Raw genomic sequence first — 144179 nt, forward strand, 5'->3', positions numbered from 1 at the left:
CACACAAAACAACAACTTGGATTTAACAAGATACAATTACATACAAGATCATCAACATCATGTCATTAAAGAATGCCTATAGTCAGGAGTGGAATGGGATCAGGGGCCAGGGATAAAGGGAATAAATAAAGATGTTTCAGAGACTAAAATAATAATGTGCCATGACAAAGAAGTATAAGCTCTCACATCTACTGCTAAGGTACAAAGAAACAGAAAAGGAGAAAAAAAAAATATCACTGACCCCCTATTCAGAGATTACCAGCCTTAACATTTCAGTGTTTATCATTGTAGTCTCTTGCATTTTTTTTTCATTTTTTTCTATCAAAAAACTTTTTCTGTACTTTTTATACTTACATAACTAACATTTTTCTTGTTAAATTTCATTCAAATCAGTTTCAATCACTTACAGTATTCGGTAACAAGATCCACCATTTAAAACCATCCCCAAATTGGCAATTATTTGGTTCTAACGTTTGCTTTTTCAATAATGGTAAGCATATATATTTTCATGCCTATTTGCCAAGGATAAATCCTACTAAATAAATTATTTTAGGGCAGAGGAACGAATTTTGTTACATTTCTTGATATAAATCACAAACTAATTTTCAGAAAGAATATATTAGGTGTATTCTTAGCATCAACATAAAACAATGCTGTCAGACTATATAATCTAAGCAACTTTAAGAATCTACCTCTCTTTTGAGGACCATATGAGAAAATGCTCTGCATCACTTGCCATTAGGGAAATACAAATCAAAACCACAATGAGATCCCACCTCACACCAGTGAGAATGGGGAAAATTAACAAGGCAGGAAACCACAAATGTTGGAGAGGATGCGGAGAAAAGGGAACCCTCATACACTGTTGGTGGGAATGTGAACTGGTGCAGCCACTCTGGAAAACTGTGTGGAGGTTCCTCAAACAGTTAAAAATATACCTGCCCTACGACCCAGCAATTGCACTGTTGGGGATTTACCCCAAAGATACAAATGCAATGAAACGCCGGGACACCTGCACCCCGATGTTTCTAGCAGCAATGGCCACTATAGCCAAATTGTGGAAGGAGCCTCGGTGTCCATCGAAAGATGAATGGATAAAGAAGATGTGGTTTATGTATACAATGGAATATTACTCAGCTATTAGAAATCACAAATACCCACCATTTGCTTCAACGTGGATGGAACTGGAGGGTATTACGCTGAGTGAAGTAAGTCAGTCGGAGAAGGACAAACATTATATGTTCTCATTCATTTGGGGAATATAAATAATAGTGAAAGGGAATATAAGGGAAGGGAGAAGAAATGTGTGGGAAATATCAGAAAGGGAGACAGAACGTAAAGACTGCTAACTCTGGGAAACGAACTAGGGGTGGTAGAAGGGGAGGAGGGCGGGGGGTGGGAGTGAATGGGTGACGGGCACTGGGGGTTATTCTGTATGTTAGTAAATTGAACACCAATAAAAAATAAATTAAAAAAAAAAAGAATCTACCTCTCTTCTTGTCATTCCCATTTGATCGGATATACATGGAGTTGCCTTGGTTTTCTTAATTTTTAATTCTTTGATTACTAATGAAGTCAAAATTTTTGTCATATTTTTATTGGCCATCCAAATTTCTCTTGTGAACTGTCTTGTACATGACTTCCTGCCATGGTACTCTTAACACAATATGTCACAGTATGCCAAAACATTTTTATAATCAGAGCATTCTGGTGTAGTAAAGTATAATTATTAATTAACCATATGTAAATGATGAAAATCAATAAATTTACATAACCCAAATTTTAGATAAAACCTTTGTCTCTTAATTTAGGAAATTAAAAAAAAAAAAAACTTATATACTCCATACTGACTACTATCCATTTGCCCCCAAATTCATTCTCTGACCACCTCAGCCCTGCTCTGTGCACTGGGAGGCTGACCTCTACGAAAGGGATCATCACCTATGCTTCCCTGCTCTCTGGCTCCCAGTTGGGTTTGGTCAATGAAGGTTACCAAAAGGAGGTTACAGTCCAAGAGGTAAGAAGTTGAAGTATTTTGTCCTCTACTTCTTCCTGCTTTCACTCAGTTCTTGCATGGTTACTTAGACTGGCTAATGGTCAGCAGTTCCTCATTCATGCTTCCAACTCTCAATGGGGCTCAATAACTCTTGTTTCTCCCTGCCCCTTACGTCTTGACCTACAGAAGTAATGGCTTCCCTTTGTTGGTAGTCCAAAGGAACCTCAAGAACCCTTGGTTCTTTTAAATCTGCTGGCACCTCTGTAAATAATACTTTCTTTAATTAAAACATTTCTTGGGGGTCCCTGGGTGGCTCAGCAGTTTGGCACCTGCCTTCGGCCCAAGGCATGATCCTGGAGTCCTGGGATTGAGTCCCACATCGGGCTCCCTGCACAGGGCCTGCTTCTCCCTCTGCCTCTCTCTCTCTGTGTGTCTTTCATAAATAAATAAATAAAGTATTTTTTAAAAAATTTCTTCAACAGCCCCAAATGAATGTTTGGTTCTTGCTAGAACCCAGACAGATATAACAATTAAATTCACTATTTAATGTATGTTTGGGACTGTGATATCTGATTCAACAACAACAAAATTCTATTAAGTATTAGCTGAGTATTAACTTTGAATCTGGTCCAACGACAGGGTTTGTTGATACATAATTCACCTTTCCTAACTTAGGCAAGTTTTTCATTTTTTAAGTTAAAAACTCTTAACATTTTCCAATTTCCACAGCATCAAATATGGTGCCATTTAAAATACTCCATAACCTACCACTTCCTTACCTGTCTGACTAGAATCTCCAACTCTGCCTATATAAATCCTGGGCCTCATAGAGCTGATCTCTGTCTACTAAATAGATCAAATTTCTTCCTTACCCTCAAATCATTGTTCATGAAGCTCTCTTTCCACTAGCTACAGCAATTTCACATTGTTTTTTTCTCCCTAAACAGACCTAATGGGTTTTTTAAAATTTAAATCCAATTAGCCAACATATAGTACATCATTAGTTTCAGATGTAGAGTTTAGTAACTCATTAGTTGCATATAATACCCAGTGCTCATCACATAATGTGCCCTCCTCAATAGCCCATCACCCAGTTACTCCATCCAGTTACCCCATCCTCCCACCCACCTCCCCTCTAGCAATCTTCAGTTTGTTTGTTTGTTTTTTTTTAAAGATTGATTGATTGATGAGAGACAGGCAGAGACACAGGCAGAGGGAGAAGCAGGCTCCCCACAAGGTGCCCAATGCAGGACTTGATCCTGGAACCTGAGATCATGCCCTGAGCTGAGGGCAGACGCTAAACCACTGAGCTACCAAGACTTCCCTTCAGTTTGTTTTCTAGAGTTAGAGGAGTCTCTCATGGTTTGTTTCCCTCTCTGATTTCTTCCCACTCAGTTTTCCCTCCCTTTCCCTACGGTCCTCTGTGCTATTTATTATATTCCACATATGAGTGAAACCATATGATAATTGTCTTTCTCTGACTTATTTCGCTCAGCAAAATACCCTCCAGTTCCATCCATGTTGATGTAAATAGTAGATATTCATCCTTTTTGATGGCTGAGTAATATTCCATACATGTATTTGGCTTTGTGGACAGTACTGCTATAAATATTGGGATGTCAGAATGGCTAAAATCAAAAAGTCAGGAAACAACAGATTTTGGAGAGGATGTGGAGAAAGGAGAACCCTCTTACACTGCTAGTGGGAATGCAAGCTAGTGAAGCCACTCTGGAAAACAGTATGGATTTTCCTCAAGAAGGTAAAAATAGACCTACCCTATAATCCAGGAATTGCACTACTAGGTATTTACCCCAAAGATACAAACAGACTGACTTAATGTTTAAAATACTCTTCTTTTAATACATCCTCTTTCAAGTTTTGAACATACAGTAGTGGTTCTTCTTTTGTGTTTTTTCTCTCAATCATTAATCTGGGGCCTTAATAAAATGCAGTTAGCATGTTTCATGCTTATATCTTGGGTGTCTTTGCAGTCACAAAATGATTTTTTTTAATTTTTGATATTCTTTATCAAATTTGGAATGATATTGAGCATGCAATAGTGTCCACAAGCACCTTTCTAGCTAAATGTGCAAAAGGATTTGGCTAACATATAAAATATTAAAATATGAATAAATCTGCTTTACAGGAGAATTTTTAGGGGTAAATTCTGAATTAGTATATTAAGTATATGATTTAATTTTCAAAGACACATGAACTGGTACTTTGTTTCAAATAATTAACAAAAAAGAGGGACGTGTAGGAGGCTCAGTGGTTGAGCGTCTGCCTTTGGCTCAGGGCATGATCCTGGAGTCCTGGGACTGAGTCCCACATTGGGCTTTCTGTATGGAGCCTATTCCTCCCTCTGCCTGTGTCTCTGCCTCTCTCTCTCTGTGTCTCTCTCTCATGAATAAATAAATAAAATCTTTAAAAAAAATTAACAGAAAAAGAAATTCTCCAGTCTTCAAATACAACTGGAACCACACACATGTTACCAACATGGCTATTCATATAGACATTAACTAACATAATCTTAAGGCAATTTCATAGAGTTATAATTTTGAGTTTCAAGTGAGATCCATAATGAAAGTAGCTTCACTATCACAAGAATCCTAGGCCTAAGTTTTTCCCTTCAAATTCCAGAGCACCTATCTGTGTGTGTTCAGCATTTGGAGGATACAAGAATCTGCCATTCACCGCTTAGTGCTGACTCCGGTCAGGTTCACACAGACCACTACAACCAGGAGACTCCACAGCTGCCTCCTAAGATTTCCCCCAGCAGCTTTCACAGCTGCACAGTAAAATGTTGGAGGTCTCACTGAAAGCACAGCTGTGCTTCCAGACACAGCTGTGCACCAGGAAAACGGCTGGGTGGGGCTAGACTCAGCAAATGCCACCCATTGTTATAAGCCCAACTTAGTGAGACCCAGTAACTTGGTTTGCATAGCACAGTACCTCGGAGGTTAGTAGCAAAGGGCATAAACCCACAAAGTTGTATTATGAGCTGCTGTTCAGCTTCAAAATGGAGAATTAAGTGCTTTTTCTCTTTCCTATACAAAACACTCCCCCAACACACACACACACACACACACACACACACACACACACACACACGCATGCACGCACATACACAGAAACACACTTGCTCTACTTTGTTTTGTTTCTTTGTGAAGTTAATCTCACTGGATTATCACTTGAAATGACACTAGTTTGAGTTTGCACTGACCCTGAAGAAAGCTTTACACGCTGATCAGTTATCCACCCCCTCCAAAAAAAAAAAAAAGGAAGAAGAAAGCAAGCTTAATCTTTTCATGTATGTAGCCAAGAAAGCACAAACTAAAATTGCACTGATAATAACCACTAACTCTGCCTTTAAGTAAAAACTAAGTTTTCAAGATAACGACTGAATCAACATTTATTCAACAAAATATTTCTTGTGTGTCTACAGTGTCCAAAGCACTTATAAACAAATCTTAATTTCTTTTTCCCCATTAATAAAAATGAAGAGCATTAAAAAGATGGCTGGTAAAAAATACTTTTTATATTAGTGAATTTAAAAACAATCTGCAACTTCAAGAAAAGATGCCTTCCATTTTATAAGTTTTAAGCAAAATTACTTAGTTTTTTTTCTTTAATTTTATTTATTTATGATAGTCACACAGAGAGAGAGAGAGAGAGAGAGAGAGAGAGGCAGAGACACAGGCAGAAGGAGAAGCAGGCTCCATGCACTGGGAGCCTGACGTGGGATTCAATCCCAGGTCTCCAGGATCGCGCCCTGGGCCAAAGTCAGGCGCCAAACCGCTGCACCACCCAGGGATCCCAATTACTTAGGTTTTAATTAAGAATCTTTCAGTTCATTCTACACTGATACTACTATAAAAAATACTGTATATGGTACACCGAATGCTTTGGGAAATTTAAAGAAATGCTTATGGGTTTAATTTTTTCTGAAGTTTACATTTTTATAAGCAATAAAACAACAGTATTTTACTTGGGTCTAGTGTTCCTTCATGAAAGAATCCCAAATGCATTACAAATTTTATTTATTTTTCTCAAAATCTATTTAAAGCAAAACACTTAATGGCCATTTAATATACAGGTAAAATGATACATATAAGTCAAACGATATAAATGTTGAAAAAGTAAATGGAGATACTGGATTAGTAAGATTTGAAAACAAAAGCTAAATGTTTGCCTTTTTTCAATCTGGTAACTATTCCCCATGCTTTCCTAGAATGCTATTTGGTATTTGCCTTGCCTAAAATTGGTGTCATGACAATTATTGCACTTATTATGCTGTTCTGTGCCTCATGGGATTTTTGTCTGAGGTGCATGAATAGTGCTGGGGAGAAAGCTGGCTATCTCAAACTACAGAAGAGGTCTATGTCAGAATTTACCTATCCATATTCATGCAAAGAGTTATGCAGAGTCTTGCTTTTAAAATCGAATCAATTTCTAAAAAGATTGACAGTAACTAGTATTCAGTTACACAAAGAATAACATTCATTTGGCAATGCCCACATATTATATGTCTCAATTTACATTAACTTTTTTTCTCTATTCTGTATACACATTTGGGTAGTTGTTGTCATTATGAGTTCATCAGTCATCCCATTAACAAAAATATTCTTTCCTGCCTTTTTCCTGGCACAGGCTATTCCCTCCTTCTTTCCCACATATGTACTCTTCCAGTAACTAATCTCTACAACCTTAGCAATAAGAATCTGAAATGTTTAGTGTGATATTTAAAAGAAAGATGGAAGCATAAGTGCCAGTTCTTTTGCTCTAAAGTACAGAATTAAAATCATCTATCACTCCTTCCTACAAAAGCCTTTACTCATTAAATTTATTTTAAACATAACTATCTCTACTAGAAATAACCATGTTGCTACACATCAGAATATACATGAGATCGGAAGGGTAAACTTGTGTAACTTTAGCAATAACTTAAATTGCACACTGCTTTTGAATGAAAACTTGTGTAACTTTAGCAATAACTTAAATTGCACACTGCTTTTGAATGAAAGCATTATGGGGATGAATATTTTGACACAAGTGAAGTAAAAAAAAATCCTTGAACTGCTGCCTCTGTCAAATCAATGATCATGCAGTAGATTATGACAAGGTCAGAAAGAAAAAGAGATGTTTATAACTGGGCCTTCATTTAGACTGATGGAAATAAAAACATGTACCACCAATCCTCTTCACCCTAAAGCCTAGAGAACAGTGATTTAATGAAGTAATTAAATCCATTGGAGAATCCATGTCTGGCTACTAATTCACTATAGGGTGTTTTCCTGTTACGATTACAGGATGCTAGGATAATGCTCATAATGGAAACCCAAGACTTCACTTCCTTGAATAAAATTCCATAATAAACACAAATAGGAATATAACTTGCTGAAAAATGAAAGGAGATAGCAAAGACACAAATGATTACCAAACGAGACAAGTGCAGAAAGTGTCAACTGCATAAAACATTTGGCCTAGAGAAGACTTGAAATTTGTAATTAATCTTATCACTTAGATGGTGATTGTGAGCATATATCCCTTACATCTTTTTGTGCTCTTTCTCTTCATCAATGCAAAAAAGAAACTTATCTCTAATATAATACAGATACAAATATATATATATGTAATATTTAATATATACACACGCTTATATACATAAAATGCTACAAAGGATAATATTACACATGCTTGTATACAATACACATATATCACAGGTGTACATGCATGTATGTTTTAGATAGATGCCCTCATATGTATGTATATATACTTTGCTAAAAGAAAATCTTTCATAATGGTTATGACTGTCAAGTCATAGATTATGATTGGATTACCATAGAGGTGGTAAAAATTTATTTACAGTATTCTATTTTTGTTTATCTGCTGGAATAGATTTAGATCCAAAGAGAAGGATGAAACACTTCAGCTAAGCTTCAGTGTTTTAAGTTAAATTATTAGGGATATGATAATGTTCTGAATCATAAGATCCTGAAAGTGAATCTTAACCTTGAGCTTCCCAGTCAAGAGAGCAAATCAGATGATTTTGCTACATGTTGATCCAGAGGACAATTTAATTCACATGGGTTGGCCACTTAAGGACTTACTTTCCACAATGTTTATAAGAAATCCAGAACTGACTCATGTAATTTAAGTAGTGTACTGGGACACTCAGTGGCCAAAATCAACATATGCAAATTTCCCACTGCATTAAAAAAAATAATAACTCTTCTAAAAAGGTTAAGGATAGCTTATAGGTCTAAAGTTTCCAGCCAATTCTTTGCATCTTTCACCCTAATTCATCATGAGTTTGCCAACCACTATTAAAACACTTTCACATCTAAATGTAAAGGCCCATATCCTGACATTGATCCAAGTGCGGAACTCCCATTGAAGTCGATGAGAGTGTTGCACAGAAATCAATGACAGGATATGGACCTCAAAGCTGGACCATCTCTCCCCTGGAACCTTTTTACTTTTTTTCATTGACACTCAGAAATTGGAGAGTATTACAAGAAACAAGATACATAAAGCAGAGCATGTACAGATGAGCTCTAAGGTTCACTTTTTCTCTGGCAAAGTTTACTGAGGGTTAGATGCCAACTATGTTTAAAAATGGAGGACAAAGAGCACCAGCTTTCAGCAACAACATGCTTGACTAGAATTTCATCTCCCACCATGCAGGTGAGGAGGCCTTGTTCTAACCACAGACTCTGTTTTGGCAAAGACATTGCCTTACACACTGAATGAGTTATTTTTCTAGCCCTAAGGTCTGAATGGCAGTCATAAAATATTTTACAAGTATTCTTTCTACTCAAAACTTGAATAATAGTGAATATTTTATAGTCTAATTTTTAATAGCAAACTCTATGAATTATTCTGTCATGGCATAAATGCTACAAATACCCTTTGGATTTAAATTTAGTCTTTCTTCCTCGGGCAGTGCGGGTGGCTCAGCGGTTTAGTGCTGCCTTCAGCCCAGGGCATGATCCTGGAGACCCGGGATTGAGTCCCAAGTCGGGCTCCCTGCATGGAGCCTGCTTCTCCCTCTGCCTGTGTGTGTCTCATGAATAAATAAATAAAATCTTTAAAAAAATAAAAATAAATTTAGTCTTTCTTCCAGTGCATGCAGAGCATTTCTGGTATACTAAAGGTAATTCTTTTATTTTTGCAAATAGTCTTAAGCTCAGTTTTCAACAGTCTTTAAGAAAATGCAAACATCTTAAAATAAACTTAAAAATTCCTTCTTTCCTTACCAGCACTGTTACATCCCCATTCACTTCTCCTATAAATACGAGAGAAATAGAAGTTATAATATGCATTTTTTTTGACCACTTCAAATTTTAAATGAGCCAAAGATTAGTTTTCTAAAAGGGAGCATTAACATGAAAACACTTTAAAGTGAGCAAGCCGATTACTCACCTTCATCTTGATTTCCTTCTAGTCAGTTGGATGGACTGTCTAGAACTAGTGATCCACACATTTTAACTGGCTTTAGAATCCTCTGGAGGGCTTATTAAAAACACAAATGCTGGGCCCCTCCCCCAGTAGTTTCTGACTAAGGCTAGTGGAGAACAAATAATTTGCATTCTTAACAATTTCCCAAGTGATGCTGATTCTGCTAGTTTAAGACCGTATTTTCAGAACCACTGGTCAATGGACCTCAATCTTTAGCAGGTGTTAAGAATCAGCTGGGTAGTTTAAATTGTCCTGCCCACTTCCCTCATCCCAATCTATTTTTTTTTAAGATTTTATTTATTCATGAGAGCACACAGAGAGAGAGGCAGAGACATAAGCAGAGAAAGAAGTAGTCTCCCCACAGGGAGCCCGATGTGGGACTTGATCCTGGGACCCCAGGATCAAGCCCTGAGCCAAAGGCAGAAGCTCAACCACTGAGCTACCCAGGTGTCACTCCTCATCCCAATTTAGACCGAACAGGTCTGGGGTGAGTTTGGGTATTTCATTTTTTTCTTTTTTTAGATTTTATTCATTTACTTGAGAGAGAGAATGAATGAGAGAAAGAGAGAGAGAGAGAGAGAATCTGAAGCAGGCTCTGCACTGAGCACAGCCCAATGTAGGGCTCAATCCCAAAACCAGGAGATCATGACTGAGCTGAAAATCAGAGTTGGACCCTTAAGCCACTGAGCCACCCAGGCGCCCTAGGGGTATTCCATTTTTAAGGAATACTGCAGTGAATTTCAATATGGTTGATTTCAGAACACTTTTTAAGAAAATTTGCCTTCTGAGTCCATCTGAAATAATATGATTCTTTTTTTATACAACAAATTAGAAAGATTAAGACAAAGCCTGGAGAGAGAAAACAGACATCAGAGACAAAGACATCACAGAGATAATGTCATAGCTGCCCTAGTCAAGTGATCATTTATATTCTCTGTTTAGTGGCCAAAAAACAATGACCAGACAACCTTCCATTGTAACCTTATCCTTTGTAGCATTTTATGTATTGTAATTATATAATTGCTTATTTGTGAGAAATGTATATAATGTCTATCTTGTCAGTAGAAATGAGATGACCAGGTTCCAACATTTCTTAAAATTTACCATTATATTTATTAAGTTTGACATACTGTAACACATTTGGGTTGAGGCTACTTTATTTTGGTAGATGCCTTTCTTCCTATTGTACGGAGAAATCCTATAGATTGAGAGAGACCTTAGTAGGATTATAAAATTACTTTTGAGTATGTTGACTAAGTGTCTAGGAAGTATAATACATTTATATACATCATTAACAAGATTCTATATACATGTTAGGATTATAGGATCCAGTGCTAATTTATTATCCATTACATTGAAAAAAGTCAATTCTTATGAAAAATATACACTTTGCCTCACTGAGACCTCTTGTTTGAGAGACCAGAGAATCATTTAACACTCTTAGCCACTCTAGTTCTTCACAAGAGTACTATTTGTGAGGATTATAGTTTTTGACTTAATAGTAAATTAAAGGGTTCCCTCCAAATTCAAGGCATCTGTTCTTCTGGTAAGTCACTGAGAAAATAAAATTTTCTGTGTTTCAGCTCTTCATTTGCAAAGAGAAAATGTGGCTGTAGTAGGAGATTTCTAGGGAAGGCTTCATCCAGTTCCAAATTTTCCTTATAATTTATGACTGAGAACTACAAAGTTGACCCAAATGTCTATCATGTCAAAAATCTCATAATGATATATAGTTTATATTTAATATTTAATTGATTATAAATTATTTCATTTTTACTTAGGCTCCTAAATGTCTTAATATTTCTTTTTGTCTGAAAATAAAGTATTCCTCTTAGGGTAAGTCTAAAGTGTTCTTAGCACAAAACAAAAAATTATAATAATAACAAAGAAATGTTTCTCTTTGAGATCTGGATAAAATAAAGTATTCCTTTGACTATTTATTAGCATTCTTCATATTATGATTACCTAGTAACTAGGGTTTTTTTTTCATTAATCAGAAAGATTGGGTATAGAAAACTAATTTATCTGATTATTTGTATATTTTTCATATACTACATAAGCCCCTGTGAGTGCTATACTTGTAACCCTTTATAACTGGCAGCATTAATTACTGAAATTGTCTAGAATTTCCATATAAATTCATATTGGGGCCACATGAATACTGAATACATTCATTATGTTTAGAATACTGATAGAAGAAATTAATTTCCACCTATTAAAAATGCAAGAATTTATATGAATATGGTAAGAATGAGATATGCAGATTACTGAGTCCTATGTCACAAGTAATATGTCAGTGTATGTTCAAGTGTATTAAATCTAGAACAGTTGCTCTCCCTTCACTAAATTAATCCAGTCCTCTCTAACTGGAGAGTTCAGCTAAGTGGAAGAAGGCAGTAACCAAATGGTGAAAAAGCTCCCAGGCAAGGGTGGCAATGACAGAGTAAGATGTGATCACCATTGTCCTCAATAAGCTCATCTTTTAGACATCCTTATTTCTGCACTTCTCCCAAACATCCTGGCATATAACCTCAAAGCCATTTCAACTCCTTATACCATGGATCTATTATACATTCTTTAGAGTCAACCTCCATAATCGTTTTAGATGAGGATTCCTTAATTTAGGGTTCATGAATGGTCTCACTATGTCTGTAAATCTACTGAAATTGTATGCAAAATTGCATACCCATCTTATGGATATTTTTTCTGAGGAATGAGTCTACAACTTTTATCAGATTCTCAAGGAGGGCTATCACTGAAAACGCTGAGATGTCACTGGGCTAAGTGGTTTCATTCTTATTCAATTGCACTGCAACCAAGCAAAGCCAGGTCCAATGTTCCCTCTTTTAAATATCAGGGTTCTTTCCATCCACTTTCTTGGCTCTAGTTTTTGTCACCTTTACCTATCCCACCTGGTGCTACCAAAGCCATCTTCCTGAAGATCATAATCAGTCATGTTGATTCCTTCTTTTAGGGTTCACTAACTTTTAGGGTTCTCCCAGGGCCCACTAAACAAGGTCAAATTCCTGAGTGCATATGCCATTGCATTCTCATTTTTGCATCCTCAGTATCTAGCTAGCTTAAGAGATTCTTGCTTTGGAGCTCTTCTAATATCAGGAGCTTTGTGTGTCCCAATTCCAATCTGTCTTCAACATTATCTGCCACTATTAACCTTTCATGAAGTCTATGCTCCAACCAATTCAATCTTTGACCTCTTGTTAAGTACTCTGAGTAGAATCCATGTTTTCTCTCTTTCCTTGCATCTAATCATGTTTGTTTCTTTTTCCCCTTTGCTTGGGGTGCCTTCCTGAACTCTCCCCACCCAGATCATTTCTTCCTGATGAAATCTTATCCATCTTTCAACGTTTTAAAAAAGAAAACACTTCATGAAGGCTATGAGAAATAATCTCTTTCTTCTCTAAACTCTATGTACATTTCTTAAGACTTTTTATTTATTAAGAACATAACACTCAAATTTTAATATTGAATAAATAAATGATTAATATAGGTTACATATCACATCACAATGTGCAGTCCTTAAAGCAAAGATAGTCTTTTATTTCGTTTTCTCTTCCCCATGAAACCTAGCATGGTCTCGCACATCAAATACCAGCTGAAGAAATGAATGAAAGAATAAATAAACACAGTCATTGATTTTTCAGATGTTTCAGATTATGACAAGAGGTCAGCACTGATTTTCCTGATGAAGAATGGGAGGTTCAGTAAGGCAGTGACACAAGCCCACAGAGCTAGTGAGTGGCCTATCTGGGCCAGAGCTCAAGTGTTTGGACTTGATTAAGTCTGCTTATCACACAAGGATGCTTCTTTTTTTTTGGAAAGAAGGTGCACAACCCAATGTGTTTCTTTTAAGCAGCTATAATCTTATTGCTTTATAATTCTAAATACTGGCTTTAATATGTATTATCTGGTTTCCAGTAGGTAGTAATGATAAACATTAGGTAAGATCAATTCATATGTAAGAAAAAGAAAATCAGGCTTGATAAAGACAAGAACATAAAGATAGTTTTAAAAATTAAAAAAAAAAGATCCTTTAAGACATTTAAAAATTCAGATGATTAGCAGGGGGAAAAGGCTAACTCTACACATCTGCTACTTAACTTACAAATTTTTTAAATGGGAAGCACCCATATGTTTCTTCATTGTGACAAATATGTATAGCGTAACAAGGTTTTAAATCCAAATGGCTCTAAGTTCCACATTTGCAATCAAAATTGCAACTTTATCTTTCATTCTTAATATTCCAAATGTGACTAGAAAATCATTCTTCTCTTCAACTCGGGATAAATGATAAGAATCCATTCTAATTCTTACCATCTCTTTCACATATATGTTTTCAATTATGAATACCTGCTAACAAGTCATGCACATGGCAAACTGGTCCACTGTGTTTCCACTTTGCTTTGCATGTGCTGCACTATAGTTTCATTCAGTTTATATACTGTACCCTAAAATGCATCCTCACCTCAATGCAACTCAATTCAAACACAAAGTCGGAGGCAAAATCTGACACAATTACTGGGTTTTGTAATTGCCTATCTTATATAGTTTTTTTTTAAGTAAATTTTATGTGAAAACACAGCTTAAAAGACGTTCATTCCTTGATAATGTATGATTGCCAGGTGCATAGTCCTGAAAAGAACATGTTTCCCCCCCTTTAAGAACAACATACACTAAAGGGAACAATACGGTCTGTGTTCCAATAAGAGTATAGAAGAATTCAATAAGGAAAAGCTACTGGGTAAGATGAGCACTATAGAGAAACAAACTGGTCCACTTATTAGTCAAGAGACCAAGTGAATCCCTTTAAAGTCTCTAGATTTAGCAGAGGGAACAAAATCTCATGCTTTCTAAATTTGTTTCACAAATTTATTACTTTCTCTCAGGACACATTGATTTTCAGTTGACTTGATACCAGGATCTTTAAATCAAATCTAACTTATTGTGTTTTTCTGTCATATCAAAGGCTGAGCAAAACAATAACAGGTGATCATAAGGGAAATTAATCCTCAATGTCATTTTAAAATACAAACATCCTTATAACTCAAAAAGCTGCCCCATCCTTAGTAGCTATTTTGCCATTATATTCTCCCAGAAGAGCAAACAATAACGAAGATAATGTGATAACTTATTAAGGTGATGCCTATGCACACACAAGTAGCTTATGGCTTTTTTTAAACATACACAAACAAATATACATACGGATATTTGGGATAAACATTCTTTACCTTCTTCAAAGTATTAATATGTATGCATGTGTATATGGATATATAGGTAATAGATTATTTGTAAATTTGTATAAACACACACATATCATAAACAGAAGAGGATAACTATATTTCAAACAGTGAAAAGCCCCATGCCAACTCATGGCACTCAATTCCTGTTAAGTCTTAAACACAGGTTGACTCACTGTCCACTCTCTTAAAATTGTTGTCACATAACTGCAATAGTGTCACTCAAATCTGATCTGAATAGGAGATTGTACAGGAGGTCAAGATATTAGGGCCAGATGAGGTGATACAATAAAGAAAATTGTTGGGAGTCATATAAAGTAACTCCTACTTGAGTTTTCGTGTGATGATGCTGAGGTACAAAAAACTTAACAAATGCCACAAGGGCTATGCAAGACCTAGTAGCACCTCACCTCCCAAGCCCTGAGGAAGAGCAGAGACTTGAGAGTCACACCCTCCACACTTCCCCAATTTCATGTCCCTGTATTCTGGCAGCTTCTCATAATAAAATATAACTTGCATGAAATGTATGTGTTGGCATGCCCATTTTTGTCAACCCTCTGCAGTGCTAATCCACTACTGGGTTCAATTAAGCACACATTGGTTTTAAAAAAAATAACAAAAAAGCATCAGTTCAATAAACCAGCAAGCATTATGTATTTTATGTAAGCCTCTCACATACTTTGTAAATTTAAAGTGTAATTTATATTATATAAAAATGGCAATTTAGTTAAATTCTACCAACTTTTCAGCTAGCCTACCATATTTTTTTTTTTCTCTTTCTGACAAGAAATCTGATTCTCCCTGGGGACTAAAGTAAGTTAGGTGGCTAGGATGATAAAACAGTTGAAATCATCCAAATTGTTACTTTTAACAAATGCAATGTTTACATCATCTCAGAAACAGAGCTGAAAGGAAACTGCAGGAGGATGTGAGAAACTCAGTGAGGAAGGTGCCATATCAACTGATATGGGCCAAATATGAGTGCCTCCATCGCAAACGGCGTTGAAAAAGGGGAACCTTGGCTTTAGATTGGCTACAGACCTGAACCTTGAGAGACAGTTGGAACCCAGGAGGTGAAGTAAAAGGTAAAAAAGAGAGTCTGAGCAAAGGTTTGAAAGAGGAAAAAGAACAGTGATGCATAGAAAATCCAAGAATTTCCAGGCTAATGAGTTTGGATTTTAATGGGAAATGGGAATCTACTGTGAATTTCTATACAGAGGGAAAAACGTGTCATTGTAAATTAATCTGTGAAAGCTTTACAGAATGAAGAGAGGTAAATTTAAGAGGCAAGAAGCTGTTACATTTGTCCAAGTGCAAGGAAAATAAGAGCCTATGGTGAACCATGGCAGCAGAAATGGATATATATCAATGAATGAAAGAATGAAGCACTGTGATTCAGTGTTCATGATTTTACCAGGAGGGCTGTATTCTTAATCCATCCTTCCCATATAACTATAAATAAGAATTTCAATGGGATTTTGGATGGCATGTATCTAATCTGAAGTTCTGACTTGTTGATAAGCATGTCTCAGAGAAACATCCACCGGATTTTATGTTAGAGTAAACTGCTAGAGTTTCATGTTGGACACACATAATATCCCAGGAATACCACTGAGGGGAGACTGGCCTGAGTTCTCTGTGCCTCCTTACATACAAATGGAAAATCCTTACTAAATAATCACTGTATCAGTTAGGGATTGTGTTCAGTTCCTAAAAATCAAGATACAACCAAAATTGGTTTATTCCTCTTAGGTAAAAGAGGTCTTGGTACAGATTTTGCAGTTTTACAATGTCCTGGATTCCCCTGGCCTTTATTCTTCTGTTTCATCATCCTGGCTGCATGGCTTGAATCTTCACGGCTATAAAATATTTACTGCCTCTTTGGGCAGCACATCTATGTTCCAGGCAGAAGGAAGGCACTGCCCTCCTAAATGATCTCCAAAGCCCTTCCCAGTGACTGCTTATGACTCACTGTCTGCCTATCTCCAAGGAAATAGGACAGGAGCATACCCTTCCAGCTGAGTACGCTGCCACTACCACTTCTGTTAGGAAGGCAAAGAGGGGGAATGGCTTTTGGGTGGGTCATTAGTAGTCACTGCCATAATCATGGAAGTTTCTCCCAGCTCTAGAATTTTGTGATTATGACCCCCACATAGAATCCATACACAAAGAAATAGCAACTGATAATAACCTGGTGTCATCTTTCAAATATTAGCCTTCTTCATCCTATTGAATTATGGGAAATAAATGTTTTGCTTTAAACTTTACTTCCTCATCCCATCCCCACCGCCCCCCCCAAAAAAACCCATGTACCACATTCCACCGCCTGAATTTTTCTTTTTTTTTTTTTGCCACTTATGGCAATCAACTCTGCCACAGATCAGAGATCACAGATCAGAGATTGCTGCTTCTCTAAACTGTGCTGGACACTGATAGATTATGATACAATACAATCACCCTGTGAAGGCTGCCAGGGAATATCCATTGCTTGCATATGGCAAATTTGGAACTAAGTATACAGTTTTTCAGCATTAAAAGCTAATGTCTTATCTTTGAGTTGAAGTCATCTATTTGGGAACTTCGTATTCCTGTCACCTGGATGTCCCTAAGGTCTCCTGACATCTGAAGTCAGTATTTTCTTCACTATTTAATGGGATTACATGACTATCCATCTCATACTATGTGGGAAAACCAGCCTCCCTCACACTACCCCAAATCTATGGAGACTGTCGAAATGTTTACCATCTCCTACTCACTTCTTTGTCTAATATTTTTGCTTTCACTGAATTATCTATGTCCTCTCTGCCTTCTGTACTTCTGTGTCCATTACTGTCTTCCTTTACACCATGTGGACATTGACTATATTCCCCAAATCTCCAAAGCACTACTTACAAAATGCTGTTACTGGTAACCAAAGTTTCCTAATGATTCAAGGTAGCAGAAATTGGAGCATAGTGCAGTACAGGTACCAGCTTAAACTGAACATTAAACAACACCAAACTAAAAATTCATCAGATTTTCCCTAAGGGAAGAGAAACTTCCTTCTGATTGTACACCTTTCTTCCTTGCTTATTACCCACATCTCTTTGGCTCTCCAGACTCCATCTTCCCTCTTTCTCTGCCTCCCTATCTTCTCTACTTTGTTATGCAAAGGAATTTTCTTATACAAAGGAATCTAATAAAGAAAGAAGAAAAGAAAGAGAAAAAAACAACTAGCATGTCCTATATCTTCATATTGAAAGCCTTATGAAGATGCTCTGCTAAGCATCGGACCATTGATTCCAAACTTCTTAACTTTCTAATATAAGAAAACAGCAAATATTTTCAAATTATCGGGTTATAATTTCCTTTGTATAACCATAATAAAATCAAAGACTCATACAGCATAGCCTAGGACAAACAAGTTCTAAGAACTGTGGATCAACAACAAATATTAATTTTAAAAGCATTATATTTATTTCTGTTGCTCAAAAACCACTATTATGAATCTAACTCATAAATCCATAATACTATATCACTAAACTTCCTCTTTTTCTTCTCTCCAAATCTATTCTACCCAGAGATGTGTTTGGGTCTTTCAAAATTTAAACTCTAAAACCTCTCCTAGAGGCCCCATTCCTGGTAAAATTCCTGGTATTTTCTTTCCCCTTTTCTTTTGTCCTGCTTCTCCAGTTCTGCCTCTCTGGCTCTTCTTCCAAATATGTATCATGGACCCAAAGAAACTGGACAGGGACAAGAGAAGCTGACAACCAGTCTATGCCCTAGCCACCACAGCCTTCTTTGAATTGTTGTCACATATGAAACTCTTGCCTTAGAGCTTTTATTTAGTCCATTTCCCCACCCCTTCTCTCTGTGACTAACACCTCTTTTGAAAGGTCTTAGCTAAGGGTCATCTCCTCAGTGTTCTTCCTACAGGAAGTTTCTCATGCTATTCTCTGCCATAACATCGTGGAGGTAATAGAGGAGTTGTTCATATTACGATCACAATATATATTAAATATATATTTGCTTTCTCAGCTTTCATTTCTCATCCTTAATTTAATATTATATATTAAATTTAAGACTTTTGAGAATTTGAAAGCACAGGAAAAAGAGTCAGATGGATTGCCTGACTGATGTTGAGAAGTCTCTGAGAAAGAGACCTGATGGGACAGTTCTTCTACATGAATAAAGGAAAAAAAAAACAAAATAATTTTTTAGATGTAACTATGCCTTTCAGTGAGGGTGTTGGGGAGGTGGAAGAGAATATTATGGAGGATTCCCAGCTGATAACCTCTATCACTTCGATGAAGGAGGAAACAAGAATGAGCATCAAAACAGCAAAGCTCTGGGCTTCAGAAGGATGAAGAAGGTCAAAAAGCTGTTGAAACAAATGGAAAAGAAAGTTGATTAGGGACATTCAAAATGGATTTGTAGTGCCATCAAATCAAGTCTTCATTTAGTTACCCATTCAATAAATATGTATTGAGTTCCAACTCAATATCAAATATTGTGCTTGTTTGTAACATCATGAAGACAAATAGGCACCAATGTGTGTAAAATCTCCTGGATCTAAATTAGAAGATGCCAACTGTGTGACATCCATAGTGTCCAAACACCCAGCTGCCTCACTTTGTTCCCCTTGGCTCTGGTCTGAACTGAGGCACAAGTCACTGACTTCCCCTTCCTCAGGGTAAGCTCTTATATTTCATAAAACTATCATGCCAGGATTTATTACATGGAATTCACAAATCCTTCATTGTACGATCCTGTGCTATTTGAAGATTTTGTAAAACATTCCCATTCCTCCTTTATAGACCTACTCCTCTCATCATTTTCATGAGACACAGGGTCTTTATACATATCATCCAAGGAAGAGGAACAACTTAGGTTATCCCATTGTTTTCTAAGAAAGAGAGAGATAAAACTAAACTATAATAGCAATCAATACTCAATTCAAAAAAGTAAAATATAATTACATGTATTATACTTCGGTAGGATTTTTTAAAAATAATACTGATACAGTCTTTCCATAATATGGGCACCACTTTACCTGTTCAATCAATTTCAGCTTTGCTGCAGCCCAGGTTAACTTCTCTCAGACTCCTGAATAAGCCAAACCATTCATATGATTGAGGCCATATGACACAAGCCTGGAATTCCCTCTTCCCTCCTCTTCTCCTTTGCAAAACCTAATTTTTAGTTAGATTTCATCTCAAGCCCTATATTTTTGAGATTCTAAACAATTCTAGATTATCTGAGAATCCTAGGATATCTGAAATTGTTTAATATCTCTTTCTTTTTTAAATTAAATTTTAAATTGATGGTCATGTATTTAAAAGATAAAATCCCACCCCTGCCCCCCAAAATATTAAAACCTGACATAAACAACTAAAATACACAATCCCTTGAAAATGTAAGGCTGCAGTTAACAGTCTGGATAAATAGTCTCAGATTGAGTTTTTAAAAAATGAAATAAAATTCAAAAGACTGAAAGCACCTAAAGTGAAAAAAAGCAGGTATGTGTTTAGATTTTAAGGTTAATAATTAAGTAAATATTAGAATGATATTATTAAGTTAAATAAAAGCTTATGAAAACCTATCAAAAAGGCCACACCAACATTCAGAAATAGCTGGGGCTCTGTTGACTCAGATGGCTTATTCCATCTCTCAGGAATGCAAGTCGCTAATGGCAGCATGAGAGATGAGGTGATCTACCCATAAACACAGGGCTCTGATTCAGCCTGAATGCTAGTGATTTTAATGCCAGACACATCCACTTTCAGCTGGAGGGTATTTGTTGAGAGCTGCCGTGGAGAATGCCCACACTTAGAAAAAATGCACATCCTTAGCAACCACTAATGAATAAAATACAAACCTACTGATCAGCATTTGGAAGTTGCAAAAACCAATATGATCAGGTATTTTGTAGTACTTCCAGGTACACTAAAAAAATCCCAAAAATATAGTAATACAGATTGGATTCAACAGGTGTTACCCAAGGTACCCTTCCTTTGTGATTCTTGGGAATTTTGTCCAAATAAGCTCTAAAAGCATGAATTTTGTTTTTTAAAATTTCTGGGATGTCTTCTTCATGTCATGTGAACAGCATTTAGTATTGGGAATTTCTTTGGGTTGGTATGTTGAAACTATGGCATACCAACTGAAATTTGTCTGTGAAAAGACCTCTTCTGAGAGAGATATACAGGAAAATGAGAAATCGACTACAAGCTGGTATCTTCGCCAACATTTCTGACCACTTCTAGCTGCTTATTCACCCTAGATATTAACCCAAACAACTATTTCATGGAGATAATAGGAACTGATATTGAAAAAAAAAATCAAGGAAATCCTGCCATTAAATTGTAATCAGAAGTCCTGGCTGATTTCCATTTCTATCACTTCTACCTATGAGGGGTGGGTAAATCAAGTAACCCACTGGAGTCTCATTTTATGACTGTGAGGCAAGCACTCACATTCTTGCTTTGCTGTAACTTATCTAACGTTTACTGAGTAGTTACTATGCACTAGGGAGAGCAGTAGATGATATGCTAGGTATAGTCCCTATTTTCAGGCAGCTTGTCATTTATTTAGAAAGGAAGATAAACATCCAAATATACAAATAATATGAAGCTACATTTTTTTTAAGTTGTAGTAAAGATAAAGGAAGGGGTACAAATAACAACAACAACAACAACAGGAAAATGTAGCTTAAGCCAGGAGAACAAAGAACATCTCCTTAGGGAATGATATTTAAGAAAAAAGGGTGGGAAGGTAGGGGTTGGAGAGAACATTCCAAGACAAAAGGAAAACATGTGCAAAGGCCCCAAGGCAAGGAGGAGTTTGACGTCCAAGAACAGCAAAAGACTCATGTGGCTACACCAAGGGGGAAAGTGGCAGGAGATAAGGCTCATGGTGTTGTTACAAGAATCAAAGAGAAATGTGTGTGAACACGCTTTGCAGAGTACAAAGCCCTGTACCACTGTGAGAATGAACACAGTCATCAGTGTTTTAGGAGTCCTGCCCCGAGCACCAGAAGCAGCGAGCCAAAAAGAAAAAACATTTGAATACAACTTGTACTTCTTATACCTCTCCTAAATTGACTATTTCTCTCATCTTTGCCATCAACCAAGGTGTAAGAAGATTTTCAATTTTCACCACTATTCTAAGTCTTAACATAAGACCTAGTTATCTTTTTCTTCATGTAACCAACTGGGCTCCTTTAAAGCCAGAAGATGAAATTACAGAAGCCCTTTTATGTCTAGGCAATAGAAAGCAGAGGAACTTAAAAAGCCAGGAATCCTTTATATATCCATCTGTTTTAAATAATACCATACAGGGTGCCTGGGTGGCTCAGTCGGTTAAGCATCTATCTGCCTTTGGATCAGGTCATGATCTCAGAGTTCTGGGATCCAGCCCCACATTGGACTCCCTGCTAAGCAGGGAGTATGCTTCTCCCTCTGTCCCTCACCCCACTTGTACTCTCTCTCTCTCTCTCAAATAAATAAATAAAATCTTTAAAAATAATATAAATACCATATATAAAAAACAAATGGAAAAGAGCTGGACATTACTTCTACCCATTGCCTCCAATTCTGCCACTGATTTTCCAGTGGAATTTAAAAAACTGAACATGGGAGGAAGATGGTGGGGCTCAATTCCAATAAACTCACTCATTCATTCATTCATTCATTCCATCAGCCAGTATTTACTGAGTATCTACCAATCTCTGTAATATGAAGTATGAGGATTCCAGATACTGATTTTTATCACAGTGATTTAGTTTCGTAATTATCCAGAGAAATGAAGAAGCTGGGGGCAGATTCCTATTTAAATCATGATCTTATCTCCTTTATCTAAATGTACTGTTAATTCAGACGGATGATGCAGATTCCAGCTTCCTGGACAAGGCATCAGAAAGGGATTCTGACAACATGAAGGCTTTGAAACCAAGCGTCAAGAATGGAATGGGGAGGTGGGGAAGGAGGGTTGCGGGGAGGAGAAGCCAGAGGGGAGCAACAGGACTCTAGTGTGGGGATGGGAGGAGGTAGAGACTGAGGTGCACACAGGGTATACTGATAGCAGTGTACGTGGACAGTGTGCTTGAATGTGAGCTCACTTCTCTTCTCCGAAGAGTGTATCAGGAGACAGCTTTGCTTGGAAGAGATTCTTAAACCAAAGTCATCAATAAAGCTTGTGCCTACTTCAGTAAGTGCTGTCTCCAGACCATTTTGTCTTTTGTCTCCCATACACTGAATACCTTGGGAAAACCGGGCTGACAGTGATGCATAATAAGATATCAGGCAATTGCTGCAATGAGAAACAGAACGAAAGGATTGTTTCTGCAAAGTTCCACATTAAGAAAGGATACAGAATGAAGTAGAAAGGAATTACCATTAATGTGGTTGAGGGAAATTGGAAACGAAGTACAGGTCCTAGAGGATAAACATGAAATCATTTGGGTATGTTTAGCTGTAGATGGTTCATCTGACTTTTAATTGAACTGTCTAGAAACCAACAAGAAGCACAGAGATTTAGAAGAGCTAATATATCACAGAAAAACTCTTCAGAAATTTAGAAGAATCTCTTCCTGCAAGGCATCATGGCACTCAGTGTCTATACATATTTGAGACTAGAATGAACAGGGGGAAGAATTGCTAGATACAGAATTGTGTCTTTTTTGCTTTGTCTTGTTTTGTTTCAGAAAGGAAAACAAACAAGAAGGTGAAACATGGCAACAGGAAAACAATTAAAGAGGAATGTCAAGAGCTATGCTACTTAAAAGTTTGTTCTTAAAAGGGGATAGTCTCATATTCCATACATTATCAGTAAAGAAAATTTAGATATCATAGTGAAATTTTAAAGATACGAGTCTATTGTAAACAAATACCAATTAGTTAAAATACTGTACAGAGCTCCCTTCTCAAATGCAGTAAGAAAAATACAATAAGAAATCTAAAAGAATAACTCTTCCTGATTCCTCCTTTGCTTTGCTGTTTTTGACATATCAATGATCAGTTACTCCCTCTTTAGTTATACAGTCACTGTAAATAGTGCTGAGAGCCCTTACAGAGCTCCACTACAGCCATTTCACTCTCTGTTCCAAATTACAATTTGACTCTTCCATGTTTAAAAAATTAGGTTAAATGTTCCCTGAAAACAACCACTACCGCATTACTACCATAACCACCACGGGTGCCAAAAATGCTTTCAATAAAATTTACCAAGTCAGTGTTAAAATGAGATTAAATCAATGTGAAAGACCCAAGTCCTTGCCACTGTAAGGGAACTGACACTGTCAGTCTCCTTTGGACACACATTAAATATTTATCTAATTGGAAAAGCCAACTGTTAGGGAAAAAAGGTCCATTTGTAGAAGTAGCAAAATTTAAAAGGGCAAACTGCTTCATATTTAAACACTCATTTTTATCTTACCAGCTAACAGACTTGAGAAATCACTGTCAGGCATATCTATAAAGCAATTTCAAGTGCTAGTACTAGGTTGTGGATAGAAGAAAAATCACTTACAAACATATATAAAAGGTGCCCTTATATAAAACCTGTAATAGGTGTACAACTTTGCTAAAGGTATCTACCCTATTGATTAGATATATTTAGAGCACAGAAAGCTATTGTGTGACAATTACCCCACAATCTTTGAATTGCTTATGCAACTCAATATCATAACCGAAACAAAGTTTTTTTTTTTTTTTTTAAATTAAGTAGCAACTTATTAATGATGGAACATAATCCTGGCTCTCTCATCAAAACCTACCTTCTCTAATCAAAAGGCTCATAGCTCATAACCACTCCCCAGTTCCGGGCTTTATTCTCTCTGATTCAATCTAAACCAATCTCTCAATTGATCTCTTTCCTTTAATCCATCCTCCACACTGTCAGGATACCTATCTTCCCAAAAAACAAATTTAAGAATTTTGTTCTTTCCTATTCATAGTAGAGCAGAAAAACCAACCCCTCAGCATAACATTCCTACTACAAATCTGTCCCAACCTGCCTCATCCTCCCACTACCATTTCTTGTCTCTTGACATTCAACCCTCTTAAACACTGACTTCATACTTCTAAATGCTCACACCTTTGCTCCTGCCTTCCCTCTGCCTGTAACCCTCTTCTCCTCACCTGCACCTGTCAAAACCCTACTGTAGGCACAAAATCTTTGAACCACCTCTCCCAGCCTCAAAACCTTTAAAATGCCATTCTCTTTTGCATACTTTGTCTTGATATGAGGTTTTATAGCTGTTGGGGGATGTGCCAGGTAAACTTTTATTCTCAGCATGCCATATAACAAGAAGCCCCAAAGCATCTTCTGCAATCTCATTTAAGATGCATTATGTCGGGTTTTTATATTGCTCTATCTACATTTGTTCCCCGGGGAAACTTTCTGCTCCTTGAGATTTAATTCATCATTTCTGTGTCAACCCCAGTACTTGAAAAAGGTTAAGCACTCAAGAGTCTTTGGACTGTATTGATATACAAACATCTGCATTGGCAGGATGGCCAAATTCAAGCTGATTCATAGTCATAGGAGGTTCTCAATGAACAGTTTTTGAATACTGTCCAATCTAGGCATTTTAAACTTTTTTTTTTTTTTTAGTAGAGCAATCCTGTTTTCAACAAGGATTTTATTTGAAAGCCTAAGATGTAGAGCAGATAAACTCCATTCATGTTAAAACTTGAAGGAACCTATCCACATGCTTCCTACTCCCATCCCCAGCCATTAAAGGGAATCTGAAGAACACAGCTTAAAATTTACTTCACAGAAGTTAAAAAAATATATATAGAGGAAGAAGATATTCACCCCAAATTCTAATACCTTAAAACCCTTTTTAAATTTTATCTGAAACAGACATTTCTTATCTATAAATTGTCAAGTAAAATGAATTGTTAGAATAGGAAAATTATTTTACAGCATTTCGTGAATGATTACATGGTTTCTAGTAACAGCCAGTCTTTAATATTCCTATTTTAAAAATTATTCTATAAAGTGATCTGCGTAAAGGCAATGTGCTGCAATGTTTTCATGCTCAGCTCTAGAGTCAGGTTCACTTTCAGCTACGTCACTTACTAGCTGTAGGACAAATTACTCAAGCTCATTTCTTTTTAGGATTTCCTCATTTATAAAATGCAGAAGGAAAAAAAAAACAGTACCTATTTCACAGGGTTTTGGTAAATAGTCAATAAAGTAATACAAGTATGAGCTTAGAACAGCTACCACATAGAGTAAATGTCCAGTTAGTACACTGGAGTTTGTTAAGACCCATGATGAGAAAAGCAAATAAAGAGTATCAAGGGTGTCATTGGCTAGATTCAGTGTTTTACAGATGAAAAATTGTGTGCCCACTGAGATTGTAAGTATGTGCAGGTTGCTAAAAGTTTGCATTGTTCATTTTGTTAATCAAAGGACCTTGCCAACTGATTTAGCAATCCTCTTTTCCTTTCCAGTAAAACCCCCAATAATAATACACAATTTCAGTGCATGTAGGTACACATTTATAATGCTTCCAGTTGATAAGTTCGGCTAAGTTAACAACGTAGCTATCCAAATGTTTACTGAATGCTTCTGTTCACCAGCCATCTGGATTTCTGTGAGGGAATATCATTCATCTCCAGGTAAAGCCATTCTGCAGATTCCACAGCAGTGTCTGTGCTGATTCTCAGCACTCCAGAAGCAGTTCCTGGAACTCAGTGGAGCAAATGTCTATTAGAGAAAAGTAGGAATTTCAGAGAAGAGCCCAAAATGGGAAAAAAGAGAAACCTATTCCAAATAGCCTGAAAATAAAACATCCTGCTGATGTTGTCATTGTGAGGACAAATAAGGGTTGTCTCAGAGCTCCCTATTTAATCATTTCACTGGACTGGAAAAGCAAAGTGCAAACCTGGATAATAAAACAAAGGAAAGCTATCAGGTGGTGGTCACAGATTTCAGAAACTGTATTTGACAGTCAGCTGGGCTGTAAAATGCTTCTGCAGAGTTAGTTCATGGACAGTCCTTCCTGCTTCTGATGCCCAGACTCACTGCAGAGGTTCAGCACAGTCCTGGGAATGTGGGAACCGAGCAGGTTGCCTGCCGTGGATACCTCTGTCATACCCAAACAACTGTGAACCAAGCTTGGAATCAGAAAAAGGAAATCTCTCTTCTTGCAAAATTAAGACAGCAAGAGACTCACAGCCATCAGAGAGTCCCACAAACCAATGGTTCTCAAATTTCAAAATGCAAAGAACTTGCCTTAGAAATTTTAGAAGATTGCTACATGGTAACAATTTTCCCAGTGTAGTAGAAATTTAACCAAGTGACTTGACTGGGCAGAAGACTGAGTAACCCAATGACCTACAAGATGGTGGCTCCCCTACTACTGCCAATACTACAATGTTGGTCTTTTAGCATGAGCTCATTTTCTGGGGTGGGAGTAAAGACAGGGAAGGTCACAAGATGGAGAGAGTGGTCCAAGGTACTCGAGAAGGAATGCAGTAGTGGAATTAGTATATCTCAGCTCCTGATCTTAGCTCTGGAGCATTCTTCCTATTTCTGTCAGACCACACTACCACTTCGGAGCTATGAGAACTGCAGAGAATACAGAAAGTTAGTAGTACCTCAAGGATTTTCCACTTTGGAGGCAGAAGATACTTGAGAGTTATGCTCCCTCACTGGCAGTGGTGGACACCAAATATTTTCAAGTGACTTTGTTGGCGATGCACATTAACAAGGCCACCAGACACAAAGTATGTGAAGAGACACATCCATGAGCATACTGGAGACACTAGGCTGACATCCTCTGATAGCAATGGGAGCACCAGGCTAGTGACATAAACACCAAGCTACTAACAGACTGTGTGAATGTTAATTATCTCATTTGCATACTTTCATCAATCATGAGAAATAAAACTAGTAAGTACTCTGTTTAAAATTCATCTCACTTGAAGGAAAAGTTTCTCTATCTCAGCAATCTCAGTGTTTGGGCTTTTATCAAAAGTTGGCCTGAGGCCATTGCTAATGGTAGGGATTGTCTCAGGTGCACACTGAACACCTATTCCCATCCCATCTCAAAGTTCTACCTTTTGAGGTAGCCAGAGAGTGCCAAGTTGGACCAACTCATGCTAACTCCCTCCCAGGAGATGACTTCCTATAGAGCTGCTTTAATTTCTCATCCTCAGGTCTCCTTAATATAGACAATGACGACATGTCTACAAAAATGCTGATCACTGACCCTTGTAGAAAAACTTTGCAATAAATTCATTTTAGAGTTTAGAACAATGGCAGGAGATAAGTAAATTTACTGAAAACACCTATGTGTCACATCTTTTTTGGTTTTATTTTATTCTTTGTCAGATGTTCACGAGGAGGAGATAAGTATTGTTATATTCATTTTATAGATACATAGAGAACAGCTCAGGTAAGTTACAATCTGTCTAAAGTAAACTGTGAGTGAAGGGCAGAATGTAGATCAGAATTCACTTTGGTCCATTCTATTCTCCCATTGCCTCTCTCAACAAAAGTTTAATTTCTCCTTTATAGATTAAAAAAAAATGATGGGAACTTACTGCAATTCCCTTCTAGAAAATTCTTCTAGGATATTCATTGCTCAAATGCCATACCTCCTGGGTTCTTTTTTTTTTTTTTTCCTTAAGATTTTATTTTTTCATGAGAGACACACAGAGAGAGAGACTTCGGCAGAGGGAGAAGCAGGCTCCCTGTGGGAAGCCTGATGCAGGACTCATCCCAGGGTGACAACCTGAGCCAGTGGCAGACCCTCTACCACTGAGCCACCCAGGTGCCTCACTCTTGGGTTCTAATATTGTCTAATCTTATTTTAGCTTTTTTTAAAGTAGGCTCCATGCCCAGTGTGGAGCCCGATGCAGGGCTTGAGCTTACAACACTGAAATCAAGACCTGAGCCAAGATCAAGAGTTGGACACTTAACCCACTGAGTCACCTAGGTGTCCCTATTTAATACTATTTTATTAGTAAAATGTTCTTGTAGCTTTTCACACATAGGTACCAAAATCCTCTGGAAATTAGGGGGACATAAATAATCAACAATTTAGGAAGCATTAATTCAGGCACTTTATTTTTTTTAAGGCACTTTATTTTTTAACCACATGCTTCAAACTACAAGGTAGGAGCTTTATCTATAATAGATAGTCTGTAAAGTCACTTTAACATTGGAATTCTTGATATACCTTTTACCCTTGCCATGTTTGCCCATATTTACTAAGAATGATACTACATATGTAACTTAGTGCAGCATTTTTTAAAAATCTGGAGGAATAAGCAGACATGGAGACCAGTCAGAAGTCACCTCAAACCCATACATGCTTATTCACAAAAATTTACCCAGAAATCCTGCTTGGTGCCTTAGCTAACAGGCAGCTATCCTTGAGGAAGAGAAAATAGAATGTTTTTCACCAGATAGCAATTTTCATTGCATCATATTCTGAAATAGGGCCACGTACAATACAAAGGACACCTGCATTGGCAGTTGTGAAACACGCAGAATTTTGTAGGCAGTCATTGGGAGTTCTGTGCCACAGGAACATAGCTGAGTAATGGACAATGCCAGAGGTATTCAGCCTTGACACTTGCTTAGCTGCTTAATGAGGTCATGAACAGTTATGTTAGCCTGTTGATAAAGCTGGACAAACCAGTCTTAAACACCAAAGAAATACAATCTAGGAATTTGGACTTAGTGATCATTGAATATTAGTTGCTGCCTATAAAAACTGAGTCACCCTGAAAAGATGTCCAAAGAGTACACTAAGGGGAGCTTAAACAAGAAATGCCATAAAAAGTTTGGCAAGATTCATCTGACCCAGAGACTACAGCCTAATTACGCGTGTTAAAGAGATTTCATCAACATCCATAAGGATTAGTTGTTCTAATATCTACAAAGGCTGAGATGACATTTTGAGAACTACCTTTGTAGGGGAAGGGCTCCATGTGTAAGACTTATGTAAAGTGGGTGTTATCCAAAACCATCTTTTTTAGGAGACAAAGTAGGACAATGTTTTTTTTTTTTTTTTTTTTTTCATGAACTCTTCAAAGTAGAAATAGGATCCTCTGATTGAAATAAACTTTAATATCTGAAAGTCTTGGTATTTTAAAAACCAAATTACATCTCAGTCTAATATAAGGAATTGATTTTAAAAACAATATACAAACAATTCCTTTAATGATACAGGTTATTATTTGGTATAGGTTAAGTATGAAATAAATTATTTTTTATTTCTGAATTTTAAGTATGCATGTATCCCTTTCTTTTCTCTTTTTAATTTAAAGATTTTATTTATTTATTTTAGAGAGACAGAAAAAGAGAATGTGTGCAAGTAGCAGGAGGGAGAGACAGCAGATTCTGTGCTAAGTGCAGAGCCCAAGAGGAGGCATGGTACCAGGACCCTGAAATCATGACCTGAGCTGAAATCAAGAGTAGGATGCCTGTCCCACTGAGCCACCCAGGCACCCCAACATGTTTTCCTTTCTTGAACAATAGTTTTGCTTAGGAAAATACAAATTCAAAACCCTTTTCTTATCTAAATCAAGATATGTCAAGGATAGAAATTTTAGGAAAAGCAAAAAAGATAATAATCCTAAAACCAAAAAAGAGAGAGAGAGAGAGAGAGAGAGAGAGAGAGAGGAGAAGGAAGAGGAAGGTGAATCCATAGGCTTATGTTATGAAACCATAGGCACAACTGAGGGTCACATAACTTGGGGACAACATAGTAGCTTCTGATTCTCTCTTCTCATATGTGCCTTGCTGACTGTGTCAGCTTTTGTCTCTCAGCCTGGCTTTGTATAGGACACACCTGTGGGCAACTCAGAGCTTACAGCCTCAGACCTTGTAGCCAGAGAAGATAGGAAGCCTTTATCACTAACTCTGGTAAAACAAATATCAGGGAAGGACCCTGGGCAACACAGTTTGGGTCACATACTCAAGCCAGGACCGAATGCCTTGGTATATACTATCTGGAAGAGCCAGAATCATAAGTCTCCCAGAGGCCAGGGGAAGAACTAATTTTAATTATCAGCCACCATTAGAACCAAATGATCAGAGGTGAAAAGAAGTACATCTGAACAAGCAAAATAATAAGTATTCATTTCCCAAAATATTCACAATTAACATTGCAATTACCCCAAATGCATCCTTTTTTTATTTAAATCTACATTTCACACACATACACATTTTTTGTCCTAAAAAGTATACACTGTATTCTGTACTTCTTAAAACAATTTTTTTTAAATTGTACACATTTAGTACAAAATAAGTTGTGAAACACTGTTCTGGTAATTTCTCAAAGACACAAATAGAATCATTTTTACATAAACAGCATTTCCTTTGCATCCAGAATCACTGGTCTTTAAAATTTAGGATTTCATTCAAAGGAAGAGAATGTGAATTTGGAATACAGAAGAGAGGCGATAAAAACTCTCTCTGCAAACACTAGGAAAAAGATGCATTTTTGGCAAATAAGAATGTATCTTCAAAATCTGCTTTAAAATACTTTGGGGCCAGCCCCGGTGGTTCAGCAGTTTAGTGCCGCCTTCAGCCCAGGGCGTGATCCTGGAGACCTGGGATCGAGTCCCACATCAGGCTCCCTGCATGGAGCCTGCTTCTCCCTCTGCCTGTCTCTCTCTCTCTCTCTCTCTTTCTCTGTTATCGCTAATAAATAAATAAAATCTATAAATCAATGAATAAACTTTGGAAAAGATGATATTCTATAATACTCCAAATTGAGTTCTAAGCTGAGAAAATTAAAAAAAAAAAGTATAGGACTCAGTAAATCCAACTTAGGCTGTGTTGAAAAGATGTCAAATTAATAGCTCGTGCATAGGCTGTCATAATCTTCCAGGTGGGTCAGATTGCTTACAGCAACCACAGGGACTCTGACCAAATCATGCTCTCAAAAGCAAGTTTCTGACTTCAACAGGAAGTATATTCTAAACTTCAGGCCAAAGGTGGGCATCAGTAAAAAATCTTTGTAAGCCAAGGGTATGCCTTGAAGCCAGAGGTCAAGAATATGCACTGAATTAAAGTCAAATAAGGTACTTGGAGTTAGAACAGCTCAGACACTAAAGATCAATACCAAAAGCAGCAGCAGCAGCAGCAGGAAAGCAGAACAGAACCTGCTTCTGGAGAGCAAGAACAAAAGTACCTTGCTTGGAATATCACTCATGCAATTGTAGAGATGAGCAAGTCACCATATGCATTATGCAATTAAAGTGTATTTATTCAAAACAAGTACAAACCTGATGTAAAATTTCCTTTAGTTGAAAAGCTAAAGTACCTTCTAGGGGTTTTCTTATATCTGTTTTCTGTATTGTGATAGAAGTCTTGTGTTTGTGTATGGACCAAGGCAACAGGGAAACTGGGAAGAAGGCAGGGCACCAAATGGCAAACAGGGATCAAACAACAACAACAAAAATTCTGGCCTCTAGCCACTTGCACCTGGTAGAGAGTGTCAAGAAAAACCACAGATTTATGCCTGGGGCTTTGCAAGTTTTTAAAAAAATCTATTAATTCTTTCAACAAATATTTATTAAGTATCCATTACCTGTCAGGCAGTTTGCTAAGAGTTAGAGATGCAAAGATGGAGAAGACAAAGTCTCTTTCCTTGAGAAGATTACAATGTCCGAGGGAGGCTCAAAGTAAAATTTACATTATGAGCAAAGGTCTAAGCACGGTATAAATTCAGTGAAAACTCAGATGAGAGAGCATTTCATGCTAACTGATGAAAATAAGTGGGAGTCTAGAATCTAGCTATAGAGAATGACACAATATGCAGTGTAAAACTAAGGCCAAATCAAAAGACTAAACTGGAGTTTAAAAACTACCAATGGGTAAGGAAATCATGTCCAAACAGATTTCTTGTAAATGTTGAGTACTTCCTGCTTTGGGATGGGCCAGAAATATCAAGATAACAAGTTGAGTATATTCTGCTGAAACCAGGAAGTAAAGAGGACCATGAAAACTAAACCTGAAAAAAAAAAAAAATAATGAAAAGAACACTTAAAAGAATTAACAGACCAAAAAAAAGGTAGAACTTGGTAGAACTTGGAATGAGACCTAGGAAAGAGATAAATGTATTGTTCATGTTTGAGATATCAGTTCATGGACTCAAGGTAGTGTTTGCTCCCTTCAATCAAGAAATCTTCCAGAAAGAGTTAAGAAGAGTCCCTAATATGTCCCTTATTCAGCAAGACTTGTAGTACAGAGAATTTCAAATTCTTCCAGGCTCCCCCTTTCCTCTTCTCTCCTTCCATGACCTCTTGTAAGGCTTTGATCATTTGAAAGGAATGTGTGGGTGGTGTGTAACCTTTAGAAAACGTTTTTCTGCCAATTTACTAGAGGGAAGTTTTCTTTTTCTTTTTTTCCCCTTGCCCTAAGTTCTGACAAAACCACGCCTCACTGCATTGTGTAAAGCCACTCAGAGGCGTCCTTGAAAGACTCCAGTGAGAAGGGGAGGGAGCCAAAGCTGTGAAACCAGACAGCACCCCCTCAAAACCAGATTGTTGTGGCCCCAAATAATCCTGTCTCTTTGTGTGGGATGGCTAGTGGTTGGTGAGTCATATTACCAGGTGTATTTATAGAACATGGATTAAAAATAAATAAATAAAAAGCAGTTATTGCCTCTTGAGAGTCTCAGAATAAGCAGAGAGAATAGCCAAAGGAACGTCTGAAAATCACATGTACTACTGTTATGAGAGAGCAGGCTGGCTTGAACAGATCAACTCAGGATAAAAGAGTTCATTCAAAAGACAGGGAATCTGATGGAGTCTTCTGTATTGTCCCCTACTTCTTCATATAGTGACACACACTTGAAAGATAATCGATAAAATTTGTTACAGAATCACTAGCAATGATTGTCAATGAACGAGTTGGTGCTCATTTGTTTCATTAATCTATTTCCTGTTTCAGTTTGAAATATGCCTGGTGCATAAGAATATCCCTTTACACTATGTCTTCATTTTATATTTAGTGCATATTAAAGTTACTTTTATAAAATGAAGTAGTTGGGCTCATGGCAACTATATTGGGTAAAGAAGATCTGGAAGTGGTAACTGAATAATGAATACCCTTCCTCAAAAAGTCACTTATTGATTGGGTAACTGGAGTTACCAACTAGTAACCTGAGCTGGGCAAAGTTTTCCTATTTTAGGAGCTCAGAACCACTCAAATACTTCTGAACTGCTTCCTAGAGCAAGTTCCTCAGGAAGAAACAGGACCTTAATAAAAGACCCAAAAAGTAGTTTCAGTTTTGAAACAGCAAAAGTTATACAGTGGTGGAGAGATGGGTGTAAAGTATACATACACACTTCAAGAAAGGATATCAACCACTGAGGCCACTAGGTTTTTGCAGTCTCAAAAAAAAGTGGTCTCTAAAATCGGATGTGTGGACCCAAAGGACGTACAAAGTCATCCACTTTGATGAGGGGGGAAAAATTAGAACTTACATCTTTATATCTAAGATTGTCTAATAAAATAAATAAAACTTTACTAATATTTAATATATAGATTCTAAATAACATATATATTAGGTCTATACATATTTGTAGGTTTTGTGTTCAAATATCTTTCTCTGACTGGCTTATGTTATTCATTGGCTTTTTGTGTTTCATTTACTGTGTTTCCTATGTTTTATTTTTTTAAAGATTTTATTTATTTATTTAGAGAGAGCGCACATAAGCTGGAGGAGGAGAGGGAGAGAGAGAATCCCAAGTAGATTTCACACTGAGCTTGGAGCCCTTTGTGTGGCTCAATCTCATGACCCTGAGATCATGTTCTGAGCCAAAATCAGGAGTCAGACACTTAACCGACTGAGCCACCCAAACACCCTCTTCCTATGTTTTAGAAGAGAACTGGGATACAGGAGCATTCAAAACATTGTTTTTTTAGTGAACTAGAAAACATTTGATTATAAAGATTGGAGAGTACTGACTCAAGTGTGATAAAGGTGAGGTTTTTCAAATAATTAAATCAGAACAAGCATCAAATAGTGCTTATGCCTTTGCCACATTGTATAGATCAGAAAGATCCTCACCAGTGGCTTCTAACTCCTTTGGATAAGGAAAGGATTAAGCATAAAAGTTTGAAACCCAAAACAAGCCTCCCTGTGGGCCAGAGAGGGAAGCATCATCATCATCATCTGGAGTTGGCCACCAGAGAAGGCCAGGGGAAGCCATGTAATGGAAGAAGATCTGGAGGAGTCTGGATTCTAAGAAACTCAGAGACACACAGAAATCCCAACCTCCCTCACCATAAATGCATTAAAAACTACATGAAATCCATCTTAAAGCAGACTGGAAAATTTCCCCCTTTTTCTCAATTTGAGAGAAAAAAAAAATGTCTTGGCCCAGGCTAAAATAAAAACAAAAATCCGAACTCCCACTAAGAAAGAAATATGGATTTGTGAGTCATATAGTACTGGGTTTAAATACCAATTCACCTACTTATTACCTGTACAATTTTGAACAAACTCCTTCATTTCTCCAGCCTCACTTTTATCATGAATTAAAAAAGAAAGGTCACCAACACCTTTCACAGATTTGTTGTGGTGATTAAATAAATTAACAAAGCATTTCCCAAATTTTAGTCTTTCTTATAATGCTTCAAAATTTTATTCATTCTAACACTTCTAGTATTATCTCTTTTTTCTCTTAAATTCAGGCATTTAAAAAGAAAACTTTGTATCATTGTCATAAATTATCACTTATCATAAATAAAAAGCATCAGAAAGAGGAATACATTCTCCTAAAATTAGGGAAACCACATTTTTTTTTTAGTTGCCCGGACAGTTCATTTCTGTTGTCCTAGTGTATTTATTAATAACATTCCTTTTACTCACAAAAATATTTCAGTCTAGACAATAAATGATGGGAGTCACTTGACCTAAAATTTTCTGTGTACCCCCAGGGGTGTACTTAATATTGGAAAACATGGGCTCACACATGTGAGCGCCCAACAGGGCACCTGGCACATGGGAAGACCAACCATGATAATTTTCTTCCATTCCTGGAGTGCATGTGAGATGCTAACCATGGTCCTAATAGCTCCAAAGTCTAAAGAGAGTACTAGGTTTGAGGGGGACAAACTCTGTGGAAGCAGGAACAGAGAGAGCAACAGCTGTGGTCACTGACCCTTTCATGTCTTTGTAGCCTCACATGCTAGTATCAAAAACAGAAGTGCTTCAGATACCAGGTAATTCTGATATAGGTATATTAATGAATAAGCATGATTTAGCATCTCCCAAAGGTAAAAAACTGATATTTAACAAAACAAAAGAGCAAACCTCCAGTTACAAAATAAAGACTAGGGATATGATGTACAATATGATGACTGGAGTTAACACAGCTCTATAGTATATTCTAAAGTTTTTGAGAGGATAGATCCTAAGAGTTTTTACCACAAGGAAAAAAAAAAAACCACTTTTCTTTTTTTTTTTAATTTTGTATCTACATGAAACAATGGATGTTAACTAAACTTAACTATGGTAATCATATCACAGTATATGGGAGCCAGTCAAATCATTATGCTGTACACCTTAAACTTATACAGTATTATATAACAATTATATCTCAAACTAGAAAAAACAAATTTAAAAAAATACCTGAAAAAAATACCTGAAAACAATAAATCAACAAAGTATCTTTTTCTTTCTGTATTTATGTACACATACATATATTCATATAGTATATACATAGTGTTATTTATAAATGTATCATATATATAATAAATACCAGTAATATGTATACATATAATATGTCTACCTACAATGAAGAAAAAACACAGGAATTGGTGAAACTCTAGAAATTCTGAGAAAATAGGATTTTTAATCTGAGCTCCGAGTTAACAAATTTGGTGATGACTGAGAAGGAGGGTTGATTTTAGATTCTCTTAGTTTTTCTGGAATTACATAAATGAAAACTGCACTAATATCAAACAAATCAACTAAAATTTTAACATCTGAATCTATTACCTTATACAGCATAAAAATATTTTGTTGAAATGATAAATTACCACTGTTAATATATAGTTAAAATAGACAATATTTAAAGAAAAAGATGAATTGTGAGTAGGGATATGAACCATTTTAAAAGACTGTTTGCATGTTTGCAGAACTCCTGTCTTCCAATGAGAGTTGTAATCTTTACAAGTAATGTCTTGATTTTGGTAATAAGTACCAAGTACTAATGCTAAGGCAAAAAGAATGTTTCCAAGAATACAGGGTAATATGAGTAAATCTTAAAATTGATCCCATGTGCCTAGATATAGAATATAATATCATATTTTTAACTAGTCAGGAAATTTCCTTTTTCATTCATAGCAACTATGTCAATTCCATGACAAAATGGATTCTGCATTGTGTTAATAAGAGTGTTTAGTACAGTTCTACTTGTAATATATGCTCAAAATGTTACAAAATTGTGTGCTAAATAAAAACACTGCCCATGTGAACATGCCAAACACCAGAAAAAGTAACAGAAATAACTAGATGACTAATAAACAAAAACAGATAAAGGAAAATATGAGCATTTTAAAAGGTCAAAGAAAAATTCAAGTAGCTAGAATTCTGTGCATTTGCCCTCTGAGGCTTTCTGAAAACTCCTTTAGTGGCAAAATACCTTCCCAAGTGAAGTAGTTTTGCAAGTGGTTTCAACTCCTCTGATGTGTTACTGTCTAAATCAAGAAAACACTTCCTTTGTCTGCTTATCTGTAGGTGCTTGAGTATGCAGAAAGGATGAGGTTCCAAGTGGAAGGTACTTCCCCAATACCTAGTAACCTGTAGTTCTAAATGCTGGGCTGTTTGCACATTCAAAAGGTAGTTTTTAAAACAAGTATAGACATTTTGTGTAAAAAGATATCCTCTGTGGTTTTTCTTTAGAATAGAGGGGAAAAAGATTGTAAGATATACTTCATTATAAGGTAGGATCTTAGGTATAGATTAGTTTTTTTGTTGTTGCTATTCTCTTAGAGGAAATTTTTATTCAGGGTTAAATTGAGGCTACCTCTAAGCAAAATAATGGAAATATGAATGGAGATGGAATTCAGGCTAGGCCTTTTTCTGTTTTTATTACTGAGTTTCACTCATTCATACAGTCACTATAATACTTATAAGTTACTACCTTTTCCAGAAGCATTTAAATGTTAAAGGTATATCCTCTCTCCAAATTCATCTAGAGATTCAATATAATCCTGATGAAAATTTCCAGAAGCTTTTTTTTTCCCTCAAAACAAGCATATTCTTAAAGTTACATGAAAATGCATAGACCTAGAATCATCAAAGTAAGTCTCAAAAAGAACAAAGCTAAAAGAATTATACTACCTGGTTTCAAGACTTATTATAAAATTATGTAATCAAGACAACGTGATAGCTGCAAAAACTGGACATACAGGGAATAGGATGGAAAGTCCAGAAGTAGAGCCATGCATATAAAGTCATTCGGTTTTAAACAAAAATGCCAAGACAAGTCTTTTAAAGAAAATGGAACACTTAGAGATAATTGTGAAAATCAGTAAAAGCCTTGACCTTATTTTATTTCATGTTATAAACAAAAAAGTAAGTGGACCCTCAATGTAAATATGAAAGCTAAGCTATAAAGCTTATAGAAGAAAATATATAAGAAAATCTTTTTGACCCTGAGTTAGGCAAGAAAAATTTTAAACACACATATGCACATACACATATAAGCATGAACTATAAGAAAACAAAAAGTCAAGCCACAGACTGCTAGAATTCATTATCTAATAAAAGACTTATATTCAGAATATACAAAGAGCTTTTATAACATAACTTTAAAAGAAAGAATGGGCAAAAGATATATAGACATTTCACACAAAATAATATAAATCTACAATATGATTGGCTAATTGACACCTGAAAAGATATTCAACATTATTAGACATAGAAGAAGTATAAATTAAAACCACAATGAATACTACCCACAAACACTAAAGTGGTTAATTTTAAAAAGACTAATAATACCAAGTGTTTTCAAGGATTCCACATCCTTGCATGGAGAAAATGGAACCCTTATACGCTGTAAGTGGGAATATACAATGGTGCAACTACTTTGCAAAAACTGTTTTTTATTTGTTTTTAAGTTACCATATAACCCAGCCCAGTTATTTACTCACATGAAATGAAAGCATATGTCCACAAAAGACCTGTATATGAATGTACATAGCTTTATTCATAACTATCAAACCCTGAAACCAACATAAAATCCATCAAGAGGTACATAAATAAATAAAATACTATATATATATATCTCACTGTATATAGATATATATACACATTCCTTTTATTGCTCAACAATAAAAGGAATGAACTACTGATATATGCAACAATGCAGCTGAAGCTGAAAATCAGTATGCTGAGTTATAAAAAAACAAATAGAAAGCTTGTGCTCAGGAAAAGTGGAAGAAGTTCAGACTAGATAGGCAAGGGGGCAATGCTGTGAATATCTTGCATTCAAATGAGTTTGAATTTATCATATAAAACAGTTAAGAATTGAAGCAGGGAAATGCTATAATTAGTTCTAGCAGGAGGAAGACTAGTTAAAACACTATCACATGTTCAAATTATAAAAAAAAAAAGAACAAGGGAATAATACAACATTCAAGGTAGTAGTTGCCTCTAGAGAGAAGGAGGATATAAATTAAGAGAGGGGCATAGGTAGATGATACAAGTTATTGTTCTAGTCTCGGGTTAGATTGTGTTCATTGTCAAGATTATGCTTCAGATTTTGGTATGTGTTATATATTGTATCTTGTATAGGCCAAACATCATGCTATCAAGAAAGAAGGCCATGTGGAAATATGATAAAAGAAAAACCCTACAGGAATAGTTTGAACAACATATAATAAGGACTGATTTAGGATGGGGGTGATGGTAATGGGAATGGATAGGAATAAAGTCACTGAGTGGGAAAGAGAAGGAGAATGAAAGAAAAGGGAAAAGATAGAAATAACCTCTAGAACACTAGCTCAGAGAATTGTATGAAAAAGAAAGCCATCTGATTACTGAAAGATATTTGAGAGAGGGCTTCTCTAAACCTTTTAATGTCATATAATAACCATGACCATCTACTTGAACTGTACAGTTAATCCAGGAACCTATGAAACCTCAAATGTAAAGGCCTATTAGAAACACAGGTAATATCACAAGTAAACATATAGATGTACTTGTTATAATACAACATTATAGTTCTTATAACAGCACAGATTACAAGAAATACTTTAAAATTCTTAGCACTTTCGGTGCTGCAAAGGTATATTACCCATATATAAAGTGGCCTGGTTTTTATGCTCAAGTCAACTATGCCACATACCAAGAAATCTGAAACTGACAAGCTGAAGATAGACTGTCAAATTTCAGGGCATGTGAAAACTCTTATTCCTATAAAAGAGCTGCAATAAAGGCTCTGTTGAATCACATCAGGCTTTCACTACTCAACTGTGAGTTAAAACAGCTCCTTTCCTTAGTCTTACTTGCCCTGCCCCTGGCCTTAACAGAAGTGAACAACGAAAATCAAGGACCATGGGGAGATTACCAAGAAAATTTATTCTGGCCAAATTCTCAAAACAGGTTCACATTTTAGTTAGCCTAAACCAACATTTAGGCACCAACGTAAGTGCTCTTATGCTTTCATTAGAGTTTTAATGCCAAATAACAAAAGTCTATCCTAGATGTTTACATTAACAGTGGGGGTTTTTACCTTGTCTACTCTTGCTGTCATGTCTTAGAGTCATATAGATTAAGAAGTGCTGATATACACTGGGGGATGTATGGAATTGTCAAATCATTGTACAGCTGAAACTAATATAACACTGTACATTATACTGGAATTAAAAAATTAAAAAATTAATTTTTAAAAAAGACACATATCGGGGCAGCCCGGGTGGCTCAGAGGTTTAGCGCCGCCTTCAGCCCAGGGTGTGATTCTGGAGACCAGGGATGGAGTCCCACGTCGGGCTCCCTGCATGGAGACTGCTTCTCCTTCTGCCTGTGTCTCTGCCTCTCTCTCTGTCTCTCATGAGTAAATAAATAAAATCTTTAAAAAAAAAAACACATATCTAACACATCTAGCAGAGTTTCATTTTGAGGAAGCATCTTGAGATGAATCTTAGAATTCAATGGAGATGTTTGAAAATAACTGGTTTTTAATCATACTTTTTTTTTTTTTTTGGTGCAAAATGGTGGTTTTATTAAGGCATGGGGACAGGACCCATGGGCATAAAAGAGGGGCTGCTGCCTGCTGCTTCCGCCGCCCTGGGATTATGAGGAACAAATGATTATATAATTTGGGGTTGGGTGAAGTAAAGATAAGGGAAATTCCAAAGGGATCTTCATATGCTAAAGAAGACACCTGATACTAGAGGCCTTGGTTTGTTAAACCAAGGTTGTTTTTCCCTCTAGCAAAGGCATTACTATTAAGATAATTAGGAGCTTCCTGAGGAAGGGATACTCTGCCTGCGTCAAGTATCTGCCCCTGCGCTGCAGGTGATGCGGACATTTAATTTTATCTACGCCTTTGTTTCTCACATAGTATCTCCCTCCTGCCCCGCCCCCCAACCCGACCCCAACAATTTGACCCTTAAGTCTTTAAGGTTGCTGAGGGTGGAAGGTCTTCTCTCCTGTAATTTCTTCTTGTGAATAGGGACATAAAGATGTCCCTACCTATGGGTCAACACTGGTCAGCTAAGGAATTTATTATATAGGAGTTACTAAAGGCAGAGGCAGCCAATCCAGAGTAGACAACATATATGAACCTCTTTGAATAGAAGAATCATCTGTCCCTGGAAGTTACTGCAGTGAAGGAGTCGTAGTACCAGGCAAGGAGACACCAGAAAAGACAACAAAATAAGGTTAATATTAAGAGAAAGAGAAGCCTGAATGAAGAGACCTTTGGTGGTTAACTAAAATTGTCCTCTAGTCCTTTATCGTTGTTTGAAGAGAAATTTGAGATCTTCCACTGGTTCACAGGAATGAGAAGGCAGTTTAGTTTGCTCACTGGTTTCCTGTAAAGGAGATACAGATTTTATTCTAAATATACAAGCCCGTGAAAAACGTCCCTCTAATTTTACTGCAGTGGGAGTATATATATGACTAGTGGGGTCCCTTCCATTTTGGAGTTAAATCCCCTGCTTCCTCTGCTCTGTTAAGACTTCCAATCCTTTAAGTAAACCACGTCTCCAGGGTTTATATGAGGTGGGTTGCTAGTGACTGTCAAATCAAGTTTAGGGAGGATATGGTTTGCATATTCATTTAGAGATTTATGAATTAACCCGGCCTCACGTGAATAATTAACAAAGCATTATAGTCTCCATCTATAATATTTGCTCTTCCAGACTAAGGAAACTTTTTCTTAAGACATCAGTGAAATACAAAAATAAAAATAAAGTATTCCTCTTTGAACAAATTGAAGCCTTTAACTTTTCTCTCTACCTGAACCCTCTGAATCAAAAGGTCTCAAAAGAATTCTTTCTTCCAGGGCAATCATAGTCATTTGCATAAATTCAATAAGCATCTGTTCTCCTTGTAACAGGACATCATTGGAAACACTGGTTATTTTACCAAGGCTTTGACTAAAATGTCATATTTGAGAGACTTGTATAGACTCCGATATGACCAGTTTTAAGGAACTAAGATTGACTTCATGAAACGTGGAGCCATAAAGCCCCTTGGAAATATTGGCCTGATACCTTGGTTATGGAGTTGCCAGCAGCCTCACCAGGTGAGTAAAGAATGTCACTTCCTGGCAGGTGCAGAAACCTCACGATAATTATACTCTTCTTAACAGACAAAAAACTTTGGACTTGTACTCAAGCCTAGCTACCAATTATTTTGTTTTACGTTAGAATAAAATTTGGCAGGTGTCAAGCAATCTCACATTCTAAATGGTTAGAAAAGCATGGGTAGGCCCTTATTTACAAAAATTCCTAATTGGCATATATGCAAATTAAGCACATTTACAGAAATTAAGTTACTTTCATTTCTTTTTTAAAATTTTAGTTCCTTTGTCAGTGATTCATATTATTTTTCCTTTCTGTAGTCATTTTTATTTCTACAAGTTGAGTAAATAACAGTCCTAGCAATCTTGAATTTTGTTAGTGTCACTGTTGTTTCTCACGCGCGCACACACTCACACATACTCACCCCTAAAGGAAGAATCTAATGTGTTAATAACTCTGTGACTTTTTCCAATCATAGAGTGACCATTCCTATACAATTTTACATTTATATTTAATGAGCTCATTTATTAAAGCATATTTTAGGGCAACTATTAGCATAAAATATAATCATTTCAATGCAAATAAGCAAAAAGAACTTACACTTTCTGAACTTATTTTGATTCGTTTTACTCTAACCTTTACTGAACTTTTACTGACACTTGATAGTTAGCTAGAAACTACAAAAACTATTTTGATTGTGAGAACAACAGATATATTTAAGATAATGCAGAATAACTGATGTGTCTAAGAGAATGTGAACAAAAAACTTATCAGTGTAGAGGAAGCAGGAAAAAAAAAGTCTTTAATTATAACTTAGGAAGGTATATTCATGGCATTCTGGAGCATCTCCCTAACCCATTCTTGGGACTTAGGATACACTTTTTTTTTTTTTTTTTTTTTTTAAGGAGATACTTTCAAAGATAAAATGGAAACCTAAACAAAAATGTTAGTAAGGTTTGTGTCTTAGTCTATTTGGACTGCCCTAACAAATTACCACAGACTGGTGGCTTAAACAACAAACGTTTATTACTTAAAGTTCTAAAAGCTGTAAGGTCTAAGATAGAGCCACTGGCAGATTCGGTTTCTGCTATGGGCCTGTTTCCTGGTTCATAGATTGCTGGGTCCTCACAAGGCAGAAAACTGAGAGAGCTCTCTGGGATCTCTTTTATAAACGCAAATTCTTGAGGGCTCCATTTTCATAACCTAATCATTTTCCAAAGGCTCCATCTCCTAATACCATCACAATGGGAGTTATGATTTCAACATATTAATTTAGGCAGACACAAATATTCCATCTATAATGGCTGGTGACACAGTAATCTTGAGGTGTGCTCTGAGGTTTTCGTTTAAGTAATGAAATAGTTATGGGACCTATCAGCCCTAAATGGTGACACAAAGAGGGAATCATTAAAAACTTGTTGAGGAAAATTACAACTTCTCCTTAGTTTCTGGGATACAAGAAGGGAGTTCTTCACTAGGGAAATTCTTTGAAAGTACTATCTAAGTGATAGGTCCTTTGGTGAGATTTATTTCAGAGGCTGGTTGATAAACTGTGTGTGTGTGTAAAATTTAATGACTTGATTATGAATTTTAACTTAGTTCTATCAAAAGAGTACCATAGTTTCAAAAAATAAAACCTGCATTGATGGGTTCTCCCTGTGTAGGATCTATCCTTTATTTTCTTCTTGATCCTCAATAGGACCTGCTCTGGCAGTTTGGAAGAGATAAGGTGCCTTTTATATTGAGAACCATTTTCGGTCATGGATTTTGTCATATGGAGCCAAAACCATTTGAAAATGAGGTGACAGTGTTGCTCTAACAGGCTCCTGAATTGTTCTCTGACTGGGATTATTGCTCCTCTTGGGCAGGAAACCATGACATGTGGCTCAACTGATTTACCAGAAGCAGTAATTGTTTAATGTGAAGGTTGTCAAGTTTCATTTTCCTGGTGCTGCTGTGCTTGCAGAAAGTTGGCTAGTGAGTTAGAGAAAAAGCCAACTGGGAGAAGAAATCAATGCTGCTTGAGTGCCACCTCACATCCCCCAAGACACCTCTTAAAACGTTCTGCCCCTGGGCTTTTTGTTATTCTCTTTAACTCCCTCCCTTGGCTTTCTTGTACTTTACAGTCTTCAATTCAAAGTCCTACTCAAATGTTCCAAAATGCAGAGGTTTTATCTTTACATTTCTCAATACCTGCTAGGTAATTCTACCTGTTGGTACCACCAGAATCTCAATTTCAAAATAACTAAAATTAAACCTGAGAAATCAGCCCCATTTCCTAACTTCTATATCCCTGTGAATTGCCAGATCATATATACAGCCACTCTGACAAGAGACTTCAAAATACCTTTGGACAGTTTAAAGGGAACTAATTTGGAAAAAGTCAGGAAAGCCCCCAAAGTGAAATTTGAACTAGTAGAAGTCAATACAAAACTCAGGAACCTTTCTACATTTTACTCTGCCTCATAAAGAGCTTGTAAATATGTTGCTCACACCAGACCATGACCCATATTTAGTTATGAGGTTCAAAATAATACTCAAAAACTTGATTTCTCAAATATCTGAGTTACTTGCAGTGTTGGCATAACAAAGGGTTAGTAGAATAAAGAGAAATAAGCATCAAAAAGTAAGAATTTGCCAGAATTTTTCTACTTATGACAAAAGATGTCCTGAGTGTGCATGTTTGTTCTAGATATCTTGCCAGATATCCCTCTGACAGTAGAGAGGGATGCATTAATCTGTCATGACTTTATTATGCTAGCCATTTAGACCATCAAAACTTCTCCTCCAATCGGTTGTCTCTCTGCTAATTATTTCTACCTAAATTAACATAACAGGCAGGCAACAAAAGAAATGAAGACAATAACATCTATTGTGGGTATTATGAGAATTTAATCAAGTTTCCTGGATGAGTTCAGACTTTGAGCTGGACGTCTGGTGTGTGACATAAGCAATGTGTATGCACACTCATGACAACCAATATCTTCACATCTGTTTGCCAATTCTATTGTCTCTATGGGGGCTTGGGGAATTTGATACTGTCAGGAGACAAGCAGTGCCCCACAATTTCATGTTTCACATTAAACTGATACCAGCTTAAGACCGGACCCACCAGTTTGAAAGGAAGTCAAGCAATCTTCAGTTCCTATCTCTGTCACTGAATCTGGGACCAGGCCAGTGCTAAAATGTGGCCTGATACTTCTACTTTCAATAAGGTAAGTACCCTAGCAACTCTCAGTCTGCAGTTGCTATTGTGCCATTGTGCCATTTGTTGCTTCATGAAGCAGGGAACTAATGCTAGCTCTCTCAGATTTTATCTGCTCAGAACTGCAATTCTGAGTCCAAGAAAATACCTGCCCAAGCAAGCCTGGACCTTCAAGAAAAGACTATTAAGCCAGCATCTCTACTCAAATCTGGGCCAAGTTTAGCCCCATGTGCCACATGCCCAAGATCCCAAGCTTACCTCTCAAGGGGTCCTGTTCCTTCAGTCCTATTCACAGCCTTTCCTATCTCTGTTCCATCACTCATCCAGCGTAGTTACAGACCTTGCCCTGATGGAATCTGAAACCATTCTCTCTCAAGTTTGCATTTCTATCCCAGGCACAGACTACTTTCTTTTTTGTCCACCCCTTCCTCCTATGGTAATAGTTTTAACCACCTATCAGAGTTTCAAGATCTCAGTTTTCAAAAACTCAAAAGAGCCTATATATCTTCCTTAGGGACAAAAAGGATGTAGGTCTTAGATATATAAATTTATGTTTACCATTCCACGTTGGATAATTTTCATTCTTTCTTAATATGCATCTCAAGCACAGATTAAAAGTCTTCTCCTTACAGCAGAGACACAAAACAATATATATCAAGTTAATTTCTAAATGGGTCATCCTGCTACAGAGATGTGAGAGTGTCTAATGTAAATTTCTAAATGGGTCACATTGCTACTGAGACAAAAGGTATGTGACAGATCTGAGGCAGTAAGAGAAGTTAAGTTGCATGGATAAAGGACAGGCATTTGGAGATAACTCATCATGGATAAAGAATTGGCTGAAGATCTGGACTCAAAAACAAAGCTGAAGTCAGGAGATTGGTAGTTTGGGGTACAATTTGGAGTGATCTGGGCCAAACTATTGGCTTTGCACCCTCGGGAAGTAAAAGGGCTGTGTGTGTGTGTTCAGAACAAAGCAAACAAAACTGAAAAAAGATTTTACCCATCCAGCCTCAACAACTCTGATAGAGGAATGGATAGGATTTTCCTACAGAAGACTGAGGCTAAGCTATAGAGCTCCAGAATAGCCCTGACGGTTTATTAATACACAGCTAGTGGTAGCAGGGACAAGAAGGGCAGAGTGAAATCCAAGCATGCTGGTGACTAGTGGAGCAACTTCTAAGGGAGCACCAAATGATGGCTTAGCAAAGTCAGCAGCTACTCAAGCAAAGTCAGTAATGCAGGCAAATTGGAGGTGGTAGCTTGAGCAAATTTACCGACTCAAGAGAATCCAAGAGTCTTTCCAAATCCCCACAATTGACAGCCAAGATGGAGGCACCTGTTAAATAAGTCATGAAATAGGTTGTAGTGATTCCTAGAGGCTAGATTCCCTTCCTATTTACTAGAAGGGAAATAGTAAATGTTTGAAGTCTTGGTACCATACGTGAGGGTTAAGGTTAAGAAGGCAGCCATCCTCAGATCAAACAACAAAGTGTATTTGAACCCACAAACAGGTGAAGCCTGATGAGGTAAATTTACATATTTAAATTTCTCTGCCATTATAGAATTTAAGCAACCTTTCATTTATTTAATTCCCCTATGACATTTTTCTTTGTAAGTTATCAAGTAATAAATTAGCTTTCTCATTTGTTTCGCGTGTATATGTGTGTGTTTGGTAGTCAGTTTCCCTGAGCTAGATTATTTCTGACTCAACTGGTAAAATTATTAGTTTTTGGAAGCTGCAAGCTAAGAATCCAAATCTAGAGGCACTGTATACCAAGAAACATTCACATGAGGGCGTGAGATACCTACTGGGTCTTCTTTTACAATTTTACTTTATTTTCTCCATTCCTTACTATCATAATTGTAACCCAGGGCCTAATTAACTCATTTCTCTATCCAGTGAATCTTAAACACTGCTTCCATTATGCCTTTTCTAACTCGATTATTTCTACCTGAAATGCCTCTAAATCTTGCTATATTTCAAGGTCCAGCTCAACTGTGACTTCCTTCATGAAAATTTTCCACATCACCCACCCAGATATTAACTATCCCTTCCAGGAAGCCTTAGGACTGTATACTTAGGTTACACAATAGGGTTTCTTTATCCCCTTGTTTAACAGTTTGCGGGGTGGGAATGGAATGGGTATAGATGTGTGTATATTATCTTGTGATACTCACTAATGATTCGGAAAGTTCTAACAAGTATCACACTTTTATATTCTGCATAGGTTCTCTACTCATGTTAAACCTTCCCTCCCACCTTGTTTGTTACCTACCTCAGGTTACCTGTTGTATTTATCCTTTTTTTCCCTTTACTTTTTTTCTATCAGGGTGATTCTTAAAGCCTGTATAAACTAATGTCATGTATACATAAAAGTATCAGAGTTTTGAGAGGGAGCAAGATTAGAAAAAAAAAATTGACAGATTTATCAAATCTATCATACTCCCTCAATCAAGAATGCATCTGACCCTTCAAAACCCTTAACTTTTAATTTTCTTCAATTCTTTTCAAATCCCCACCCCCAATTATCTGTAAGAAGAAAAGCCTGGAGGAAGCATAAAATAGTGATAAATGATTCCTACATGATTCTCCTTCTTTCCTAGAGTTTCCGTTACTTGAATAATATTTAATGAACATCATGTTGATGACTCACAAGCAGATAATTCATCACCAACCAAACGAATAAAGTCAAAACTAAATGAGTCATGCTTTCATGTCAATGCTGCAAATTATACTATGCCTAAAAATTCCTTTCAGTACCAATTAGTTAAGTGAAATGAACCATCATTTAAAGCTACACTTTAAGAAGGACAAATCTTCATAGTCTTTCAGTAGGCAGGTGCAAATGTGCAACAAGACATACCATCAGTATTTGTGCATGTGAGAATTTTGTAAGGCCTCTACATTTTTGCCAAATTCAATTCTATTATTTAAGTAGACAAAAAAAAAAAATCAAATAGTAAAACTGGGCTCATAAAGTAAAATATATCTCATAGGCAATGGCTCTGGAATGAAACAATTTTCATTCAAGTTTCACTCATTCAAGTTATAAGATATTTAATTCTGAGCCATCAAAATAAATCTAAGTTGGCCTTGCTCCAGTTTCTACTTCCTTGGTATGTGACACTGGCTGTATACTATATTGTCCTCTGGTTTCCTCATCTGAAAAATGGACATTAAAATTACTACCTGCTTCACAGAGTTATTATGAGAATTGAAATAATCCATTTAAAGCTTAAACTGTCTAGGCCAGAGTTCATGCTTGATAAATGTCATATATTATTACTATGTGATAACACAGTTATACCCTCACTATGTTTATGCAATACCAAAAAACCTTGATGAAAATAAAAATATCAACTATGTATTTTATTCTAGAGGCTAAACTGAAGAACAAAAGGATAAACAAGCATAGATTTAAAAAGCTGTAATGCTCTTCTAGGACTCAAATTTTTTGTATTTTGTATTTATTTACTTTGGTTTAGAACATATGAATCTATTGTAAGCACTAATCATTTGTGATCTTGAAAAAGATCAGTATATAAGCATGCCAAGTAATCTTAAATTTCAACAATAAAATAATACTTGAAATTTTCACAGAGACTAACCTTTTAGCATGCTGTCTCTCTTGTACATCTATGATAAATCAAGCTAATGTGGGACAGCACATTTTAAAAGCAACAACTCAAAATCTTATGATCTTGTGCTTGGTTCATTCTGCTGTAAACATTAACCTTATTTAGTCCTTATATCCTCATTTTTACAAATTTACAGATGTATGGATCATTCACTCAAGTTTTTCATTTTCCGTCTGAATATGTTGGTATCATTTAGGATCGGCATAACATAAAGTTCCTAAATGACTTACTGATGGGGTAATAAGCATTTAAATAAACAATTTATATTTCTGATAGTAACACTAATACCTCTTTAAAAGAGAGCACGTCAAAACATTAAAAAAACAAACTTCATTTCCTCTTATTAATTGAAATGCTTTTCATTAATGGTGATAGAATAAATGCATTTATTAGTTAGACTGCTAAGTGTCCATTATCAAGTGCTGATAAGCTGCAAGAAATTGCCCTTCCAGGAGCAGTGTAACCTGAATGCTTTCTGCACTTCCATCAGCTCAGATAAGGTTCACCAAATTATCTTTCCAACTACAGTTGTGTCACCTGAATGCAATTAACACCTTATTAAGTGTTAAGGCATTTCTACAGGTAATAAATTAGTCATGACTCAGTACCTTGCAACACTTCTTTAGTACAGTACTTGATACACTCACTGTAGGCTATGGAAAATGCTAAAAACAAATTCTTTAGAGCAATACAATTACAGGGATAATTTTATATTTGTCTTCAAGATGCTGATTGCATAAGGAGTCAGAGGAGAAAAGGCAATAAATCAAGGATGTCTTTTTTTTTTATGATTGCTGGGTTTCTTTTGGATTTAGGCAAAGTTTAATGTCAGAAAGCAGATAGTGTATTTTTGGAAATTTTTCATTAAAGTCACTAAATACCTCTTTCATAAATGTTTCCCATTTTCTCTCCTACACTGAACATCTTAAGACATCAAAAATTAACTGTAATCAGTTTAATTAAAGAATTGCAAGATTAATGTGAAGCAGTTCTTAATACTTAATACACACAAGTAATTTTAAATTTTATGGCTACTTTAGGGGCACCCAAGTGGTTAAATGACCCTGCATCAGGCTCCCTGCTCAGTGGGGAGTCTGCTTCTCCTTCTGCCTCTGCCTCTCACAACACTCATGCTTTTTCTCTCTCCCAAATAAATAATTTTTTAAAAGAGAAACTTACAGCTACTTTATATATCTAAAAACTATCCATTTTAAAATATCCTTCCTCCATTTTTGTTCTACAAGTTAAAATGCAAATACTAACAACTTGCTCCATGAAGAAGAATGAATGGAATGAAATAGCCGTAATAAAAAAGAAAAAATATAGATAAGTAAGTTTTACCTCCTCACACACAGATTCTAAAATAATTTCTATTTGCATTCTTCTGAGGCTCAAATTTTCTACTCCCTGTCCCTTCCCCTAAAGAATCATTATCAATGTCTGAAAGCAGGCACAGAACTTGTAATTTGTAACAACATCAGTTTTTCCAAGGGAACCGGAGAACTTTCCTTGGTTCAGATGATAGAAGTTGTAAGATATTTGATTTCCCCACTAAATATGAGCTCTAGTTCTACTGCTACAGAAATGAGTTTGCAGTAAAAATGCACACAGTAGTAAAGAATTCAAAAGTTATTTGCAAGTAAGCATCTCTTTAGAATTTGTCTGCATATATATTTTTTTAAATGTAAGCAATAAGATTTTTCTTTCCTTGTCAGGAAGCTAGGCACTAGTATTAAGTGCCACATAAATAGCTAATTGGGTGGAATGATAAGAAGATTACATAAACCACTTCTCAGGTAGGAACCTCTGAGACAAGCTACAGAGAAATGTGGGTCAAATGTTTAATCACCCTTTTCTGTGCATATAAAGTAATATTTCTTAGTGAACTTCATATTGGCAGTTTTCAGCTTTCCCATTAAACTACAAATCAGACCATGATCACAAAATCTATTAGAAGGTTAAAATCACTCTAAACCACTTCCTCATATTACAGTTGAGAAACTAAGATCTAAAGAGGTTAAATCTTGCTCAAGGTCACATAGTGAGAACCCAGATCTTGTGACTTATGATGCCTCATCTGGAGCTTCTACCACTACATTAGTGGAATATACCTTCCAAAACTACATTTGGACACTACGTTCTATTATTTCTAGGTGTAGAATTTGGTAGATTAAAGCATATTTATATACACTCAGTATATCCTAAATTTATACTGATTTTGCTTTGGTCCACATTAAAGTATAATGTAACAGTATACAGTATACTGTATACATATAAAATAACTTTCCTATATTGTGACATTTTTATCCTATATGAGCTTTCAGAATATTTCCCCATTTTTTTTTACACATATCCCAAGAGTACACCAATAGATTTCTTTTTTTTTTTTTTTTTTTTTTTTTTGACCAATAGATTTCTCATGAAGTTTCAGCATTACTAAAATTGTTCTTACAAATTGCAATTTTAGGTCAGTTTTACCCTATGTTTTTCTTATATGATTTCTCAAATCTTAATATTAACTGAAATTAAGCTACAAATGCTATGTGTATTTTTTTTTCTCAAATGTAAAGCCCTCCATAAGAACTCATTGAAGATATCTATGACAAAAGGAAATAAAGGCATCATTTAAATAACAGTCATGAAATACTAAGAAAAAAAACTACTTTAAAAAGACTGCAACTTTTATAGTTATGGTGCTGTTGAAACATTATTTTTTCACAGCGCTCAAATAATGAAGTTTAAATAGTATTTTTAAAAACAGCCCTTCAGGGGTGCCTGAGTGGCTTAGTCAGTTAAGCCTTCAGCTCAGGTCATAATCTCAGGGTGCTGGGATCGAGCCACGGGGAGCCTCCTTCTCCCTTTCCCTCTGCCTTTTCTCCTGCTCATCCACTTTCTCTCTCTCTGTCAAATAAATGAATAAAATCTTTAAAAATATTAAAAAATAAAATAAAAACAGCCCTTCAGTTGCAGTTAGTTCAGAATTCAGTTAAGGAATGCTATGCTTTGGAATTAGTGTTAAATTATTCCTTTGAACCAATGGTATTTTTCCCAGTTAGCAGTCCCTGGTGTCCATAAGAATAATTACTTAAGTAGTAAACTGGTGCCTGTATGTATTCCTACTCTCAGCATTGTTCTTTAATGACAACACTGAGATTTTATAAGGGACAACAAACCTTAAAACTCTTTTTCTTAAACATCCAAGGTAAGGTACTTACATTACTGCCAACAAAATATTAACCAATTCATTTATGAAAATACACACTATGGTTGAGGGCTATCCTTCTGTAAAATGCTTATAAGCCCCACGGTTGACCTAATTACATTTCTAGAAATATGTGTTATGGAAATCATGATGTAGTCAAACATTTCTGAAAAAAAAAAAAAAAACACTGTGGTATTATCTAAAATAAGCAACAATGAAAAAAATACTTAGAAAATTGTTAGCAAGTAAATCATGGCACATAATTCTACTTAAAACCTTTGCTTATTTTTCAAGCTTCCTTTAATAAATATCTGTTATTCTTATCATCCTTAAATAAAGGTTTAGAAATATTTGTTAAATGTCATTTAATAATACAAAATTAAAGTATTCAGTAAAACCACAATATTATACATGGCATTGCCAGAAGCTATGTTTTAAATGTATGCTGAGACAGATGGTATTTTGCAAAGAAAGACACAGCACTGTATTTCATCTTACATGCTCTTCTTATTACACGACATCCAGTAGTGAGGTCTAAGTCCCCCTTCTATGAATCTTTCCTGACATTTATGAGCACCTCTACCAACAGAGTACATTACACTATAGTACACTGCAATCTTTCTGATTTCCAAGGTTAGGTCATAAATATATCATTCATGTCCAATTTGGTTGTGTGTTTGTTTGTTTGGAGAATGTTCTTTCTTTAAACTCTGCCATCACCATGATATGAGGAAATCCAATCTAACCCATGTGGAGATACCACATATTGATCCCTCATAGCGGCATTCTAGATAACAGCTCCAGCTAAGGTCCTCCAAAATAGCCAACATCAACCACCAGTGAAAGAACAAGCCTAGAGATGAATCCATACCCCAGCTATCAAATTATTGTTCTTTGAATTTTCCCAGTTGAGGCCCTAAACAAATCATCCTTTCCGTCCCCTTTCTGACATTGTGAAACATATAATCTGTGAGCAATAAAATGGTTATTGTTTTTGAACCTTTAGAATCAGGAGACTTGTTTTGCATTAATAAATATTTGGGGAAAAAAATAATTAAATATTTGGAACACATGCCTCCTCCAAAGAGAAATAGTCACTGTCCACTAACAGAGAAGAAATACATCAATAAGGTGTTCAATTCTGAAAACCCAAGAGAGCAAATAAAAACTCTGCAAACATCATCATGAGTTAATAAAAATAAAAATATGTTTCAAAGAATAGTCAAACCATCTTGTTTTAAATGCTTAAAATCAAAACTGAATCTTTAGAGAAGATTTTGAGTACTTAGTAATTCCTTACTGGAAAACTCACGAAATTTCACTCCAAATGCTGAAGACCTTGATTTCAGCCTCAATTATCCATAACAAAGACTACCAAAATATGAGAAGAGAGAAATGCTACATTTCACTTTGAGTACATAAGAAATTGCTGCAATTGAATGAAACATGAGTTCTTGAGGATTTATTCAATTTTAAAGAGAAAAACAAAGAACTTTCTAATGTAATTTAAAGTTACACTCCCTGAGTCACAGGGTGAATAAAACACAACATTATTTAGTACTATCATAGTGAGAAATTACTACATATAATAATCTAGTATCTATCAAGTTAATATAGTACAAAGGGTCCTCTTGCTATGAATGTGTCATTTGACACTCTGCAATACAATCTGAGTATAATTTTCTTGTTCCTTTGGGTGAGTAACTGTTGTCCTATCTGTACACATAAATGTCAGAAGGAGATGAGCCTAATTAAGTACATCTTTGCTATAATAGAGTCATAAGCTAAAAGGTCATTAAATCATTCATTCATACAGTGGGATACACATTTATTATAAAGACTAAGTATTGGGTGTTAAAAAAATATCTAACAAAGTCTTACTTTGAGAATAGAAAGAAGAGACCTATATTGGTTTCCCAAGAGATCATGTTTAAGCTGATATCTAAACAGTAAATAAGACTCTCCTGGATAAAGAGACAAGTATAAAACAAGTAGAATTACAGCCTGTATAAGAGCTCAGAGGAGAAGAAATGTATGGTATTTGGAGGAAACTCTGTGATTCGGCTGATCTAGATCTTAGACTATTATTAGAGAGGGAGGGGCAGCACTTGAAACCGAATAGGGAAGCAGGGCTAGGACATGATGTGGCCCACACATCATTCTGTACGTAGGCTTTATGCTATGACTGCGAAGTGTTTTAGTTAAGAAAGTGTCATGGTCAATCTGATTTCTATCAAGATCTCTCAAGATAGAAGCAGAAAGATCAAATAGGGTGGTTTGCATTGATCTAGGGAAAGGACATTAGTGGCCTCAGATAAAATAGAGACAATGGAAATGCAGAGAAATGGATTTAAAATGTGGATTAAAAGAAGTGATTTTAAGGTAGCAAGATCAATGATACTTGTTGATTTATTGGTTATGAGGCTGATGAAGAGATTAGAATTTGAGAATATACCAGGGTATCTGGCTTGAACAACAGAGAATATGGTAGTCACAATCTCTTACACAAAACTACAGGAAGAGTGTTTGGTTTGGGTGGGGTTACAAAAAGGCACAAATTTTTAGATATGTTGACTTTGAGATATCTATGGAACATCCAGGTAGAGATATTAAGGATATTCATAAATCTGAAGCTCAGGGAACAACTCATTCTAGAGCTAGTTAATTGGAGTCCAGTGGTTTACAGGTGATATTTGAAACATCATGACTGAGTGAGATCACCTTGGGAGAGCATGTCTAGTGAGAAGTGCACAGGATTAAGTATGTGAAGACCAATGTTATTTATGGGTAAAGTAGGAAAAGGAGAACATTCAGAAGGTGAATAAGAGAAACAATCACAAAGATAAGAGGACGTCCAAAAGGGAGTAGAATCACAGAAGGAAAAAAAATAGAACTGTTTATAGAGGAGGATTTGTCTATACTTCAAACGTTACAGATAAATAAACAAAATGAAAATTGGCAAAGTTCCACTGAAAGTCTCAAACTTTCAATATGGTTTTGTTTTATCAACATCTTTAGGTTTCTACTAATTTTAGAAGGAAAACTTTTTAATTACAGCAATCATATATGCAGGGACATTTAGGATAAGTGGAGATTATTATTATTATCGTGGGATTGAAAATATATTGTATAGAAAAGATATGGTAAAAACTTTTTTCCCTGTAATTGCCTCTATAGTTATTGCCATAATAAATTTAATCTAACAGCTATGAATTTGTTCCAAGTTTCTAATTTGCATATAGATAAACTAGGGCAGGAACATTTAGGTATCATCTAAGGTTTTTTAAAGTATAGGACACTGGCTTTACACAGGGACTCATATATTCTGATGCAGAGTCCTGTGAACAAGGCTCTAAGAAACACAGAGAAAGCAAATATCTTGTTAATTTCCTGTAGAACATTCTTATAATATCACATTATTAATTCTTTATCATTTTTCAAGACATAAACAACTTCAGAGTCTCATATAATTAAAAGTTTTACACTTTGTGTGTGATTCTTTAAAGCCCTCATCAGTTTGTCAATTAACAAACAAACAAAAAAGCTAATTTATTCTAGTTATGCCTGGAAGCTGATGTTCCTAATAAAAAGGCTTCTTACATAAATAAAAGTAAATGCTTTAAAGAATTGACTTTCCCCAACTTCCAGAATTATAAACCAGTTATTGCTCTTCCTGAGTACATTCAATACTTTCTAAGTGCAAAAAGAAGAGAGAATTTGTTAATCCCTTCTGCACTATAATATCTCTGTGTTTCACCACACTGATCTATGTACTATTTCAGCAGGTGGATAGCAATGGTAGATGTGCAAACCAAACTGACTCACAATCACAACTGCTGCGGATACTTGCTATATATTTGTCAAGACTCACTCACCACATCCTGCGGAAAATAAATCCAGGGCATGGTCGACAAAATGCGCTCATATGCCACATTCAGGCCTGAACAACTAGAAGAGATATGTAAAAGTTTTCACTGCTTAAAAGTCCAACATGTTTTATTCAAATGAAATACATAAATGAAATACATTCATCATTCTAACATTAGTATAAGAGAAGAGGACGTGGCTGCACCAGACAAGGCCATACCTTAGGATAAAATCAACAACCAGCAGCACAACAAAACTTGTAAGATTCAGTGATTTTATAATTTATTAATTGTTTATTATTATCAATATATATTTGCTGAGTTGCTATCCTAGTGCTCAGTGAAAAATGTGAAAAAGTCACGATCTCACCCTTGAGGACTTTACTAGAATGCCTAGTAGGAGAACAGAATCAAAAAGGAGAATACCAGAAAGTACCTTAGCATACTATAGCATGTCAGGAGACACTGTTGGCTGCCTACTCAACAATCACCATCCTTCAATCCTCTCCCCTCTTTTTTTCCAGATATCTACACTCCTATCTTCCACCAAGACTTCAAGATAGGAAAGCCTCAGACTCAGTTCCAAAGAGTGAATCCTAATTGGTAGAAGGCAATCATCCTGTACTGATTTGTCTGGCCAGTCATTGGTTTCAACATAGGCATGTGATACAACTTTATCCAATGAGATAGAGGAAATCTGCCAGTGCCTTTTAGAAAATGCTCCCTCAATAATAATGAGAATTGCATAGGAAGACAAAGCTCCTCATTCCACTGGATGTTGCTACATCATGATAGGATATTTTGTTTTCTTCCTTCTGTTCTATGGTCATGAAGCCTTCAAGCCTACATACTAGTAAACCTACTGAAAACTGTATGGAAAGGAAAACACACACACACACACACACACACACACACACATATATATATATATGAGTTCCCAATGATGTCTTCTAGCCACTAATTTCTTGTTATGGTAGATGATAAATTGTTTAAACCATATGGATCAGAGTCTTCTAATTATTGCTATCAAATGCATCATAACAATACACATACTCTTAAAACACAGATGAAGTAACAGAGACCCCATGAGTTAGAGATCTACCAGACATCAATTAGTATTTTTAGTAACCAATCTATTTTTATTATTTTTACCTTTTAAAAAAGATTTTACTTATTTATTTGAGAGAGAAAGAGAAAGCACAAGTGGGAGGAGGGACAGAGAGACAAGCAAACTCCTCAGTGAGCACGGAGCCAGATGCAGGACTGATCCTAAGCATCCTAAGATCATGACCTGAGCTAAAGTTCAGATGCTTAATCACTGAGCCCAATAGCCAATCTCCTTTTAAATGAATGGCACCCAGTAGCCAATCTCCTTTTAAATCAATGGCCATCACATTTGAGATGGTTACTCTCCACCTATGCTAACCTGACCATGACAAGTTAAGGAAATGCCCCTCTGACCTGATCCATTGTCTTGATTTGGAAAGCATCATTCCCATTAAAAATAAACAAGAAATTGAAAGTTTGATGAGGTACAGAATATTACATAACTATTAACACACAATCTCAAAAAATACTTAACAATTACAAAGAGAAAAAAAAAGGTAATTTTACAATGGAGAAGATTGGCAAGCACCACCATAATCAAGAAATCAAAGTGAATATCATCAGTAATGGGACAAATCAAAATTGTATACCGACTGATAGAATGGAGTAAGGAGAACACATTACTCCTGTGACGTCTGTATGAAAAATACATAATCTGAATCTAATATCATAAGGAGATTGTTTTAAATATAGGTTTTAACATTATTCAGAGATGGTGAGGCCAACACAGCAAAAGATGAAGGCCATCAAGACAGTTTGTTATTCACAGTTCCCGAGAAGGGCTATGCCATATCATGCAAGGCTATACAGAAAAGCACCAGAATTGGGCAGGAGGCAGAAGGAACGAGAAAGCATGGGCAGGTGCCTTTATTATTATATTTTCCAGGAAGGTAAGGCAAGGCAAGATAAGCAGGTTTAGGATTGGCTAGTTGGAATAATTTCAGGAAGCTCTATGGTGTAGGCACTATCTCAAGTTGTCTTGTACCGGTCTGACCCTGGAATGATTAGTGAAGAGGAACATTTCTTCCTAGAGTGTGAGAGCCAGATAGAGGAGGTGGTTCTCCATGCTAGATGGACCCTAGTAATAAGGGCTCTGATTGTATTAGTTTGCATATAAAAGACATGCTCTCAGAGAAAGTTGCTCATTATCTTAAGAACTGGCCTACCGGAGGGATAGTCTCTCCCCAGTCAACAGGACTCCAGATGCCAAGTATTAAAAATGTACAAAAAAAGCAAGATAGTTAATACAGAGATTTCACACAACTCATACTGAGGGGCACTAAAAAAAATAATAAATTGCAATCTTCAAAAGTATTAAAATCATGAAAGTCAAAAGACTTAGAACCTACCCCAGATTGAAGAAAACTAGAGACCTGACAACTAAATGCAATATATGAAATGAATCCTTTTGCTACAAAGAACATTCCTGAAACAACTGGTGACATCTGAATGGGGTGTGAGAATTATATGGTAGCAATGGATCAGTCTCTGATTTTGATGGTTTATTGTGGTTATGTAGGAGAATGCCCTTGTTTCTAGGATATCAAATTGTTCAGGAGAGGTAGGTTTTGAATTATAACTTTTCTGTGAATTTTAATTTAAAAAATATATATATATATAAATATGGAGCACCTGGGTGGTTCAGGCAGTTGAGTGTCTCACTCTTGGTTTTGGCTCAGGTCATGGTCTTGGAGTCCTGGAATGGAGTCCCCAAGCTGGGGATGGGGGCGGGGGGGGGGGGGGGGGCTCCATGCTCAGCGGAAATCTGCATGGGATTCTCTCACTTTTTGTCCCTCTCTCATCTTCCCCTCTCAGCATGCATGCACACTCTCTTTCTCTGCCTAGAATAAATATTTTAAAATTATATATAAAAATATAACACAAAATAGGAAAGAAATATTAAATCAGTATATTTTAAATTCAGAAAATATTCTTAGAACTCTTATGTTCAATCTTGAATTTTTTCTTACAACTCTTTCAGACAAATTATCACATTTGTTTACAGCATGACTGTAGGTACTTCAATTTCCAGTGTGGAATGACAGGAAAACAAGTTAAGGGAGTATAGGTATCGTAAATCTCAGCCAAGCAAAAATGCTAACCAAGGTCAGGCTGCTCTGGCTAATACCTCAGAAGTTATTAGCCTGTGCTAAGATAAACCACTTCAATGCCACCCATAAGCAGGCACAAAGTAAGGGACAAAGAATAAGTAGCAGCTATAGACTTCAGATAGAAGAATACAGATAAGACTCCACCACTTCCCTGTCTCCATGAGATTCTTCCTCTACCTCTGAACTTGGCCTACCACACTCAACATTTCTACTTGGAATTCTAATGGCCATTCCAAATTTAACACGACCAACCCAGATTCTTGATTTTTCCCATAGACACCTGTCCTCCTCTAGACTTCTCCATCATAGTAAATTATAACTTCATTCACCTGATTGCTGAGTCTAAAAAGCTTAGCATTATCCTTGATATTCTTTAAGCATATTAAGAACATCCCCTACTCAGAGACTTGGCATGTACTGATCCCTCTGCTTAGAACTCCTTTCTCTCCCTCTATCTACATAGCTCATTCGTTCCCCTCAGGTCTCTGCCCAAATATTGCCTCCTCAAAAAGCTCTTTTCTAATGACCCTCCTAAAAGTAAGATCCTTTGTCATTATGTAGACCTTTATGTAGACCCTCATTTTCTTCAAATTGCCATTACTTAATATATTTTTTATCACCTGTATCTTTTTTTTAATTTTTTTTATTTATTTATGATAGTCATACAGAGAGAGAGAGAGAGAGAGAGAGAGAGGGGCAGAGACAGAGGCAGAGGGAGAAGCAGGCTCCATGCACAGGGAGCCCAAGGTGGGATTCGATCCCGGGTCTCCAGGATTGCGCCCTGGGCCAAAGGCAGGCGCCAAACCACTGCGCCACCCAGGGATCCCCTCACCTGTATCTTCTATTAGCAAAGAAGCTCCCTGAGAGCATATCCCTATGACCAAGAAAAGTGCCTGCTCCTCATACAGACATCCAGAGTCAATTTTTAGAATGAATGAATAGAAATAATGTCATATAATGCAGATATACAGTTAGGCTGTTTTTTTTGTTGTTGTTGTTGTTGGTTTTTTTACTGAGATCAAGATGGTTCCTGTGTTATCTGAAAGCAAAACCACATGGAACTTGTGGATGACTGCAACAAAATCTATATATAAATCTTAATAAATGCCCACAATCCTTAGGAAAGCTTCTGACTGTAGTTTTTGCTTCCAATATGGTGGCATTTAGCCATAAGTGGCTATTATTTAAATAGTCATTAAATTAATTAAAATTGAATAAAAATAAAAATTCAGTTTCTCAGTTGCACACATTTTGATGCTCAACAACCACAGGCAACTAGGGCCTACGGTATGGACATTTTCATCACGGCAGAAAGTTCTACTGAACAGCACTGCTGTAAATTAGCAGTAGCTTTCGTTATACCTCAAGCTTACGATTACTTAGATCCTTTCCCCACTCACTATTTGTAAAATGTCAGAAAGTCTCCAATTTAGATATTTTAGTGTTTTATTTCTGGAGCTATCATAATCTTTCAAGGGATCCACTTCCATAATAGTGTGTATATACATACATAGAAACACATGCAATTTTTTCTCAAGAGGAAAAGAAAAGTTTTTAGGGGATTTAATAATATTGTTTTTAAAACAGTAACAGTAAGATATTCAACTGGAAATATCCAGCTGGCAGCTGGACTGGAGGGCAAAAGGTTTGCAAAGCATCTCTAAAAATGTGTAAGAATGAATGAAAATGCCAAATATAAACAGAGTTTTTCCTCTTCGTAGGCACCAGCAACTTCAGATATTTTCAGCCTATAATTCTGTCCTCCTCACCATCCCCCAGTCAATTTTTTCCAGTTTTCAGTAGACCTCTACTCCAAACTTTCACTGTAAATAAAACTTTCTATTCATAGTATTATGGTATTGTATATACTCCAAGGAATTCTTGTAATTTGTCTACTTCTTTGTATAGTCTCCTAATTACCCTGATGAACAGAGAAGTACTTTTATACTGTGGAAACGTACATACAAAGTTTGTATATTTTGGAACATAGCCCAGTTAAACTGTACTAACATAACCCATTAATGTACAGTTGTTTACATGCATCTTATGCAGTTAAGAGTGTCTTTCAGGTTTAACGAGTATTACAAAAGCAGCCGAGAGTCTGTAGTATAAACTCTGTTGACTGATGGTTGCTTTTGATGTTGAACCTGAGAAACAGCATTTTAAAAAAGAAGTGAGAAGGGTAAAGTGCTCTATTTTTGCTGAAGACAAACGATGTCCACGTATTTCTATGAGGTTATATAGGGCACTTTAAACTACATTTCCATGCTTAGTGTATTTCCATGTACATTTTAACATTTACTACAATATCCTTTTAAGAACCTAGCTCAAAGGACCATCAATAAACCAGAATTTCATTAGCTATAGTCTATTTCAAGAGAAGCAAAACAAAACAACAATATGAATACAAACAAAAATAAACAAAACTTCCAATAATTTATTTAGGAAGACTGCACAATTAAGGTCATTTATTCATTGTTGAGTGAGTTAGTTTTATAAACCAAAGCACAGAATGCCAAGGAACTACACAAAAGAGAAGCTCAGCTTTGTCTAGGGCATCAGGGAAGCTTCCCAGAAAGTAACTTTTCAACTAAGTCCTGAAAAATGAGTAGGAGCCATCCAAAAGAAGAGGAAGAGGATCCAGGAGCAGGCAACAGATCCTATCTCCACAACTTCCCAACCTTAAAAAAAAAAAAAAATGTAATAAAGCCATATCTATAGCCTTTTGGAACTTTATGTGAGCCACTTGAAAAGTAAAATCATGAGTATGAAAATGCATGGGGCTGTTAAATAAAATAACATAAAATTTAAAATCTTCAAGTGATCTTTATGTATGAGATGTTTAAGGGTACAGTTACCAATCTAAAAATTGGGGAAAATCATAAAAGAACAAAAAATAAACAAAAACACCTTTCTTGGGCCTTTTAAAATGGCAACAATCAACTGGAGAACTTCATTTTCTACACTTGGTCATATTTCTCAAAGACTAAAACCATCCTTAAGGAATGAGAAAAAATTGTGATAAAACTACCATCTTCCCCTACAGAAAATGTTTCCAATGATTCCTAAGATTTACAACCCCCAGCTTGAAAATTTTTTTTCTAAAACTCTGGAAATAACTGATAGATACATCCAAATACTAACTAGAGTAAACAACAACAAGAAATTACAATTTTGATATGATTTCAGGTGCTTTCACATGAATCAGGTACTATTGGAATCTTCCTCCTGATTCTAGACCATCAGAATATTAAAAAAAAAATTTAAAACTAACCTACATGAGCAAATGTGAGTCTTAATCTTTTTGTCTAATTATTAGAAAAAAATTCACTTAAATTTTTGTCATATTATTTTAACACTTAAAAACCTGTATAACTATAAAAATAGCAAAAACATAAAATTAAATGAAATATAATTTTAAAATGTTAAGTTCCTCCTGACAGTTTAATGATGAAAAAACATAAACAACCTTACATAGCCAAATAATTTTAATTAAACATTGGCTATGGATTCAGAGACAACTGTGAATCCCTGCCCCACCTAATAACTACATGATTTTGTGAAAGTTGTCTGATAATCTTGAACTTCAGTTTCTTAATCTATAACACAAAGGAAATAGTATCTAATCTGCAGATTTCCTTTGAGAATAGACAATAAATTATATAAAGTACCCACACAATTTTGGGCAATAAACATTAATGCCTTTTCCTCTCCTTTTCCCTGAAGTGTTATGTTGAATTCCATTAATGACATTATAAAATTCACTACTAAAATGGGAAAATTAACAAATTAGTAAGGACCACATTTTAAACATATTTAATTCCCTCCATAAATTGAATTAATCTCAATTCTTGATTTTTTAAAAAAATCTAATTTTTTCATAAAATGTTATATTACATTAATGTACAAATTAACATCTACTATTTGGAAACAGTTGATAAATTGAAAGAGCACTTAAAATTTTAGTAACTATTTGGGATGCATGGGTGGCAGCAGCTGAGCCTCTGTCTTTGGCTCAGGGCATGATCCCAGGTCTTGGGATTGAGTCCCACATCAGGATCCAGGCAGGGTCTGCTTCTTCCTCTGCCTATGTCTCTGCCTTTCTCTGTGTCTCTCATGAATAAGTAAATAAAATTTTTTTTATTCTTTTTTTTTTAAGATTTTATCTTTAAAATCACAGTCTGAGCCAAAGGCAGATGCCCAACCACTAAGCCGCCCAGGTGTCTCAATAAATAAAATCTTTTTAAAAAAATTTTTAGCGAATATTTGAATATTGTTTCATTTTTGTTTTTTATTCAGCATGTGAAGAATGATAAGTTTTCTAAGGACAGATTTCAGGATGAAAGTAAAACAGTCATATTTTCCTCAAACATTTTCATGGAGTTATAATTATAAAATATACTTCCATTTACTTATAAAAACTCCTTTATATATTCACATAGGTTTGACTGGGTTCTGAAACTTCAAAATGACACTTCACAAGTAATTGCTACTGTCTTCTGTTGGTCTAGGAGCTGCTTGGGGCTACAGCTTTACTGATATCCACCAAAAGTTTATTACTTAAAAATCTGTAGAGGATACACTCTGGATATACCAAAGGATACCAAGATAGTCTACTCAAAAAGACTTGGTAGAGATTTGTGACTTTCTCAGAGGTCACAAACTTCTGATTTTTCACAGTAATTTATATGTTCATTTGGGGCACCTGGGTGGTTCAGTTAGTTAAGTGCCTGCCTTCAGCTCAGGTTATGATCCCAGGGTTCTGGGATAGAGCCCCGTATGAGACTCCCTGCTGAGCAGTGAGTCTGACCCTCCTTCTGCTCCTGCTTTCTCTCTCTCACATGCTCTCTTTCAAATAAATAAAAACCTTTTTTAAAAAAATTATATGTTCATTTAGATCCAGCTTAGATCTTGTGTCTATGAGGTGCTTTTAATTTAAAAGCAAGCCAAAAAAATTACAGATATTTATAATATCACTTACAATATTCATGACAATTTTATAGAAGATAAGAAATTAGAGTTTAAAAGGACATGAAAAGCATAATAATTTTTATAAATGTGTTCCTTAATTTAAAATAAAAATAAATATTTGGATAAAAATTGGAGATCATGAAATATTAGCTATAGTCTAGAAGATATTAATCAACTCCAAATGATGACCATTTATTATATCTCTTCTATGACATTATGGAAGGTGTTTGGAATATATTTTATTATTTAGTTCGTACAATGAAACTATAAGATGGGAATGATTAGCCCTATTTTACACATCAAATGAAGCTCAAGGATTAAGAAAATTTCCCAAGATTTCACAGCTAGGAACTGAAAAATCAGATCTGAATTAAGGTTTTTCTAATTCTCCAAGCTCTTTCTATATCCAAGATTAAGAACAGATATAATTTTTCAGTGTTTTGGTAAGTAAAATCTTTTACTATGGCCACAAAATCAAAACCACTAAAGACTTAAGTATATTTGTTGGATATTCAAAGTTGTAGAGAAATTGTAAATAGACTCTGAGTCCAGGAACTGGTTCTAACCTAAAAATTTTTAGGTGATATAATTATTATTATTATACTTATTACTAGCTGTATGAATTTCAACCAGGCAGTTAACTTGAGAAGAAACCTTATTACCAACAATATAGTTCAGTCATTCTAAATGCTAAAATTCTATGACACATGATTTCCTAGATATTTTTGGTAATATAAACATATATAATTATATGTGCATTTTTAATGATGTTGTTTATGAGAAATATCTCCATAAATTGGTAAAGATTAATTAATCTATGTTGAATTTATAATTTATAACATATAATTATATCTAAAACAAACTATCTAGGGATAAATCTAATGAAAGCTATAAAAAAGACTTCTTCTCAGATAACTATACACCACAATTGAGGGAAATTTAAAAAGACCTAAATAAATGGAAGGTCATAGAATCGGAGGCTCAATATTGTTAAGGTGTCAATTGCCCCCTATTGATTCATGGATTCAGTGCAGCGAAACTTTAAAAATGAGTAAGCATTTTTTATGTGAAGTTGAAATTTCTACAGATATACAAAAAGCAAATAATGTCTAAGGTAATCTTAAAGAAGAGAGAAGTTGATACTGCCTGGGTGGCCTAGTCGGTTAAGTGTCCGACTCTTTTTTTTTTTTAATTTTTATTTTATTTATGATAGTCACACAGAGAGAGAGAGAGGCAGAGACATAGGCAGAGGGAGAAGCAGGCTCCATGCACCGGGAGCCCAACATGGGATTTGATCCCGGGTCTCCAGGATCGCGCCCTGGGCCAAAGGCAGGCGCCAAACTGCTGCGCCACCCAGGGATCCCAAGTGTCGGACTCTTGATTTCACCTCAGGGTCCCGAGATCCAGCCAGCATCAGGCTCCTCTCTCAGCAGGGAGTCTGCTCATCTCTCTCTCCTTCTCTTCCTCCCTCCACTCATACTCTCTTTAAAATAAATAAATCTTAAAAAAAAAAAGTTAACACTGTATACTGAGACTTATTATAAAGCCAAAGCATTTCAGACAATGTAGCACTGGCATAGGTTAGAGAAATAGAAAAGAACAGTTGAGTCCAAAAACAGCGATATTTATAGTCATCCTTGATTTGTAACAAAAGTGGCACTGCAGAACAGTGGAGAAAGGAATGTCCTTTCAATGAATGATGCAGGATCACCTGGCCACCTAAATGAATAGATGCTGTTCTGAACTTCCCCTTATTCTACTGAACATATTTTAGCAATCTTTCCATATCAACACTTACAAATCTAACATATTTCAATAGCTGCATAATAATCCATTGTATGAATATATTTCAATGAAATCATCCATTCCCGTCTTGATTGATATTTAACTTGTTTCCATATTTCTTCCATGGACCCTTCTGTAAGTATATCTGTAGTAAAACATTCTAGGAATAGATTGCCAAATCAGAGTTACTGATATTTCCCTCCAAGAAGGCCACTACTAAGAGTTTATGAAAGCGCCCAGATTGTGACATAAGTGACAGATGTTTCACATTTTCCCATTTCTACTGTTCACGACTTACAGAGGACTCTGTGAACAAATTTAATCACACTGACCATCGATAAGTGCCACCTCTGCAGAGATTTAAAGTAAGGGCTAACAGAGCATACAGGGTGAGCCACTCTATGATCTGTGTACAAAACTGGTCCTTAGGGCATCTATTTTGTAAAAGCAAAGAAACACCCTATCCGAAAAGAGGGCCACAGGGCCACTAGCCAGTCTTGTGTTGAGCAGAGAATGCCAACTCAAGAGGCAATATGCTGACTAGAAGTAAAGTGTCCTCAATTTCTGTGCCGATTAAATTATACCTAATTGCAAGAGATTGAGTAAATTGTCATGTCATCAAGGAATTCTGTAGTACTGAATATTGTGTGGTATTTAAATAAGTGGGTCATCTGCTGGGATGCAGAAATCTCATTAAGGCTTTTCACTGGAATGGTATTTTTGTAACTGGATTGGACTTTTATTACACCCATGCAATTCAGCTAGTGTCTTCCTTGAAAAAAATGACTCCTTTCTCTCAAATTATACAAATTCTGCTCCATCTTTCAAAGTTCATCTCAAGCCCCATTTACTCTCAGAAACTCCATTCCATATTGACAGAATTTTTCTTACAAGTCAGAATTGCACTTCATCAAGTGGAGTTTTGAGTCAAGTTTTGTACTCAACACTACATCAAGTAGTGTTCTTTCACTGTTTCATGTCTAATTGCATCACACATTAACCGAGCTTCCCAAAATTTACTATGAGAGAAATGTGAGATGGGAACCCAACTTGCACTTTAACTGTGCCAGGCATTTTAGTATTATATGCAAAACCTTGAAGCTACTCTCTAAGGTCTGTATTAATATCACCATTTTTCAGATGAGAGAATAGAATTCCAGAGATATTATATACCTGCTTGGGTACACACCTACTTAAATGCCACTCTTGTATTCAAACTCAAACGAAAATTATTTCAGTCACTTACCACAGTATCTTCCCAAAGTCTGTTCTGTATGCTTTTTGTGTTGTTGAAACTGTACCTAGTTCCTGGAGGTATTAGAATCTGTGCAATCAGCAGCATTACCAACACTAAAATGGAAATGTCATAGGGTTTGGGAACTGGAAACAAGAATTCCAAACCTGATCATATGACTCTGAACACCAGTCTTCTCTTTTTGAAAAATACATACGAAATCTATCCAAATTCCAAAAGATGCAATCAGTCTACAAGTATTACATTTAATTCTGTGCATTTTTTCAGAAGTAGTATTGAGTATATAGTACTCAAACTAAACTTTAGAGTAAAAAGATTCTGAGTTTGATTCCAGGATCTGCCATTCTTAAAACATCCTAATTTCAAGCAAACTATTTAATTTCTCTAAGCTACATATCACATTGGTAAAATAGATTTCATAACCACCATCTCACTGGATCATGAGAAGGATTAAATGATATTATACACAAATTCTTTAGCATATGGCTGGCCCTTAGTAAGTGCCTCATAAAACTATCATTTTTGCTCATGCTCACTGGATTAAGAGAAAATAGGTATCTATGCTTACAAGTACACTAATATTTATGCATTAGCACATAATCAGATTAAATCAAAGCAAAGAAGTTTAAAAAAAGAGAAAAAATTAATTTCCTATAGTTTGGTATCTGATACTTAGAAAGTCCAATGTTAGAGTACTAATTAGACTATAGTTATAATTCATGGCTCTGCAGACAAAAATAATTTTGAAAATTTATAAAGAAAAATCACCTTGTATTTACTCGAAAATACATTTATCATATAAAGTCATCACAGGCATTTGTTTTTGTTTTATCACAGAATTCTTTTAAATTATGATTCATATACATACACATTTTAAGAATCCTGTATATTAGCTAAAACAATGAAAACAGAAAGTTATCTTATTTTTCACCTTTGCCTTTATGTAAAGCAATGAAAATAAAGCTAGACAGATTTAGAGGCATCTGGGTAGTGCAGCTATTTGAGTAGCCTGCTCTTGGGTTTTGTTCCAGGTCATGATCTCAGGGTCTTGGGATCAAGACCTGCATCAGGCTCTGCACTCAGTGTAGTCTCCTTGAGTTTCTCTCTCCCTCTGCTCTTCCCAGGGTTCTCTCTCTCTCTAAAATAAATAAATAAATCTTAAAAAAAAAAAAAAAAAAAAAAAAAGCTAGACAAATGTAAAACCAGTAGAAGTAGCTTAGGTAAAAATGGGGAACATAGATTTTATTTCTCTTGATGAAATATTTAAAAAATCTTCAAGAAAATACATTACTTTTAAATGAGCTCTTTGCATGTGATATTATGCTGTGCGCACATTTATAAAGAGGAAATACACCAATATTTTTAAACTTCTTTTAAACAAATTGTAAATATTTAAAAGCTGTAGATGCGACTGAGTCAAACCTCACTCAAAAGTTTGTATACTTGTTTGCAAGAACCTCATTTGAATGCTGGCCTATCAAGTCAAGTACAGCTATTTTAGAAGGAAAAAAATGGACAGCAGGAGTTAAATTTGATGTTCATTAACATGAAGGAAATTTCTTGCCCCATTTAACTAATATCTTAGCTGGTACAGTGCAACAAACAAATTTTAGCTGTTAAAATCTATTATACCTGCTTTAAATTGCATCTCCCTGTAGCCAGAGGCTCAATAGTTGGTTAAATTCAATTTGAGTTGCCAGTGGCTGTTAATGGGTAGGTTTTTCTATTTGTTCTCTTAATTGTTCTCTATCTAAATTATCACTGATGATGAAATCTTATGTGACTACATTCCCACATAATCAGAAAGTCTAAATTTTTCTTCTTCAAGATAATGATATGGCACTTAAGGTCCATAAAAATCTTCAGGGACACTGTTGTTGTTTGTTGTTGTTTTTATAATATGCCACATTTCATTTTAAAATAAATAATTCTGCTTGGACTTCAACCATTACAACAATTTGGAGATAATCAACTGACAAACTGAAAGTTATAATGGCTAAGCCCACAGTAGGCTCTTAATAAAGGTATGAATGAGTGCTGATTGACTGTCACACGAATATTTCTAGCATTAGGATGCCCTTCTATACTTTTAAAATGCAAACTTTTATGTCTTGAGCACATTTTTATAATTAATGTATTATGCGTATGATATGACATTGGTATTTCGTTCTTTCATCAATTTCTGAGTTTATAACAGCCACAGTAAATGCAAACAATGAACTGGAAAGGAAAATCTATACCTACTTTTTCCAGCAGAGGTCTCTAGAGAGCAACTAAAGTTATGGAAATGGGCTATATGTTCAGTCATTTACATAGAAAATTTAACTCTTCAGCTTTATATGAGCCCTTTCTCTTCACCCACGCCCTTTTCCCTTTTGATGTCTGTGCTCCTTCATCAGATAAAAAAGCTGTCTAAAAAACTGATCAGAAGTAGACACAAGAGAACAGGTTAATCCCAAGTGCACCGGTGTAATATGTCACAAAACAGACAATGTAATTATCTCAGCAGCCTGTTTAACCAGCTAATTCGGCAGCTTTGCATACCAGGGGTGAGCTCATCTGTTCACTATATTACCAGGACGTTTTTCACCAAGATCACTACAGTTTTACAAAAGCTTGTAAAAGCCTGAGGATTGACTATTTCCTTGAATGTGGTATAACAGCTTTTTGCAATCTTTTATTTATAGGGATGCAACAGACTTACAAAGAGAAGAAAATGCAGATTAGTACTGCACTATATATATATATAGTTATATATATATATATATAAAACCAAGTCGAGGATATAAATCTCTGTATGTGCTCATTTAAAATGAAATACCCTCTCTTTACTGGGAATCTCTGGGGAAATGCTAAATGACTTAACAGAAACATGATTTCGATGGCAAAGATTTATTAGTCAGGTTTTGCTTTTCTTAGAAGTAAATTTATTTGCCCCAAATACATTCTACGTTTTGCTAATACTGGTACTGCTTGAGGGAGTTAGTGTGGGCTTTACAGTCACACTGACCTGGACTTGATTCCTGGTTCTTTGATTTTTTTTTAATCTCCTGGTATTGGGCAAGTTAACCACACAGTTTCCCAGTCATTAAATGTGAATAATACCTACATAGTCCATGGTTATTGAGGAACTTAAATCACATATCAGGGAAATGCTGGGCACAAAAAGCTAAATAAATAGTAGCTATTTTACTACATGATAGACACATATATGTATGTGTACAAATACACATACACAACACACTAATATACACACATATAACACATTATACTTGTATTTCTCTCAAAAAAGTTAATCAAAACCTCAGGAAACATTCATGTATCATTCCAAGTCTTTTCCTTAAAATGACTACCCACTGACCGTAGCAATAACTACATAAGATGCAGGTCCAGTAGCTAGCACAGTGCTTTGTATGCTCGATCATATTTGTTGAATAAAATAAGCATAACAGACTGAGGGAAGAGAAAACACGGCAGTACATATAAAATTAGTCAACAGTATTGACAACACTTTAAAGTGATGTGTTTTGCTGTTCAATATTTTCAGCAAATTAAACTTCTACATCAAAGGATAGTAAGTTCTGTGTCTAACAGCTTAGATGTAGGTTATACCTTTGATGTCACATGTCTCATCATTTGACATAGTGAAATGACAACAGTGCCAGAAGAGTCAAAGTAAGAGAATAATGAAAATAGTCTTGAAGGTGAGGCAAAGATAAAGGAAGGTTCTGATTTATAGTAAAGTCTGTGGAAGTGCCTATTACTGCATTAAAGTGATGAGGAAACACAGATGGATTATACTTGAGGTGCAAAATGCCCAAGGAGATGAGGTGGAAAAACTCTAGAGTGGGGATGCGGCCAAGAGATAGACATCAGAGTGAACCAAACACCACGTCTCAAAGTCTCATGGTAGAGAAGTCTTTGCTCTTCAACAGCAAGTTCAGAGTCCAGGGAAAGAAGTACCAAGAAGTCCTTACCTTTGATTTCCACTTGATTCCCCATACAGCTCATTTGCCACACATCAGCTGAAATTAAAATTGGGTTATGCAGCACCCCTACTCCAAATCCTCTTGCAAATCCTCCGATCTACATATTCCAGTTTGTCTCATACCATTTTTATTTCAAATTGCTTCACTGAGATGATATGGGCCACACTGTCATCATTATTTTTTTAAATACTTGCCTGGGGCACTTTTACCTACCATTCACTGTCTGTCTCTTCTCCTCAGACTTTTGCAAGGCGTGCTTCCTCATTCCATGTCACCTGGACCCTGCTCAAATGTCACCTCCTTACAAAGCCCCTAGCTGAACACCCATTCTGAAACAGCAACTCCAGTCACTCTCTTTGCGCTTTCTTCTTCATATCACTTACCTGGACCTCAGTTTACATTATTTCTTTGCTTATGTATTTACTGTCTCTCATCCCATATTAGCTGAGTGATGCCAGGAATTTGTTTCATTCACTGGTCTATGCCCACTGCCTAGAAAGGTCCTGAGCACATAGCAATCACTTGGTACATATATTTGTTGAACAATTAGTGGAAAAGGAGGTCACTAGCTGATGTGTATGTTTCCACCACATTTTGCTCATTCTAGCTGCATATTGTTGTGAGTTTCTACTTCCTAGGGCCACCATCAGACTGTCACCTCAAGTACCGCTATAGAGCCTAGTCTTAATTGAATTTTGACTATAATGTCTGGCACAATGTGGCACCTCAGAAAATACTTGTCTAGTAAACATAAATTTGAAAATGAACAAAAAAGATGAAATATTAAAGCTATTGAGGTGTCTTTAAAATTGAGAATCATAGAGTATTTCCAAAAATAATTAAGCACGTCAAGATAATATTGCTGTGATATCAAAACTGATTTAGTAACAAATATCTCTCTGTCTCAGCCATTAATAAAAAGTACCAGACACTGATTTTATCTTGCAGAATTCTCAATATATCCCTGGCAGGGTCCCATTATTATCATTCCTAACTTACAGGTGGAGAAATTGAGGTGAAGAATTGTTAAGCATCTTGCCCATAATCACACAGGTAATAAATGCTACGATTTGAATCCTAGCCATATTAACAGCTGTCTTTGGGAATCCTTCAATATCCACTCTTCAGACTGATCTTCTGATATTTCAAATATTTTCTTCTCCAGTTCCTTTTATCATTAATACCCATTTCCTATTTCTTTCTTCTAACAATCAAGTTCCTATTATAACTTATGAACTTAAACATTGCAAAGCTTCAGTAAGAACTGGATACCAAACTCTTAAAACATACTTTAATAATTAGTATGTGTCCTCTCCAGAAAAGAGGGTCTAACAAAGGTTAATGTTGTCCTTGGGATGGTAAAATTTAAATTTCATTAGAGTCTCCTAAGCCTATTTTAGAGTGAAAAAATGTTGCCATCTTTTCATAAAACCTGCATTTCAAGGCACTTGTATGATTTATGAATTTCCCTCCCAAAGAGAACAAGTGATATATAGCTGGAGTCTAATTCATTCCAACTCATCACATGTATTTTGTAACTCCATATCACCTTTCGAAATCAATAGGCATTTAATACTGAGGAGATGTATTTAGGTTTCAAAGAAGATAAAAATTAGACTGTGAGCCATTCCTTATATGGAATCCTGTTAACATATTTTCATATGATGTGAGGTCAAACACCTTAACTTGTTTTTTTTTAGACTCACTGCCCAACATTCTTTAGTCCCTGTATAATTTACTCTTACACTATGCTTGCAGGCAATATTAATTTGCATGGGTTAAGAAGGGTCATTAGTTTATTACTAAGTATTTGTATGGCCTTTGGCAAAGATAAAGTGTTATATAAGTAGTAACTGTGTGTACCAAATTAGTAGTCCTTTCCTCAGAACTTTTAAAGTTTTCTTATTTTTTGTTATTAGATAATTTATCAGTTCATAAAACTCATCATTTTGAAGTAACTTTACTTTATTCACATATTTATTCATTTACTCAACAAATATGCATAGAAAGCCTATTTATTGTAACAGACTCTGTGCTTGCACTGGGATTACTGTGGGGAAAAACAGACACAAAGGTGAAAAACAATGTGCAGAGAGGTCTTTGAATGCCATTATAATTACAAAATTAAATTAATAGTTACAACTTGGCAAATAATACACATAGGGCTATGTCCTGTGGTTGAAGAAATGATACAATACTGTGAGGTTACATCAACTCTCTTCATTAACCACGGTACCATTTAAAATATATATACCATGTAAGTATATTGCCTATTCCAATATTTGAGCATGCAAATTATAAATATATAGGTTGCTTCACATTTTATTAAGTTACTGAGGTATCTTTTGAATTTATGTTTGTAGAGTCTTTGGGAAAAAAAATTGTTCTTATCTTTTGGTCATGGTTTAAGTGTGTTTGGACTGAAAGACAGAAGGATGAGTTAATTTTTGAACCAAAAGTCCTGGCATTCCGTATTGAAGAAACCATATGAGACAAGGCAGGGGGCAGCGAGGGCCCATGTGCTCAGGACAGCAATTAGTTCCATTTTATTAGAACATAGTGGTAGTGAATAATAGTGGGATATAATGTTGAAAATGCAATTTGGCAGGGGTGTTAAGAGTTGTACTTGGTAGGCCAAAAGGTGGACAGTTCTTCTGCAGTAGAGTAACATGATCAGAACTGGGCTCTGAAGAGATAAATCTGACAACAAGGTAGAGGATGAATTGGGAGAGGAGACAGAGGAGAAAGAGATGCTAATGGAAGGCATACATATCGAACCCAGTGAAGGCCTAAACTAGAGGAGCAGATGTAAGAATGCAGCAGTGGTAAGAAAAGGTGCTACAGAAAGAGAATTAACAGCACCAGGGAACAGACTGGATTTGGACCAAGGGGAATCTGCTCACAAAATAAGGCAAGTTTTTTAGAATTTGTCTCATTGAAGTTTCTGATAATGACAAATTAAGGGTAATTTTTAAGGTTTCCTCATCTAAGATAACTGCCTCCATAAAAAAGGTTAACATTTATTAATAATGAAACATTAGCTAGATGCTAAATATTATATTTATAAATATTTATTAAGGTTATTTTAATAATAAACATGTATCAAGCACTTAGCAGTTAGCATGTTAAAATGTACCAGCTTGCACATTAAAGATGTTTCCTATTACCTTAATTATCTAGTTAAAATCACAAAAACCTTAAGGGAGGTTCAGTTATTATCCCCTTTTAACAGGTGAGAAAATTAAAAATTAGAGAACTGAAGCAACAAAGTCAGAATTTGAACTCAGCTCTGCCAGACTCTGCAGTATGAGCACTTAGCCAAATTTACAAGTAAAAGAATAATCATTACTTTACCCTGAAGATCAGAGAAGTTACAGAAATTGTCCTATTTATCAAAATGAAATATTAGTTACAGAAATTGTCCTACTTATCAAAATGAAATATTGTAGTCTTTTACCCAAATATAACAAATGTCTACCTACTGAGCATCCACTCAGTGCCAATCTCTGCTTTAGATGCTTAGACAGATTCTTAGGTACCAAATTTTTACATGAGGATAGAGAAAAAAAAAATATATATATAAGCATTCAGAGAATTTTTTCATTCCCATTGCTCAGCTACTTAGACACTCTGAGCTGACTAGGGGAGTGGCAGAGAGAAGCACAGGAGAGAGCTAAGAGGCAAACTTATTGTACCTTTGAAGCAAGATGGGACTGCCCACTGAAGAAGAGAAAAGGGCTGGTATGGAGAAGTAACTAAGGACTATGATTGGAGTTGGTACATGCTAAGGATTTGCAGGAAAAAAAATAAATTAAGTGATTTATGGTATTTGTGGGGGAAAGGAGATGTTCAAAGGAAATGTTTTAGAAAATTCTATCCAATGGTGTCCTGTGCAATCCCTTCATCAATGTTCTCAAGACACATTTAGGGAAGACATATATTTCAAGACTCTGGAGGATTGGATTTTTGTTAACTATGGATACATCACCATGCTAACCAAAATATATTTACAAAAAGCAGCCTCAACTTTTTCTACACATGCTATAGTATCATGTCTATTCTATGTTCCCATATAATCTATTTCTAATAATCTTTAAAGTACTAAATATTAAGAATAAATACATTTCTTTTTCTTTGTCAATTAGACTAGATTCAAGGATATCCCTATAACAATATTGTCATTCATTTAATTTCTGAAATCTTATTTTCATTTTTTTAAGTGGCCATTAGGTACTTTATTTTTTTTAATAATATTTTTTTTATTGGTGTTCAATTTGCCAACATAGAGAATAATACCCAGTGCTCATCCCGTCAAGTGCCTCCCTCAGTGCCCATCACCCATTCACTCCCACCTCCTGCCCTCCTCCCCTTCCACCACCCCTAGTTCGTTTCCCAGAGTTAGGAGTCATCATGTTCTGTCTCCCTTTCTGATATTTCCTACCCATTTCTTCTCCCTTCCCTTCTATTCTCTTTCACTATTATTTATATTCCCCAAATGAATGAGAACATATAATGTTTGTCCTTCTCTGACTGATTTATTTCATTCAGCATAATACCCTCCAGTTCCATCCACGTTGAAGCAAATGGTGGGTATTTGTCATTTCTAATAGCTGAGTAATATTCCATTGTATACATAGACCACAGCTTCTTTATCCATTCATCTTTCGTTGGACACCGAGACTCCTTCCACTGTTTGGCTATTGTGGACATTGCTGCTATAAACATCGGGGTGCAGGTGTCCCGGCATTTCATTGCATCTGTATCTTTGGGGTAAATCCCTAGCAGTGCAATTGCTGGGTCGTAGGGCAGGTCTATTTTTAACTCTTTGAGGAACCTCCACACAGTTTTCCAGAGTGGCTGCGCCAGTTCACATTCCCACCAACAGTGTATGAGGGTTCCCTTTTCTCCGCATCCTCTCCAATATTTGTTGTTTCCTGCCTTGTTAATTTTCCCCATTCTCACTGGTGTGAGGTGGTATCTCATTGTGGTTTTGATTTGTATTTCCCTGATGGCAAGTGATGCAGAGCATTTTCTCATATGCATGTTGGCCATGTCTATGTCTTCCTCTGTGAGATTTCTGTTCATGTCTTTTGCCCATTTCATGATTGGATTGTTTGTTTCTTTGGTGTTGAGTTTAATAAGTTCTTTATAGATCTTGGAAACTAGCCCTTTATCTGATATGTCATTTGCAAATATCATCTCCCATTCTGTAGGTTGTCTTTTAGTTTTGTTGACTGTATCCTTTGCTGTGCAAAAGCTTCTTGTCTTGATGAAGTCCCAATAGTTCATTTTTGCTTTTGTTTCTTTTGCCTTCGTGGATGTATCTTGCAAGAAGGTACTGTGGCCGAGTTCAAAAAGGGTGTTGCCTGTGTTCTCCTCTAGGATTTTGATGGAATCTTGTCTCACATTTAGATCTTTTATCCATTTTGAGTTTATCTTCGTGTATGGTGAAAGAGAGTGGTCTAGTTTCATTCTTCTGCATGTGGATGTCCAATTTTCCCAGCACCATTTATTGAAGAGACTGTCTTTCTTCCAGTGGATAGTCTTCCCTCCTTTATCGAATATTAGTTGACCATAAAGTTGAGGGTCCACTTCTGGATTCTCTATTCTGTTCCATTGATCTATGTGTCTGTTTTTGTGCCAGTACCACACTGTCTTGATGACCACAGCTTTGTAGTACAACCTGAAATCTGGCATTGTGATGCCCCCAGCTATGGTTTTCTTTTTTAAAATTCCCCTGGCTATTTGGGGTCTTTTCTGATTCCACACAAATCTTAAAATAATTTGTTCTAACTCTCTGAAGAAAGTCCATGGTATTTTGATAGGGATTGCATTAAAGAGGTGGAGCTGTAACTAGCAGGAAGGCAGTCAAATCTAACCTTTATGGAATACACAACAGCAATTACAATCATCTACCATAATGTAGTTTAAATGGTTAAAATAACCTACCTTGGATGAAAAGGAGTGGGGAATCCAGAGTGAGAGTGGGAAATCAGGGATTGAGAATGAAACCTTAGGAAAAGCTCCCACTGGACAGTAATGACCAACCAATTCTCTGTCCCCAAATTCTGTAATCCTACACTCACTCCGCCCCCAAATTCTAGTACTGTGTCCATATTTAGAGGGCATATAAGAAACATTAGTTCCATAGCTCACTAGTGAAGATCCAAAATTACTTCTCATCCTCCTGTACCTTCATATTGCAGGAACTAATTTTGGAGTTTTGTTTTGTTTTTCATTGAATTCCATTTTCTCTGTAACCAGCTTTCTCTTCTCTATTCATATCCTCCCATAGTTACCATTACCAATGGATTCATATTCCTAAATTGGAACCTAAATTCTGACAAAAGGTATGTGAGGAAAAATAAACACACAACTCTGACAAAGACTATTAAACATTACATCCTGCTTGACTTTTTCTTATGGATTGATCTCCAACAATCCGACCCATTTTTAGATTTGGATTCCTGGGTAATTCCATGAATAACTTACCCTCTTCTTACTCTGAATTGTTACTACTGTCTTTACCTTTATCCTGACACTTGCTCATTTCTGTTCATCCATCTCTTGGCCAGTTATTCCTCCTCTCTTTGAGACTACAGAAGAACACTGGCCTTACTCTCTAATACTCCATTCTCCAAATCAACCCCATCCTCAGTTCTTCTGTTATTTCACTGCTAAGTCACTATGGAACTGAGGAAGACCAGGCCAGAATGAACACTAGCCCAGCAAGATGTGAGGCAAGTGTGGCAATCAGGAACTCGTGTCTTGAAAATTTCATTCAGGAAGAATCTTGGTTGGCATCCAAGATATTAGATCCAACCAAAAGAGACTTATACAGAGTTTGATTCAGTCAGCTGAAGTTGACTATGAATATAGATGCAAATTAGTCACGGTGAAACAAACTAAAGATGGTCAAAGACCAGATTAAAATAGTGATGGGCAAGATGGAGTATTGGATAGAATCTGATCAGGAAACCTGATTCATTTTGTTGTGGTATAAACAAGCAGCCCAAATAGGAATAAACAGGAGATGTAAATGATCCTAGGACAAGCATAGGGGTGCCTCCGACTCTAGTTATAAATGTCTATTTTGGTATACGTAATCTTGACTGCCTTGCAGAGGGAGCTGACATCGTAATGGTACCTTTTGTTGATAATTTTAACAGGAAGAGAGTTAAAGATTTTTATTTAACATTCATCATTAACTTTTATAATCATTATATATCGAAACACATTATCTACTTGCCTTATTTCCCTATTGATAGTTTATTTGCCCAAAGCATGTAAGCACTTTTTGTATATGTCTGTTCATTCAGAAATGATCCATAATTGAATGTAAACTGAATAGTAATTATTTACTCTATATTGAAGAAGTTTGTCTAACTAATCTTTCTCACAAAACAAAATGTTTAATGTTATCATCTCACAAATGGTATGTATATTTTATAATGGGGTCCAGAAAGGGTAGGCAAGGTTGTTAAAATTAATCATTGACTCCAGTTCTACATCACACTTACAGTGAAGAATGCAGATTTTGTCATCTTTCCCAGCATTGCTGTTGCTAAGTGTGCTACCTTACTTCCTCATCCTACCCAATATTGACTTTTTGTGTACCACCTAAATATTTGAAGGCTAATTGTGAGGTTGTAGGTAAGGTCACATGAGATCCTCTGAAAAATGTATCTAGGGAAGCACAGTATATTAGAACTAAGACAATCCTCACAGCCTTGAAATCCTTAAAAGGCAGGCTTCATTTGGTTTGGTGCCAGAATATATCAGGTTGACAGCCAACAATCACCCCTCCCTCCCTCCCTCCCTCCCTCTCTCCCTCCCTCCCTTCCTTCCTTCCTTCCTTCCTTCCTTCCTTCCTTCCTTCCTTCCTTCCTTCCTTCCCTTTTCTTCCTTCCTTTCTTCTTGCCTTCCTTCCTCTCTCCCTCCCTCCTTTTTTTTTCTTTTTTAAATAAACAGAAACCTTCTGGCACACTCAGTCCTGCATGTTAACATTACCACAGGAGTTTGATGAGTTTCCATTGATTTGAGCCAGCACTCAATATAAAACAATAGATGCTGAACTGACACATGAACACAGGACAGTCATTTTTACCTTGGAAAAATTAAAGGGTCAAGTTTAGCTTCTCCTCCTTCTAGTGCTACCTCCTTATTTTTTCCCATTAACTTTTTTTCCACAAAACAATATTTAAAAACAAGTAAAGAATATCATTAAGACCTGAAATTATAAATATTATAAATTATAAATATTATAGATTATAAATATATCCAAAGAAGACATACAAATGGCATGGACAGTTGTATGGAAAGGTGTTCAATATCACTAGTAATCAGGGAAATGTGAATCATAGTCACAGTGAAATATCACTGTACATGTTAAGATGGCTACTATCAGAAAGAAGATAGAAGATAACAAGGGTTGATGAGTATGTGGAGAAAAGAGAACCCTTGTACACTGTTGACAGGAATATAGCCATTATGGAAAATAGTATGGACACTCTTCAAAATATTAAGAATAGAACTATCATATGATCCAGATACCAGAGAGATACCACTTCTAGGTATCTATCCAAAAGAAATGGAATCAGTAACTCAAAAAGATATCTTCCACTCTTATATTCACTGCAGCATTATTTACAATAGCCAAAATATGGAAACAATCTAAGTCTGTTAATGGATTAATAGATAAAGAAAAATGTGGTATATATATATACAATGGAATATTATTCAGTGATAAAAATCCTGCCAGGAAATCCTGCCATTTGTGATAACATGAATGAGCCTGGGTACATTATGCTATATGAAATAAGTCAGACATAGAAAGACAAATTTCTGTATGATTCCATGGATATGTAGAATCTTAAAAATTCCACCTCATAGAAGCAAAGAGTAGAAGGGTGGTTGCCATGGATTGGAGAAAGTGGGAAATGGGGAGATGTTGGTCAAAGAGTACAAACTTTCAATTATAAAATGAATAAAATCTGGTAATCTGATGTAGAGTAGAGTTAATAATACTGTATGTTATACTTGAAATTTGCTAAGAGAGTAGATCACAAATGTTCTTACCACACACAAACATACACACACGCACACACGCCCACAGAGAAAGGTAACTATGTGAGGTGATGGATGTGTTAATTAACTTGATTATGGTAATCATTTCACAACATATATATATTAAATCATTACATTGTGCCATTGTGCACCGTAAACAATTTCAAATGCATATTAATAGGTCTTTATCAATATTAAGTAACAAATGTTTCTAAAGAGTGGATTTAGGATTTTAGGATTACAAGCCTTAAACACTAAAATGTATGGGGTGAGCTGAGGAAGAAAGCCCTACAAAGACACAGAGAAAGAATGGTCAGAGAATCTCAGAGATAGCCACAGAGAGTTTTGCTATGGAAGCCAAAGGATTATAGATATTTCACTAGAAAAGTCTATTGAGTATGGTAGAGAGAACAAGCTCAACAAAGAAACTGAATATGAAAAAGCCTGAAAGTGACCACTGGTATTAACAATCAGGTTAATGTTAATTTCATCATAAAGTAGCTTTCACAGAGTTGTAAAGGCAGATGGAGTACTTTGCATGAATGTATGAATAGAGTATGGACTCAAGATGGAAATGGGAGTGAACACAAGAAAATGACAGGGGGAGCGAAAGAGAAGATTCTAGTAGAGTCAAGAAAGGCATTTTTTAAGCCTTAGAGAAAGGAGTATAGTCATTGCCTAAATGGAAAGAGCCACTAGAAGAAAACAGATGGAAGACTAGTTGAGAGACTGGAGTGCTAGGTCCATTTTCAATTCTACTTACATGTTTAGCTATCCCTAGATTCTGGGACTAATTCTTTATCCAGAGAGAAATGTCAGAAGCTTTAGGCTAGCATTTGAGTCTCAAGTCACTCTTGCCGATTTCTGCTACTTTATGACTTTGTTACAGGTCCTCGTTCCTAGGCTCAGTCTTTATCCCTTGTGATCAAGTCCTCAACTTGGGCCATAATTCACACAAATTCATCTATTACAAGTTTCCACAAATTAATTTCCAAAACTTCTTGTTCCTCTCTCTAGAATTGAGATTTTTGTCTCATGCTCCATTTTCTTCTCAGGTATAGTATATATATCGTGAACTGTTTATCTCACAGCCACGCCCCACCTCCTTCTCTCTGGTTAACATAATCCCAATTTTGCTCAAGTCTCAAGTGATCATATGTGTTAGGCAAGCCCCTTCCTATCCCAGAAAGGATAACTTTACTTAGTCAAAATTAGCTATGTAAATTTTATTCCCCTAGACAGTGTTTTGTTTTCAAAAAGCATATGTCAATATTCTCATCTGCTAATGGTCTAGGAAAGGAAAAGCCCTGAAAGAAAAGATTTCTATTTTTTTAACTTGATATGACTGAATCTACAAAGAATACCTGGTATGTGGACTCATCCAGTGACCATAAAATAACACAGGATTGCTCAGCAAGAAGAGAGAGATAACTTGGGTATATCACTGAGCCTCTGAATTTGTCCCAGAATTGCCTACTTTCAGTCTTGTTGCATGAGATTATCTGTGTATAAGTGACATATTGAATAAGTAAAGGCTATCAAAGTGATTTTACTGAGGTCATACTATATATCAGTTATTTTATATGCACTATTTAATTTTTACAACAACCCTGTGGGGTCCATATTGGATCTCCATTTAAAGGTGGATCTGACTCAAAAGCCTACATTTCCCCATGAAGTCAGAAACCCTGACACAAAATTCTAGTATGTATCTTTTAGTGTTGCTTCTCAACTTCCCTGCTACCAGTCTGATAGACTTCAAACTTTTCTCTTATGAATATCAAAGTTCTGCAGTATAGCAAGGGCTATGAGTGTAGTTTGAGGAATAAAACAGAGTTGTTCAAACCTTAGCACGGTTATTAGCTATGCAAATTAAGACACACTACTCAGGCTCTAGATTCCATGTTATTATTTGGAAAAGACAGTAATACTACTCACCCCCTAAAAGTTTTGATAAGTATTAAATTAGAGAAGGCCTATATAACTGAGCTAATGCCAATACCCATTTGGTCATATAATGATTATGTCTTTATTCACATTGATACTACTACTGCAAAATGCAGAGTCAATTTTAAAAAATTGCATCATAGAATTTTAGGACAGTAAGAGACTGCAGAGATGAAATTTTGTGGAATCTCTGTCATCCAGAGGCAAACTTAACCTAATTCAAAATATGTAAGTGACCTGTTTATAAATTTTTTTAGAGCTAAATAGAATTCATTTAATCACCATTATGAAACCATCATTTGGAATCAATGGCCAGTTAACTAAACATTGAAGTACAGCTACTTGGAGGAAGGAATAAGAGTACATCTAGTTAAAATTTAAGAACATGATCATCTCCACTACCATACCTGGCTGACAACTTTGTAGTGTTGTACAGTTCAAAGAACACTGAACATGGAATCAAAAGATGTAGCTAGGAGCAAGCCCCTTCTCTATTATTAGCTCTGTAACTTGCCATCTCTAAATTCCACCTTCTTTATCTCTAAAACAGGGATGATGATTCAGCCCTTTGCTGATCTCACAATATGATTCTCAAAATCAAAGTATATGTAGAAGACATGTGTACGTTGGAATGTGCAGTATAAATGTAAGAAAAATAAAAATTTCAGTGAACATAAATGGTGGAAACTTCAGACTCTGCCTTCTGTAACACATTCTTCAAGGGTTTGTTTGTTTTTTTTCCCCCTTGGAATATTTACTTATTACTTATTCTGAACCGTCAGCAGCCCTTCTGAAACCTCACAGTACTAACACAGCACAGTGCCACGGATGGCTGTACATTGAACCAGAGCCTTTTGATGATGATGATCTTTGAAGGTTTCCTGTGTATACAGGTACTCTTACTTTGCTCACTATAGTTGATAGAATCAAGCTACAGGCTGAGCATGTGATAGTTGATTTGAGTCAAAGTTGGAAATCACTCAATCAAGAAACCACTCAGTCACTCTGTCTAGAAAACAAATGGATTAGAGAAGAAAAACCAAGATGACTCAGACCCAATTCTGAAAGTGTTTTTAATGGGGCATTGATTCAGCCTCTACTGAATATTTACTAAAAATAAAAAATATTAGCAACACTCTTTGTGGAGTCTCTTCCAGACAGCTGTGACATCTAAGGAACACTGCATATAAAAATTCTATAAATAATAGCATCATCATTCTTGTGTATGATTATTTTTCTCATTCTGAAAGGCCTTGCATAAAGTGAGCTATTTTTCAGAAATGTCAGAAAGCCCTAGAAATTAATAAATTGGGCACCACTACTCATTAATCCATTATTGCAATGTTCAGTTAGTATGAAAGTTCAGAATCCTTTTTCCTCACAGAAATTATGCTTTATGTGCTGGTTAGACTCTCAGACTGGCCCAAAACTTGACAGCAAACTCAATGTGACACAAAATGGGATGAGGCTGCTCAGAAAGCTAAGGTAATCCCTGACAGCATTGACAGTGGACATACAAGAGACAGAACAAACCAGGAGAAAGAATGTCATATACCACTTCTGGGGGCCATGTTTGAAGAGGGATATGTCCAGAAAAGACCAGTGAATCATAGAAACCACAACTTACCTCTCTCTTTCCTTTTATAGCCAAGCATCCAAAAGGAATATTCTACATTCACTGACTGCACAGCTATTCATTGAAAATTTATTACATGCTGTTTGATAATACAAAAGGAGCTAACTAGTTTGGAGGTATTATACACTAGAGTATACATCTAGGGCCACAACCATTCAATTTTAGGGAATGCAAATGCCCAGTATTCCAAGGAAATATCAAACTGGTTTCTGAAGTTATTTAACCAACTTATTATCCCACTGGCAGTATGTAAATTTTCACACTGTTTTCTATCCTTTCCAATACTTGATATAGTCAGATTTCTTGATTTTTGTCAGTCTAATGGGTATAAAATTTTATCTGATTGTGCACTTAACTGGCATTTTCCTGGCTATTACTGAGATTAAGCACCTTTTTTTTTTCATTTATTCCTCATTTTCTTTCAAGTCTGTTCATGTTGTCTATTTTTCAATTAGGTTGCTTGCTTTACTTATTGACTTATAAGGATTTTTAAAGAAAAAAATTTATATATATTTCAGAAACTAATCCTTTGTTAGCTAATTGTGTTGCAAATTTTGTCTCCAGTTTACTGCTTGTCTTTTTATTTGTGTACCTTTTGATGAAGAGCAACTCTTAAGTCCAATGTAGTTACACTAATCAGTCTTTTCTCCCCTTAGCACTTTTTATTGCTTTAGAAGTCTGCCCTTACTCAGAATGTAGAAGATAGTCTCCTAAATATATTTTCTAAGTTTTAAATATTTCACATTTAAACCCTTTTTCTATCCATAATTGATTTCTGAGTATATGTTCTCCCAGTAACTTTCCAATCCATGCATTTTTAATTGTGTTGTAGTCCTCCCCAAACCAAATTGCTCTGGTTCAGGTCACAACTGGCCTTCATATTATCAAATCCAGTGGGTAATTTCCTCTGCTTTCTGCCTTTTTTTTTTTCTTTTTTTGCAGCATTTAAGAAACTCCAGAACCCTTTCCTCTTCAATCTCTTTCACCTTATCTTTCACTTCATAATGTTAATCTTCTCCAACTTTTCTTTTACCTTTTTTGGCCTTCATAGCTTTCTCCATTTGCATCCAAAAAGGTGGTATGACTCAGGGCTCAATCTTCAATCACTCTTCACATCCATTTAGTCATTCCCAGTATTCTGGGAATTTAATTGTCTAATTAAACTTTTGTTTAATTTGACATATATATTCTAATCACTTGCACATCCATTAAATCCAGGGTGTCTGGAAGACACCATATTTGTTGGGTCTCCTGACTCAATTACCTTTTGAACATAGTTGGGGATATCCCAAAGGTATCTCAATCACTTTTTAAAGAAAACTTTTCTCCCATCCCTTTACCTTACAAAATCTGTTGCTCTTGCTTCATTCTCTAACTTAGAAATTGATGGCATCCTCCACCTGCTAAACAAAGCTAGAATAGAAAGCCATTCTACACTCTTGCCTGGCCATCACTCTCCTTCATCCTTTGCATCTAATCACCTAGACCTAAGGATTCTTTCACCTACATATCTTTCATGGGTGCAGATCCCTCTGTTTCTGCCTTTGTTCAGGGACCCATCCTTTTTCACTTGGATTTTTATAGTAGTCTTTCAAATATTCTTTCAGGAGGCAGCCTGGACCTCCAGAATCCTTGATCTGCACTTGTCAGAGTGATCTTTATAAAATGAAAATCTGCTCATGATGCAGAAAGGAAAAAGCCTTATCCCCATATACATAATTTTCCTACATTCTTCAATCCTCACAGTTTCAGCCCACACTTCCAAGCACGTCACTCCACACAGAGATGACCATCAATCCTTCTGCAGTTAACATCATAGAAACTTCTGCTGAGCAGTCACTCTTGGATTAAAGGGGATGTTCTGCCTACCAGTCCTTACTTTTGCCAGTTCCTGGTCCACTCAGCTGCCACCACAGTATGCATTTTCCTCTCAGCCTCTATCCCCTTTGTCCAAATTACCACTTTATTACCCCTTTAACTCTGACAAGCCCCTTCATCATTGATGGGTATCATCAACATTTACACAGACGATACAACCAAATCTTGGCTCATTTCTTGACATAATCCTTAGTAACCTTCTACTCAACTCTACTACATTTCTCACCATATATATCCTCCCTGTAAGCCAGCCTTTCCTCTCACACAGCTCTAAGTTCTTTGTACTTTACAATTCCTGCCAAAACTCTATCTTCAGCCAGATTCATGCTTTGAGCTCCTAATGGACATCTCCATTTGTATAAGTAACTCCTTCTGGAAGTCTCCATTTTAATGTCTTCTGAGCAGGGAGCCCGATGCACGGCTCAGGGCTTGATCCCAGGACCCTAATGCCATGACCTGAGCCAAAGGCAGCCATGTAACCAACTGAGCCACCCAGGAGCCCGTATCTGAATGTCTTCCAGACACCCTGAATTCAAAACTGAATTCACCATATGCATCTATTTTGAAACCTCCTTCTTTTCTTCCATTATACCATATCTCAGAAAAAGGTACAACTACCTACCCAATTACCACAGAAGTTATTATTTCCTCCTCTATTTGTTCATTCTCCAAATTAAATCAATCGAGTTACCACCTCCTAAGTATACCTCAAATCTATTCCCTTCCTTTCATCCTCATGCCACCATCCTAAATCAAACCATTGTACATCTTTTCCTGATACAACAACAGCCTTCTGATGGGTTTCCCTTTCTTCATCCTGTCTTTAACATAGTTTCACATGATGTGACAGCAAGAGTCATTTTCCAAAAATGTAAATCTGTTTATGGCTACTATTAAAATCCCTTGGTTAACCTTAGCACTTCTTCCCTCGTGTCAAATAAAGTAGGAGTGAGGGGAATATATGTCCCCAAATGCTTTTATTTTTCTGTATCAAACACACAAAGGGATCTGGATACCTGTATAAAACTATCCTTTACTTTAGGCTAAAGTTGTAGTTACTCTAAAGAATTACAGGGTCTCTAAGGGAGGTGTAGGAATCCAGGAGCAGCTTTTCCACCCTATTCTACCACCCTCCCCAGCATCCTCCTGGCCAGCCTCAAAGATTTTAGCCTTCTTGAACTTTATGTCCTCCTTATCCTTAACAAGTATTTTTTATGCTATTTTCTCCTCCTTCTCAGAGTCATACCTCTTTTTGTGTGAGTTGTCAGTTACTTCTGTTGACTTTCCTGCTAGATGGGGATGGAGAGGAGATTCAAGGAAGCAAAACCTAACAGTGGTCAGCTCTCCTCAGTAGTAAGTCTCCTTGAGTGGTATCTGCAAGATAATCAGTATTTTCATATTGTGGTAGCGTTTTATCATCTTTCACTTTATTAAAACAATTAACATGGGTTTGTCTCTTTCTATTGTCTTAGAATATGCCTGACTCCTGAGAGAGGAAGATAAAAGAAATATCTCTTAAAATACACCCATATTTTTATATTTAATTATTTCATTTAATATAATTATTAATGTTTACTTATTCTATCACATCTGGTTTGCCTTCCACGTCTAGTCGGCACTCACTATTTCTGTATGTACTAACATCATACCATAAGGTACCTGTGATTACCTGATTAGTTTCTCCAGTCACAAGAGCATGCTTGGCTAGTGTTCAGGGCAGGCCAGAAGTGCTGGGGCATTAGTATACTCAGGAGCAGCCCTCAACCAACTATGAATGGAAATTGGTAGGTAAATGCCCCAGCTTCCTTATTCCTTGAGTAGAACAATTTTGAAGAATGTTGTATGTAGTCTTTCAGAGGTCCCCAGTGGGAATAGGCCTTAGTGATCCTCAGAGGTAATCTGGTCATTAAAATACCCTGTATTCCTTTGCTACCTTCTTAGACTCTCCTCCTCCCTTATCTACAAAAGCTTTTTCAAAAAACCTCTTACATAAATTAGTTGTACTCAAATCCTTCATCTCAGGGTCTGTTTTGAGAGAACCCAACCTCAGACAATTAGTACCCAAAAGAGGCCTAAAAAGCAAGTTTGGGGAACTGGATTTTACTTTTGGATTATTCACCAGTGAGATGGCAACAAGGACCCCGTTGCTAGTACAAGTGAGCTGGTGGTAACCCCTAATATGCTGAGACATCACTACCGCAAGTAATTGTTAGATCTCATCATTGGTGAACTAGGATCAGGTCAAGATAGGAAGAAAAAATGCTGTTCTTAAAGACTGTGAAATAGGTTGGCTAGTGTTAATAGCCACAGAAGTTCTAAAGGAGGAAAATGACACTCTGAGGTCAATCAACTATCAACAGGGCTCAGGGCAAAAGCCAGAATGCCTTCATGGCAACATTTTAAAATACTTCATCTCCATTTTCCCAGATACTGCTTCAAATCAGGCCCAAGCTTGGAATGGGATGGTGAAAGAAAGAATTACAAAAGTGGCTGAATTCAAAGCCCCCAAAAGTTGCCTATGCTGATGTCAGGGAAGGAATAAGAGCCTAAGATGTAAAATGCAGACATCTGAGTCAATATGCTTAAGAATTTTTAACTTCTGGATTTCTCTGGGCAGGCAAGAGTAGCTCCCTCTACTTGCTATAGGAGGGCAGGTTCCTACTGCCTGAAGTCCAAGAAAAACCCTCCTCTGCCCTAAGGCGAATGATTTGCACAAGAAGGCTTGACCTTCTTACAAATCTATCCATGCCTCATTGCTCTGGACCACCAATTAGAATCATACCTTAGCACCATCTGAATAGGAAAGTACTGCCCCCACCATGGGAGGAAAGCAAGTATTCACCAAAAGCAAGCATTCACTCATTAGTTAGGGAGAACCTAACTAATGTTCTTTCTAGGAGAAGATGGCTTGGGGGTGATAGATGTGAATTAGATAGATAGACAGATAGATAGATAGGAGTGATATATGTAAATTAAGGGCAGGAACACAAGCCACAGGAATATAGTAGAGAGTTTACTGATATGAGACCTCTTTTGTGTCTCTAGCTTAATATCCTGACAAGGATGCCCAGAGATGGTATTAATATTATACTGAAGTGTTGGATTTGTAGCTTAGAAACAATGGCTTATATACAGTACATGAAGTAGAGATGCCAAAACAGCCTTGATAAAGTACTAAGAAGGCATCGAAGGTCACAGAGATGTTCAAATGCTAAAATGAATTAACTATACAAGATGAGAAAAAGCCCTACTTTAAGGGTAGAGATTACTTAAAAAAAAAAAAAAAAAAAAAGAAAATCCAGTAGTTATCTATGTTCCTCTTTGATAGTAGGATAGGGCAGAAGAAACACTCTTGATTAAAACAATAGTGAATAATAAATGTGCTAGTGGGCAGGCTACCAGCATCATTGGAAAGCACAGTGGTGGCTTTCTCTACGGTCCAGGGCTGATGGAAGGAGATGCTGTAATGGAACTGGGCTACTGAGTGTCAGTGGGGATGTAAGGATTCTGTAATAGCAGAGGCCAGATGGTTACAGTTAGAGCAAATAGCAACAAGACCAAAATCGTAACTATGGGGCTTGACCTATAGATATTTGAAGTAATGTCTGATATATTACTAGTGCTCCTAGTGAAGATAAAGATGATCAGCCTATGGTTATATAATTTGACCACCACCACAACAAAAAGATCAAGAACAGGTGACAAAAAGGCTAATATCAATGACTGCAACAGAAAGCCATAATCCACACCACATTTCCATACTTGAGTCAGTTTTTAAATTCAGAGCCCCTTAAGTAAAACACAGGATGGTTGCCTTGAGGAAAGTCCCTAGAATATCATATATATATAGCTTTTCCCCAAATACTTTCTCATAGCCATGTAAGGCCATTTACCAAAGTCACTACATGCTGGGAAAGAGAGAATAGTCAAATATCCTGAGGGCAACTGAATATGAAATTTGAGATGACACTAACGTGAGGGGACCCAACATGCCATCATGGCTCCCTATTAAAGTAGAAGCAGACAGAGGTCAGTGATAAATGGAGTCCTAATCAAAGTCTATCTCCCTGTGAGTACATTGATCATTTGGTCATTTATTTAAATCTTATGTGTATAAATTTGTTGGATATATTTCATTGCTGAATGAACAACAGTTCATGGAATTACAGCCATTATTATGATAAAGGTAGAGTGGAAACCCTTGAAACTATCTACTGGCCAAGATAGTAAATCAAAAGCATTGTTACATTCTAGGTAGAATGGCAAAGAATTGTGCAACCATCAAAGACTAAATAATTCAGGGTTCTCACTCATTCCCATTTAACTCCCTGGTGTGATCCTGTAAAACCAGATGGATCAAGGCAGGTCTAAAAGTGAAAGACTATAAAATCATAGAATATATTCATATTCTATCATAGAATATCATATTATACACACATACATATATGTTTCTGCCCCCAATTCCTGGCCTAAAGCTCCTAAAATCCTCGTAATTTCCAAAGTGATAAGAGCACTAGAGAATCTTCTGTTTTAAAATTTGGTATTTGACCATGGCTCCTGCCAAAGGGCTCCTAAATCCCTTGGAATTTCCCAAATAATAGCAGTGTCTTTTGTTTTTATGAGGCAATGTCTGGTGGGCTCCTGGATGGGAGCTGGTCACCAAAAAGACCAAGACATGATTAAAAGCTTGAAATTTTCAGTCTCACTCTCCATTCTCCAGAGAGAGGAAAGGGGCAAGAAATGAAGTTAATAATCCATCATGCCTACATTATGGAAAATCCTAAAATTATGGGATTCAAAGAGCTTTCAAGTTGGTAAACATGTGGAGATGTTGGGAGAGTGGTACACTCAAAGAGAACATGGAAGCTCTTTACTTCTTCCCATATGCTCTGTCCTATGCATCTCTTCCATCTGGATGTTTATCTCTATTATTATTTCTTCTTCTTTCTTTCTTCTTTCTTCTTCTTCTTCCTCTTCCTCTTCCTCTTCTTCTTCTTCCTTCCTCTTCCTCTTCTTCTTCTTTTAGATTTATTTATTTTTTTTTAGAGAAAGAGCACAAGCGGGGGCGGGGGGGCAGAGGGAGAGGGAAAGAGAATTTCAAGCACCTTGTGCTGAGCACAGAGCCTGATGTGGGGCATGATCTCATGACCCTGAGATCACAATCTGAGCCAAAACGAAGAGTCAGATGCTTAACCAACTGCACAAAATGCTCAGACTACTTGGGAATGCAGGTAAGAAGTTCTGGGTAATCACACCAGACAAGCAATTTGGAACAGCAAGTGTTGACCAAGGTGAAGGGAATCTAAAATAACTGGTAGAGGACACAAATGATATATTTGTGTCATTTGGCCTAGGGATTAACTGAAGCAACAAAGACTATAGTTGTCCCAGTATCTCTTCTATTATAAGTTTATTTTTGTTTGTTTTTTAACTGTGACCAACAACCTTGAAGGTCCACTGGGAGAATAGAAAGGACTCTGTATGAGACACTGTACATGAACACATTTTATTTAAAATACCTATGACTTTGCATGAGAGCTCTCTCTGGCTATAGGAGCTTGTTCAATCTACATTCTAGCCAACATAGAAATGCTGGGGAGTTAACATTCCTAAAACAGCCTTCAATCAGTTACAGATAGAATTTGATGAACAGGGCTGCCTGGGTGGCTCAGCAGGTTAAGTGTTGGCCTTGGGTGCAAGTTACCATCTCGGAGTCCTGGGATCAAGTAGATCTCCCTGCTCAGTGGGGAGTCTGCTTTTCTTCTCTCTCTGCTCCCCTCCACTCATGCTCTCCCTTGCTTTTTCTTTCTTTCTCTCTCAAATAAGTATTTTTTTAAAAAAAGAATTTGATGAATAAATACCCTGGCCTTCTCACCCCTCATATATCATAATTCTGAGGCATGTTCTATGCAGTCTTCCAGAGTTCTACAGTAAGATCAAGCCTCAGTGTTCAAAGAGGTAACCTGGTCATTAAAATGCATTCTGTACTGAGTTTCTTAATTAATTAAGTGTTAAGACAACAGGGATGATATCTTTGTTCTTAACAAATCCCAAATATCTAGCACAATGCTAGTATATAGCACTCAATAAATATCTGTTGAATGAAATCACTTATAAAACTAAGTTTATTATAATTACTTCCCTCAATCTCAGTATAAGACAGAAAGTCTTGTCCCCTCTGATCTCATCTCCAGCTATTTCCTTTGATGCACCCTTCACTCCAGGGATTCAAATTACTTGCAGTTTCCTACATACTTAGTCATACTGCCAAGTTTGTGCCCATTAGTTTCTTCTGCTATTATAGATGCCCTTCATCTCCACCTAGCTTATTTCTACTCATCCTGAAAGTTTTAGGTTAAGTATAATCATCTAAGGAAATCTTCCCCTAATACTCCGTATCTACAGGTCTCTCTCTACTCCTAAATAAACTTAAGCATAATTCTAATTCTTCAATATAACGTAATCATTTTAAACTTATTTATCTGCCTCCTCCTAAACCCATAAATTGCCCAAGAAATTAATCTTTGAGTGTTTTATTTTTATATAGTGCCAACATAACATCTAGGAAAAACGTGCTCGACAAATATTTTCTGACTGAAGATGAATATGAAATATCATTAAGAACTAGGGATATTTAGACCAGAAAGAAGTCTTAAGGAAAGCAGGACATCTGTTCTCAAGTGTATAAGGGCCATCTAAAGAAAGAAGTCAGTACCACAATTGAGGGGCTTTTTCTCAGTGTTTTATAGCTAATAGCTTTCTGAGGTTAAAGAATTAGCTACTGAGAATGAAAAAAAAAAAAAAGAGCTTTTTGGTTACTGATGTGTATAGTTCCTTATATCAATTACTAAATACTGCTCTTGATGATTGTTAACGGTTTGATGTGTATCTGTATTTGTTAATCGCAAAAGGCTTGGAATCTAGCTGCCTGGGTTCAGTCTCTTAACGGTGGAATTAGCTATCTTGCAATAGTAAACATCACACTACTAGAAATTAAACCATCTAACTAGGCTACAGCTACCTATTGTGTAATGCAGTAGAGATCTTTTTTTTTTTTTATTACTAAGGTACTCTGATTCCATGGCTTCCCCAGTACCAAATTATGATACCAAATGCCAATTTGTACATAATGTCTTTATTAGGAACCTCAAATTCCTTATATTCTTAAACTTTCTTCCTCCTTTCAGAAGTAGAAAACTAAATATTAGTCTAAGGAGACAAAAGAGTACATTATCATTAACTCTTCTTAAGGATCTCTTCCAACTAGATAACAGCCATAACTAATCAGCTGAAACTGATACTACTAATGTCTAACTAAAATCATAAGAAATAACATATAAGCACCAACTTTTTCTCTGCCAACAGTATTCCATAGCTCAGATTCTTCTTGGGTTTCACGGTCTAGATAACACATATGAGAAGATCATAATATTGCTACTCAGTCTACCACATGCATAGACGGGGATCCTGGAGTAAAGGAAGCTTGAAAAACATGAAAAAGCATAAGAAAGTTCTAAATTCTCATTTACCTTGCAAGAACCTGCATGCCCCCAAAAGAGAAGTTCCATGACAATTCACTAAGGCCTGCCTCTGAAGTTGGTCTGCAAACAAGCACTATTTTCTCCCCAATTCTCCATTATCTAGCACCCCCTGGCCCACTCCCCAGAATATGTATCTAACCACAAATGCACAAGAACTTTATACAGAAACTTCTATTTTTTTCCTGATAAAGCCATTACATGAGATTGTATTCCTTGTTTGATTTTTGTTCCTTCTAGCAGTATTTTGGGTTCTATAAATCCAAGATTTAGAAAAAGAAATTGATACAGAGATTGAATTGAATCACTCAAGCAGAAGGGTCACATTGAAAGTTCTCTAATGACATTATTGCAAGAACTGGAACTCAACAATGACATTTCTTAAAAAAAAAAAAAATTGTAGGTCTTACTGCATTTTTCTTGACCATTCTTTAAATGCAAACCATGTAGAAAACTAAAACCTCAATTAGCACAGAATTGCTCTCTCCTAAAAGCATGGAGGCAAGTTGAAGCTCTAAAATGACAACTTATTAAGTTAATTGTACATTTTTAAAAATTGTCACCATATTCTTCTCTCTTCTGTTGTGTACTAATTAAAATTAGCTCCTTAGAAAACTAGAAAACTATTTGGAGTTTTCTTTTGGAATTCTTAAGTGGTATTATTTACAAGGTGGCTTTATTGTTAATCAAACCCATATAATAGCCCATTTCTGGTCTTACAGTCTGTCCATTGTAGCATTCTTGTCATTTGCATGTATATTAAAGGCTGAATATGTGGGACTTGCCCTTCTGAAAGGTAAACCAACTGGTTTACCTTCTCAGAGCAATTATACATGAAAACTCTAAAACTGTCTTTGACAGGTAGACTTTTCAATTGCTTTCTTTCTTTTCTATGTAGAAAAAAAGGAAAGGAAGAAGGGAGGGAAGGAAGGAAAAAAAGGAAGGAAGGAATGGACGAAGATAGAAAGGAAGGAAGGAGGAAAGGATACTCTTTGTAACTAAGCAAGCAAAGGATAAAATAATTATGGTTGGCAGAAATGTCCTTCACTTTAAGTTATTAAATACTGTATAAAAACCTTTTGATGAACGTTAGTTCGATGAGTGTACAAGTATCTTTTTCCTAGTTCTCAAAACTTTTACTTCGTATGCACTTAAGAATAAAAGGGCAATGGAAGTCTTAGCTTATAAACTGTTTTGAGAATTCCAAATAAGGCCATCAGTAGACAAGTTCACAAACTTCAGTCTTTATACCAGGAACATTTGTTCTGGTGAGCCACACCATCTGAGGCATGTATGCCAGCTTCTCTCCAGCACATTGTCCTAATTATCCATTACCTTTGGAATTCCAGAGAAACAGGCATTGAGAATATGAGAGGATTGGCTTGCCTCAGATGGCAATCCACAGTTCAATGTTGCGTGCGTGCGTGCGTGTGTGTGTGTTTAAACAGAGAATGTAGCCTCTACAAGAAATGTTGATATCAAGTAAGATTTCAAAGAATCCCAGGAGTTTGGGGGCAGTATCTACACTATAAGGACAGTATTTATACTACTTCTATCTCTCCCCAAAACCTCAAAAATTAAGAACTCACCCTATTTTTGAGTTAGTTATCTGACGTGTCTATTATACTGGGTTAAATTGTGATTTAAGACAATCTGTCTTCATATAGAGAAAAGAACTCTACCCTTTATCTTCTCATTTCCCTTGTATGTCTTATGTGGTAGATGTTTAGTGGTCTCAAATTACTCCTATCCCAATAAGCATACCTCTTTGTTTTATGCCTTTATTGTTTCTCCCACACAGAGGTGGAGTTTCATTTTCTACTCCTTTGAATATGGGCTAGCCTGCGACTTTCGTAGAGTATGCCAGAAGTATTATATGAATTCAGGTGTCCAGATCTCAAGAGGCCTGCAGCTTCAGCCTTTGCCCTCTTCGAATATTGCCCTAAAACTTCCAGGTTAGAAAACCAAACTTGTCTACTGAAGAAACAGAAACCTTTAGCAGAATGCAGCCACCTGAATGACCCAAGGCATCCTTTCCCCACCTTCCAGAGGTCGCGGTGTGTTCAAAGAGGAAGCAGTGAACCATCATGACTGGTATTTACTGACAATTTGGTGATTTGTTTATTCTATCCATCTAAAAACTGCTTCAGAACAAAAAAGGCAAGGATTCTATAAGCATTTAAGTGCTGTTTTGTTATAGTTGACTCTACAAAGAAAGATAACGATGTGGCCTAGTGGTTTCCACATGTATTTGAATGTCAGCAACTCTGAGTTGTAATCTAATCCAACTGTCTTTCTGGCTGACTGATTACTTAAGGAAAATTACCTAACTTCTCTCTGTATCATTTTTCCTACCTATAAAATGGAAGAAATTGTCCTTATTCCACAGAATTTTTAAAAAAATAACTGATATTTATAAACACCCTGGAAATACATACTGTTATTATCCATAATACACACATAGACATGCTCACATACATTTTTTGACACTCAAATTTCTCTTATTTTGTTAAATATCTTAGAGGAAAATTAAGATGAGGGCAGTGAGGTTTGTGATTTTTTTTTTCTTTTCCCATTTTAAAGCACCTCACTCCTAGTTCAGCAGCCTGGGGAATCTTTCATTTGTTGTTAGCTCCTGTGCTGGGCAGTGATTCAAATTCCCGAGCTTTAGTGGCAACATCTCAGAGAGATTCTCAGATTTTCAAAGCTCTATTTTCTTCTAATTAGCTCCCTCTCTGCCTCAGGCAACAAGTTCAGGGAATCAATAGGTTAGACAGAGTATAGACTTTGTAGGTATCAGGAGCTACAGTATGTTGGGACTTGTCAGACCCTGGATTCAGATTTCAGGAGGTAAGCATCACTGGTCTAACATTCAGAAAGAGATTTCATACAAAAGCAGCTCACCAACTTCTGGAGACTGCCTGACCATGATTCCCAGACAGGGACTGCTATTACTTTCAACCACACTTGGCCTTGTACAAGTCACCGAAGCTCCAGGGCTTGTCCTAGAGGCCTGCAGACACTGGCTAAGAGTTAATGTCACACTTGAGAGGACCTGAAAGCATGAATTCAGCTGAGGTTTCCAACTCCACAATCTGTTTCCCATCTTATTTCTCCTGTCATAAGGCTTTCTCCATACCCAGAAGATATTTTGAGTAACACTGGCTAAATTCTCACTTTATTTAAATTCTTAATTTATGGTATTACTATTCTTCACTAATTGTAAACATGATCTATACACAGAGGCTGATAAGAACTTTGCCAAGTGAGCACAGTGGATCTGTTTCTAGGGTTCAAACCTCGATTGAACAGTTCCTGTTGCTTTAGGTGTTGCAATAATTGTTCTGGCACAGACTCTACAAAGTCAAGGGCAAAACATTTGGGATTCTTTGTGAGCATTCGTTATTTATGCTGGAAATGGAACTCCAAAATTCCTCTAAAAAATCAGATTAACATGAAAAAAAAAATACAAAAGACATAGCCTTAGCAATAAATCAGTCCATAGCCAGTATTAAGTGACAGTAAATACCATTAGGACTTGTTCTGTTTGAAGCTGTGAGCAGTATGATCCTGAGTGTTTCTCTAAAAGAATCACCAGGTATCTGAAAAGTTGAAAAACAGGTAAAATAATTTTTAAATTGTATGTTACATTTGTAAAATTGATCAAAATATTTAGGGGTGCAATACTTCCAAATTTCAAGCAATAGTTTAATTTTTTAATCTGGACAAGTACAATGAATATATACCTGAATGTCCAAAAAGTCTGTAAATACAGGGCAAGTACTGTATGTACTGGTTTGTGTCTTTCTTCTTGTTTTTCTTTTAGATTAATCCTTGAACTCACTGCTTTAAATTTCAAAATTTCTGGAGGTTGGAGAAAAACACATTGAATCTATTATTTGAAAATGTGTCCACCACACGGTGCAATAATGAACTTTTTCAGATTCCCTGTATAATGATTAAAGATCCAATGTTGCTCACGCCAGAAAACAAACATACAAACAAAAAAACAAAAGAAAAGGCTTAACTAGAATCAGTTGATTTTTTTAAGAAAACTGGAGAAAGCTGAGTGTGTGGAGAGAGGAGCAGATAAGACTTTAAGAAATAAGCAGGAATCAAGACAGTTAAAAGTTACCATATGGAGGGGTACCTGGCTGGCTCAATTGGTAGAGCATGTGACTCTTGATCTCAGGGTTGTGAGTTTGAGCCCCACACTGGGTGTGGAGTTCACATAAAAATAAAATCCTAAAAAAAAAAAAAAAAAAAAAAAATTACTGTATGGAACCCAAGAGATACATTTAGGGACAGGGATTCTGTTCATTTTATAGGTGTACTGGGCTAGGGCATTTTATCAGGCCTCCCCAGGTCTGAGACAAATATCCCTCAAGGCTAATCTCCTCCTTTTGCTTTAAATTCTTGCTCTTCAGGTTTTGGGGAAACCTTCAGGATTGCTAACTCCTGCTTCCCAGATATCTCAAGCCTGGGAAAGGGAGTACTTTGGTTGCAATTTGGGCTTGAGGCACAAAAAGGATTATGTCTCTCAGGCCTTGCTCTGGTTTCAACTTTCCTTCCTAAGATGTGTGAGAGCAAAGTAATCACAGTTGATATTTGGCATTTTAAAACAGAGCCCCATTAATTGCAGTGCAGAGATCAAAATATTAAACATGTAAATCCTCCTCTACCTTTCTTCCCCTTAGCCATACACATTAGGAATTTCTTAAACTTTGGGACTAGGAGAAAGTGAGCTGGTAACGCCCACACTTAGTCTTGACTATAAGGAAAGTTCTGCACACTAAGCCAACCGACTCTCCGACCCTTCCTACCCACCAGACAGCTGTTGCTGAGTCCTTACTTTGAAAAGAAAAAAAAAAAAAGATTTTATTTATTTATTCATGAGAAACACAGAGAGAGGCAGAGACAGGGGCAGAGGGAGAAATATGTGGGACTTATTTCTGCAGGGAGCCTGCCGCAGAACTCGATCCCAGGACACCAGGATCACAACTGAGCCAAAAGCAGATGCTCAACCACTGAACCACCCAGGCGCCTCAAGTCCTTATAGCTTTTTGATGGAGAGTTAGCATATAAAATCCAAGGGAGGTCTGACTCTGGGGTCTCTGTAATGATGGAGAGAGATGCCAGCCAGGAAGGTGTCACCTGCTTGACAGGGGTCTGTAATCTCTACTTCCTGATAGCAGAAATGAAAGACTGGTCAGTCATAATCAGATATCCTCTGACCCTTTATTTTTGAACTATTGTTATTTTCTTCACATTTATTCAACAAATCCCTTGATGTTTATTTTCCCCAACGCATGGCATAAATATTCAAAGCAATAAGATATACCTACCCAGATAATAAGCACTTGCTAAAATCATTTTATCCTATAATATGTGGAGAACAAATCAAGTAGACCTGTCAGTGTAAGTGACCAATAAATTATAATTTGTAACTGATATCAGACACCATTCTGTTGTGGATTTTGTTAACGGCATCACTCTGCAGTACTCTCTGACGGTACTAACAAACTAGGTTCTGGATCTGCAGAACTGATGATTAGATTCTATAATCTGATGAATTCACATATAAAGCATACTCCTTTTTTTTTCTTTTAATGTCTGAAATTCTGGGTATGCCTGTTCAGATTTTATCTTTATAATGTCATATATCTATAGACATTTTTAGCATAAGATTTGCAAACTCCACGTGTTTCCAAAGAAATAAAAATAAATTAAAAATTTTAAGTAAATAAGTGCAGTTTGAGGGAGACCTTGCTTTAACATCTGGGGTCTCATGTTTTTTTCTAGTCCCATTTCTATCTTATTTATTTCATTTTCCTTTAAATTAGTAGGTGAATTTGACAGGCCTGGAAAGAGAGGCTCTAATAGCAGTGTCAGGGGCCAAAGAATGAACAAGCTTTGCTACATCACCCCTATGTCTCAACAGGGCTGTACCAAATGCCTAATTTTAGTATTTGGCTCAACACCAAACACCTGGAAATGGCATTCAGCCAGAGATGAGCACAAAGCTAAACAGTGGGTGAGCAAGTGCATCTGTCTCCTCTTATTTTATACTTCTCAGCTATTAGGTAAATAAGGTAGTTATTAGGTAAATAATGTAGTTATTAAATGATGACTTATGCAAAGCCTACAATTTTAGTGTTCACATTTCATCTTATCAACTTTTATAAGCTCCTCATAAGCAACATTTTGGTAATATCTGTTTTGAAAACCAGCTTGACTTCCTACTCAATACTATCTTTGAGGATGAATTTCAACCCATTTTCTTCTTAGACCTGAAAGTATACATGAAGCATGTCAAGTATCACATTTGTTGAAATGGAAAATTCAAAACTGATGAGTTTTCAATTGCTGGTTTCCTCATGAGCATGTTCCTAGGCCCCACCACACATGTCCATGTCAGAGCACTCAGGACTCCTGACTCCATTTCTTCACCCACAGAAACCACATTTCCTCTCACTCCTCACTTCACCAATCCACAAACCCTTTAACTACCCCTGAAATATGGAGATATTTCCCGACATCTCCACAAATATAACAGAAAGCTTTTGTGGTCTCATGTAACCAAACTTATAACCATCTGCACGCCTTGTGTAACCAATAAAATCACTCATCTCTCTAGAGTGTCCAATTCAGGATTCTTTGCAATAGACCACGGTACATGGAATTTGAAGACTAAATGCTGTTAAGGATTTCAGGGGAAACAGGCACATACATAAAAGCAATGAAAGCGATGCCAGATTTTATTTAGCGCTTTTTCAAGTATATAGCTTGTTTACTCATTTTTAAAGAATCTAAATTTTGCTTCTCTCAGGAGGGAACATGTGGCTATTTCCCTTTGGTCTCAGAAGAGTTCTGCATAAACATGATTTAAAACAAAATTTAGTAATGTAATTATGAGTTCATAAACCATATATATTCTTAATGAATCCTACATAAATATATGAAATACCAATAAGCAGTTTTGTCCTTGATTATTATTAATAAAAACCCTGCAGCTTTTAAAGTACTTTTGCATACTACATTAATACCTCCTACATACCTCCTTGGTCTCACCTATCCCATTCCAGACATTAAACTGGCCACTTGGTCTGTGAAGGACAGAGTCAGAGTTCCATAGGTATATCTCGGCAGCACTTTGCCTCAAAACCCCATCTCTTGCTTCCCAGTAGGGGGGCTTTTCGGTTGAAACCTCAGGTTGGGAACAGGGAAAGAAACAACTGTCCACTCATACTTGTACAACCTGGTGGAGTACCAGGGAGAGAACACCCTGTATTAGCTTTCTGGGGCTGCCATAACAAGATGCCACAGACTGGGTGGCTTAAACAATGCAAATGTATTTTCTCACAGTTCTGGAGGCTGGAAGTCTGAAATCAATGTGTGAACAGATCTGGTTTCTTCTGCTTTGGCCTTGCCCTTCTTTCTTCTCCCCTTGGCTTGCAGAGAGTTGCCTTCTCAGGGTGCCCTCACAGTCTTTCCTCTGTGCATGCTCACCTCTGGTATATCTCTGTCCAAATCTCTTCTCATAAGCACACAAATAAGACTGGATTAGAGCCCACTCTAAGGGTCTCACTGTAACTTAATCACCTTTTTAAAGGTCCTATCTCCAAATAGTCATTTTCACAGGTCTTGGGGTTTAGGACTTCAACATATAAATTGGGGGGGGGGGGACACAATTCAGTCTATGATACACCCTCTAGAAAAGCAATGATGAATTCATTCTTCTCTCATTCTTCCCCTAGACAGATGGTCCTGATTCACATTTCATGTGAAGGCTCTCAGATAGTACTTGGTGATCAAGCAAGCAGGCACTTATAGCAATGGCCCACTAGCCACTCCTCTTGTGTTGACTCTACCTCCTCTTTGGCCTGGTTTCCTTTCCCTCAGTCCTTTCAGTTCCCAGGATCACAAATTCCAAAAAAATTTGCATTCAGGTTCTGTTTCCTGGAAAGCCCAGGCTAAGACACACAACAACCACCATGTCAATTATGCCTTCCTATCATTGCTTCTCAAACAAACAGGAGAGTCAGAGAAGATAAATGAGTTGCCCAGGGTCACACAGATAGCAAGCTACAAAGTCAGAACTCTGATTTAGATCTTTTGTCACCCAATCCTGAATTATTTCTCAGGTGTCATAATATCTCCTAGCAATATCTATGCATAATCAGATAAAATTTAAGCCATTTTCCCTACCAATTTTTAAAACTGTTAAATGGACTAGAGATAAAAGTACATAATCCATCTCCCAGTTTGTTAAATGCTATTCTTTAAAGAGTTTGAGATTTCTTTATCAAAGCTTACCTATATCTGAAATTATTCTTTTTTTAATAGAAATTATCTTTATTGGTACTATTACAAACTATATTTTTCCAAGCTAAACCACATCTCACACTCAAATTAGGGAGGCTCTTATATCTTAATCAAAGCTTAACAGTTTAATCGTTCATTAAACATGAGAGTAATTTAGTGTCCGACTATGTAATCATTATTGTTTCCTGAAAATCTGATGTGATGAGGTACAATAATGCATGCTGAAATATTGCCTGTGCAACATTATTTATTATTTCTTCTAGCTAAAAACATTCATAACTGAAATTTATTGGTCCATACTCCCTTCATTATAAATATTTTATGTTCTGCCTCAGGGATCCATGTCTTAGCATTTAAATGTCTCAATCTTGTGTCAGTAACAGGAAGAACAAGTTCACTGGGTGGAATTTTTGCCCTTTACTTCAGAATGTTACAATAATAATAGGCTATAAATGTTATAATTATGCCTTTGATCACTGCTGTAGTTTTCTAGTCTGAATGAATTAAATTCAAAACTAAAGCTGAGCTGCTCGACAAAAATGACAGTAGTTCCCTTAAACTAAGATTTTACCGAAGGCCAAGTTAATATAATGAAAATATTTAAAGTGGAAGGATGGTAAACCATTTTTCCCATTACTTTTCCCCTAATGGGAACTAGCACCTCTGCTTATTACCATTTTTACATATCAATAGTGGTTTACATTTATCTGAAGCTTTATATTGTTAGATGATCCTGATCATCACAGCAACATTTGAAGTAGTGAGCAGTTGTAAAAATCTCCATTGTTCAAGTGAGAAAGCTGAGATTGAGGTAATTAGATATGTATAGATTTTGTTTAATTTTTGGAATTTTAATCATTAGAAACAGTAAAATTGCACAACGGTGTGAATCTTACTCCTGTTTTCTGCCAAGGTAGGGGATTTAGGGTGAAGGAGGGCATATCTCAGAGAGGAGGGCATGAACAGGTGACAAAATAGCAAATGACATCAAATAATCTTGTTTGGGGGGATAGGGATGTGAGACAGATGAAATGTCCTGCATCACTTAAATTCTCCCAGACCTACCTCCTTGTGTAAACTCTGCAGAACAAATTTAACTGGGAGGTGGTTAGAATTGCTGTAGCTTTCCTGGAAGTACCAGGCAGCTATGAGACCAAGAGTTGCCCTCACTGCTATAAGGCTTGTTATGTCACATTTGTTAACTGATTTATCATATCACACTTGTTGATCAGAGGACCTCTCCAAGATCTTTATCCTACTCATTCTCTTCCAAATAAGTTCTGGACCTAAATTTTTGAGACTCGCCTAACAATAGAAGCATACAGAAGGAAGAAAAACTGTATTTCATCTCAGTGATGACAAAAAAGGAAATTGTATCCTGGCATTAAGTTATCCATACAGAAAATACATGGAGAAAGAACTACCCTCTCTTAGTATGTATAAACAGGTTGACAGGGAAAATTCCTGAAGAAGTATTATATAATTTCAAGAAAGGTGATTTTTGACAGTTTGGTGCCGTTTCTTGGGCACTAAATTTTTCTATACAGTCCTGTGAGTCTATATATCCTCAAATGTATTCCTTGAAATGATGGTTCCTCTAGATATAAATAGGCTTAGATGAAAAGAGTATGCTGTGATCACATTGTCAAATGCCGATTCCCTGAAACACTCTGTTGACAAAGCAAGGTTGAGTTTCTTGCTTACTGTGCTAAGAAAAATGTTACTTTGACAGTCTCAGTAGCATCTCAAAGTGGGGAGGATGAAGTGGAGATTTTATGAAATTTGGAGGATCTGGCTAAAGTGGGGGTCTGACTAGGATTGCAGAAGGTTCACAATATAATAGGAATGGTTAACACAGCATGGATTTGGTTTCAAAGAGAATCTTGAAGAGTAAGCTCTCCTATGACTCTATATTACCATGAGAAAGGGTATTTACTCTGATGAGGATAAATGGAGTATTTTGATAAATGGATTTTCTGGGAGTTCCTAAAATGAACAGTAAAGTTATTTGCAACTTTAACTTACTGAGCAAGTTTCTAAAAGAGTAAACCCATGTAATGAAAATGGTCATAGTACAGTCATGTTAGAGTACAGACAATAAACTTGTAGGTATAAATGGTTTTGGTTTTCAACATAAATTTGGGAATGCCTGGGTTAAACAAAGTTAAGCAAATATATTTACAGTGGTACTTTTCAGATTCTTTATTATGTGAATACACATGTAATTTTCAAGGAAGGAGTATATAACAAACATTTTTATTTTATTCTGAAAATAAAATCTGCCAGGATGAGTATCTCATGAAATACAGTTGCAGAAATAGTGACCAAGACCTTAGGATAGTCATTACAAAAAAATGTAAATAGAGGAGTAATTATAATCTCAATTTGGCACTTCCCCATACATAGGCATGAATGTCTTAAGCAACCAACACAAAGGCACCCAGACCTGAAATCTGGTTCATGAGTTAAGCACAACCAGAATGCATCAGTGAGTGAAATGAAGTCTCACAGCACCAGTGCCTTGAGGAGGAAAGTGAAGCAGGTGATACAAAAAGAGGGGAGTCCTTCCAGTGGAGATACATTGCTTAGCTAATGAGTTATGGACACTTTTTTGCATCTTCAATTTACTCTAAAGTGTTAATATAGAATTGTTACATAGAGATAACAGTCTCATTACATGCTACTCTTTTAGGAGGTAAGAAACACTGCTTACTAAAAGCAAGTAACAGTTAAAATAGCATTTTATCTTCATGCACACACAATTTAAATGGCCACACAGAGCTTTGGTACTTTATAATAGTCTACAGGAAAGTCTAGCTACTATCAATAACAGGACATTTACTTAGTCTGGGTTTGGTAAGTACCACTACAGTATGACATTATTCATCTCATAGTGAAAGGAGTCAGTCACTCTGTTTTGACATGAGTACCTCCATTGAGTGTGGACTTCCACTTCCACTAAATGTGAACTTTTGGAGAAACAGTAGAGGGAGTAAATAAAATTTAAAATATTGGCTAAAAAATTTTAATTATTAACTTAGGAAAAAAAAAAGATAGGCTTGATTTTTTATGCCAGAAAGTACAATGTCAGTTAATTCTAGGAGATATTAAGAGGATTCCAAGAGTTCACATAAATGTAATTCTAACTGTGCAATTGCAAATGAAGCCACAGAGAAAGAAAAAGTCCAGATATTCTACAGAAACCAATGTGGTTGCTGAGCTCAGATTCTGAAGAGATATATATATAATCTAAATATCACTGGCCCATCTCATGGCTAGCCTGAGCATGCTGGTGTATGCAACCCTGCAGCTGCCAACAAATCATGGAAAAGTACTTTGTATCTTTATGGAAGTCTCTTAAGACATGCTATATGAAAATTATATAGAACTCTTTACTCTTCATCCACTTTTATGGTAGATGCTTCCATAACACTAACCATCTTTCTAGATTCTTCCCTTTAACTGTTCTCTAAAACCCTTCCACTTTTTAGTCCAAACTTGAATGCCTATAACCACTTCTTTTTCTAGGAATTTTTCTGTTAAAAGTTAATTTGGTCTTTCTTTGTTAAGCCTAGCCCTAAAAATGTATGAATAATAAGAAATTCTTCCTTCTCAGAGTTATAGGTAAGTGTGCCCCAACCAAAGTCTCTAAATTTGTCTGTTAATATCTTCATCTTATCAACATGCTCAAAAGATGAGATGAAAGAAACACAGCTAAGAATTCCTATTAGGGAGTGGCACAAAATTGATAGATTCTGGAAGTCTCTGGCACCAAATAAACTGTGGTTTACCAATCAATCAATCAATTAATCAATCAAGCTTTTATGCTTTGATCAGAGCAAGTAGAAGGTAAGGAAGAAAATGTGCTCTGTTGGGGGCCATTAATGACTGATGAGAAAAGAGAAAGCAAACTTTTCTTTGGACTGAGAAAAAGCAAAACATTCATACTATTAAGAGAGAATTCACTGGAGTTCTAACGCAGGAAGGAAAGGTAAACTTCTGGTCTTGAATTCTCTCTAAAGGTCTCTTGGGGACTTGCAAACTAGATCATTGAACCAAACATTGCCAGTGAACTTTGAGGGGCTATCAAAAACAATAAAGGGGAATAAAACTGGAGATAGGCCAATATTATCCAATTTTGCAAACTGGGATGAAAGGAGATTTAAAAAATTAGAGATAAGAGTTATACTGATTTAAGCTAAGATTTTAGAATCTTTTATATAGATTCTAAGTTTATGTTCAGGAAACCAAAAGAAGCAATAATCAGTAGGAGCCAATAAATCAAAGTTGTCTAATTTCTTTTTGTGCAGTTGGGGTCCTGGCATGGAACATACACAACCAGAGGGAAATTCAGGAAGATTCTTAAAGGGGACTCTTCAAGAAGATGGGCTATGGTTAAGGGAAGTTTACAGGGATAGTGAAGCAACTGCAGAGTACTAGTACCACCCAATATAGGACTGGCTACACAATTGTGAGGCCAAGGGCAAAATGAAAATGCAGAGCCCTTTATTCATAATTTATTAAAAATTTCAAGACTTTTCAAAAGAGCACTAAGCCAAGCTTTGGGCCCTGTTGACTACACAGGCTGCAAACCCACTGCCACCGTCTCTGATCCTTAGGTTTCAAGCAGAAAGGAGGGAAATAAGCAGGAGACCCTGAAGAGAGTTGTAGCCATATCTTTAGCTGAAGGAGAGCTATTGGTAGAAAGACTAAGCCACTTATACTAAGCCACTGATTACCTGTGGCTGCAAAGAAAGGGATCTGGAAAAATACATACCTTAATCTCATTCTTTTCCTTCCCTTCTACAATTCCTGCCAGTGCAGGACAATGGAATCTAGTTAACCAGTTAATATAATCCATGGAGGACAGTTTCCTGGGGCACAAAGCAGGGTGGAGAGTGAGTTGGAAGAGTCTGGGAGAATATCCTGCACACCTTTATGAAGTTACTATGCCATTAAATCTGTAAAACCTGGTACCCCTTGTCTATAAGCACTTTAGGAAAGTGTTTGCCACAAGTCCTCTGGAGATCCTTTTGGACAGTATGGAGAAATATGGCCTGAAGCAAAGATAATTATGTGGATCAATAACAGGTTAAACAAACATGAAGTCTACTGAAAATCAGATAAATGAAAACCCAAAAGAAGCTGTATGTGCACCATAGTTTCTTTACTCCATCCTACCCAGTTCAGCACTTTTACTACTGATTTGCAAATATAGAACTGCTTATCAAAGCCTGGTTTACAGATTGCTGAGTGGGACAGTGCCTAACCAGGATGAAAGGATTAGAATCCAAAAAGATCTTGACAGGCTATAGCAATGGGATTAAAACCCTTGGCCAGCTGGAGCAACTGAATAAATCTAATAGGAGTAAATCTTGGGATTTGCTCTCAAGTTCAAAAAGCCAATGACATAGGTTTGGGACACAAGAGACAATACATACCAAAGGTAAGGTCAAGGTGAGTCAGGAGCATGATGGATTCTCCACAAAAGGAGATTAGGTTTCAGGCAGCATTAATTGAATAAAAGAGGATATAATCCAAGCCTGAAATTGTGTTTATCAAGTCACACCTGAAAATTTTGGTTTATTTTGAATGCCATTTGTGACTCGTAATGTACTGTTAAGGAGAGTAACTGAGATAGGAGACAAGACTTATAAACTAGGATCAACCACAAAAACTGATCTGGCTTTAATAACTGATGTATATGAGGGACGCCTGGGTGGCTCAGCAGTTAAGCATCTGCCTTCGGCTCACACTGTGATTCTGGGTTCAGGGATCAAGTCCTATATCAGGCTCCCTGTGAGAAGCCTGCTTCTCCCTCTATGTCTCTGCCTCTCTCGTGGATAAATAAATTAATACTAACTTAAAAAAACTGATATAAATGATAACTTGAATATGACAATACTGAAATTTTTGCTAAACTAGCAAAGAAAAGAACAGCAAAAAAACATAAATGACATCAAAGATAAGTGTGAGTGGATGAAGCAACTCTTGCCTCCTTAGTTCCTCCTCCTGCATTTGCAGAGTTAAGAATCCACTGGAAAAGAGGACCCTAGAACCAAAGGCTTACTGCTTTTTGGAAGGGGAAGGTGAGTATTTTCCCACAGGGATTTATTACCATTTAAGGAAATTCTCATTAGGCCAGAGTTACATACTTCTGAATTGTCTTTTTTATTGTGTAACTATGCCTATTTGAAGAAAAAGCCATGTGCTAATACAGAACAGAAACTATTCCTTAGTAGTAATAATTAAAGAGATTGAGAGCCAATAACAAGAGACCTAAAAATCTCTTAGGAGATTAATAGTATCCAAATTGTATCCAAATATATTAAAGACTGCCATATAATAGAACAATTACCATTGCAGTTTACTAGTTCAAAGAACAAAATAAGATCTTTTTACTTTTAATCAGAGACATGTTTTTCATGTTCAATTTTTCTAAGGACAAAATGGACTGCCATGGAAAGCAGAAGCTTCCCCAGAACTAAAGTGAATGACACAGTAACATACTGTAGATGTGTTATTCCAGCAGATGTGTTATTTAGGCAATTCCAGCATTAGATGGGTGCTTAAAGTATTTTAATATTTTATTTAAATTCAATTTGCCAACATATAACATCCCATCAAGTGCCATCCTTAGTGCCCATCACCCAGTTACCCCAACTACTTAAAGTATTTTTATTTATTTATTTATTTTTTTACCATTAAAGTATTTTTAAAATCACTCCTGTAGTTTATTCCTTCTTTCATTCAAATAACTATCGAGAACTAGCCACATACACAGTGTGGTCCTCAGAACTGAGGGTATACCTAAAAAAAAAAAAAAAAAAAAAAAAAAGAACTGAGGGTATAACAACAAACAGAAACAAGCAATTTCCTCACGGAGCTTAAATTGTGATGGGATAGGTACATAATAAACAAATAACTACTGAAATGTCACAAAGTAGTGGCAAATGTAAAGTGAAGCTGGGTAAAGAGCTCAAGCAATGGAGTAAGAGAAGGAACTATTGACAGGATCGTCAGGAAAGGCCTCTCTAGTCAATGAGATCATCATTCTATCTACTAAACTTCTAAAGATTTATTTATTTATTTTTGATAGACAGAGAGAGAGAGAGAGAGAGAGAGAGAGGCAGAGACACAGGAGGAGGGAGAAGTAGGCTCCATGCCGGGAACCCGACGTGGGACTCAATCCCGGGACTCCAGGATCCCGCCCTGGGCCAAAAGCAGGCGCCAAACCACTGAGCCACCCAGGGATCCCTAAACTTCTAAATCTTGAATCTCGGTCTCTTAAGGTTATCATTTTTCTTCCTTATGTTAATTATCCTCCAACTGGTTTAATCTTTAACTCCTAAATGGAGAATAATTTTAACTTTTAAACCCAGAAAAACTTAGCAGTAAATCTATTATAGTATAATTTATAGGCAGGATGTGCCTGATACTTAAAATTTCATTTAGAACCATTTTGTGAGCATCTTCATAGATCTTATATACACTTCTCTTTCCCCACCAAATAATACTTTGTAATATCTGGGCTCAGTCCTGTCTTAATAATCTGAAATTGTTATTTCTTTGAGGAGGGGGCATAAACATTTATCTAAATCTCTTGCCCATCTCAAGAAAGTTTTATTTCCTCTTCATCTATGCCATTCTTTTTATTTTATGAATAAATAACAATTCCTGATATTTAATTGGACACTTTTGTTTCATGACATACATTTTGATGCTAACACTTAATCACATCTACTACTGGACAAAGGTAAAAAAAAAAAAAAAAAGAAGTAGTATTATACACCAAGCTTCAAAGCTAAGAGAAAGACAAGCAATTAGATTATAGACCCAAATTAGACGCATACTTTAAAAAAACCCTATGACCTTAATTTTTTAATTTTTCTGTCTGCTTTCCTTCCTTTCCTTCCTCCTTTTCAACTAGTATTTCTTTATAGTTGAGGTATAGGAACATATTTGGAGGGTCACAGGGTTATAAAAGACCACTAGGATTAAAAAAAAAAGTTTTGTTAACATAATGTACTAACAATTTGTAACTTTCTAATCATAGATTCATAGAGTCATATGTTGTAAAGAGGTAAAAATCACCTTAGAAACCATTAATTTTCCTCAAACCCATGCCACCAACAATACTTTGCAGAAACAGTCTCAGCAAGGAAAAATTAATTGTGTAAAATCATGTACTCATTTCTATAATCAAATAATGAATGGGATTCAGTTCAAGATGTGAGAACAGCACAATTCCCTATTTTGCTCTTGATCCTGGTCACGCTAAAGTTACAGGGAAAATAATTAAATAAAAATTAGCAGTACTAGAAAAAAAAAAAAAAAACAGATTCTAATGACAGTTTGAGAGAAGACTAGAAGAGAAAAAGCAGACAGGATCTGATCATTGGGGAAATCACGCAGGGAAACTATGGCCTCAACTATCCTTAGTAGAAGGAAAGGGGATCTGGTTTTCCAAGGGATTTTCAAGGGTTCTCCATGCTCAGAGTTACAAAAAGCATGACTAGACTGTACAAAATACCAGAGTAATTAATTATAGAATCACACTGGAAAAGGCAAGACAACTAATTCTTACTCCTCTTCATTAGGAGTAAGGAGCAAATAGTGATGAGACCTACAGATAAAATCTAAGAGCTCTTCACATACCTATCCAGTCACATGCCTGTAGTTTCTGGCTCCTCTCACTGCTTCCTGACATGGATGAAATATATGAAATATATGAAAAATGTTGTTTGTAAAGATATAGAGGTCCCAGTGGATACACATTCAATTCCTGAGAATGACCAGAAGTAAAGATTTTGATTATTTGTTTATACTTCTCTATTTAAAAATTCTTAAGGTCATCTATTTGTAAGTTTAATGAATACTAAAAAAGAAAAATATAAGCTCACATGGGGATATATTATTTTAAACTGAACATGATGCAGATTTTATATTATTGATAAAGAATTTTAGGGATCAGAAACAAAACAGTTGAAAAATGGTCATTATTGGAAAATGAGTTAAATAAGGTAAATGTTCATATCTTTTTCTATCTGCTTAACATACAATGGTCCTAAATTGATGTTTCTGTACTTATGACTACAATACAAAGCAATGTCTTTCAAAGTTGTGTTTATGCAACACAAAAGGAAATGCAAATCTGTCAGTTAACAGATTTTTAAAAATCAATGTGAATAAACAAACAAGTAGATGAAAACTCTTTTTAAAAACTTAACTGAGACAGTAAATTTATTTCAGGTGTGTTCTCAATAACAGTATTTCACTTATGCTCTGAAGACAAAGCCAAGCTCTTTACCTTTGCAAAAAAAAAACTCAGCTCCTTAAGAAAAAAATTGAAATTGATCTCTTTCCTCTAATTTTATTAAAATTTTAATTTCTTGTAGTTAAAATTTAGGCATATAAAAACTGCAGTAATAGCCTAATAAATATGGCTTTATATGGGTTATCCATATATACGTGTTTTTAAGATGCATGATAGGGCCCTCTTTAAGATACCATCATATTGGTTTAAAAATATTTGTCTTCATTTTAAGCTGGAAGTGGGAAAATCTCCCACAGAGAAAGGGTAGCATGTCCATAAAATAACAGAGTATTAACAGAAGGTACTTATATAAGTCATTCTAAACTGATTTTAGTTCTATTATTTAGTTAATACCTTTAAAATGCAATACAGAAATAAAGCACTTGGTTTTCATAAAATAAAAATTTCAGGTATGCACTACTGAATAATTTCTATTTGATTTCTTGGTATTAAGAACAAATAATTGATTTTAGGCAAATTGTTAAACCAATATAAACCCCACTTCTGTTTGTAGTGAAGGTAAGAGACTTTGAAGACCCTAGAGAGGGAAACTGATCACTCATACGTTGCTGGGAATATAAAACCGTGGGGATATAAAATGGTACAGTCACTCTGGAAAACATGCTAGGCATTTCTGTTGCATTAAATTAGCAACCATCAAAGACCCAGCAATCACAATTCTACACTTACCACAGAAATGAAAGCCTAGGTTCTTGCAAAAACTGGCACAGGAATGTTCACAGCAGCATGTTCTGTGACAGCCAAAAACGAGAAACAACCCAAATGTCCTTTTAAAGGGTGAATGGTTAAACTGACTGTGGCAACCCATACCGTAAATATTATTCAGCAAATAAGAAGGAGACAGAGTATTGACACATTTGTACCACTGGGAAACTCACTTCCCAAAGCAGAACACAGGTGGTTAGGGTTTATAAAGAGGACACTCTGAATGAATCTCCAGAGAAAGATGTCGAAGGAAAAATTTAGTTCCCCAAAGATATATACTATAAGTTTTCATGTATAGAGAATTCTCGAAATAGCAGAATTCTGGAAATGGGGAACAGCTTGGTAGTTGCCAGGCAGTACCGTAATGGGGCAGGAGGGAGGTGATACAGCGATGAAAAGGCAATCAGAGGGATCCTTGCAGTGAGGAAATGAGCTGTGCATACGGAGGTCCGGATCCTGGCCGTGACGCTGTACTGCAATTTTCCAGGAAAGTGAGTAAAATGGTACATGAGAATATTCCTATATAATTTCTTACAAATGCGTGACAATCCAGTGAGATGACAACCGTGGTTTAAAGAAAAGAAAAAAAAAAATAGAGAGTTGAACCCTCTAGTATTTGAACGGGACCTGACTATTCGGCCAATCACTGCTTGGAAATGTTGGTGGTGGATCAATCCCCACCAGCTCCTCCCTCAGGAATGTCATCTCTCCCCCAGTGGAGACGTTCGCCAAATGCTGCAAGGACAGGAGCTGTGCTTAGGGGCTTAGGGGCACCCAGACATCAGTGAAGAAATTCCAAGCAGAGGTGGAAATGGCATACATAAAGCAAGAGCCAGAAAGTGAAGAGGAATCCCAAAGGCCACAGGCGGGCCCAAGAGAGACACATGATAACGCCACGAGAGCGCGGCGGATGTGCGCCCAAGTGCGGAATGACAGCTCTCCCAACCCAAGGCGCTCGGAAGCGCGCGCACTCTGGGACCCACGGATGCGAACGCGCACCTTACAGGTCGGCGCGGCGGGTCCCCCGGGGCTCTGCGCTTCCCCTCTGCCCGCACAGGCGTCTCAGTGGCTCAAAGACCGTGTCCGGGGCCAAGGTCGACCCACCACCTCCCTTCTTGCTGCTCAGGCCCCAGCGTCACGCGCAAACCCACCCAGCACACCTGCCCACCCACTGCCTCTCTTTCAGGCGCGCTTCTGCCCTTCCCCTGACTGTCTCCCTACCTGCCCTGGGCAGAAGCCGGAAGTAGGCCGGCCGGCCGCCATGCCCGCCTCCGCGGGGGCCTATCTGTGGGCCTGCAACGCCCTGCGGCCTGTGGGGGCCATGGCACCTCGGGGCACCACAGGGACCTGCTGCTCCACTATCTGCTCTCACCAGGGGGCTGAAGGCCAAGGGTGCGCTGAGGGGCGAGCGGGAGGGAGGTACGGCCGCAGCCCCACGGGGCTCGGCTCTGCCCACCGCCCGTGGCGGCCCCGCTTCCTCTCGCGTGAGTACGCGGCGCGTGCGTGGAGAGGGCGCCTGGAGGGGCTGCCGTGGGGCACGCACGCCGGACGTGGGCGTCACGGCCTCGCGCCTCGGGGGCGCTTCCTGCTGGGGCCGGGACTTCCGGCGGAGCTGCGGGGAGCTGCTGCGGGACGGCGCTGCAGGCCGGTGGGCGCGGCTTCGACGTGCGGACCTACACGGGCGCCCACGGCACGCGGCCTGCGGGGCAGCACCGGCGGACGGAAGCTGGCGCTGGGACGCGGGCGCGCCGCCACCTCTTCCAGCGGCGGCTCGCTCGCCTGGCGCGCGGACTGCTCTGCGGACAGCCCCTGGGCTGATGGACCACGACCGGCCCTGCCCGCGGACGCCCGGGCCCGGGACACGGGGAGGACCCAGGAACCGGCTTTGACCCGGCTCTCAGGCACGTGGCCCCAGGGCAGCCTCAGTGTCCACCTGCCGCCTGCGCGCATGGGCTCCTCTGAGCCGTCTGTCCAGCGTGGGCAGCTCTCCAGGGACCCTGGAATGTGTGCACGTGTTTACTGGAGGAGCAAGCTGGACGACTGGCCCCGAGCCGCGGCTCACAGAGCCTGTTCCCAGCGCCGGGGCCGAGGGTCCCCTAGGCCGCCCCCCGCCCGGCGTGCAGAAGCCCGCGCAGGCGCAGGACCAGGGCGCACCTAGAGGCAAGGCCTGGCCCGCGTGGTCCGTGGGCCGGATGGACCGTCCAGCTGCTCCCGCTCAGACCTGACCTTCAGCAGCGCTGCCTGGTGAGGACGTCGTAGGCCTCTTACTCTCGCGGGTGAATAGCCTCGCACATCCTTCATTGCCAGAGCCTTTACCCCATTTCTTGGTGAGAGGGCAAAAACTCAAACCACCACCCCTTAGCATTCTCCTCTTAGCATTTGTGCAGAAATGAACTCTCAATAAAAAAGCACACACAGGGGGATCCCTGGGGGGCTCAGCGGTTTGGCATCCGCCTTTGACCCAGGGCGTGACCCTGGAGACCCGGAATCAAGTCCCGCATCAGGCTCCCTGCATGGAGCCTGCTTCTACCTCTGCCTCTCTCATGAATAAATAAATATAATCTTAAAAAAAAAAAAAATACGGGCACACACACACAATTAAGCCTTATCTGAATGTATCTTCAAACAGTATTCTCCATAGACTTCCCCCCCGCCAAAAAAAGTAAAAATTTTGATCCTTAACATTTACTAAACCACTTCTATTAACACTAGTTTTACATACTTTTATAGAATTTAATCCCCAAAGCTTTTACCATAACTTGTCTTGCATATTCTTTAATTAAATCCATTTGTGTTTCAACATAACATTTATTCTTAAAAAAAAAAAAAAAAGCATTCCATTCACTAACACAGGAATTTTTTTTTTCTGTTTGAAACATAATCTCTGCTCTCAAACTCATCAAATGCCTAGCACAAATTTTAAAAATAGACTTTCTTTTTAGGGAAATTTTAAATTCATAGCAAAATTGAGAGGAAAGTGTTCCCATACACGGCCTCCCACACTATCAGCATCCCACACCAAGGTGGTACATTTGTTACCTTTTATGAAACTACACAGACACATCATTATCTCCCAAAGTCCATTTTTTACACTTGGTTCGCTCTTAGTGTTGTATACTCTATGGGTTTTGACAGATGCATAATGACATATATTCACCATTATAGTATCATACAGAAGTTTCACTGCCCTACAATTCCTCTCTGCTCCATGTCCTCATACCAGCCCCTTCCCCAACCCCTGGCAACTACCTACCTATAACTGTCTTCATACTTTGCTTCTTCTATAATGTTGTAAGTTGGAATCATACAGTAATTAGCATTTGCAGATTGGCTTTTTCACTTAATATGCGCTGAAGATTCTTGTCTTTTCATAGCTTAATACCTATTTCTTTTTATTGTCTAATACTATTTAAGTGTTGGGGTGTATCATTTTTTATCCATTTTTTATCCATTCACCTACTAAAGGACATCTTAATTGCTTCCAAGTTTGGGCAATTATAAATAAAGCTGCTTTAAATATACATGTGCAGGTTTCTGTGTGGATACAGGTTTTCAGCTCCTTTGGGTAAATTTCAAAGAATGTGATTGCTAGGTCAAGTTGTAAGAGTACGTTTAGGTTTGTAGGAAACTGCCGAATTGTCTTCCAAAGTGGTTGTACCATTTTGCATCCCCAACAGCAATGAATGAGAGTTCCTGTCGCTCCACATCCTTGCCATCACTTTATGTGTCAGTGTTTTGGATACTCACCATTTTAATAGGTATGTAGTAGTATTTTGTTGTTTCAATCTGCAGTTTCCTAATAATATGATATTAAACATCTTTTCATATGCTTATTTGCCATCTGTAGACCTTCTTTGGTGAGGTATCTGTTCTGATCTTTTGTTCATTATTAATCAATTGTTTTCTTATTGTTGACTCTTAATGGTTTCTTGTGTATTTTGGATGACAGTATCTAATCAGATATGTCTTTTAGAGATATTTTCTCTCAGTCTATGGCTTGTCTTATTCTGAGAGCATCTTTTGCAGAGCAGAAGTTTTGATGAAGTTTAATTTTAATGAAGTCCAGCTTACCAATTGTTTCAATGATCATGCCTCTTGCGTTGTATGTAATAAGTTCCCACCAAACCCAAGGTCATCTAGATTCTCTCCTGTGTTACTTTCTAGGAGTTTTTCCCCCCGTTTTCTGAGGTTTTTACATTTGTTTTGTTGTTTATTTAGTTTTACAATTTACATTTAGGTCTGTGAGTTAATATATTTGAGCTTTTATTTGTGAAGGATGTAAAGTCTGTGCCTGGATTCATTTTTTGTTTTGGTGATTCTGGGACTTTTGCTCCTCCATATAAACTTTAGAATCATTTTGTCAATACCCACAAATAGCCTTCTGGAATTTTCATTGGAATGGCACTGAATTTATAGATCAAGTTGGGAAAATTGACATCTTGACAATACTGAGTCTTTTTATCCATGAACATTTAATATCTCTCCATTTATTTAGTTCTTTGATTTCTTTCAGCAGGATTTTGTGGTTTTCCTTATATACATATTTTCTTCTTGTATATATTTTATTAGATTTATACCTATTTCATTTTGATGGATGCTAATTAAATGGCATTGCCTTTTTTTATTTTATTTTATTTTTTTACTTCATATCCCAGTTATTCATTGCTGGTATATAGAAAAGCAATTGGCTTCTGTATGTTTACCTTGTAAGCATTTAAAACCTCATTATAATCACTATTGCTTCCAGGAATATTTTTGTTGATTGTATGTAGATTTTCTATGTAGACAGTCATGTCATCTGCTACTAACTACAGTTTTATTTCTTCCTTCCCAAGTGTATACATTCTATTTCTTTTTCTTGTTTTATTACATTAGCTTCCAATATATAATGTTGAAGTGGTGAGAGAGAATATCCTTTTTCCTGATTTTAGTAAGAAAGCTTATAGTTTCTCATCATTAAGTAAGATGGTACCTATAGGTTTTTGTATGTTATTTTAATCAAGTTCAGGACATTCCCCTTGATTTTTGGTTCCTAAGTTTTTATCATGAATTGAAGTTGGATTTTGTCAAAGGCATTTTCTGCATCTATTGATATAAATGTGTGATTTCTCTCCTTAGCTTGTTGATGTGATGGATTACATTAATTTGATTTTTCTATGTTGAGCCAGCTCTGCATATCTGAAATAAATGCCATTTGGTCATGGTATATAATTCTTTTTATACATTGTTTTGCTAATATTTTGGATTTGATTTGCTAATATTTTTTTTCTCAAGAATTATGGGATCTATGTTCTTAAAAGATATGGTCTGTAATTTTATTTTCTTGTGATGTCTTTATCCACTTTTGATTTAAGAGTAATGCTGGACTCATAGAATGAGTTAGGAAGTATTTCCTTTGTTTTTGTCTTCCAGAAGAATTTATAGATAATTGGCACAATTTTTTCCTTAAATGTTTGATAGAATCAACCAGAGAATCCATTTGAGCCTAGTGCTTTCTGTTTTGGAAATTTATTAATTATCGACTCAATTCCTTTAATAAATATATGCCTACTCAGATCATCTGCTTCTTCATGAGCTTTGGCATTTTGTGTCTTTCAAGAAATTTGTCCATTTTACCTAGATTAACAAATGTGTGGGCGTAGAGTGGTTCATAATATTCCTTAATTATTATTATTTTAATGTCCATGAGATCAGTAGTAATATCCCTTCTTTCATTGTTGATATTAGTAATTTGTGTCATCTCTCTTCTCTCAGTTTTCCTATTACTGATCTTTTCAAAGAACCAGCTTTTGCTTCTTTGATTTCACTGATTTCTTCAATGGATTTTCCTGTTCTCAATTTCTTTGATTTATGCTCTAATTTTTATTATTTCTTTTCTTCTGCTTACTATAGATTTAATTTCCTTTTCTTTTTTCTTATTCTCTAAGGTGGAAGCTTAGATCATTGGTATTAGATGTTCTTTCACTCCTAATATTTGTATTTAATGCTGTGAATCTCTAAGCACTATTTTCACTGCATCCCACAAATTTTGATAATTTATATTTCTATTTTTATTTAGTTAAAATATTTTTAAATTTTTCATGAGATTTCTTCTTTGACATACATGTTATTTAGATATGTGTTTGGGGCACCTGGGTGGCTCAGTCAGTTAAGTCTGCCTTCAGCTCAGATCATGATCTCAGGGTCCTGGGACTGAGTCCCACATCAGGTTCTCTGTTCAGCAGGGAGTCTGCTTCTCCTCCTCTGTGCTCTCTGTCTCTTTCTCTCACACACAAATGCACACACACACACACACACACTTGCTGTCAAGTAAATAAAATATTTTTTAAAAAGATATGTGTCATCTAATCTCCAAGTATTTGAGGATTTTCTTGCTATCTTTCTAATATTGATTTCTAGAGTAATTCTGTTGTAGTCTGAGAGCAGAAATTGTATGATTTCTATTCTTTCAAATTTGTTAAGGTATATTTTATGGCCCAGAACGTGATCTATCTTGGTGTATGTTCCATGTGAGCTTGAAAAGACTTTGTTCCGTTCTTGGATGGAGTATTCTATACATACCATTTATATTCAGTTATTCGATGGTGCTTTGGAATTGAACTATGTCCTTACTGATACTTTGCCTGCTGGATTTGTCCATTACTGAAAGAAGGTGTTGAAGTTTCCAACTATAATGGTGAATTGATCTGTCTCCTTGCAGTTCAGGTGTTGCCTCATGTATTTTGATGTTCTTTTGTTAGGTGTATATTGAGGGTTATTAGATCTTCTTTGAGAATTGGCCCTTTATCATTATGTAATATCTATCTTTATTCCTGATAATTTTCCTTGCTTTGATATCACCTTTCTTTAATTAGAGTTGGCATGATATATATTTCTCTATCCCTTTACTTTTAATCTATACATATCTTTATATATAAAGTGGGTTTCTTGTACATAACATATAGTTGACTTTTTTGACCCATTCTGATGATCTGTCTTTTAATTGGTATATTTAGACTGTTGACATTTATGTGTTTATATAATCTAATTAATACCTACCATATTTATGACTTTTCCATTTATCACTCATTCTTTGTTCCTGTTTCTGTGTTCTACTCTTTTTTTGATTTTTGTTTTTGCTTTTAATTGCATATTTTGTGACTTCTATTTTTTTTCCTTTCTTAGCATATTAATATTACTTCTGGTTTTTTATTTTATACTTTTTTAAGTGGCTGCTCTAGTGTTTTCAGGATTACAATTTATCTAAGTTTACTTTCAGTTAACACTATACCTCTTCTTGGATAGTGAAAGGTTAACTGTACACGTCAAACACATTGTTGCTATTACTATTTTGATATTTGATATAAATTGTTATCTGTTCAATCAATTATGAATAAAATAATAAATTTTTAAATTTTATTTTCTTTTATTCCTTCTCTTATGCTCTTCTTTATATTGATTTTCCAATGTATCATTTTCCTTTTCTCTGGAGAACTTCCTTAACATTTCCTGCAAAGTAAGTCTACTGGCAATAAATTCTCTCAACTTTTGTTTGAGAAAGTGCGTCTCCTTCACTTTGAAAGATAAATTTTAAAGAATACAGAATTTTTGTTGTTGTTGTTTTGGTTTTGGTTTTTTGTTTGTTTGTTTTTTTTGGGGGGGGGGCTGTTATCCTCCCAATACTTTATATATTTCACTTCACTCTATTCTCGGTTGCATGATTTCTGAAGAAAATTTTGATATAATTCTGACCCTCACTTCTCTATAGGTAAGGTGTTGTCTCTGGCTTCTTTCAAGACTTTTTTCTGTATCTTTGATTTTCTGTAGTTTAAATATGAATACGCTTAGCTGTAGTTTTTTGTTCATTTTTGTTTTTTTTAATTTATGTTGCTTGATGTTCTCTGTGCTTCCTCGATCTGTGGTTTCAAGTCTAACGTTAATATGAGGAAATTCTCAGTCTTTATGGCTCCAAATATGGCTCTTTTGTTGCTTTCTTTCTACTCCTCTGGTATTCCCATTAGACTTATATTAAACCTTCTGTAGTTGCCCACAGTTCTTGGATATTCTGCTACAGTTTTTTTCCCAGTCTTTTATCTCTTTTGTTTTAGTTCTGGAATTTCTGTTGACATATCCTCAAGCTCTACTAATGAGCCTATTAAAGTCATTCTTCATTTTGGTTACAGTATTTTTTATTCCTATAATTTTTTATTCATTCTTAAAATTTCCATTTCTCTGCCTATATTACCCATCTGTTCTTATATGTTGTCTGTTTTTTCCTTTAGAGCCCTTACTATATTAATTATATTTATTTTAAATTCCAGGTCTAAGAATTCCAACATCCCTGCCAAATATCTGAGTCTAGTTCTAATGCTGGTTCTGTCTTTGTGTTTTTCCCCTTTTAGTATCCCTTGTAATTTTTTGTTAAAAGCTGGACATAACATACTGGGTAAAAGGAACTGTGATAAAATAGCCGTTAGTGATACATTGGGAGGGTGTAATGGAGGAAGGAAGCCATTCATAGTTCTATGACTAAACTTTTAGTGAGCCTGAGCCTCTGGACTGTGACATATATAAATGCTTTTCAGTTTTCCCCCACCTTAGATGGGATATAATGACTAGAGAGAGCTGGAATTGGATATTTCCCTTCTGCCACTTGGTTAGACTCTGAAAAAGACCCAGTAGATCAGAATCTGGTAAAGTAGTTTCTCTTGAAGGCAGGCCTCATTGTGGACAGAATGATGTGGGCATATTTCAATATTACTACTTTCCCTTTCTCCTTGCCAGAAGCATGAGAGGATTTTTCTGTCATATTCATTGTGACACCCTGATAGGGCTAATGGAGGCAAAACTCACAAAAGTGCGGTCTCCCCTGAAACTGGGCTCCTCTGGAGTTTTTAGCTTTTAGATTTGTCCATATTGAGTTTTTAGTAATTAATCAATGATAGCTTGTGTTTTCCTAAACTAGTATCGGTTTCTACAGAGGTTCCTGCTATGGATTTCTGCTCCAGTAAGTGATGATTCTTTGTGTCTGCCTGTCTTTCCAATTCTGGGAATAGTGGTTTGTCCTGTGGCCTCAATTCTCTGACAAATCTAAGATGATTTGTTGATTTTAAGGTTGTTTAGTTTCTTGCTTGTTAGAATGGCATGATGACTTGTAAACTCCCTCCTTCTATGCTGGACCAAGAACCAGAAGTCTGGTCTAGCACATTTTAAAATGTCTCAGAGAACTGAAGCATATTGCAATGTAAGCTAGAGTCCTCACTAAACAGTCTCTCACAATTTTCTTGTGTAATGTTTTATTCTCTAGTACTATCTCCTTTCATAATTTATAAATTCTTTTATTGTTTGGTTAAAAATTCGGTATACTTCCCTATCAACTATACTTGGTTAGAATTTTCCTAGTGATTACTTGCTAGAAATCCTGCGCTCTATATGATGAGACAAAGTATGGATTTACACCAACCTGCTCTCAATCTCTGTCTTTGCATCCTTCCCCCAGCTTATGTGTGGTTATCATCTTGGGTTAGAAGCCCTTCTGTCAGGATACATGCTGTAGGATGGCACAGTAAACAAGACAAAGTGAACAGCATCACACATTCAGCTTTATTACATGTACGGGAAATCAAAAGCAACATTTCCATCACATTTCTTCAAGAATCAATGTCGTGGAGTTTCAATAATGAAAAAGGGAGATTAACACATTGTGATATAGAGTGTTTTCAGGGATATTGCCTTAAAATAAATATGGTTGAATATTTTCTCACTGTTAAGTTTATGCTGGGCCCCTGTATGTATCACTTGTCATAATTCTCTGTAGCAGGTTCCTTTGAAAAAAGGTTCCATTTTTTTCCCATACTTTGTTAGACTCTCCCTATGTTTTCATAGGCCATAAACTAATGCATACAAGTGGCAGGGACCAAGTCTCATCTCTCTGCAACTGTGTTACAGGGCACCCATCAATCCACCATACACAGAAAGAACACTGCAGCCCTACAACCTCTTTACCGGGGTTTTGTGCATGCTGCTTAATTTCACTGCGTCTGTCAAACCATTCTTTATCGGAGAGTCTAACAGCCTTTGAGTGCACAGTGCTCTATCACTTATGTAGGGGTTATATTGATCTTTCTGGTGTGTGCTCTAAAGTGGCTGGCATCAAAAGCCAGTGAAGCAGCCGGTTTGAGCAGTATGGGTCATTTACAAACTTCAGGATGAGATGCCGCAGGATGCCAGGGAAAATGTTTTTGTTTTTCCAGAGGGAACCATAGTTCATGAAATGTGGTTAACGTACCATATTTGTATACCCTTAAAATCATTTTATAACCACACTGAGTGCCTCTAAACATTAAATATATTTTATAAGTAGTTGGTTAACTAGCTGTTGTGTGCTTTAAATAGTAAATAAAATGGAAAGGCACTAAACAGTGACTATATTTCATAGAGTAAGATGCTTTTCCAGCCACTCAATAATTCTCAATGTTAAGAAAAATTGATTTTCTAACTGCTGAGTGCCTCTAAAAATTAGCATCTCATCTTCCTAAGGGGATGCTTTTCAGTTAGCCTCCTTTCTCCAAGCTTTTGACTCAATGATCTCGAAGGTTCTTTTCTTGTTAAAAAAAACTCTATAGGTTCTATTGGGTTATAATTTCATTTGGGTTTATATGTAGTTGGCAAAATATAAAACAAGCAACAGTTCTATCTTACCTTCTTTGAATGTTCATTTCCAAACAAGTAGTTCTTCACATGCTAACTGTTCTTAACTCCCACTACCTTCCTCTCCCACCAAGAGCAGGACTTTATGGAGAGACCTAGGACAATGACATAGAACTTAAAAGAACTAATTGCCAAGTACCATCACACAGTGCATCTGAGCAATGGATGCTTTTTGCATTTCTGAACCCTGATAAGGGGAAGGAACTGCCTCAGAAGCAATAATAGTCACATATCTTCATGGCAAATTGAGTCATTTTCCCAGTACTTTATAAATTCTGTCTGGCCTTTAAGTATATCAAATTGCCAATGCTGAGACCTCCTAGATAGATATAATAATAGCTCATAGCATCACAAAAGTTGAAAACTGAAATAACCAGGTACCCCCACAATTTCAGGAAACAGCATTAAAAGAAGACTCAACTCTTACTATTGCCTAAAACACAACCAGCTGGGTGACTTTTGGGATGTCACAGAGCCTCTCAGTCATCAATCATAACTTTTGTCAATATAACCTCATCAATAAAATGTATGGTTTAAGCTAGATTCTAGAATTTGGCTGCCAGAAAATCTCCGTGGGTTCCTTGTAGATCTGACAATTAAGAAATTTTTTCTCGACCCTTACCACATTCTGGGGAACCATGTGTCTCAAGTGTGCTTACCAATTCCACAGCAGTGTGTGGTATGTCTAAGCCTGAGGAAGAGCAAATAAGCATCAAATTTCCTAGAACATGTGCTTAAACTTAGGAAGAATGCAGAGTAAATACAATTCTTCTCAAATATAGTCTCAAAATTCTCACTAATGTGATTAGGAACCATATGGGATCAGATGAGGACAGGTTGCTGATTTGAGGCCAAACCCAGTGATGACCTGGAACTACTAGTTATTCATGTTAGACTGATGTGGTGTCCTGGTTCACATGTTTGAACGAAGATGTGGCCAAGAGCAAAATACCCCCCAGAAGACTATAAGCTGTCTGGGGTGAGGATGTTGTTTGAATCACCATTATTTCTATAGCATGTAGTCAATAGTATTTGCTCAGCAAATATTCATGGAGCTAAACTGAATCCCTTAAGTAGATGCAGCATACCAGACAAAAATGTAAAATGTCTAAAATGGAAAATCCCAGAACACTAATGATAGCACTCATTATGAGCCCTCTATTCAATAGTATTACAAGAGGAACATCATGAAAATTATACTTGTCCAAAGCCTGGATCATTTTGCTGATTGAAACTGCTTTTCCAGCCAAAAGGCAGAGTAAAGTCTCATCCCTTCCTCCCATACACACACATCCCAAAATCAAGAAGAGAGAAATGAAAACATAGATCTGAAATTTGTAGCATGAAGTGTCACCTTACTACTTAGGAAAGCAGTAGTAATCAACATTAGTTGATGCTGTGATATGCCAGGTACTATTCTAAGAGTTCTATATGTATTATCTAATTTAAATCTCAATCCAGACTGATTAGGTAGACATTATTATTATTACCACTTCATAGATATGGAAAAGCAAGTACCAATGTTTTTGAAAAACTTCAAAGTCTGGGCAATTTAGAAGACACATAACTGAATCTATAGCAGTAGTCATTAGAGATAGCTCTTTATTTAAAATCTGAACTTCTAATGGTTAACCATTATGCAAATAAGAATATTCTTTAATTAATGTAAAACCCCATGATGTGAGAAAGCATCATAGAAAAGAACAATATGAAACACAGGAAATGAGTCAGCAAACCAGAATTAAAAAATCATGTGGCTAGGAAAAGGAACAATTACCATAGCCACAATTGGAGAAAGATTTTATCTATCCTATTGGGTATGATATGAGTACGTACAATCCCAGGAACAGACTATGTATATATTCATATCTTTTGATGCATTAGAAAAAGAAAGAGGTCAGCACTTCTGTGTACAAAATGGCATATTTTTTCCCATGGCTGGCCCTAAGAAAAATTGTTGACTATGACAGAGTAATAAGTTGACTATGACAGAGTAATAAGTTTATGTTTCAGATCTGAATACAAATTGTGACTCTGCTACTAACTGATCTCATGACCTTGAGGAAGGTCACTAAATCTCTCTCAGTCTCAGTTTCCCTCAGATGATAAAATGAAGGACATGGGCTAAACAAATGCAGTCTCTAATTCCAAAAGTCCATGTCTTGGAAGGTTAGTTTATCTTGGTAACCTCCAGGATCCGATTTCTGACCTATCTCTGACCCCATGCTTCTGCTCCTTCTTTACAGTCTCCTTGTAGTTTTCTTTTTATGAAATGTGTATCAGTCAGAGCTCTAGCAGGAAACACATGGCACTTTCAAAGATAGCCCAAAAAGATTTAGTGATGGGACTAGGAACAAAGGTGTAAGTAAGGTGTAGAGATGACATAGTGCATGCAGTTCCTTGTATGAAAGAGCAGTTATCAGGATCCAAAGGGAAAAAGATGTGTAGAGAGGGCCACTTTAAGAAAAACTTTGACTTTGGAATCAAGAAAATAGATAACCAAAAACCATCCTTCTTCCTTCTGGTATCCTACTGGGGTTTTCCCTTGGATGAATCCAGCTGGACACTAGAAAAAAGGAAGCTTATTGATACAGTTCACACTGATGAACTACACAGGGCACAGAACAGGATGCAGAGTGTAGAAAATAGATCTAGAAGACAATGGGAATTATCCAACAGATTCATTGTTAGGGAAGGCTCTGCTTTTGATCCATTTATTATATTTTAAGCTAAATTATGTCATAGGTCAATGATGTCTCATATACTTTTTCCTTTCTTAAAATGTATCATGCATATATGTAACAAATAAAAGAAGCCAACAATGTCAAAGAAATAAAAGCCTTTTTAGTAAGAAGTCAGTCTTCCTCCAAACCTAACCCTAAATGCCCAGCCTGTCTTCTTCACCTCCACACTTCAATTTGATCACATTAGTTCCTTTGTGAAAAGCAGAAAAGCCCTTTGGGATGAACTCCAGGGCAGTGCAACCCAAGTTAGAACTTACTTAGCTAAAACCGGCAGGCTTTCACTAATGCCCCCTCAGTCAACCATTGTGTACAGCTCACAACCTGTACAGATGTCCATGGCTGTCTTAACAGAGGGCCACATCTCCCTCCTGAAGAGTAAACATGGCTAACTAGTATATTTTAATTCTTCCTTTTAAATGTGGAATGCCAACCCATATTAATAAGATTTGGGGAGAACAGGTGGGTAAGCAAAAAGAGAGGAGTAAATGACTTTTGAGCCTCCAATGATATGGGCTAGTGCCATTTCCTTCACCTATGTAAAAGACCAACCAAGATTATGATCTTAGTCAATGTTTAGTCAGCAAACATTTGTTGAAATATACCGTATGTCAGGTGCTGATCTAGGTTCTGGGGATAAATCAATGAAAAAGTCCTCTATAAACATTGTTAGTGAAGAGACTAACAATAAATATAGTGAAGCACTGATAAGGGATATGGAGAAATTTAAAGTAGGCTTGGGGGCAGCCCTGGTGGCACAGCAGTTTAGTGCCACCTGCAGCCTGGGGTGTGATCCTGGAGACCCGGGATGGAGTCCCACGCCAGGCTTCCTGTATGGAGCCTGCTTCTCCCTCTGCCTGTGTCTCTGCCTCTCCCTCTCTCTCTCTGTGTCTCTATGAATAAATAAAAAATAAATAAATAAAGTAGGCTTGGTGGTTTGGGGAAGGATGGAGAGAAGAGTATGGTTATAACAGATGATCATGGAAGGCATTATGGAAATTATATTTAGGTGAAGGACCAAGCCCAGCAAGCATTTGTGGGGAAAGTGTGAAATACTAAAGTTCCAAGGTAGATGCATGCTGTCATATTTAACAAGAAGCAAGGAACAAGGATTGAACTGGGGAGTGGTAACTAGATAGCTCAAAGGAACCTAGAGTAATAGCCATTGCCTTGTGGTCCATAATAAGGTCTTTGGTTTTTATTACAAGTGAAATGAAATAGGTGGGAAAATGATACAGTTATCATTTAGGTTTTAAAAGGACCATTTAAAAGTGTTGAAAACAGGGAGGAGGCAGGATAGAACAAGGGAAACAAGTTAGGAGGTGGTTGCAAATCGAAGCTTCCTTTCAAGGTCTGGACAGGGATAGTTTTGATGGAGATGCTGAGAAAAGATTGATTTGAGAGATTTGGGGGGTTAAAGCCTCAGGCATTGCTGCTGGATTGAATGCCATGGGGAAAAGGAAGGAGGCAAGAGTGACTAAGTTTTTTGCCTGAGCAACTAGAACATTGACTAAGTGACTACAATATAATCTTAGTTGTGTTTCCTCAGTAAACCTGTTTAACTTTCATGGTAGTTATGGCACTGCACAACTTATCAGCATATACACACAAAATAAAAATTATTCTTACTAAATCATATTTACCTGCCACTTCCTAAAATGTGTTGGGGTCATTTATCATATTAAAACCTAAACAAAGCCAAATAGTTGGGATGGAAATAAAAACAGGAGTAGAACTGGAAGACATAAACACCTAGGAAGTAGTCTCTATTTTTGTCTCTCACTATAAGAACAAGCAGAATTACTTGAATTATATAATATAAAAGAAATGTGTTTCTTTAGATGCTCCACCTGGACCTCAACAGTTTTTAAGCCCCACCTCACAAATCCAAAATTAACACAATTTGCTAAAGAAATCCAGCACCTGCCCAAAGGCACATCAGGGACAAATGCTCCAGAGTAGAGAAAAAAAATCATTTTCCAGGTTTGGATCCTTAAAGAATTTGTAATTATCCACTTCCCCGCCCTCACCCTTGGCCTTTCTCCTGCCAATCCCCTTTACCACTGACCTGCTCCCTCTCAGATTCCTAGGTAAAGTGCCCTCTCTTTTTTTGCCCAAGCCTTTCCAGAAAGAAAGAAAGAAGGAAAGGGAAGGGAAGGGAAGGAAGGGGGGGGGGAGGGGAGGGGAGGGGAAGGAAGGAAGGAAGGAAGGAAGGAGAAGGGAGGGGAGGGGGAAGGAAGGAAGGAAGAGAGAGAGAGAAAAGAAAGAAAGACGAAAGAAAGAAAGAAAGAAAGAAAGAAAGAAAGAAAGAAAGAAAGAAAGAAAGAAAGAAAGAAAGAAAGAAAGAAAGAAAGAAAGAAGAAAGAAAGAAAGAAAGAAAGAAAGAAAGAAGAAAGAAAGAAAGAAAGAAAGAAAGAAAGAAAGAAAGAAAGAAAGAAAGAAAGAAAGAAAGAAAGAAGAAAGAAAGAAAGAAAAGAAAAGAAAAGAAAAAAAAAAAAAAAAAAAAAAAAAAAAAGAAAAGAAAAGAAAAGAAGAAAAGACGAAAGAAAAGTAGTGAGGAGAAGCAGAGTCCCCAGATCTGGTATTTGGAATTAATACCAGGAACGGAAGGGCCAAGAAAAACAAGGCAACCAGATATAGCCATACCTGAAAATAAAAGTCAGAAAATTGAAACCATAATCTCTTGCTATCCCTCCCATATACAAACTCTGACCTTTTGTGGGAATAAGGAGACACTTAACATCCTCCTCTGACTGAGCCACGTAACACTGGGATAGGGATATTTTTTATAGTATTCTCCAAAGCTGTCCCCTGAAAGCTATACATCATTTTGATAGATCTTTCCCTTAACAATAACTCTTATTGATCACGTATAATGTTCCAGGGGCTATACAATTTATTTACTTATAGGACATGGTTATTTTAGGGGGTGTCCTTATTTCCCTTAAGATGCACATCCCTTATCTGCAGTAGGATTTCCTTCACCTAATTCTAAACCATTACTCACCCACATTGTTCTTCAGATGTTCAGAAGTAACAGTTGGTCATTGGTGGAGTTCAGAATATGTCAGAACCTAATGAAAATGACTTGAAGACCACATAGCCTGGAGTCAGAGTCCTAATTTCACCTTTTAATCATATTTAATAATTGTAAGAGATTCCCTATTGCCTCCTAAATATAGTTAAATTAGATACTGTCCCCATTCTGAAGCTCAGACTAGATTCAAAAAACTGATGAAGTTCCATAAGATATCCCAGTATAGTTGTATAAGGCAGGCTGCAATCCCTACTCAACAGCTCTTATGACTGGGAGACATCATGGGTGGGGCTAAAAGCCTTCTGAGAACCCAAAGATTGTGGGTGTGACAGAGACACTTCTTCCTCCAACTCTCTGATGTTTGAGCTGTCAAATGATGATTCCTGAAGATTCCAATTATGCTTCTCATTCGAGGACAGAAACTGCTTTATTCTTCTTTGTAACCCTATACCCAGCACAGGGCCTGACATGCAGAAGATGCTCAGTACTGCTTTGGGAGAGAAGGGAGGGAGTGGAAGAGGGAAGGATGCATGTTTAAACACAGAACCAGACCAAAGAGTATGTTCAGTGAATAAATATTGCCCTGTGCTATCTTTTCTGTTTTTAGTCTCAGGGTAAGTTTTAAATAAGACTTTTGTTTTTTAACATATTATCCTTTTAATTTTTTTCTCTAATAGGAATAAACTATGAGAACAAAGATTTTTCTTTTTCCTTTATTTTTCAGTTATACTTCATGGCAGCAAGCACAGGGTTAGCAGATGCTTTAAAATATTTATGTTTTGATAAGTTATTTGCAACCAGTACTTTCCCATACTGAGTTCAAATTTAAAGTAAAATTTTAATATAAAATATTTTCTAAATTTTTTTTATTTTTATTTTTTTAATAAATTTATTTTTTATTGGTGTTCAATTTGTCAACATACAGAATAACACCCAGTGCTCATCCCGTCTCTAAATTTTTAAATCCATACCTAGAAACTTGGTTTTTTTCTCTTTAAAACCCATATTTAGATTCTGCAGAATCCTGTGTATTTTTGTACTTTTCTATTTTGTAACAATGATTTTACATAGATTTCATGTGATTTTAATCACTTTTCAATTAATTAACATACTACTACCTAAATTATTAACTTAAAATTCAAGTGCATACTCAAATACAGCATTCTGAAGAAGTTTCTACTATTTCCTTCTAGGGATCCATTGTTACACTTTCATTTATTAGCAAAAGGATAAGTTGTTTTGAGTAAGCTCCCTAAGTAAAAAGTTTAAAAGTATACGCACACCCTAAAGAGCCTACAGCTTTAGTATAATTTCCCAAAATTATAGATATGCAGATTGGAATTGTTTTGATCTATTTATTATAAATTCAAGGAACAAGACTATTCTTGGTTTCCTTGCTGGATGGTCCTAGATAAAATCATTATTGATAATAAGCAGGACAAGTTAATACTCCTTCCCCATTAACACACAGAGATCTAAATAATAACCAAGATGAAACCAGAAAATCCAAATCTTTTCCATACATATTGGAAGAGGTGGAAAGAAACCAACAAGGGTTTGTTTTAGGAAACAATTTTTTTAATTGCTTTGATTAAATTCTAAATTCAGTAAATTAGCATGATTGATTTGAAGTTGCTGGTTATGAAAAGTCATTTTTTCAAAATGGTAGATTGTATTCTTGAACCAAAAAGCCAACGGATATTTCCTGTTTGTTATCTACATGGCCCTGTTAGGTGCTGGTGACGGCTACAAAGAACTATGCAATATGATTGAATATTATTTATATGAAGCTTATAATCATGTTCGTAAGGAAAAAATTATTTAGTGGTGAAAAAGTTACAACACTAACTAGTATTCTGCAAATCAATCCATAGTTCCCATGTTCTGATTCTTTTTTAAAAACCTTCAAGGCTTCTAGAAAAGGTGATACTGAAAACAATGTTTAAAGTCTGGCAGAGGGCAGCCCTGGTGGCTCAGCGGTTTAGCACTGCCTTCGGCCCGGGCGGTGATCCTGGAGTCCCGGGATGGAGTCCCACGTCTGGCTCCCTGGATGGAGCCTGCTTCTCCCTCTGCCCCTCTCTCTCTCTCTCTCTCTCTCTCTGTGTATCTGTCCTAAATAAATAAATAAATAAATAAATAAATAAATAAATAAATAAATAAAATCTTTTAAAAAATAAAAATAAAAAGATAAAGTCTGGCAGAAAAAAATAGGCTTAAATAAATATTTAAGTTATAAAACTCAAGTCAATGTTAAAAATATATTTTGTAGGCAGAATAAACAATGGAAATCATATGTATTAAAACTCGGATGAGGGCAGCCCCCGTGGCGCAGCAGTTTGGTGCCGCCTGCAGCCCAGGGCGTGATCCTGGAGATCCGGGACCGAGTGCCACGTCCGGCTCCCTGCATGGAGCCTGCTTCTCCCTCTGCCTGTGTCTCTGCCTCTCTCTCTCTCTCTCTCTCTCTGTCTCAATAAATAAATACAATCTTAAAAGAAAAAAAAAAAACTCCGATGATTAGGAAAGCCACTGAGAGAGCTAAATAAAAGAAAGTTTATGTAATACTTGTGTAGGCACACAGCTTTGGTACAAAGAGAAGTGTCCAGAACCAAGAGGGCTTCGATCAGAGCCTCCTTTCCCTCTGGACTCTGCAGAGTACAGAAACCTCACAGGTGAATCCTTAACCATTTCTTCACGTAACACAGAAGTACATGCAGCTTTGAAATATCATCTGAAGAATAAGACCTTAAGTATCAAATGGAGGTACACATAAAGGAGTCCTTTCTCACTTAAGTAAGTAAAAACTGAACTATTGTGCCACCACCAAAGCTAAGGGGCCAGGAGAGGCCCCAGAGTACACCATTTACTGTGTGTGCAATAATTCATATAATAAGGTAGTAACATGGATGGATGTCAGCCTCACAGATTACTCATCTGGAAAGCCTCTTTTAAAGAAAGGAGGAGAAAAAAAAAGCAGCAGACCAAAAAAGTACTAGTAGAGCATATTTTCTTATGAAAATATTATTTTAAAAAAAATAAAATAAATGGGACACCTGGGTGGCTCAGTAATTGAGCATCTGCCTTTGGCTCAGGGCGTGATCCCAGAGTCCTGGGATCAAGTCCCGCATTGGGATCCCCGCAAGGAGCAGTTTCTCAGTCTGCCTGTGTCTCTGCCTCTCTGTGTTTCTCATGAATAAATAAATAAAATCTTAAAAAAAGAGAGAGAATATTATCAGTAAAAAGAAGTATACTTTTATTAGCAAGGTCACATTCCCCTTCAGAAAACAATCACATTTGGGAGTTGAGTATAGAACACCTTGTGTTTGGGGTAGACAGGGAAGAATGTAGGGCAGGTAATTATCAACTGTGATGCACTTACCTCCTGGCAGGAAATGTTGGAAATTGCTTTCTTATTAAATAAACAGGCAAATAAAACAAAGATGAGGGTGTAATAGAACTCGATTTAGAAAACAAATAGTACAGAAAACCATAAAGATCAACAGAAATATCAACAGAAATATTATTGCCACTACAAAACAAATGATTTGCAAGATAAATGGTGGCAGATAGCAAAAGCAAAAAAGTTTAAGCTTTTGGACTTCAACCCATGAACAATTGAGGGTTCATTAACCTTCCTTGCAGGGCCAGCAAGGCTAAGGAATGTGGCCAGTTGGAGACTATGAATAAAATTCCTTTACAGAAAGCTTAATCCGTCTATGTGCATAGCTCAAATCGAAGAAACAAAAAGCCAGAATCCAACAAACCAATTAAGAAACTGCTATGACACCCCACATATGATGTTATTAGGGGTACAAAATTAAAAAAAAATAACATTGACAACAAACAAGTTTTATGGGCATGGAAAGAAGCTCTTCTTTTGCGGAAAATATGATGATTCTGGTTTAGAAACACCGAGTTGTAGGTACAGAAGGACCCCATGTGAAGATTTATAATGGGAAATTGAAATTTCAGGTCCAGAACTCAGGATAGCAGTGATGGCTGGAGGTATAGATTTGTATCATCTACACAGAGGTGGTTGAGCCATAAAGGGGAAGTGTCCTCAGAAGACAAAGAGGAGCAGAGGGTCCAGATTGATACCTGCATTAGGAGGACAGAGGAAGGAAGAGAGTTTAAAAGGGAAAGAAAAAGAACAGCCTGATAAACATCAACGGAAGCAGGACAGACGCCAAAGGAGGAGGAAATTTCAATAGTTGTAGAATGAAGCAGAGAGGGCAAAGAGAATGAGGTTTGAGAAAATCTATAATAGTTGTGAAAGCAGGTGCACCAGGAGCTAAATAATAAGAGTTGCAAGTAATGGGAGAGTAAATTACTAAAGAAGCTCAATAGTGAAAACCAAAAGAAACTTGGGAGATCAGCATCTAAAATGCAAAGCACTATACAGGTGGCTGCCAAACTGACCCCCTTAGGGGCAACTTTGCATGCCATTTTCAAAGATCTAAAGCAAACAGTGACTTTTCACCAGTCTTCATCAGTCTATATCTCCTTATCCCAGCATCCAGGACCCTTCACCATTGTGCCTTGACTACTTCATTCTCTTCTATACTCATGAATCTGCTCCAGTCAAACTGAGCCCTGTTGCCAGCTTTACTGCCATGTTTCTGATCTCGGCACCATTGCCACTCAACTTCTCATAATACTCTTCATTCTCTCCAAGCTTAATATTTAATAATTCCCCTTTACTCCATATAATGATTTTCTAGGAAGCCATTCCTTCTTGCACTGGCTCTGGGAAGGCCACTTCTGGTATCATTCCTGTAGTACCTAATATTACGAGGGAAAAAAATGCTGATAGTACTAATATGTGTCTGCTCTGCTTGTTAAATAATGAACCCCATATTAATTATTTTATCCAGTGTTTTCTCTCCCTGTCTCTCCACTTTCTCTCCCGAGTTCAGTTCTCAATCCCCTATAATCTGGCTTCTGTGCCACAGTCCTCTGAATCCCCTCATCAGTGTCAGCAGCACCTTATCATAATCAAATTTGGTGGCCTTGTTAATGTATGTGTGACATGTAACAGTTGACCACATCTTGCCCCCTCCTGGGCACCCCTCTCCGTGGCCCTGCCCCATCACTGTTCCTTTCCTCCCTTCCCCCTGGCCAATAGACTCCACTCTGCCCCAAGATCCTCTTTCTAATGTGAATGAGGGATCCCAAGAGTGAGGAAAAGCAAGGGGTTTGTCCAGGTGGCCTCTGAATTCTGCACAAGGGGTGGGCCTAGGGGAGCTTAAGGGAGGGCCTAAAGCACTTGTAACTTTGAACCGTCTGTCTGGAGGTCAGAGCCTGTTGGAGAGCAGGGGTGGAGGGGAGCCCCGGAGGCAGGGCTTGCCCAGATGCCTAGGGGTGGGCAGTGCCAGCCCCTCCTCACCACTTTTCCCGTTGCAATGGAGGAGAGAGCCAGAGTGGATATTATTTTTTATTAAATATATTATACATTAATTAAAAAATTATATTAAAAAAAAAGGTTTCTATGCTGCAACGTGACTTTTTCTTGCATTTTCCCCTATAGCCAGTGTTGTTCTTTCACTTGTGCTCTCTCTTAGCCCCATTTTTAGGCTGTCCCATCTGTGCCAATCCCTACAGTTAGGGGTTTTCAATCCTAGCTGACCAGTTGAATTACCTGGGCAGTGTTTTAAAAATACTGATGCATGAGCTCCACCTCCAGAGATTCTAGTTCAATGGGACTGGAATGGAGCCCAGGCAGCAATCTTTTTTTCAAGCTCCCCAGATGATTCTAACCTGTAGTTAAAAACCACTGCCTTAACTCAAGCTTCCCAAATTTGTCTCTTCTGAAGAATCATCTGGTGATTGTTAAATATACCCAAGTCCTGTCTCCTTGACATTCTAGCCAAATAGGCCAAAGCTCTGAAACAAAAAAGTAACCAGAGACTCTCCCTTCCACTCACATCTATAAGGCAACACTTAACAGTCTTTTACAGCATCTACTATGTGCTGAATAACTTCCCTTTATTTTCTAGTACAGAGCAACCCTCAAGCTAAGGGCTTCTCCCACATTCTTTTAGAGCATTTTCCATACATTAATTACTTGTTTGTGTCCCCTTTACTTGACTGTGAGTTCCTGCAAGGCAGATTCTTATTCATTTTTTATGAACTTCTATGAACCAGCAGATTGTTCCAAACATATTAACTCATTCATAAGCAAACAATTTTTTGGTGAAATAATGCATAAACAACTAAACTATTTTGATACATATATGCTGTTTCCAACACTACCTATAGATGATGTTCTAGCCTTTTGGTATTCTTGGCACTTTACACAAATTAGGCTAGTGTCTATAATGATGGGTGAAAATTGCCCGCAATCTGTATTTTTACCTGTAAAATCTTGTGTCACTATGTGATTTATTCTTTTGGTTTTGTTTTTTTTCTTTCCCAGTCTCTTCCTTTTTGGCATTGGTTACAACTTGGCCAGATGACTTATAAATGCTATGATAGGGGATCCCTGGGTGACTCAGCAGTTTAGCACCTGCCTTTGGCCCAGGGCGTGATCCTGGAGTCCCGGGATCAAGCCCCTCATCGGGCTCCCTGCATGGAGCCTGCTTCTCCCTCTGCCTGTGTCTCTGCCTCTCTCTCTTTCTGTGTCTTTCATGAATAAATAAATAAAATCTTTAAAATTAAATACATACATACATACATACATACATACATACATATTATGATATATTTGGGGATTCCCCTTAGTGGGAGGTGTGGAACACATGGACTTTGGAGTCAAATAAATTTGGACTTCTGTCTCATTCCTCCTCATCTGTATAATGGGGATAAAATATACTTGTGATTATTGAAGACAACTTCTGGCCAGAATTTTTTTTTTCCTTTCAGGGTATTTGTTCATACAAAAAGAAGTACACAACCTGTATAATTACAGGGGATAGTCTTTCTGTAGCTAACTCTCTCCTTGGCCCTACCACATCTTACATGTGACTATATCTTCAGTAGTCCTTATATTTTTTCTCCATAGTCTCAAAAAATGTTGGATCTCTCTTTTAACTCAGGCCTGACTAATCCATCTGTGTCTTTAATCACATTGGACTCCTCTAGAATGTGCTACATCCTTTGTCTTGAAAACTGATTGGTCCTTTAAAATCCTTCTGATATAGGATTAGTAATTTCTTCCTTTGTTCTACCTCTATTGAGATATAGGCTTTTTTATGTTTGCACTTGTCATAATGGACTATAATTTTGGTTTACAAGTTTTGTCCAGTAGGTTTTGAGATCCCCTAGAACAAAGATCAAGTTTTATTAATCAATCCTGGGCTGTGTGCCATGCTAAAGTATGGATACTTGATATTTGTGAAGTTGAATTTGTGGAAGCTGACTTTCATTCAGTCCACCTTTACCCTCAAATATTCCAAATTTTCATACCCTCACCATTAACTTCAACATTAACTTTGGAGTTAGAGAGCTCTAAGTTCAAATCTGTGTTGATCCTTGTTTTTGTTTTGTTTTGTTTTGTTTAACTGTGAAATGGAGTTTTTTTTAAAGATTTTATTTATTTATTCATGAGAGACACAGAGAGGGAGAGAGGCAGAGACATAGGCAGAGGGAGAAGCAGGCTCCCTTTTGGGAGCCTGATGCAAGATTCAATCTCAGGTCCCCAAGACCACAACCTGAGTAGACACTCAATCACTGAACCACCCAGGTACTGCTAAAATGGAGATTATTAGACTTACTTACAGTGTTGTTTATAAAACTAAATAGTAGCACTTAATAATTGCTGATAATGCAGTGGTCATCATAATTCTGGTGCTATCTTGTTTAGTTTTTGTTTTTTAGGGTTTGTTTGTTTACCACACACTACAGGATTCTATTAGTAAGCTGCAGTACTGAAAAATGCAACTCTCTGTTAAGTCATCAGGCATGTTGAGTAAATCTAAATTTTTCTTCTTTGGCATTTCTATCACAAACTCTTAAATCCCTCTTTTCACCTTTCATACTTTTTACTACTTCCCAAAATGATGAGGGGGCTGAGTAACAAAATCTTGTTTCTGGACCACAAGTCATCTCTCATTACTTGGACTCTCATCTTGATGGATTTTAACATCCTCTAATCTAGAGCAATCTTCTATTCCTCTCTTTTCTCTCAAGTCCTTCCAGTGTGCCCTCTGGAATTCCTGATAACTCATCAACTTAATCTCCAGGATTCTCAAATTCTTTAAATATTTCTTTCACTTTGCTGCTCTAACTAAAACCCAACTGCACTTGCAGATACTATAATCCCTGTAGCTTCCAAAAGGGCAATTTTTTTTCTTCTACATTCCATAAATCTCGAGGGTGATGTAGATGTTCTCCTTTGTTTCTTGTCAGTACTTTCAATGCAGTATTACCTCCTTCCTTAAAATCAAAAACGGGGCACCTGGGTGGCTCAGTGGTTGAGCATCTGCCTTTGGCCCAGGGCATGATCCCGGGGTCCTGGGATCGAGTTCTATGTCAGAGTCCCTAAAGGGAGTCTTATTCTCCCTCTGCCTATGTCTCCGCCTCTCATTCTGTGTCTCTCATGAATAAATAAATAAAATCTTAAAAAAATAATAAAATAATAAAAAAAACAAAACCCCAGCTTCTTTGAAGTTCATGCCATATGACAATCTCCTATCATACCCTTTTCCAGGTTCTAGTCATGTGCAAACACTGAAGTGTTCCTCCTCATTCAGTGAAAATTTAGGAAGTAGCTCATTGAGTGTCCATCGTGACTCTTCAATCATCCTTGGTGATTTTGATACCCATCTAACTTCACTGTAGAGAATCCTCTCAATATCCTGGCTATCTGTACCTGACCTCCTCATGCCTAGTGATCTCGTTCTCACTTCCCTTAGCCACCCATACCCCACGTCATATTCTAGGTCTTGTTGTGGCCAGCAGCCACAGATCTCAAAAATCTTCATTTGAAATACCCCACTTTGTGATCATCTCTATTTTCAGTTAATTCCTTCTGTATACCATCCAGATATTCTTCAGTTCCATGGGGATATTGATCTTATCAACTTTTGCCTATCTTTCATTTTTTTCACATCCTTTTTTCTCTCCTTACCCAGAATAAAAGATATGCTCCATCATTATAATCACTCCTCACACCATCCTTTGACAACATCGCTTCTTCTCTTCCTTCACTGTATGGTTGTCTGACAAAACTCTACCCTGGCTAAATCCAACTTTTGCCTATTCTGTGCTTCACTCTGAGAGGTTGGATATGACTTGACAAAACATACCTGTCTTACTTAAAGTATGACCATCACCCAAAGTATGCCCATACTGCTCCTAGCAATCCTGTCACTTAGCAAAATGACTATTTCACCATTTATCCTTTCTCCCTAGAATCTCTAACAAACTCTCTCTGCTTTTCTTTGCTTCAGGTGATCTCCTTATTTTGTATTTCCCTGCTAAAGTAGCAGCAATCAGAAAAGAATATCTGCATGTTCCCACCACCAATGTATACTCCACTGTGTCTCTGCCAGGTACTTTGCCTTCCTTTCTGTTGCAATGGATGTACTCATATCTAATGCCAACCCATCATTTCATACCTGTTAGAATGGCTATTATCAAAAAGACAAGGGATAACAGTGTTGGAGAGGATTTGGAGAAAAGGGAACACTTGTATGCTGTTGGCAAGAATGTAAATTCTTATAGCCATTATCGAAAACAGTATGGACATTACTCAAAATGTTAAAAATAGAATTACCATATGATACAGCAATTCCACTTCAGTGTATATCCAAAGGAAATAAAAGTAGTTAATTTGAAGAGATATACGTACCCCTGTGTTCATTGCAGCATTATCCCAATAGCCCAGATATGGAAACCACTTAAGTGTCTGTCTACAGATGAATGGATAAAGAAAATGTACTCACACACACACACACACACAGACACACACACACACACACACAAATATCATCATCAGCCATTAAATATGGAAGAAAATCTTATTTTTTTAACAGAATTGAAAATGATAATTATTGAAATTAAAACATGAATGTGTTTAACAGTACATCTGATATAACAGATAAGGAAGGAAATCTTGACATCTGTGATAGCCTGGATGAACCTGGAGGACATTATGCTAAATGAAATAAGCCAGACACAAAAGACAAACACTGCATGATCTCATTTATACATGGAATCTAAAATAGTTGAACTTACATAGAGTAGAATGGTGGTTTCCAGGAGTTGGGAGAAATGGGAAATGTTGGTCAAAGGATACAAAGTTTTGATTGTGCAAGATGAATATAAGTTCTACAGATCTAATATACAGTATGGTGACTACAGTTAATAATACTATATTGTATGCTTGACATTTGCCAAGAATAGCTCTTAAGTGTTCTTACTACACACAGAAAAGCAATAACTACGTGAGGTGGTAGGTATGTTAATCAGTTTGATTGCAGTGGTCATTTCACAGTGTATACATATATCAAAGCATTAAATTGTACACCTGAAATATATACAATTTCTATTTGTCCATTATACATCATTAAGCAGAAAAAAGATAAAGTCATCTCCTCCATATAACCTCACCAGGGTGTTTGCACTAGACCCCCATCTCACTTGCCTTACTCAAGGACTTTGTTTTGTTTTTTAAATGTTCCTAACCTCCCTTGAGCCATCACTTATCCCTTATCTAGTGGAATAATCAATACAAGAATGTGGTATAACTCCCATCTTAAAACAAACAAATCAAAACAAACGTTCCTTGATCTTACATCCTCATTTTAGATCCCATCTTCTATTTCTCCCCTCACTTTTTCATTTCTGCTCTTTTACATAAAACTGATAAAAATTTTGTCTCTATTAATGTCTCCACTTCCTCCCCTAGTCTCCTGAAAGCACTCCAAGCAGTATTTCAACCCCAACTCTATGGAAACAGCTCTTGTCAACATCATGCTTTCCCGTGTTGCCAAATCCAGTGGACAACCTTACTTACCTTCCTAGCAGCAAGTAGTCAACTACTACTTCCTTCTGGACACATTTTATATTGTCATCATCTAAGATATCTATTTCCATCCTGCTCCTATATCAATGTCCTCTTAACTTCTGTTTTTTTCCTGATACTCTCAATACAGCAGCCAAATTGATTTGGCTAAAACCTAGATCAGATTATTTCACTGCTCTGCTCAACAAAACTCCATGGCATCCTAATCACTCAGTGGGGGGAAATGTCTTTTCAGTGGTTTCTGAGGCACGACCCTGACTTGATTATTGCCAACTGAGTCATGACTCCCCTCTTTCATCACCCTGTTCTAGCCACATAGACTCCTTGCTGTCTTTGAATATCCCAGGCACACTCTTGCCTGAGGGCCTTTGTATTTGCTAGTCTCTACCTGAAAAGATACTCTCTAAACATCAGAGTCATTAGGTCCCTATTTCACTTAGGTCTCTTCCCAAATGTCACATTCTCAGAAAAGGACTTCTTAAAAATGGCTATGTGCTCTCCCTTCCTAGGCAATCACTATTAATCCACTAACCTGCTGTGTTTTTCTTTATAGTGCTAGTGTCACTGGACACACACATATTATTTATTTTTTACTTATTTGTTTATTGTTTCTCTTCCCCACACAAAATTAAAACCTCATGAAAAGAGGAACAATATCTGGTTTTTTTCCTTTTCATTGTTGTATCACCAACAGCTAGAGTATTTATTGTGCAATAAATATTTGTTGAATGTCTAAATAAACCCCTTCTTTTTGATATCTAAATTCCTGTGACTGGCATCTGCATATGCTTTCCTAAAATCATTAAATATCTTTATCCACAACTTAAACCAAATCCCTAGCACAGTAAATTGAGAATGTAGGCAAATAGGTTGGCCATAACCCTCTGTTGAGTGTGTTTCCTCTGTCCTAGCACTAAATTTATTGACTCACTCTTAAAACTCTCTCCATTTCCCACAAAATGCACCGTGGTTGAAGTCCAAAATCAATAAAAACAAGAATGCTTAGAGCAGGAAAGAAGAAAAAACAGATAATAAAGGGAGAAAAAATTAAAGGAACTCATACACATCTTAGAACTATATTTGGGAAGCAAAATCATGCAGAAGAATTTTAGAAGAAAAATACTTCCACAAAGCTGTGTCCTTTCTCTTCCTCCCCTTTCCCTATAATAGATTCTAATATAATTCTTGCTTAGGCTGGACCCTGTCATGCAGAACAAAGGACAAGCCTTTGGCCTCAGCTTCCAGTTATCTGAGCCTAGATAAAGGCGAACAGGATAGGCCCAAGGCAAAACTGTCAAGTGAAAACACTTGGCTTGTGTCTGGAAATTCCCCTTTCTCTGCTACCTCCCAACTTAGAGATATCCCCCTTTGACCTCAAGTGCCCAGTAAACTCTTGCTTCTAAAATCTTCCTTCCATCCAAAAATAAAAACAGTGTCTTAAAATATTTACATTTGCCGCCAGGTTGTAATTTCACTTTTGCTGCATTTAAGTAGTAAAAACAATGCAAATTTTGCATTTTCCTAATAACTGATGTGCTATTCCACTGGATAACAAGGAAAAGCATTAGACTTAATCCAGTCCAGGATGCTCAAGTGAACTCAGTATCTTCACTTAGTATCTGCATATAAATACTTAGCATCTCTAGGTAAAATGCCCAGGATCATATTTTTCCCACCTTTTGGTGTGTAGATGTATGTGAGCTCATGCCAGAAGAGGGAAAGAGATGCCAGCTCCTTCTGCATTTTTACAGGTCTGACTTCAGAGTAATTCATTTACTCTGTTTCTTGGATGGATGATTGTTCAGTTTCAAAGACTTGGGGTGACAGGTGGTACCCACTGCTCGGCTCTCTGTTACAACTTCCCACCCTGCTGCTTCTCTTTGCTCTAAGATTAGCCCTCTGCAGATTCATCAACTCTCTTCAAAGCTCTGTGGTTTCTCAGCTGAGAATGTAGGAACTTCTGAATATAGGAAATAAGAAGCAGAAATGCTGCCTCAGGCTTCCCTATCTCCTCCTGCCATTTCAGCTCCCTAGCTACTGGGCCATGCTGGGTATGAGGATTCTCCTAGATATTGACAACCCCTCTTCTAACTACTCAGTGAAGCATGCCACTGATACAGTGATGTGAAGCTCCCTCACCCATCTGGATGTGTCTATGACACACTAGGTTGAAAATGTGAGCCCTGAGGTGGAGGAAAATCCAGGACTCTACCTGGCATCTGCTTCCTTACTCTGTGCTCCCTTGTCATACTCACACTCCAAGGGCTGGAGTCATTGTCATCCTATCAGACACAATATACCCTTCAATAATAAATAATTTGTGCCCCTACCTTTGCTATTCTGAAGTGGAAATCATAGATAACATAACTCTCCTCACATAACTTCAAAAAATCCATATCATATCTTAACTATAATAAATAGAGAAATAAAACAAGTAATTTATCCTTTATGTATTTCAAAATGTAAACAAGTGCTTAGTCATATTACAAGGAAAGACCTACTGAATCAGTCCATTGGTACAGTCTACATGCAGAATCTTCCTGCATGAAATTATTATAAATTCTGTATAGAGACTCAAATTCCATGAGTACTTTGTTGATGATATTCTGAAACACTGACCAATCACAATAAAGTTGCAAGTGAAACAAAGTATGACTTTCCTATAACTTATTCTGTAGGTTGTAACACTTTTAGAAAGTTTAGTATGTATTAAAAGAGGGCAAAAATACTTTTTGTCTTTAATGTCAGATGGAGGTAGGTTCCAGGCTCAAGATGACTTTAAACAAGTTTTCTTCCTGCATGAATGTCTTCTGTGGCTTAGGATTCTACTTTATTTCAAAAAATTGGGTCACTCGCTCTGTCTAGAATCCCGGGACTCTACTCATTACATGTAAAATGCAGCCTCCAAGCATTGTGTGACAACAATAACAAAAGAGCCCTACAGTTTTCCAAAATGCCCCCTCAGGGGTGATGTTCTACCTCTTGTAAGAATTACTTCTCAGCATCATTTCCTTCTTCCTCACTTAAGGAGCAAGCCTCATGGTGCGGTGGTCTTTGTGGAGGAGGTATTTGCTTCTCTCTCACCATAAAAAGAACCACCAATAATTTTCGGGGACGGCTCTTGATGTGGAAGCTCTCTGGAGAACTGCAGGCAGATATTTCTGAGGAGAAAATGCATTGATTTGATATCACCAAAAGATGATTTTTATTATGCATAGAACCTCATTCTATTTGTTAAATTACCCAGAAATTAGCCCCTTAAACATTCTTATTGTAGTTTATTAATTTGATGTTTTCTGAATTGCAAAAGCAATACATGATTCTGGTAACAAGTTAAACAACATGAAGATAATTTCTGTTCTCTTATTTCTTCTCCTATCTATAGACACACAGAGACACTTACATGCACACACTCCCATACACATATATAACACAGACACAGGGCTTTCATTTTTCTTTTTTAAAATCAAAAGAGCTTCAGATTCTACATATTACCCTGGATTGTCTTTTTTTCACTTGTGGCCACCACAAAATCCATAGAAATTAGCTTTTTCTAATAGATAATACATATACACAAAATAATCTACCCTTACATGCACTCACATATAGAATGATTGATAAATAGGATTTATCATACCACCTTCTAATGTAGTCTTTTTCTTTGTCCTTCACCCACTCTTCTCCTCTCTCATCTCTACCCGTGCACTGCTCCATCCGCCTCTAAATTGTGCCTTCCCTTCCTTTTCTCTTTCTCCTCCTATAATGACCATTATCTTTTTTTATTTAACTTTATTTATTTATTTTTAAGATTTTATTTATTCATTCATGAGAGAGAGAGAGGCAGAGACATAGAGGGAGAGGCAGGCTCCTCGCAGGGAGCTCGATGGGAGACTTGATCCCAGGACCAGGATCATGCCCTGAACCAAAGGCAGATGCTCAACCACTGAGCCACACAGGTATCCCTATAATGACCATTATTCAACAGAGGGAATCACTAGTAGCAGTTCAACAGTGATTTTGCTTTTTATCCCACCAAATCTTTTTCCTCGTGATTTTAATCCTTTTTTTGCTCTGTGCTTTATGATATTTCTAACCCTTGATCTTCAAGATCATGAATTGAGATTTCAATGCTCTCTAGAGCCTGTGCTGAGATAAATATATATATATATATATATATATATATATATATATATATATAATATATATATACACACACACACACATATATATTTAGATTACCAATTTCTTTTAAAAGTAGAAAGCCTTCATTATACTGTATTCATCTCTTTAAATTCTATTCTGTGCTATTGTGTTCAAGTTGCGCTTTGTCCTTTCTATCATTTTTTTCCCATGAGTTTTCATCGAGACACCAATCCTAAGTTTTTCTCATTCTTCTCATCCCTGGAATCTGGATCCCCATAGGCATTTTGTTATGTCCATGTCTCTGATCCTAGGGGCTCAAGTAAGCCTTGGAGATCTTTTAGATGCTCCAATCCTAGATCATCTAAAGCACAATCGTTGCTGCCCTCATGGGTCCACTGTGTAGCCACAAAGGTTGCTGGTCTCAGGTTTATCTATACTAATAGGTATTCCACAAAATTAGCCCATTCACTAATCTTAGTGTTAAGTGGGCAATACCAGTCAATTGGCGTGAACACCTATCTCATGCAGAAAGGAGGGAAAACAGAAGGAGGGGAGCAACACAAAAACAAAAACTATTCAGTATGATTGCCCAGGGCCCCTCTGAAG

The 144179-nt window shown here is 36.8% G+C and overlaps 2 long non-coding RNA genes across 3 annotated transcripts in view; both read right to left on the bottom strand.

Annotated features, from left to right (window-relative positions):
- Nucleotides 1-18149: 18149 nt before the first annotated feature.
- On the bottom strand, nucleotides 18150-113489 carry LOC112656523 (uncharacterized). Of its 2 annotated transcripts, XR_003134376.2 has the most exons (4): nucleotides 113222-113489; nucleotides 87765-87863; nucleotides 87342-87469; nucleotides 18150-19072 (listed from the first exon to the last, which is right to left on the bottom strand). It is a non-coding gene; the product is annotated as an uncharacterized LOC112656523 (long non-coding RNA). The 2 variants fall into 2 exon arrangements; XR_003134377.2 differs by lacking the exon at nucleotides 87765-87863.
- A 25101-nt stretch (nucleotides 113490-138590) lies between these two features.
- LOC112656649 (uncharacterized) overlaps nucleotides 138591-144179 on the bottom strand; it is a 12903-nt gene continuing 7314 nt past the window's right edge. The window contains exon 3 of the long non-coding RNA XR_003134550.3: nucleotides 138591-142591. This is a non-coding gene — a long non-coding RNA (uncharacterized LOC112656649). The remainder of the gene's footprint in view (nucleotides 142592-144179) is intronic.

This window comes from Canis lupus, chromosome 37, assembly GCF_003254725.2.
Source record: "Canis lupus dingo isolate Sandy chromosome 37, ASM325472v2, whole genome shotgun sequence".
NCBI classification, from domain to species: Eukaryota; Metazoa; Chordata; class Mammalia; order Carnivora; family Canidae; genus Canis; species Canis lupus.